This window comes from Sphaeramia orbicularis, chromosome 21 (genome assembly GCF_902148855.1).
Source record: "Sphaeramia orbicularis chromosome 21, fSphaOr1.1, whole genome shotgun sequence".
Lineage (NCBI taxonomy): Eukaryota > Metazoa > Chordata > Actinopteri > Kurtiformes > Apogonidae > Sphaeramia > Sphaeramia orbicularis.
The window spans coordinates 39,942,177-40,086,355 of NC_043977.1; the positions used below are offsets into that span (position 1 = coordinate 39,942,177).

Sequence of the window (144,179 nt, forward strand, 5' to 3'; positions counted from 1 at the left end):
TATAATAATAATATTTCTTAATCATTAGTTCTGACCCTCTCTCAGTATGTGGTGGTGTATTTATATGCCCTCTTTCTGTATTATCCTCTTGTTTTGCTGCATTTGGGACATTTCTGAACAATGATCTAGACTTGGTTCGCTGGACTTGTTTGTGTGTATTTTAGAACGTAAGCGCTGTAGGGGAAAAAAAAAGGAAATGATCTTTTTTTCTTTTTTTCCCCATTCAGTTTATTGTTCATTCAAGGAGCAAAGTTTGAACCTTTTTCTTTGCAAACACAGCTGAGAAATGTTCCATAGTGTTTGAGATGGACGTCATACAGAGTAGAGACGTCTGGATGGATTACTGACAGTTATTGGTCATTATAGTTGTCAGTCATCCTTCCTCTAAAAAAGACAATCTGTCACCATCGGAAGTGCAGAAGTCTGGTTCCTTCTCTGACCAACTGAATTACAATATACTGAAAGGATCTATTGTTTTCCAATTGATGAAAAAAAAAAAACCTACTCATTGAAGTTTTAACTCTGCAGCACTTAGGGTTTGGATTTCAGAAGAAAGGTGAGCAGATTTATTTTTGAGGGTTACAAGTGTAAATGACTAGCTTTTAGGGTTGTTTTTTTTTTTTAGACAAGACTAAATGGATTAGAGTGTCATTGCATAAGCCTTTTACTTTTAATTTTGTCTATTCAATCATTTATGTATTGCTGAAGGCAAAATCAGGGGAAACAAATACACACCTTTTTCAGCGTTCTCGACAGTTTCATGCCGCTATGGAAAAATGAAATTACATTCTCAAACTTCAGTTTCATGCCAGGAGGTAGAGCAATTGGCTCTGATAGAACGAGTATTAAAGTCAATCATGTATTTAATCCTCCTACTTGACTGGAAAGACCTAGGAGTGCCCCAGACCTCCCATCACAGTGATGTTTTACAACCTGACAAAAAGTCTGCAGACAGCAACAGAAATCTTGTTCCTTTTCCAACCACTTGAAATACAGAATGCTGAAATGATTGATTTTTTTGCCCAGTAACGGCAAGAAAAACTATCAAGCACTGCAGTTTTAATACAGTTTGAATGCTGCATTTGTTTGGACTATCTGTACTGTATTATGCATGATAACTAAACAAATACATTTTTTTTAAAAAATCCTTGTTTTTCTGGTTAAAATGGCCTTTGTGATCAAGAACTCATCCTCTAAAAATAACACAAAACATATTTGCATAAAAAATTCTAGTCCTCTCTTACTTTGATATAACATCTATAGACAACATAACGGAATAGAATACCTGTAACACACGTAATTAAGTAAATGTGGACCTGTCTGTGTGTGTGTGTGTGTGTGTGTGTTGGGGGGGGGGGGACTATTTTTCCCTTTTTTTTTTTTTTTTTTTTTTTTTTAATTCATTTATTTTTTTGTTGAAGTTTTTGTTTGTTGTCAGTTGGTTTTTGGAAAAATGGAAAACTGGACAGGAGATATGTAAACTGAAAATGTGTCCTAATAAAAAATTTTGAATAAATAAATAAATACATACATACATACATACATACTTACATACATACATACATACTTACATACATACATACATACTTACATACATACATACATACATACATACATACATACATACATACATACATACATACATAACTTTCTGCTCCTTAAAACACAAAATGACATCATCTGATCTACAGTTTAAAACAAAAAAAAATCATGTTATGCTCATATTAAGGCTGAAGTATGATATTGCAGGAAGCTGGTTTTAGTGTGTATCACATCTGTGTTTGTTTCACTGTTTTAAGAAACTGGCGGCTGAAGAGGTGAACATATCTGTTACCGTGCCAGTAACTTCTTTGGCACGTCTCAGTACAGTCAAATTATAAGAGGATTAAACGTTGCTTGTGTCCAAAAATATGGAGTCGTCAGATAAATCCTTCACGATGACAGTGGGAGGGACCAAGGCTGAAGCTGAGTTTTCTATAGTATTGGGATACATATTAATAGTAACTTAAGAGCAGGATGGTCTCTCACTTTCAGTCGACTGCTGCAGGTCACACACTGAGGTATGGTAGCTTTCAGATAACAACGTCATGTGCATAACTTGGTGTTTTGATTCCGTATTTTGTGTCGTCTTTGTTGTTATCCAGTGTTACATGTTCTCAAACAGTTGTGCAAAGGCTTTGGTGGACTTTTTCAAGATTTATTTAATGTAATAACTGAATTCAGATTATAAAGTTTACATTGCAGGACAATTTAGGACAATAAAATCTGCTATTTGTTGTGATCACCTAAGATTTTGACTGACTTGTAAAAATAAAAATAGATTTAATATGTATTATATTAAGTTAATGGCTCAAGCTTTAAAGTAGCTGGAGTTGTTTATACTAATAATGCTTCTGCTTTTGTACCAGTATGGGTCAAAGTATAGTAGGATTCAGACTGGTAATACATTTATATTTATATGTAAAGTCACTGTTTACCTAAACTGCCTTGTCCAGCTCTTTCTAATCATAATAGTCAGAGTAGTCAGTGCTATCATTTAGTATATATAAAGTTTTTGAATGATTAATTATGATACACATTGATATTTAAAATGCTTTATTTGATGACATCTTTACAGACCACAATGTTATCATTCCATATCCATAAATCATTTTAGTAAGACCAGTCCTGTATTGGTTGTAATGTTCTTAGCTTTTATTCCTTGGCCAATCCTGCGTGTCGAGAGATGTTAAACGTGTGTGTGTGTGTGTGTGTGTGTGTTATTAATGTGATTTGTTTGTTAGATTTGGCTTATGTTTGATGTGGTGTTTTTGACACTTTGACACTTTTGACACTTGTCTCTCGTCTAACTACTCTTTTTCTGACAACTCAGTGCTCCTAAAATGCAAATCAGTGCAAGTGGGAGGAAGTGAGAGAAGCTGCAGCTTTCAACTTGTTTAAAATATGTTAGGAACATGGGCGTCGTTAGGACTTGAAAACATCCGCGGCTAATTTGCGACCTGGTGGAGATGTATAGTTTGTAAGACCAGGGTGCGATTTGTTGGGGAGGATGGAGGGGATTAACCCCCCCTCTGGTATTTACATCCCTACTTCTGCTCAATGAATTTCATCCTTGAGGGGGACAACCAACCAGTAGAAATAACAGGCAGGTTGTGACGGTTTTCTTCCACCTATATCCTACATTACTGGCACTGATGTTCACCTGAAACGAACTGTCAGCAGCGACAGAATTCACAAACGTCCCCATGCACTGGGGCACTGTAAAGAGGGGGTTAACATGACAAATTCATGCCCAGCATTTGTGTGTGTGTGTGTGGGGGGGGGTCATAGAGCAGTGGAGGGGATCCAGTGGATACAGGTTAGAAGTTGTGAAAATTTTGTGTAAGATCCGCTGTATAATACAGGAATAGAACCCGAGAGTTGGACGTTGAAAATATGTAAAGTTTCCCTTTAGTTTCACACCAGCATTAGTTACGTTAGTTATGGAACACACCCCCACGTATATAACTGCTGCCCCCCACTCCGACAAAAAAAACAAAACAAAAACATCTCCCCCTCTGTTTTTCTGACAAATTGCACTCTGCGTAAGACATATTTTAGTTCGTAACATCAGGGGGGAGGAGGTAGGGGGGTGCACTAGATCCAAAAGGACAAACCAGAAACCTGGGAGAAGCAGTGGAGATGTTTCAAGATGCTGCTGTTCAATCATTTTTTCTGCATGATGGAGATCAGTTACAGTGCGTCACAGTCTCCAAAACACTATAAAAGTCACCAGTAGCACCAGAAAAAGTCACAAGATTTGTCACCAAGAGAGTTCGAAAAATCGCACCCCACCCTGTTCTCCATCCCATCATACAGCTCTCTCTCTCTCTCTCTCTCTCTCTCTCTCTCTCTCTCTCTCTCTCTCTCTCTCTCTCTCTCTCTCTGTGTGTCTCATTCTCAAATTTCTCTCAGTACGCACAGGCCGTACAGACGTACAACTGCAGGTACCAGTGATGAAGGGGACATGTATTTATTCATATGCTTATTTAAAAAAAAATATTTAATTAAAAACGGTGTGCTCAGAGATCCGGGACTACTGCCAAAACATCCGGGGCCTAAGTCCTGAATGCCCAGGTCTAACGGCACCTGTAGTTATGAGCCATGAAACAAAACATTTACTTTGGATTTTGGTTTTGCATTTTACTGTACTCTTCCTTGGTGATATCCGCTAACATAACACACTGGAGTTCGCAAAGTGAACTTCCTCAGCGGTTGTTTGATGCAGCGATGTTAAAATGTAAGAATCTTAAAATGCAGTTAGATAAATATCTTTTGTCATATAGAAACAATATAAATATAACATAAAATAACAAGATAGTAAAGCACTGCAATACATATAACAACAACAGAGGAAAAAAAGGTACATTAAAGGGGAAGAAACATATCTCAAAAAGAGTGAGCAATGATAATGACAATAAAAGATTTTAAGCTACTTTTATATACAAATACTCAAGGGTCCAAATTAAACTAATGCTGAAGTGAGGAATTTAGCAAGTAAATACAAAGACATCCTGCAAATGCATTCATAGACCTCACACCACTTTGTACTGTCACTCTCTGACAGTGTTTTTCCTCTATTTGACATCAGTTACATTTACACACAGCATTAGCTTTTTGTATGCGAATGATGTAAGCTGAGCAGTCAGACTTGTTGCGACTGTCCTGGGGTTAGGATAAACGATGATGCTTTTGTACAGACTTGTCTTTCTTATGGCCAAAAATGTGAAAGTTATCTTTAAAATGTAATAAATTACAAGTTACCAGTATTATATTACTCCCCTCCTCCATTGACGACAGTCTTAGAATGTAATTTTGTAACTATTTTATTTTATATTTTAACTATTCTTCTAAAAATATTTTAAACTGGGCTATTATAACTATGGCTGTGGTAGGTTGTTAGTTTACCTAATAATAGTTTGCAGTGTTTGCAGTGTTTTGCAGATTACAAATAACTTAGATTTTTGCTTGAATAATACAAATAAACTCAACAAGACTGCTCCCTGAGACAATATTTTTCAAAATAAAAATAGGAAATTAACAATTATCTTACAACTGTGACACTGAAGTTACTTTTTTCTAGAATAACAAACAAATGTTGGTAACAAAGATGAACATTTTAACAATATCAGTGGGTGCAATGAGCTGCAATGCACATCTCAGAATATCAAAGTGCAAACTGTACAAACTGCAAAAACAGAAACATTGCACATTTTTCTTTTCCAGTCCAATCCATGTCCATTCTCCAAACCTTCATCTAGTCTAGTGACAGATCACCATGGCAGTAGATTTGTTTGTTGTACGTCCCTAAAATGAGTCCAGGGTGCTCCGATGCTAAAACATTAGTTCCACCTGCTACACGTTCTAACCTGTAGAAAAAAAGGGCCCGACAGTTTGAGAAACACTGGCTTAGAGTGATGTGCTTCGATTTGATTGGCACATCAGAGGTGAAATAAGACAGCCACTTAAAACAACACCCGAAATTTGGTAAATAATTGGCGCCTGTCTAGATAGAGACAGTTCCATATTAGTGATTACAGTCTTAATGATACTGTACTTTGCACTGCAGCTTGTCCCAAATGCTTTGTGGCCCTGCGTTGTCAAAACTACACTAAAAGACGGTGTTCCCACACAGAGAAAAGATGCAGGGCAAAATTAATGTATTCTTCATATAGGTTTTTCTTCCTGATAACAATACAAAACATTTGGATGTAACTGCTTCTGTAGCATCACCTGTAACTAGTTACTCCCAAAAATTGTTTATGAAAGGGAAGAAGAGATTGTCTGTAGGTTTTTGCTTGATTTAAAGATGGCTGCAAGAAACACAGTAAACTATGCTATTTATGCTACATGTCTACCTGCTGTGAAAGACAACTACATCAGCTACAATATACAGTACTTTTCAATGTTTTCTGCATTAGCCATCTGAGATGTACCACTAACAGCCCATCAAGTAAAAATGTCTAAAGCTTATTGTTACAGATTTCATTTTGACAGAATTTCTTCTTCCAGTCCTACTTCCACCCACCTGCATCAGGAGGCATGTTCACTGACTGTCTATTAACAGGTTTTTCTTGTGTCTCCCTCAGGCTTCCCTAACAGGACCAGTGAGTGAGTTTTTAACTACTGGCAGGAACAGTGGGGTCAGTCAGGTACCTGGGAGGTCACGGAGGGCGTGGGGCTGGATGTATGAGACGGCTTCATGGGCCTGAAGGACCATCTGGAGGATGGGACAGGCCACATCCTCAGCTTGGGGCTGGATCTGGACTACCTCCATGTGGAAGGTGCTGAGCGACAGGCTGGTGTGAGCGCAGCGGCAGGAGCTGCACACACAGGAGAGGAGGAGGCGGTGGGAGCTGGTGTTCAGAACAACAGGAGTAGCAGTATCAGTAGCAGCAGCACTAGTTATAGTACACAGTCCAACTCCAGCAGCAGTAGTAGCTGTAGTTACTTCTCTGAGGAGAGCGCTGTCTCTGACAGTGAAGATGAGCGGGCCCACATTGTCTCCTGTTCTGCCTCTCAAAACCCAAATCATGGTGAGCCTGCTTTACATCAAGAGTCCACCTCAGTCTGTCCACCAGTCAGGCTGGATCTGGCACCCAACCAATCCCCTGGAGACCCCCCACAACCAAAACCATCATCACCTGACTCTGACCATGTGTCAGACTGCCGCACCAAGGTGGAGTTTGCGCTTAAACTAGGCTACTCTGAGGAGCTGGTGCTGCTGGTGTTGAGGAAACTTGGCCCAGACGCACTCATCAATGACATTCTGGGAGAGCTGGTCAAACTGGGAACCAAGACCGAAATGGAACAACAAGGAGGAGGAGGAGGAGGAGACTTGGCTGTTGCCCAGTCTCCCTCATCTTCTATGTCTCCCTCTTTGGCCTGCTCCTCCTCCTCTTCCACCTCCTCATTGGATACTTACCGGTTACTGTGTCCTTCTCAGCTGCTGGACAATAAAGAAAACCTGCGACCTGTTGTGGTTGATGGGAGTAATGTAGCTATGAGGTGAGTACATGAGCCTTTAGAAGGTGTACCATACACATCTGAAGGACCTGTATTTGCATATATGTTATTGTGTTGCTGGGTGAATGAACAGTGGCTTTTAGCTTGACTTACCCTGACCAATAAACGACCAAACATTTGCATTCACCAAACTTAGGCACATTGATGATCTAGTACACTCTAGTAGTATATGTCTGCTTCCCAATAACTATGGTCTACAATTTTCTTTAGAAATTATCTGTCTCAGAGATTTAATGTGCTAAATATTATGCATTTTAATAAGATTAATTGTAACACAAATGACAAAAGTGCTGGTTTTCTGATGTTTTCAAGGTATATGATACAGTGTTTTTATATATACTTTATTTATTTATTTATTTATACAATAGATTTATAAATCTCACTAGATGGAACCTGCAAAGTGAATGTATTGCAATGTACAGACAGTGTTTTGAAGTAGATCTGGTACTAAAACCCATTCTCTCATTAATTCTCGAATTTCACATTTTGACCCAAGACTGTATCTTGGAAACTTCAGCAAACCAGCATTTTTGACTTGATTTTTCTTTATAAGTGACTCACACGTGGTAAAATGTCACTACTTTTATTCTGGAAGCATATTACTTACAGACCAATGTTATATCAGGCTATAATCAACTCAGCTAATGCACACCAATCTCCATTATCAGCCATTAACATACATGTACATTGCTGTATTTGACCACTTCCAGCAGACACATGGGTCCACTACCGGTCACATACAACTTTGTGACAAATCACTGCATTACAAATTGTTTCATTTGAGCTGGTTAGGACCGGTTTGTGCTCAAAGGGTTAATTTCTTTATCCATAGCTGTCTGTCCATGTTTAGTTTGGCTTTATTTGCCTTTTTATTTTTAATTATAGACCTCACCAATATTAACCTGTATTCATTACAGAAATAAGTGGCTACTCCCAAGGGATCTTGCAGTTATTTTAATAAAAACAGGTTTAAATGCATCTTATTTGATGTATGAATTGGAACCCTGAAGTCAGTATGTGTCAAGAACCTTAATGAAGTCTAGCATTTGCTTGATAGATCTGATACTTTAATGATATATTTTTTTTTTTGCTTTTTCTAAAACAGGTTAATCAGCTAATTTGGGTTCTCACAGTATCTGGTATCACTTATTATCTTTACCAACTTGCACCCACACCTCTGGCTATGTAAGGACAGTTTTAGGTATCTTCAGGAAGAATAGCTGGAGCTGTGAGGCAGCTGAACATGACACAAACGCAAGTCAAATCATGCAACATGGCAGCCAAAACACCACCTAACTTTGTAGGCTCATCTTTGACTTGGTCTGCTGTGGCAACAAACCTCACCAAATAAAATGAACAATAGCTGCAAAGCACATTTAGCCACTTAAAACCCTTTAAACCCTGAGCTTAAAATGGTCCGCCTGTACTTTTTTTTTCTTATTTTGACAAACTAAAAGATTAGAAAATATGCTGTGAGTGAGTCCCATTTTTCCAGAACATTTTTTCCCCCAGATCTTTCAAAATCTAGCAATCATTTACAATTTACTGCATGTTATAATACTGCTAAAATGGCTTATGCGCAGGGTGTGCTAATGATGACACGTCAGGTTTTAAAGAGTTACAGAGTTTCAGTTTATTCAGTTTTTAGAATATTTTCTCTGCTGTAGATTACTGCCAGACTCCTTTCCAAAGATGGAAGGTAATTCATCACAAATACCTTGTTTTAAGTGTCTATACTTCAGTTGAGTGTGTATTTTAACCTATATTCTTTAGATTTAATGCAATCAAGAGCAATATCGGTTCTTTTTATTTTTGCATTACTGTGCTTCATCCCAACAGCAAGACTGATTTCAACCTAAACCAAGTGAACCACATAGAAAAGATGTTCCTTATGTTTCCATGTATTGATGACTAACTAGAAGTGTGAAAACTTTGTTTCACATTGCAGACATCATAATACAAAAGTGTGAAGTCAGTGAATCTTCATATCTCTAACTGTGCTGCTGGATTTAATATGTTGTGTTGTTCAGATTCATCAGACTCACTGCATTAACAGTAGTCATTTGCAGTAATACAGAAAACTGATGATATTGAGTTGCATCAAGAAGCATTGTGCGTTGTCATGAAGTCAGTGAATATAGACACCTGTACTCGTGACAAGACAAAAACGATAAAAGTGACAAAAAGTGCATCATGCAAAACCATTTTTGAAAATCCCAAGTAACCCTTTAAGTCATGACTCCTTTGTTTCGATTTTGGTTAGATTTGACAACTGTCTTTCTGCTTGCAGCCATGGGAACAAGGAGGTGTTCTCCTGTCAAGGCATTCAGCTGGCAGTTGACTGGTTCCTGGAGCGAGGTCACCGAGACATCACTGTTTTTGTCCCCGCCTGGAGAAAGGAGCAATCACGACCTGATGCTCTCATCACAGGTAGATGTGATTCTTGTCACAAGTCACAATGATGGGCCAAAGCTTTTACCTAACCCTCCGGTATCCGGGTGCGCCTTTTAGGCACACTTTGCACTTCATTTTAAAAAACTTTGTATTATTTTTCACAATTTTAATAAAGTTAGAATTCAAAAGTTGCTCATTTTTGCATGATCTTTAAAATTCTGGCCACCAACTAAAATTTGCACATTGTAAACAAAAGAAAATTACAAGACTAGCATCTGTCTCCCAAGTGTGCCTAAAACACACTATTTCTTCCATTTGATCTGTATGATTAGGGCTGACCTTGATTTACAAAAATAAAATCAAATTAGAGCAGAAAAATAAATCAATATATAATATTTAATAGTTTGATTTATAGGTGTGCATTTTTCGCACACTTGGTGACAGATGTATTTTTGAACATTTGACCTAGCGCCAAAAATAATCATGCAAATCAACCAACGTTGCTGTTAATCATTGACATATCCCAGGCTGCAAAAATCAAATAATATGTGATCCACTTTTTATGTAGTATATTGAAAAAAATACATTTTTTGTGTTTTTTGCATCCAAAAAAATGGTTTGTTTACATTACAAACACGGCATTTAAAGGGTTAAAAAATGTGACAATTATTGAGTATTTGGTATTTTTATTTACAGCTCAAGTTGATGAAATAGAAAAAAGTGTAAAAGAATTAAAAACAAACTATGAAAATTTTTTTGACATTATCCACAAGTGTGCAAAAAAGGCACACTTGGTGCTTAGTAAGGGTCTTGCTGGACAGGATACCAGAGGGTTAAACCATGTGCTTTAGGAGGTATACCTCATCTTCTTCTGTTTAACTGTATGACTCCTGTTGCAGACCAAGAGATTCTACGACGACTGGAAAAAGAGAAGATCCTGGTCTTCACTCCTTCGCGTCGTGTGCAGGGACGACGCGTAGTTTGCTATGATGATCGTTTCATTGTCAAACTTGCTTATGAGTCAGATGGTATCATTGTTTCCAATGACAACTACCGCGACCTCGCCAATGAAAAACCAGAGTGGAAGAAATTCATTGACGAGCGTCTGCTGATGTATTCATTTGTAAATGACAAGTAAGAAACTTACATTTGCCAAAAGGAACATTATATAAGTGAAGAATCACCAAGAAGTTTTAAGTATCTATTTTAATCAATCTGAAATGTAAAATAGAAGATGAGGAGAGGCTTAGGAGATGAAAGGCTTGGTCTGACACTGAAACCCAGTGTCCCCTTACACACTTTTTCTGGAAAGCTAACTTCCAACTTGATTAACATAATCTTTCCTAGAGGCGATGATTTGGATCCGTATCAGTTCCTTTCATCTTTGCTCTACTTGTCATTTCCTCTGTAGACACTTCATTTATCATGTGGCAGTGTCATTTATTTGGTTAGATTTTTCACTTAGTCTTTAGGTTTGGTTTGTGATTTCTGTTTAGTTTTATAAGTGCATAAATAGCACATGGTTTATTACTGTAAATGCTTGTCATCTTTATTCCAATTAAATTTTTGTCATTGTCTTTGTCAGCTATTATAAACTTGTTATTAGAATATTTTTTGTTCAACTAAATGTTTTAACTGCTTTTGTGGTTGTATGTCAGCCCAGGGTCTAAAATGTAAACAGCCGTGTGTGTGTGCTAGTATCAGGCTGAAACTATAGCTTCTAAGTAACTTGACAACATAGATAAGCCATTCTGTAGTCAGTAAGGGACAAAACTTTAAAGTGGAATAAACACAAATGCGCCTTTTTATTTACATATGATTTAACTGTACTATTTGCCTCCTATTTAGGTTCATGCCTCCAGATGACCCACTTGGACGTCATGGACCCAGTCTAGAGAATTTCCTGAGGAAGAAGCCAGTGATTCCTGAACACAGGAAGCAGCCATGTCCCTATGGTAAATAATCTGTACTTTTATTTATTACCTCTGTACTTGACAGCAGTGCACTTAAAATTATTGACACTTAATAAATTACTGAAAGTATTATGAGTATTTAGACATGCATTTTTGAATAATGAGTGCATTTAGAGTAGAAACCCATCATTAACCCATCGAGACCTGAACACACACTGGTGACCAAACTCATCTACCAATATAAAATGTTTAATAACTTTTGATCCATTTAACCTATCAATCCATGTAAATAATTGGTGTAAAATGCAGTTTGTCATCTTTTCATGGTCATCAGATATGACCCATTTGGATGTTCAGAGGCTCTGTTGTGAACGTGGAAACACCATCATCTTCTACAACATTGATTCAACAGTAAAACCCATGGAGTTGGCTCAATGACAGTGGATGAACACACTGGGTTTATGTTCAGTTAAGGATCAATTTTGTTGAAAAAGTCAGGTTTTCTTCATTTTTCTCTGTTTCTGATATTAGTTAATTTTAATCTGAGCTTTTATGAACATCTACATGGTCAGTAAATTAAGTATGGGAAAGTACCAAATTTTTATTGAAAAAACGCAAAAGACAGAGGATAATATTATAATAAATGGTGATAAATCACTTTAGAAAGGTTTAATAGAGAGAAAAATTCATCTGGAAACTGCCACAAAAATAGTACTGGGTCTGGTCTATGGGTTAGTACATATATGTTATGCTTGGAACTAGGGATGTAACGATTACCAGTATAACGATAAACCACGGTAAAATTGCCAATGGTTATTATTATCGTTTAAATTCTAATTATCATGATAACCGTGTTTGATTACTGCACTTTTCCGGAGAAAACTCTTATGTAAAGATCTGCCTTTATGTCAAATATTTGAGTATAGTTTTAATTTATTACAATTTTAATTGTATATACCTAATATTTGGAACTAATATTCACTTTTAAAGTCTTTGAAAAGGTTTGTTAAGTATCTTTGTGTTATTTATGCAATAAATTATATACATTTTTCAAATCGGATTTGATATATTTTTTTTGTGTGTTTTCTGTCCTTTTGTGTTCATAAAGTAGGTTAAAGTGAAAAAAATAATAGACAGGTGATATAAATGAAGTTATGCTGAAAAAAAAAGATACCAAACATGGGTATAGTAAACATTACTGTATATAGTATATAAAGGCAAAATCAAAAGGACTGAAAAATGGCCAGAATAGGTTCAGACCACTAAGGGTTAATATTTGAATGTTTCTGCCAAGAGAAAGTACATTGTGCCTATTATTTTATTTGTTTTTTTGTTGTTGTTGTTGTTGTTTTTTTCAAAATACAACTTGATTAAATTATTTCAGTGTGTGTATAAGTACTTTTTGAACGTTTTGAGCAGAATTTCAACAATACCGCGATAATAATGATAATCGTGATAATTTTGGTCACAATAACCGTGATATGACATTTTCATATGGTTACATCCCTACTTGGAACATAATTGTTTTCTGAGCAGAAGTCCTAACCATGTTATGCTTGAGAGAATGACACATCCTAGTGCTGGATACAAACAGCAGATGAACAGCCCACCAATATTACCCATATTTTGTCACAATAATAACAAACGTTTTGCTGTTTCTGCCATTAGGGAAAAAGTGCACATATGGCCACAAGTGCAAGTTTTACCACCCTGAGAGGGGCAGCCATCCACAGCGATCTGTGGCTGATGAGCTCCGTGCCAGTGCCAAAATGTCATCAGTAGCTTCCAGAGGCCTGCTGGAAGATGCCCTGATGGTGATGAGCCAAAGTTCCGGTCAACTGGATGCCATGGCAGAGGCTGAGGTTTGTCGGAGCACTCCAAAGAAACAGCCAAACCTCACTGACCTCCTGGAGGACAGGATCCGAGGCCTGTCCAAGATGGAGGCCCGTAGGGGGAGCAGCAGCAGCAGCAGTAGCTGTAGTAGCAGCTTCTTAGGTCTTTCTGCTCCAGGAGGGCCACCGTCATCAGCAAGTCTGGACCGATGGGAGTACATGGGGAACTCCAGGCCTTCCATAGCCTCAGGACCAAACCAGGCTGAAACACTCAACAGATGTGAGTCCCCAGAGGTGGGCTACAGCTCACTGGTGAAGGCCTACTCTAGTCTAAGTCTTACAGTCCCACAGAGTCCGGAACGCTTCTCCCCAGCTGACCTTCGAGCTGGATCACTGCTCTCAGACTGCAGCAGTGAGGAGAGCACAGACTCTTTCTCCCCAGACCCGGTTCTAGATGATGGTCCAAAGTGTCGCCACCTTCATCACCATTATCACTGTGGTGGCCCCTACCCCACCAGCCGTCCAGAACTGGGCCAACACAGTCCTCATGGGCCTTCCATCTCTCAAACAAAACCACAAGGCTTTGGCTTGGATGACCTACCATTGACCTTCACATCTCCTTACACCTCTCCGCATCCCTTCAAACCCACTTCAGCCAAATACATCCCACCCCTCCTTCAGCACCCCTCCTCACTCAGCAGTTTTTCCAGGGAGTTCTCAGCAAGACCACCCCAAATGCCCCCCTCTCAGAGTTCCCCCTTGGGCCACCTTTGGCAGGAGGGTGGGGTTCAGGACTCCAGAGTGTATCAAGGATCCCCACTTCAATCTAGGAGAAGTTACTCTGGGATAAACCAACAACCTCAACTCCAGATGAACTGGGACCCCCCGTTACCAGCAGAAGCCATGCTATGACACCTTCGCTTTACAGAGCCTTCCAGATGTCCATGAGAAACCGTGGCACTCTCCTTGGGGCAGGCATTCCTCACCATGTGGCTTTTCTGCACCACCAATCCCACAGGTGACCAGTAGTCCATCCATCCCCACCCATAAAAGCCACCCACCCCCACTCCCACCCCCAGCACACCAGCACCAGAAGTCCTCTGGCTTAGGTCGATATCAGGATCTGAGGGAGAGGTTGTTTATTAATTTGTGTGGTATCTTTCCTCCAGATCTGGTTAGATTGGTAATGACTAGGAACCCTCATATGATGGATGCTCAGGAGCTTGCAGCTGCCATTTTGATGGTAAAATTACAGCACAGTTAAAGGTAATGACACATGCGTATGGACAGACTAATAATGCAGATGAAAAGCACATTATTTAAAGCTCTTTACGCTGTCAATGGGCTGCTTTTTCAATGCAGGGATATTGTCCATTATTTTTAAAGGTATTTTTCGTAAAAGGGAAATCCCAAATCTGCAATGTTACTGAATATGCCTGCTTAAGCACTTAAGATCAGGAAAGACTGGAGTTATTGTTGTTATTTGAGCTGTTTAGGTTGATTCAGAACACATACCCGCTTAGGGAGGCTTTCTGTGTTTCAAGAATGACAGTGTTGTTTGTTAAAATTAATTTATTTGTTACATCTTAACTTATTACTTTTATAATTTGGGAAATTATTCTGTTTTCTGCACTTGATATTGTTGTGTTTTCTGTTTTGTTTTTTTTGTTTTTTTTTTGGCAATCATATCAGGGTTTCAATACATCTCAAAGCAATAATCTCCATTTTAGTCATATGCCTGTGTTTCAGTTACTACAATGACGGCACAGGGTAAGTAACAGAATGTAATAAACTGTAAAACATCAATGCCACATTTAAAGTATATTCCTACAGTATTTATTGCTTATATTAGCTCAGTGGATGTCTTCAGGTACTAACAGGTGGCAGATCAGATGCTGTGGTGAGATTTTGTGAATTTCCCCAACAGGGAAGTGAAACTTAAGTGGCAGCCGCAAAAAGAGAAAGCAAAAACTCCTCTCAAAAACCCCAAGCTGTCGTTAGCTTTGAACTCAGTGTATTTCCTTTGCTAGGATAACCCTGTCAGCTGACTTCACGCTTTATCAGCTGTCGGAAAACATTAAACAAAACACATCCTGTGTTTTTTCTTTTCAGGCTTCAAACCATACACACATAACAAGCTATCAAGAGAAAAACATGATATAGGTAGAATAAAAATTGATGGTATCCTTTTATTCTTAATTTAATATTATGTGTTAATTTATTGCATTTTTTATGTGTGTGAATGTCTGTGGTGTGTGAGACACAGGGTCTCCTTTGTCAGTGGTGTCACCACTAGAGAGGATTTAGCAGCTTTGGACAGGGTAGAACTCGTTTATGCCCTTCAATAAAATATGCAGTTTTGCAGTAAATGACTCAAACCAACATGCAAGAGCTGACAAACCAAACACAACTGTCTTCAGTTCTCCAGTCTCCTCTCTGAGACATTAATCATTAGATCAGTTAAATCAGTGGGTGGAGCCAAAGAACCACACGGGTGGTTTATTTATACTACACTGACTTCTTTGTGAAACATTTTACAGTGTGTCAGCGCACTGCAGAAGTGTGATATTGCACCTATCCATCTGTTCTCTGGTCTGAGCCTTCATCTGCTGTTCCTCTATAATAGTGGGATTCCTTCACCTCAGGAACTAAATTATTGATCCACAACCACAGAGCAGAGAATAAACAGTCCTGAAAGAGATGTACAACACACATGCAACAATATAAGAAGGCAAAACCAATTTCTAATGATTTATTTCTGTTTAAAAGTTACATTGTACTTAATTATATATGGGCAGGTGATAAATTAATGGAAAAACCTGACAGGAGTAGTTTACTCTATGACAAAGCAACCATTTATCAGATATTAGGGTGGAATGATAAGTCTGAAAATAGTGTAAAATACGTGTCGTTGCTTCACATTCACAGATGACAGATATTGAACGTCACTCTCCACATCTACCATCAAAACACCAAATGATAGACTATCTTTTCTTAGAATGGTGTTCATCGGTTCAGAGCTCACACATGGTAGAGTCAATACCAAACAGCACTGATGCTGGGATGAACCTTATGCTGCGTTCCACTACGTGGTACCAGCTCGACTCAACTTGACTCGGCCTTTTTGCGTTTCCATTACATAAAAGAACCTGGAATCTGGTACTCAGTACTACTTTTCTAGTACTTGCTCGGCCAAGGTTCCAAAATGGGTAAAGAGATATTAAAATGTGACGTGTAAACACTGCAGATCACTGATTGGTCAGAGAGTTGTCTCTGTGCCATTGCGTCATCAATGCGTGACACGTCATTTAAAAAAAAAAACAGATCTGTAAGTTTACAGTAAATATACCAGTAGGTCAGTGGCGATTTCTCATAGACTGCAAGGGAAGCTCGGCTTCCCCTAAAATTATGAAAATTAAATGGTTAAATATGTACAGTTGTGTTGACAATTCATTGACTACAAATGTGTTAGAACATGTTCATCTCACAGACGAGTTCGTTCAGAATCACTCTCATGTTCACTTCTCATACATTCCCGTTGCGCTTTTCTCATGCGATCTCTACTCAGTGCATTTGCTCGTAGACGTTCAGTGTCCATGCACTTCAATGGGACTGAGTGGAACAGTTTTTTTCATTGCCCCAAAACTGGACGGTAATTGGATAAATGCCACGATGTTGTCCCGCTCCCGGACGCTCGGCGTCTCTGGGGGTGAATGGAGCTGTGGGCGGAGCTCGGCTGGGCTGGACACCGGGCTTCCTCGCGCTGATTGGAGGATCAGTCAAAAGGCTGAATCCCGTTTGATTGACAGCTAGTTTGAGATCTACTCCTTCACTGACACAGTTCAGTTTAATACTGTCGCACATTCTGCTGTGAAATCAAGAGAGAAACCACTACGAAATTACTCATTCATTTCTTGCGCTGTAAATAAAACACACTCATTGTACTTCCTTGTTTCAATTTAACATAATTTCAGTGTTTTCTTGTTTACTTGGTACGATAAGGTCACTGACCATTTTCTTAAAAAGGAACGGAGGGACGAATTTATGTTTAAATAACCTGACAATTTTTTATGTAAGCCGACAATGAGCTTTCCCTCTCTGAAAGACGAGCAGCTGCCACTGCAGTAGGTTAATCCATGATAACAGCCCACAAAACTACACCATGGTTGGTCGAGGAGGTTCAGAAATTTCTGTCCTTGGTGGTTGATGAAAAGATTCAGCGTGAGCTTGATGAGACAACATGCAACAAGCAAGTTTATCAGCAACTCTCTGAGCAGTCTAGTCTGACATCCAGGTACTCTAAAGTCAGTAGTATCCTGTAATGGAAACGGTCTCCAGGAATAGTACCTGGTACCCGAGTCAAGTCAAGTCGAGCTGGTTTCATGTGGTGGAAACGCAGCATTAGTCATGTTTAACATCACCCGAGTAAGACGCTGAAAACTGACTTTTCCTTTAATTTGTCACCTGTCTGTACATTCACTAACAGCAGCGGGAAAAAAAAACAAAACATAAAATCTGGTTTGACTTTCAGTTAATGAACTTTAAGGTTTTCTGATCATATTTCTTGGCCTACAAAGTCTTCATCTCAACAGCTTTTAATACTTTACATTCTGAAGGAAATGTAACTAAAACTAAAAGGATAGTACTTTTTTTTTTTTTTTTTACATTATTTCTTACTACAACTAAAAAGCCTGCGCACTTAAAAACGTTCACTTTCTTGACTTTATATTCAATATGCGTGCATGTGCCAAAACCATGCATTTTTTTTTTCTGCAAGCACAAACCAAAATCCTGAAACTGATGCACCAACATGGAATGCTGCCATTATGAATTACAGTAATTATCCTTGTTTAGTTTCTGTCATTGGAGAAAAAGGTTTTATTGTCTCTAGTTAGCAGTTTCCTGTATGAACTCCTTCACAAATCAAACAAATTCCAAAATAATCGAAGCCCTGGTGGACCTGTCCCAGGCAGAGACCAAGCAAATCAACCAGAGCACGAAAGACTGGTATTATTGAAAAAGACACAGCTGTAAGAGACACTGACCAAACACAGACTCTCAGACAGGCTGGAAATTCACCTTATTTGACGTTAAGTCTGGTTTCCTTTCACTGTTGTGTGTAAATATCTTGTCCTACAGTTCGTTTGGCGGCCATTTTCCTTGTTGGCTAGCTGGTGAAAAACTACTGTAGCTATTAGCGTTCGTGAAAAACAACCTAATTCATGGTGGGGGTGGGGGGTCCGTAACTAGCCGTAACTAACTTTCTATAGCTAACTTTTCCATAACTAATTCCATAACTACCTTTGAGGTGTCTTCTACAATGTATAATGTTTCCTGACAGGTTAATAGTTGACCAGCTGAGCAAGTCTAAATGGGAACTGTTTGTGAAAAAATATGAATTACTGCTCAGAACCTGTGGACAAACAAACAATGATCTGTGATAAACTGGGTCCTTTTGGGCTTAATACCCCCCACTTCTTACCCACACTGATGTGACTACACATGACCTTCAATAATCCCAAAGATATTTACTTTCCAATGATTCAAAAATGTGCAAATGAATGTAGCATAAGAAGAATTATGAAGAATAAAAGAGCAAAAATTGCAATGCAAAAAATGTAAGGTAGCTTTTCCTAATATATGTTCATGTTAAAATAAAGGTTTAGGATAATGTTAAAATTCTCTAAATTAAAAGTATTTAATCCCAAATGATTTATGTTTAAAATTCATGTAGTCTGTTCCATGAAAAAGCAAATGTACTGGATTTTCTCCTATCATCCTAACATACGTTATTAACATACATATCACAGGTGTCAAACATGCGGCCCGGGGGCCAAATCTGGCCCGCCAAAGGTTCCATTCCGGCCCGCAGGATGAAAGTGCAAAGATGAACCTGAACACCCCTGTTGTCCAAAGCATTTTGGTTCAGGTTCCACATGCAGACCAATGTGATCTCAAGTAAAAATAACAACACAATAAACCCATAAATAATGACAACTACAGATTTTCTTTGTGAAAAATTATGTGGAAAAAGTTGAAGTGAAAAAAATAACATTACACTGTGAAAATATTTACATTTACAAAATTATTCTTTCACAATAAAATGCAAATAAATAAATAAAAACAAAGATGAACAACCCGAAGTGTGCAATTTGAACAATATTCTGCCTGTTACTAAATGTTTTGTGCATTTATGGATCCACTGTGATCTGTAGTTGTGTTAATAATAAGAGATGGACTATTGTAGAAATTGTTCAAATTTTAGTTCCAAACTCCAAAATTTTAACGATATTCTGCCTGTTACCAAATGTTTATGTAGCATTATGTGTAATGCACTTGTACAAATAATAAGTTGAGGGATAATATTGTTAAAATTGCACTAATTTTTCAAATGAAATTTCTGTTTTTTCAGGTTATTCACATCTTTTTTTGTAAAATGTAAATATTTTCATAATTTAATTGGGGGCTTTTGTACTAAAACAACAAGAAAAACTTGGATTTGTCATTATTTATAGGTTATTAAGTCATTAAGGCCTGCTTGAGATCAAATTGGGCTAAATATGGCCCCCGAACCAAAATGAATCTGACACCCCTGATATATATATTATGAGAGTTTATAAATGCTATTACATACTTAAGAAAAGAACTAAGTTACTTCTGGTCAGGACTTTTCATTCTTAAAGAGAAACTCAAGTGCAAAACTCCTGGGAAGTCCTCCATTTTTCCACAGTAGCCACGCCCACTTCATATTTCTGACCAATCACACACAGTAGCTGTCAGACCCCCCACGTGAGAAAACAGTTCTGTTCAGATGATGTGTTGGGAATAAGATGTGAGAAAATAATGACATGATCCTTTTATCACAGCCTTGTTGAGCCGCATTATGTAATAAATACCCATTATGTAATAAAAGTTCAAAATGTAATAGCAATGTCACGTCATCTTGTAATAAAGCCGCATTATGTTATAAACTGACACATTTTGTAATAAACAACCTCAATGCATTATGTAGTACATTTTTTCACATTATGTAGTAAGTTTATTACAAATTTATTACAAAATACACTTGACACATTTTTATTTTCAGGAAAATGTGATGTGCTAAATTAATCTTTAAACTGTGTGGTTAAAGTTCTGATTCCATTACCTGTAGCTCCTGTGACTAATTTCTTCTAAATTGCTCTGAAATTATATTAATTTGGGTTGTTATTACATAATGAACCATGTTATTACTTTTTTTTTTTTTTTTTTTTTTAATAAAAATGTGTCAAGTGCATTTTGTAATACATTTCTCAAATTGTAATAACTCACTACATAATATGAAAAAATTTACTATATAATGCGTTGACGTAGTTTATTACAAAATGCGTCAGTTTATTACATAATGCGGCTTTATTACAAGATGACGTGACATTCTTATTACATTTTGGACTTTTGTTACATAATGGGAATTTATTACATAATGCGGCTCAACAACAAGCCTTGGGTGAAAGAAAAAAAGATTCTCTATTTTTAAGTATGTACAAACCTGAAATTTGATTGTTTTACTTTGAAAAAGCTTGTGTTTGCAACAGATCAATACACACTTCAGATGAACACAGTCACACAGGCCAGTATCAGCGTGGTCCATTGACTCCACCCACTGAGTTTCATCAGTATTCTCTCAAACTTCTCATCTGTTTCTTTTCCTTTTTTTTTTTTTTAAATTCAACAGCACAGTCGTGTCCAGATGTTTCTGCAGTGGCAAATGTGTTTTTTTTTTCACGTTTCTGAGTTACGACTTTGTCAATACAACACTTTTATGGTCGGATCACATTGTGTCACTGCTCAAACTTCTGGCCACAACTTAACATTAAAGGGCATCTAAAGCACTTGGAGCAGAATGTTTGTACAGAACACATGCTTTCTTCAAATACTTCATATCAATAATAATATTTTTATTAGTAAGTGTTTACTGTCTGAGAATGGTTTGTAAGGCTAAAACTGTTGCCTGATGATTAGCATCATTTCTTGTTGCCGAATGAGACCTCTGTTGTTGATACAAATTGTATCCTATTAACGTTCTTAACAAGATCATTGTTTAATATGAGAATATTTTAAAAAATAAAATATTTCGAGTTAAATATTTTGAGTATTCGTGACACGCTCAGTCACATCTGGTACTACTTAACAAATATTTAAACAAGGGGTCTTTTTTTATTATTCCCTTTTCCCAAATGCAGGAGTATTTGGCAACAGTGTTTATACAGTATTGTCAGTAAAATTAAGAGTGAATATTTAATTCTCAAATGTAATAAAATGCTGATTTGGCTGAAAATATACAGAAAAACACAAAAAATATGTAAAAATAAAGGTGAGGTAAAAGAGATATGGCCTTTCTACTACTGAGACGTAAAAAGTGCAGTTTTTACAAAAACCTCTGAGTGGTTTAAGAACAGATTTCCTCATATCTAAAAACACTTTCTTCTCTTTCTCAATATGTTATCTTACTTTAAAAGCTTTCTACTCAAGGGCTGCACTGTGTGTCTCAGGAAGATGTCACTAAAAGAACATACTTAGTGTAAAAACTATTTTTCTATTGCCATAACCTTGTGACAATACTATTTTTCTATGTCCGTCTGCACTGACAGAGGAAATTAGAATTTTTCTTTGAATTTTTCGTAAATGTTTCATGATAATGAGCGTTAACACTGAATTTGAAGCAAATACACTCTGTTGCCAGGTATTTAACATCGACGTGTTTACTTAATGGTATATTTTTGAATGTATTTGTACACTTATATACAGTCTATGATGTGTACAGAAGACAAGAATGCCCATGTTTGCACTTATTTGTTTTTTTATATATAGTTAACTACACAAAATAACTGTCTCATATTCTTAGTATTAAACAATGATTGCAGACAGGGCTGGTTGATAGAAGTATTACAACAATAAATGGAAAATCATTATTTCTTGCCAGTTTAAAGGCTGGTTTTTGGTCCTGAGTGAAAGTTGAAGAAACCAGTTACTTGATATTTTAAATGATTTGTAAAACCCATGAAAAAAGGTAAATTAAAAAAAAAAAAAAAAAAAGAATCAAACTGGTATAGACTGGAATGTACGGAAGAGGATTAGGGCCACTAGAAAAACAAAATTTAAGGTCCAATATATATTTATTTTGTTATTATTATGAGGGGGAAAAAAATTCTGAGAAAAATTCTGAATTCTTAGAGAAAAATTCAGATTTTAATCTCAGAATTCTGTCTTTTTTCTCTGACTTCTGACTTTAATCTTGGAATTCTGAGTTTTTTCCTAGAAAAATAAATAAATAAATAAATAAATATATATATATATATATATATATATATATATATATATATATATATATATATATATATATATATATATATATATGTATACAGGGTGGGGAAGCTAAATTTACAATATTTTGAGGCAGGGATTAAAAGACAGTGTATGACCAATTAGTTTATTAAAAGTCATGAGAATTTATTTGCCACAAGAAAATCGACATAATAGAAAATGTTTTTATTCTATGTGTCCTCCTTCTTTCTCAATAACTGCCTTCACACGCTTCCTGAAACTTGCGCAAGTGTTCCTCAAATATTGGGGTGACAACTTCTCCCATTCTTCTTTAATTGTATCTTCCAGACTTTCTCGTAATAGTTTTGCTCATAGTCATTCTCTTCTTTACATTATAAACAGTCTTTATGGACACTCCAACTATTTTTGAAATCTCCTTTGGTGTGACGAGTGCATTCAGCAAATCACACACTCTTTGACGTTTGCTTTCCTGATTACTCATATGGGCAAAAGTTTCTGAAAAGGTATGGATAATAGTGTTAGGTATGATTATGACATCAATATATGTTTGGTTTCAAAACAATTGACGTAGTGCCTGCTGAGAAAAAACAACTAAATGTTTATTGTAAATTTTGCTTCCCCATCCTGTATATATATATACATATATATATATATATATATATATATATAATTTTTTTTTTTTTTCCAGTAGCCCTAATCATCTTCTGTAGAATGGTATAGTGTCTGATATTGCAATTCAGTGCTTATTTAGTTCATTTTTTAAATCCTCAGTGAAAGTTTTATTTAGATTTTTTACAACATTAAATCAAAACAAACAAAATGAGCACAATTTGAGTTCTTATCGAAAATAAAAACAACAAAAACTAAGAAAATACCTCTATTCATGTCTTTAAATGCTTCTTTATGGTTAGAACTTGACAAATACCAAACAGAAGAACATTTCAGACATCCAGAGATAGAATATTCAAAACAATTATAGTGATAATTTTGTGTCAAAATTTAATAATATTAAGCAAAGTATTGATAATTATTATTTTATTGTCCAGCCCTAAATGCAGCCGTGGCCGTTCTTCACTTCCATGTGTTTGCATGTTTGGTATTCAAAGTATTTATGTGACAGTTCAGACTTGGATGGAACTTAAAACTCACCATAAAGTGAACTTCATCCACATTCCTGCCTCTTCCTTTGGTCTGTGTAATTATAATAAATGGGGTTTGATGGCTTTGGCATAAGAACACATTTCAGCTCATGCAGCCTGTGTCTGCCTCAGATCATGTCACTGTGAGCACGGAAGTTTACTGAAAAAAAAAAAGAGATGATCAACAATTATTTTGACATTTTTCCAAAACTGCCAAAGACAAAAAATATTGCCCCTTAATAACTTAAAAGTTGTAATAGCATTACTTTAAATTCAGTGTTAACACAAAAGTTTTCAATATTTATTTGTGGGGATTTAATGGCTGAAATGCTGTGTTTTTACTTGTCTGTCAATGCAATAAAACTGGCCTTAACACGTATAAAGTTATTATAAAGTTGTGGAAAGGAAATGTAAAACTACAATGTCACTACATAATGCCATCCTGAAATTGTTTGTGCTTTAATATGAAAACAAAACGTGAATTCAGAGACCAAAGTCGAGTGATTTAAAGTACTTTAATTTTTTTTCCTAAGGCAAAGGTGGCTCGATTTAACTGATATACAGAGTAATTTGTTAAGTATTTGACCTTCGCTGCTGCTTCACAGTGCATCCTTTGGGCAGAAATAGTCTTTTTTTCCTCAAAACTCAAAAATGTGGATCAGATGTTAACATCTCTTTTTACAGTTGTGCAGATAAGATGCTGATATGTGTTTTAAAATGCATGAAATATTTCTGAAGGTATTAACCCATAAAGACCCAGTGCTACTTTTGTGGCAGTTCCCAAATGATTTTTTTTCCCTCTAAATTTAATCTTTCTTAGTAATTTCTAAGCATTATTGTAATTTTACCCTCTAAGTTTTGCATTGTTTCAGTAAAAAATCTTTAATTTTCTTATATTTAATTTACTGATCGTGTAGATGTTCATAAAAGCTCAGATTAAGGTGAAGGGTTGTTATATCAGAAACAGAGAAAACTGAAGAAAAAGGGACTTTTTCAGCAAAATCTATCATTAACCGAACATAAACCCAGTGTCTCCATCTACTGTCACTGATCCAACTCCATGGGTTTATCTGGTGAATCAATGTTGTAGAAGATGACAGTGTTTCCACGGTAACTACGGAGCCTCTGAACGTCCAAATGGGTCATATCTGATGGCCATGAAAAGATGACAAACTGTATTTTACACCAATTATTTACATGTATTGATAGGATTTGCAGATCAACTAGTATTAAACATTTCAGATCAGTAGATACTTCTTGGTGCCAGTGGATGTTTGGGTCTTTATGGGTTAATTTAACAAGCTTGTATTAAATTTAAGAGTCGCTCATACAGCACATTATATTTATTTTGAAAAAAAAAAAAAAAAAAAGAAAAGTAAAACAGCAGAAAAACAAAAGAAACTTTGACATTTAAAGTGGCTGACATTGCTATAGTATCTTTGTTTATATTTGTGTCTTTTCTAATGCTGACATGTCATTTTGGGTGGATTTCTTGTTATGTGCTCCAAGCTGTAAGGAATAAAACCCAAAACATTTATGAAAACCTGTCATAATCTGTTGCCAAATGAGACGTGTTGACTGTTATATGATTAAAAATGAACAATAAAAGCCCCGGCTCAAGCTTTCCCATGGTGCTGACTGTCGTTCATATTTACATGTTCACCACAGGTACAGTACAGTAGGGGCATTCCATGGCAATTCAACCAATGGTCCCCACATGACCCCCTCAGAAAATTCTGAAAAAATTCACACTTGTTCACCTGGCAGATAAACGAACACATCCAAAATTTTAATGTCATATCTGTAATAGTTTAGGAGATACAGCCCTTTGAAAATTAATGTTTTTTGTTTGGTTTTTTTAAATTTTGCAAATTTGCTTTTCGGCCAACTTTGAGGAGCTATATCTCCTTAGGTATTCAAGCCACACTGCTGGGAAATCGTAGCTACATTTATGTCATTGACCCTGGTGAAACTGGGTCAACTGACCAGCTCCATCCAATTTCTGAGAAGTCTCTACTACAGGCATCAACCTGAGCCAGTTCTGGGAAATCTATAATTATTCTATCTGAACCATCATGTAGTTCCACACCCTAGTTCAAATATCTCAAGTATTATCATAACTTGTGCTATGGTGTAAATGACATTTACACCTACATTTGTATACAATTTGAAGAAAATATAGTCATGCAGTAAAAAAATTATTAAAAATAGAACCAGTTCTATCCCAAAGCTAAAATTTTGCGCACATCTTGTAACATATATGAAGACATGGTAAACATTTTAAAATTTTCATTAACTGGCCACATGGTAATTAGGGTGCTCAAATAAAGAGTATTTTTGTGAAAAATTGAAATCGACCCATTTTATTTATTGCCTCACAGCAACATTTTTCATTGAAATGTAGTCTTTTTGCAGTATACTGTTGCATCTTGACCATAAGAATCCATGCAAAAAAAATGAGGTCTCTCCATTCATCCATTCTGGCACAGTGCAAGCCTGAAGAGAGAGGACATTTGGAAGAATGAGCCTTTTGGCCTGATTTCAAGGCCTCATGGACCAAACATGAAGGCACCTACAATTATTTTGATGCAAAATATGGTCTTTTCAGGGGGATTTCACCCCAGACAGTAAGTTTCAGCTGTGTGGCTTGAATACCTAAGGAGATATAGCTCCTCAAAGTTGGCCGAAAAGCAAATTTGCAAAAGAAAAAAAAGACATACATTTTCAAAGGGCTGTATTTCCTAAACTATTACAGATATGACATTAAAATTTTGGATGTGTTCGTTTATCTGGTAGGTGAACAAGTGTGAATTTTTACAGAATTTTCTGAGGGGGCCATGTGGGGCACTTTCTGAAATCTGGTTGATTTGAGATGGAATGACCCAGTAAAGTCACATTTATCAACTGATTCTTTATATGATGTTTTTATGACAAAAATTTCTATGTAGTGGGGGACATTTTAAATAAAGACACATTTTCTTTTGTAGCTTCTTAATAATATTTGATTTTATAGACTTATGGTTAGCAGAGTTGGTACAAACAGTTGCCTTAAACACCAAATTACATAAATTCATCACTACCACTGTGACAAAACAATAGTAAAATACACTATATGGACAAAAGTATTTGGACATGTTGAATTCAGGTGTTTCTTTTCTAACAGGTCTCCCATTAAACTTTAAAGAAATATTGATGATTATATCCTAAATCAGCATGAACAGGGTATCTTAAGAACTGTAGCCATGATGTGTCCCAATATTTTTGACCATATATTTTATAAACATTAATATTTCTTTAAAGTTTAATGGGAGATTTTTCTTCCTAAGTGAGATGTGAAGAAAGTAGCTGGTTAGTTATGGTAGAAAATTATAATTTACAGTCAGAGAATGAAAAATACTTTAGAAACTTAGGGGTAGAATATTATAAATTAAAAACAAAACAAAATCAATATTGAGAGAAATTAAATAAAAACCACCTCTCAGGCACTTTGGAAGCAAAGATTTAGTTTAAACAAAACTAACCAATGCAATAATAATAATAATAATAACTTTATTTATATGGCACCCTTCAAAACTGAGTTTACAAAGTGCTTTGACAGACAAAGCAGAAGCGCACAACAGCAGAATACAATTTAAAAAACAAGATGCGAACAAAGACACTAAAACATAGAAAACAACACCATAAAAGAGATACATACAGAAAATGTGAAAACATGACACACTGAATAAATTTGAATGTATCATAGTAGAGGGCAGAAATAACATAACATGATGCTGTCGAATCAATGCAAAAATGAAGGAATGGAATAAAACAACGTCATGCATGTCAATATAAATGAATAACCAAAACACGGTAGAATTAAATATTCAACATTAATTCAATTCAATGATATTTATCACAATATAAAACTATATTATGTCATTTGTCATTATTGTTTTGTCACCCAGACCCCTGTTAGAAAAGAAACACCTGAATTCAACATGTCCCAATACTTTTGTCCATATAGTGTAATATGTACAATACTGGGACATTATCTAGATATCATAGACTGTGCAGTAGGATGGACCCAGTAACAGTTCCTCAAAGGTGAAGACATCTCAATCTCCCCCTGGTGGCCGGATGCAGTATAACAGAAAAGTTCAGGCCCTTTGCATGTTTTTTAATGCAACGTCACACACTCCTAATAACACCAACCTGGGGGCAAAAGAAGCGTTCACTCACTCTTAAAGGTGGGGTCTGAGATCTTAGAAAAATGGTTCGAGCAAGCTCCATTTTGAAAATACTCAATTCAAAAGTCCAAACCCCTTTCTTCAGACGTCCCTCTGAAGCCACGCCTCCAGAGTAGTGGCACATGCAGTGCTTGCTCCCGAGGGTTCATGAGCGCTGCACTGCAACAGTTCGCCAGCTGAGGCTCTGCTCCGTCCCCGGCTTGGGCTCTGATGCCGTCTACGGTCCGGCCCAGCCCCGGTCCTGGCCTCGGCCACAGCTCCGTCTCCTACACGGGCTGAGGCTCCGTTGCCGGCTAAGGTCCAGTACGGCCCCGCCTGGAGCTCCAACGCCAACTATGGCCCTGGCTGAGCCTCCGGCTCACGGATCCATGCATACCTCAGTCAGTCTCCTCCTACACCCCCGCTCTTACAGAACAGCCCCAGTTCAGACCTACCTGACTAATGTTGCATTTCCTGGTGGTTTATGTTTGTGACAAAACAGTTTGCTAGTGAACTTTCCATCCTAATAGAACTAATACAGCCAGGTTCTGGCTTCGCTTCCTGTACAAGTGTTTCCAGCCTCTGGGATAGTGATGTGACATTCACGAATGAATCGAATCTTTTGAACGGCTCTTTGAAATGAACGATGGGAACCGAGTCTTTGTAAAGAGCCGTTCCTTTTTTTCTTTTAAGGAGGGAGTGTCTGATTGCCTGTCAATTTAGCATCACTGGGGAGGCATTGGGCAGGAGGAGAATGTTCGAGCAGAAAAAAAATGGCAAGAAGTTAGTAAAAAACAACAGTTTGAAGCGTGAGGTGAGCATACTGGAGGAGGCGGAGCTGAAAGACTGGTCGAAACCAGAGACAAGTTTAAGAGTGAGTGAGTGAGTGACCACCTGTGAGTAAAGAGCCAAAGAAAAAGGAGTTGTATTTGGATGCACTTTTCAGGAAGAAAAGATGGGCATGCAACTTGCAATATTTGCAAAAAAAATATTTTGAGGAGAATAAAATGTTATTTCATAAGAAAATGTTTTATTTTCTTCATTTTTAGGCTACAGACTAGTCCACATAATGTACCGTGATGTTTTGGTCAAATTCCAGCATTTGCCTAATGTCACCTCTCATGTCATGGATTTAGCCCACACATTTTAACTAACTATTCTTTTTTACAATAAGATAATATTTACTGCTGCACCAATTAAACACCTTTAAAATGTAATGTCAATCATCACCTGTTTTCTCTTTAGTCATTAAAACATTGGTGTTTCAAAATAATGCAAAAAACATAAAAGAGCCAGTCTTTTGAACGGCTCTTTTCAGTGAACGGCTCCTGACTGAATGGCTCCCTTCAAAGAACCAAAAGTCCCATCACTACTCTGGGAACACGAAGAGGGGTATGCGCGGGGGGGGGGGGGTGAATGACAGTTGAGTTTGATAGACATATCACTGTTCAATCATTTTGAATGGGCGCTCAAAATGATTGGATGGTGTTTTTTCAGTCCTGTCCATTCCACAGGTGACTCATTTTTTAAATTTTTGTGTTACAGCATTTAATTAATTAGTTGTAATCAGGGTGTGAAGGGGATTTTAACCAACACAGTAAAAAATGCTCCAGGAAAACATCTCAGACCCCACCTTTAAAAGTTATTTACCAAATTTTATTCCACTAAAATGCCATGTAGTTTTTGATCAGCTGGATGCAAAACAGACAAAAAAAACAAGAAAAAGGGAAAAGAAAATGTGAAAACCAGCTGCAGACTAAACTGTAGAACCTATCCTGCAGCTGGAAACATGTTTACATTAGATTCATATCATAACCGTCATATTGGGCTGAAATGAATGAGCTGTAGTTGAGACAAGGCTGTTAGGTAACAACATCTAACCAGCCTCACCTCTGACAATAAAGAGGATGTAGTTGTCCACCTCCCAAACAGCAGCAGCAACAATAATCCATCTGCATGAAAAGTACATATATTCTACCGGTCAAAAGGTTGGACACACCTTCTCATTTAAATGACATGAGATGGACCTCAGATGGTCAACCAGTGCTCAGCATCACTGGGAACTCCTTCAAGACTGTTGGAAAACATTTCAGGTGACTACCTCATGAAGTGCATTGAGAGAATGCCAAGAATGTGCAAAGCAGTAATAAAAGCAAAATGTGGTTATTTTGAAGAATCTACAATATAAAACATGCTTTGAGTTATGTCACACTTTCTTTAACTACATAATTCTATATGTGTTCATTCAGTTTTGATGCCTTCAGTGAGAATCTACAATGTAAAAAGTCATGAAAATAAAGAAAAACCAGGTGAGTTAAAATTTTTGACTGGTAGTGTAACTGTACTGTTCAGTTTCAGCAGCTCCTGGATGTAAACAAAGTGCAGCCTTCACTGTTTTTAGAGACTAACATACTGCAGACAGATTTATATGGGCCACAAGTGTCCAAAGTGTATCACATATCTTTGTTTTCGAGGTAAGTATTCATTTACACAGATGTTAAATGGACAGATCCAGTGTGGACCATCAGGATTCTACTGGTTATGTGACTGAAAATTAGGAATAAGACTTTGGTCAAACTAAAAACTGTACACTTCTAATTATTATTTTTTCCCCCAAAGGTGAGTTCTGTTAGATTTTATGAGGCTGGTGCATTTTTATTGTCATCTGCTGTCTTTTCTTGGCTATTTTAGTCTCAGTTAACCTATAAAGACCCAGTGATTCTTTTATGGCAGTTTCCACATAAAATTTTCTGTATTTAACATTCCTTAAGTGATTTTTCACCATTTATTGTAATATTATCTTCTTTATGTTGAATCCCTAAAGTGAAAATGATGTATTTTCCTATTTTTAATTCACTGATCATGTAGATGTTCATAAAAGCTCAGAGTAAAGTTGAGGGTTATATCAGAAACAGAGAAAAGTAAAGAAAAAAGTGACTTTTCGGCTAAATCTATCATTAACTGAACATAAACCCAGTGTGTCCATCCACTGTCATTGATCCAACTATGGGTTTTACTGGTGAATCAATGTTGTAGAAGATAACGGTGTTTCCATGGCAACTACAGAGCCTCTGAACATCCAAATGGGTCGTATCTGATGACCATGAAAAGATGACAAACTGTATTTTACACCAATTATTTACATGGATTGATAGGATTAGTGGATAAACAGAGGTTAAACATTGTCCATGCGTAGAGGATTTGGATGTTTGGGTCTTTATGGGTTAAAATGGATTGAGGTGAATTGAAATTATTTTTGTAAACCATGAACGCTGCCTCCCCTGTACTAAAGAGGAAGTTCAACAGTCTGTATCTGTGATGGTATGGGTGTGCAGTAGTAGTTAAAGCTGCGTATAACTTTCATCACCAATTTTTCATCAAATCTGTAAAACCTGAGTCATAGCCTAAGTATCACAAATCCGTACGTCTTTCTGTGATTACTCACGTGAATCTCTTCCCTCACGGTGAACAATTTCGAGGTGTACTCCTACATTATCAGTCCATTTGTTTCCAAACAGAGTCAGTAGGTCAGGAGGGCATTTTCGGAAATTTGTCACAGCATGCACTATGGGAATTGTAGCTCCACGCAGCCACAGTAGCAAGAGGCCATGAAGCCGTTTCTGTGTTTGTTACCACTGCAGCCATAATGCAGCTGCATGGAGCTCCGCTTCCCACAGTGCACGTCGCGACAAATTTCCAAAAATGCCCAACTGACCTACCGGCTCTGTTTGTAAACAAATGGATTGTTTATGGAGGAGTACACTTCGAAACTGTTCACCATGAGGGAAGAGATTCAGGTGAGTAATCACAGAAAGACTTACAGATTTGTGATACTTAGGCTATGATTCAGGTTTTACAGATCTGATGAAAAATTGGTGATGAAAGTCATACACAGCTTTAAAGACTAGGCAGGGTTTGTTTTAATGAGGTATCTGTTATTATAAAAGGGTGATTGACAGCTGCAGTGTCAGACTGTGTCTGCTGCACCACAGCAGGATGATGCAGCGTTGCAGTTTTGCAGCATCCATCTTTTAGATTTGGTCTTTGTTTGATACCAGGTCAACATGTTGAGATATTATGTGGTCGTCATGGCAGCGTGCATGTATGCAGTGGTTCGGTCCCTTTTTAATGGTAACGTATTTGTCCTGAAAATGGAGTAAATATCTGCAATATCTGTAATACTTGAGCTAACAATGCACTTTCATTTAATGTTTTGAATGATTCACCTGCTATCTGTATTTTTACCCCATTGCTTTTGGTTCAGTTTGTTTGTTTGCTAACACTTCAGCAGCAAAACTATTGGTTGAATTCATTCTAAAACTAGGTTTATAGACTGCCAGTGACCCAGAATAGATGTAATTACATTTTGGGAAAAGTAGGTCAAAGTTTAATTTTTTTTTATTTTATTATATATCATAATAGTTTATAAATTAACAAATAATTTATTATATATTGTATAATATTTTATTTAAAAATCTATTTTTCCCCTTTACTTATAATGGGCAAAATTTTAAATGTCTATAAACCATCAATTTTGTTTCAATTTACTTCAAACTTGGCACATAGAGTCAGTTGATATGCTGACTTCCGCACACACATAGACATGATGGCATCAGCTGGATCGATGCCAGAATAAACTACAATATGTGTGAGGGGCGGGGTTTGTTGTGCCTGGCACCACTTAACTATGTTGTTACTGTTTTAATCTGTTTATGGGACTCTGCTTGATTTAATATGTATCTGTTGCCATGTGAGAGTCCCAATGGAATTTCATTGTGTAACTATAATGACAATAAATCGGCCTTATTCTTATTATTTTGGAGATACTAAATTGTCATTTTAATTGTTTGATATAATTGTTTAATATTCTTTTTCCTCAGAACAGTAGTTAACATCAATCTCGATACAAAACAGCCTTCAAACATGACACATGAAAACAAAACATTTGGTCTTTTCTTCCGATGATGGTCTGGACCAAAGACAAAGTGAAGACTCTTACAGAAACGTCTCATGGATGATGAAGAACCTGATGTAGAAATGGACACTTTACAAACACATCCCCCAGCAACATAAAAAATATAAATATAGGTGTTATTTTCACAACTTGTTTGTTGCCCCCAAGTGGGCCAAAAAGTCATTTATTGCAGGTTTAAACAAAACAGTTTATTTTCCAGAACAAATATTGTTTTAATATTTTCATGAAACACAAAATTGTTCGACCGTTGCAAAATTAGGGTTTTCAATCAGTGAAGTTTCTTTTTGCTTCAGTACCAGTGTTAGTGTGAAAGACATTGTGATGGCGTTTTATTACCAATATTTGGATCTTGTTAGTTTTTTTTTATTGAAAACTACAAATTTGAGTATGAATGTGTCTAATATTACAATAATTTGCGCTCTTACGTCAGTCAATACTCTGAAGATAATACTGCATAGTTCGAAATATAAACCGATTCTTTATTGTGAGGCAAAATATATATCTGAACAAATGTCTCCATGGATGCCAGCACAGAAAGAACATATACTGAGCAGAAAAAGTTTGCATGTTTCAGCTCTTGACTGTCAGTGAACACATGCAAACACATTGAAGATAAATTAGCTGAAGAACAGAACAATGACCACAGACTAAGTTTCCAACACAAAATAATAACAGCTAATTCTAGACAGGAATGAAGACAAATAAGGCGTTTCTTTTAAAACCAAAATTATTTAAATTCAATGACAAAAGAAGTAAAAGGAAGGTACATATATTAAAGCTTTACACACAAGTGTGCTAGCAACAATAACAAGCTACAAATGGCCATTTCTTTTGTTAAGTAAACCAATTCAGTCCAGTCTCCTCACTCTGTCAAACTGTCCCTTTGTTTAATAACCATACATGCAAAGATTTAAATTGTCTGCACAGTTTGACTGGATATGCTGCTTGCTGTTTTCAAGACTTTAAATATGTGTGCTTTGTTGGGGTGATGGCAGAGCTCTAAAAAGCAGGTAGCAGTGTGATTGGCCAAACGCTGCCAGGCAGAGCTTTGGCGAGAAGCTACGAAGCCCGTTGGCCTGTTTTCCTCCTGGGTCGAAAAAAGCAGGAGTTCCTGGAGCAGCAGCAGGTTTTGGGCTTTACGAGGAAAGGGAGGCGCTGGCATGGCAACGAGACAAACCGTCTCTTCATCATTGTTTTCCACCTTTCCTCCCGGAGCCTCACATGGACTCGAACTCATCGATGCGCTGCTTGGTGTTGCCCTGGCGGATCTGGCGCAGGGTTTTGTACTTGTCTCTGCCTGCTCTGACGTTCTCGGCGTGCAGCATGTCGTTCTGTGTTTTCTTGGTGTCGTCCCGGGCCTGGGCCAACTCTGAACTCAGAGCCTGAACGGAGAAGAGTGACTGAATGACACGATCCACTTCAAACACACACACATTACATCCTGATCCTGCTAAGAGGGCTGGAAATGTTTACTACTAATGCTGATCATCAGTTTGGTGGAAAAGATTCAGTATGAAACATGCAGTGTCACCAATGTTCTGTAGAGGTATTCAAAGCAAACCTAAAGAGCCGCTTGTTTACTGTTGTATATGAGTCCTGAGTTGTGTTGTTTGGACTCTTATGATGTTGCTCTGATTTTAACTTGTACTTAACTGCTTTTACTAGAACTGTATTTAGTTATTTTAATGAATTTGTGCTCTTACTCTTACTCTTTCATTGTTCTTGGGCCGTAAAGCACTTTAATCGAAAGTGCTATATACATTTATTACTGTTACAATTATTATTATTATTATTATTATTAGTGCCTTTTAATTCAATGTAATTTCATATGACATATTTAATTTTACTCTCCATCCAGACTAATATTTGCTTCTTCATGAGAAAGAAGTTAACACATTTATGAGCAAAGACACCTTTCTCAAACAAACCACATCAATCTCACACTGTTTTGGAAAACTGCATTTTCCATCTTCAACAGTGCATTCAGTTTAACTTCAGTTTTCTGATTTAATAGAATGACACCAAACTACACTATTTCATTGCATATGCACAATTAGCATTTTATCCCTTCTGCTACCACATAAAAATTAAACTGAAAAACTATGACAGATTTATGTTTTGTTGTTGTCATCTTCAGGATTTTATAGCATTTTCAAAGTAAGAAGGGAATGATTATGAACTTGTCAAATGCCCCGGGGGGCCAGAACATTAGCATATTTTATTTTTACTAGGAACATTTTTATTGCCCTAAATCTGTTCCAATACAAACATTGCACTAATTGCACTGATGGCGTTCTATCAATGTTTATGTAGTGACTGTAAGTGAGAGTTTAAAACCAGAAATGACCATTTTTCTTATCTTGGTGACTGTAGATTGCTTTTGTTTGTCTTGATTTATACTAAAGTAAAGAAAATGAACAAACTGAGCATTATCACAAACTCAGGGACTACAGGTGTCTCTACGTTTTGCTGCATCTTCTATGAATAATTTCAAACCAATACAAAACATCTAGTTTTTCAACTTTTACTCACAGCCAAAAAGTCAGCTACTAAACTGTAATGTTAATCTTTTTTGTGATAACACTTTTAGCTTTAACCCTAAATTAATAATCACAAATACCAGATAACTGTTATTATTTTTGGTTTCCTCTCCTGCTTGCTCTTACCTGTAGCTGTTGCTTGACTCGGTCGTTCTTCTGTGCCTCTGTGATGCGCTCTTCTTCACTGCGATGGCTGGAGACGCCGTCGCTGAGCAGCTCAGCGCTCGCTTCGTTTGTCTCGTCGTGCTCGTCATGTTCAGGCGCCGGAGGAGATATGGCCGTCTTCAGCTCCTCTCTGGTCTTTTCTAGGTCCTCTTGTGCTGACAGAGCCTGAAGATATCACACATGTCATTTACACAGAAACACAATGTCCAATGTGTGTCAAACAAACTTATTTACACTTATAGTCTTTAATGCTCACTGACAAGAATACACATGATATTATGGGAAAATAAACAAATAGTGAAGTTAACATTTGCTTCATGTTTATTGTTGATGAACTGTTACAGTCTCCTTTTGTTACAGCTAAAATAATATTCAGTCCCTCCAGAAAAACACAAGTATGTGATTGAATAATTCAATGGATAATCAAGCAAATAGTGAACATTATATATTATACATATATATACATATGTGTGTGTGTGTGTGTGTGTGTGTGCGCGTATGTATGTATATATACACATCCTCTGTCTCTGCTCATAATATTCACCATTTCTCTTTTCTTGGTTCGTTGTGAAAATTTTGAATACAGAAATTTCAATACAGAATTTTACTTCTTTTACTTCTATTTTACTTTACTTCTGAATCTGTTTCTTCTGTTCAGACAATGACAGGTTTTTTTAATAGTATAGTCCAGCAGCGTTCCCCCAAAGCTGTCCAATAAAACACTCCACTACAAACATGTACTTTACAGTTGTGTGTTTTCACCTCAGAAACCTGTTCATATAAAACATATATACATGTGTATTATTACTTTGTGTTGCCATTCTGTTGCTTCCTCTTCTTTTTTCCTCTTGGCCTCCTCAAGAAGAGCGATTTTGGCGGTGAATTCTGCTAACTCTGCAGCCTGTCAAACATAAAAGAAAGACACTATAAAGTTATAATGTTTTTAGTTCAGTCTGAACAATCAGGTATTCAGGTCGACACTGTTTTCCTGGGGGCAAATTTGACCCATTTTCAAAGATTTTTAAATTAGAATAGAAGTTTCTTTCATCTTTTCACTATGAAATAATATCATTAGGCTCATAGCATAATTGTCTAAGTCATATTCTTGACCAAATTATGATATCTTTGTTACTTTACTCTCCTAAAACTGCTGATTCATTTCTCATCATGGACTATGACCTGAAAAAAATGGGAGCAATTTTGCTATGAAGCTACCAATATGAAGTAACATAAAAGTTGTGATGATGAATGAGAATAAAGTTTAAAGTAGAGCACACAGGTGGATTTGGCTTATACTTTCTATTTAATAAAGTCATTATCATTGATCCTGTACAACTCAGTCCAGAAATGTTTGTACAACCATGATGCAGATTTGCAGTAACAGCCCTTGGTTTGCCATGTGCAAGATTTTCAGACCACAAATATGTGGACCTAATAGCCAACTTTGCAACAAGGTTCCAGGAAGATTTATGCTTCTAGTCGCTCTTTGTTTTCAGAGATGAGAAGTAATGAAGTATAAGTACTTCGTTACTGTACTTAAGTAGGTTTTTTAGGTATCTGTTCTTTACTTGAATATCTATTTTCCTGCCAACTTTTTACTTTTACTCCCTACATTTTGCATAAATATCTGTACTTTATGCTTCTTACATTCTCTAGAATAGGCTTGTTACTTTTTCAAACTAAACGGATGTGATAGCATGTAAAATACATCCCTTCAGAGGGAATATCAGTGGAGTAGAGAAGGAGCACAGGCTGTGACCAGGGTCAGTACCAGAGTCCTGTACGGGGGTCAGTACCAGAGTCCTGCATGGCGTCAGTACCAGCCCTGCACGGGGGTCAGTACCAGAGTCCTGAACAGGGTCAGTACCAGAGTCGTGTACGGGTTCTTTTTTTCCAAACTTTTCTGCCTGTACTCGCAAACCTGAGTACCACGACCCAACCCGTGATTAAACACATTGTTTACACAGTAACTCACTTTTAAGGGCTTTATCTTTGGCTAAAACACACGCCATCAATAAATCTCTAATATGTGCAGCTCAATGAGGTCTTTAACCAGATATAAACAGAGGTGAAGCTCACTTCAAAATAAAACAAACAGTCTGTGGATCAACCACGGTCAAATTAGATGACCATCATCATTAAATGTCCTGCAAAATATTTTCATCCATGAATCTTTTTTTTTTTTTTTAATTTTTTCACTTCCTTGCCCACTACCCGCCTGCATTTCATTTAATTTTACCTGTACCCGTGAAAATTCTTATATGATTATATGATTCTCTATATGATTCTGCCTGGTTAACTCTTTAAGTGCCAGACAGTTAAGGGGCTAATAAGCCTTAAAAGTGCCACAGAATTTGGCCGTTTTTCGGTATTTCGCGTCATTTTTATAATATTTGAAGAATCCTGCAGGAAACCGCTTGGTAACATCCGACCGATTGCTAATTAGATTCAAAACGCACCAGACGCAGCCGATTCATTATTGATCGTAATTTGCATAATTCATAATAATAATAATAATAATAATAATAATAATAATAATAATCTTTATTTATATAGCACTTTTCATACATTAAAAACTGTAGCACAAAGTGCTTTACATATCAGTTTAAAAATCAGTACCGCCCCCCACCCACACCCACCCACTCACCCGCGCGCACACACACACACACACACACACACACACACACATACATGCAAACCCACAAGCTCACACATACTTAAGAAGACTGACTGAGCACGGGTAGACCAGAACAAAAATGTACAAGTAAAAGTAAAACATCAATTTAGGAGGCGCTGTCTCAGGGAGCCATCCGCACCAGGATGCAGCTGCCGACCCCGGCGACCAGGCACCAGCAACACAGCCCCGCATCCCAACTAGTGGGAGAGGGCCAACTGGGACCCCCACCCACCAGAAAGGAGCGGACCCCAGTGAGAGAAGGCGCTACAGCCCCCGGAGTCCACAGCCGCCCCCCGGCATGGAGGGCTCCCTCTGATGAAACACCGGAGAATAAGAAACATTAAAAAGATATAAAAATATTATTCGGTCACGTGACCTCAAATTCCCGTCTGCTTGGTCTCAAAAGGGGGACACAGAAAGAACGTCATCGAAATGTGAGAAAGAAATGGGGGTGGATGGTTTGTTTGTACACAAATATGGCGTGTTCTCCAAAGCCGATCTGATCGGCCCGTGGCACTTTACAGGTTGTTTTCGTAAAGCCGATTTAATCGGCCCATGGAACTGAAAGTGTTAAATAAGTATGGTTTCATTCATGGCAAAAAATGCAGTTTTACTTCTGACTTTTGTACTTTATTACAATTGAGAAGTTGTACTTTTTTACTTTTACTTAGGTAAAGGAGTTGAATCAGTACTTCTACTTTTACGAGAGTATTTTTTCACCCAAGTAGCTGTACTTCTACTTAAGTACAGTGGCATGGTGGATGGGCGTGGCTGCTTCACATCAGGGCTGTCCAACAGTGCAGAATCCACATGACGACTCCAATCTAGAGTAAGATCATCATAGAAGCTCCTAATTCTAACCCTCATTATTAACATATTAGAGCTGTTAAATAATAAACAACTCTGTATGATCCAGGCAATCATTGCTTCATTTCCAAGTCACTGATGTAGATGAAATGATGATCATGTAGCGTTGATATTTCACAGCCTCAGTCTGTCTGTATAACAAAAACAAACTTTATGATTTTGACTTAGATGTTCAGTTTAATGATTATATCTTTTTTAATAAAGATAATTTAATTAAATTTCCTGTTCCTACATACTGTTATATCAGCATTTAAAAATCCTCTATTAGTCGACATCTAGGTCTTACTATTGCCTCTAAAATAGGCTACACCCATCCTAACACTATTTATTTTTATTACATGCTACATTAAATGATTTGATAGGACAGATTTATGACTGGAAAATTTTCCCCGCGCCTTTACAAGGAACATGCACAGTGTTATGCAAGTAAATTTTATTACTAGATACCTGAAAAAAGGCTGTTCTCAAATAAGAGGGCTGCCATGGTTTTTCCCAGCATGTTCCAAGGTTATAATAGTTTTGGATTTTTAATTATAGTTTAGTTTTAATTAGTTTTGACTTTTTTTTCTCTTATTCAGTTAGTTTTAATTAGTTTTTAGAGCAGGTTTGTTAGTTTTTATTAGTTATCGTTTTTTTCTGAAAGCTTAGTTTTAGTTTAGTTTAGTTTAGTTTTAGTATTAGTTTTAGTTATTTCATATATTTTATCTTCCTCATCATCCTATTCAAAGAAATTAGTGAGGCGTGGATATGTGTTACCCTGGACACTTTATTTGGGGGTCGGGTTAGGGCGGCTCATGGACTGAGCAGAGACACAATGTACCGTACAATGTATAAATTCCCTATAGCAGGTTGAGGTGGGGTGCAATCCATACACGTCACTTACGTGAAACAATGCGAAGATGTGCAAAGCAGGAGAGGAGATGCACAAAGCAGCCAGCAGTTAAACCAGATAGAAACATATATAACCAGCTAACCAGCAGTTAAAGCAGATAGAAACATATATAAACCAGCTAACCAGCAGTTAAAGCAGATAGGAACATATTATAAACCAGCTAACCAGCAGTTAAAGCAGATAGGAACCTATTATAAACCAGCTAATCAGCAGTTAAAGCAGACAGAAACATATATAAACCAGCTAACCAGCAGTTAAAGCAGATAGGAACATATATAAACCAGCTAACCAGCAGTTAAAGCAGATAGGAACATATTATAAACCAGCTACCCAGCAGTTAAAGCAGATAGGAACATATTATAAACCAGCTAACCAGCAGTTAAAGCAGATAGGAACCTATTATAAACCAGCTAACCAGCAGTTAAAGCAGACAGAAACATATATAAACCACTTATAAACATATCTAACCCAGTTCCTCATCAGTAAACCACACCTTAGCAGATATCTCATCTCTTAATCATCTCCAGTTCCATTATTAGCTAACTTTGCTTCAGTTCAGTTCAGCTAGCTGTTGCTAGTAACATCAAACGTTTTTTAACATTCTAACAGGTTCCATACCTCTGTAATTGGATTAGTTTTCATCCTCCTCTTTTCTCCTCTTCTAAACTGTGCAGTTCAGGGCTTGGAAGGCCTTTTCATGGTGATAAACTCTCCAGTTTTAACCTGGATGCTAGTTCAACACTGACTGTCCTTTAGCTCTGCTCTGTCTCTGTCAATCACGCGCACACACACGGTACGCCAAAAAAAAAAAAAAAAACCCGACCCATGTATCACTACAGTAAACCCCAGACAGGACTGTGCTGCTTTGTCCCAGCTTTAGTCTGTATGTTCCAGGTAGAGTGGGGACCAGAAGACGACTGGAAACCACCAGTGACCAGACATGACAGACTGTGTAGTGTCGTATGGTGTCACCAGCTCAAACTGCTGGAGCGAAATAAATCAATTTGATATCAATCCGACATTGACAAAGACGAAAACGAAGGGAATTGTATCCATAATTTTTATACGTTTTAGTTAGTTTTGTAAGCTCACGATACAGTTTCAGTTAGTTATCGTTTTTTTCTTTTAATTAGAGTTTTTATTAATTTCAGTTAACGAAAATGTTTTTTCAATTTTAGTTTTCGTCATTTCGTTCGTTTTCGTTAACGATAATAACCTTGGCATGTTCACACCCTGAGTCAGCCTGTTCTGGAGATGAATCAGTCCATGGCTTTGTTAAGATGGAGTGTTTCGCCATTGATTTGTTTTCTATTTTTTTAACCTCATGTGAACCACCAAACATCACTAAACCACATGAGAATGTTCACGGCAATAAGTAAAATATAACAGAGCTTTTGCAGATGCTGCTGCCCATTGGTGTATTACAGGATTCATGCACAATTTTCAAGATCAGATTCAAACACTTCAAGGACTTCATTTTCAAATTGTTCCTGCATGACACCTTATCACTGGGGTAAAATACATACAGAATCTACAGGAATACATATACTCATTTATATTTTGTCAATTTTATCACAATGATGTACATTGTGCTATGCTATTAACATCTAAAATTATGCTTCATAACAGCAAAAACTTTAGAAATTAAAGGAGAGCACAAAGTTTTATCCAAAAAAAAAAAAAAGGAAAGCCACTTCGAGGCAAAGATTAAGAGGAAAATGTACCTGGGGTCAACCTGAGGACACCTTTTTCACAATTTTCTTTTTTGACAAAGATATGTTTCAAAATATATCAAATATAAGTAGCTTTGGCTTCTCATCTAACCTGGAAGAGTTAATATTAAAAATAAATAATTAAATCACATCAGTTATACATGCAAGCACTTTTAAGCACTTAAACTAAAATTGAACCCTTGACATGAACATGTTCAGTCCATCTGCGTTTAAGTCATTAGTCTTTCATCTGCTTCTATAACTCTTTATTTATCCCTTGCTGCTAATGATTATTGATTTGTCTGTCCTTTGTATGTCTGCGCCCACAGTTTACGCTTAGTTTAAAAGTGCTTTATTACTGTTTCTTATTTGTCAGTTGTGTCGGAGCAGGAGAAAAAATGCAAAAACAGGAAAAAGTTCATAAAGTTCATAATAAAAGACTACTAAATATCTTAGATTTTCTCTGGCCTTATCAGTCCTCTCAATTTCAATATAAAGTGCTCCTAGTCACTGCCAAGGTTATTATCGTTAACAAAAACTAATGAAATAACAAACTAGAATTGTAAAAACATTTTTGTTAACTGAAATAAATAAAAACTATAATTAAAAGAAAAAAAACTGTAACTAACTGAAACTGTATTGTGTGCTTACAAAACTAACTAAAATGTATGAAAATTATGGATAAAATTCCCTTCGTTTTCGTCTTTGTCAACGTCGAATTGATATGAAAGCGATTTATGTCCCTCAAGCAATTTTAGCTGCTGGCACCACATGATATTTAACGGTCCGTCACTTGTCGTTTAGACTCGTCCTCTCGTCCCCACTCTACCTGGAAACATGGAGACTTAAGTTGGGAGAAAGCAGAAGAGTTCTGTATGGGATTTATTTGAATTTGATGGCGAAGAAGATAAAAGATATGAAAAAACTAAAACTAAACTAAAACTAAGCATTTAGAAAATAACGAAAACTAAGAAAAACTAGCAAACCTGCTCTAAAAACAAATTAAAACTAACTGAATAAGAGAAAAAAAAAGTTAAAACTAAATAAAACTAAACTATAATGAAAAAGCCATAACTATTATAACCTTGGTTACTGCACTATTTTTTAATTTTTTTTTTTTTGGCATAAAGAAAATCCAAGGACTGTTCTGTCAATATGCATAATTATAAGCACCAGCTCCTCCTTACGTCCTGTGTCGAAACAAGTCTCCCCTATCACGTTAATGCTTGTATGGTCCCTTCTTAGTAACTGACTGTGCATGTCTCTGGTTACAACAGAGAAATTTAGTAAGTCACAGTGAAAACTTGCACAAAGATGGTTCTGTTGATTAAGATATAAAATAAAAAATACAACTACAGGTTCTGTTTCCTGGTTGCTGTTTGAACACATCTCACAGGGAAAACGAGTCAAGACAAAACCAGACCAGCTCAACCTCAAAAGTGTCTCAGTTGTGGGTGTTTGTCAGTTTTCACACCTGCCCAAATTGATATGGGATGGAAAACAAACCACAGCCAGGCTTAAAAGCAAAGTTTATTCTGTTGCCAAAACCTATGACTCAATCGTTAAAGGGTCATATTTTGCTAAACCCACTTTTATTAGTCTTTGGTACATTTATTTGTGTATTTGGACCCTAATAGATCATAAAGTTTGAATTTGAACCCTCCAACTGCTGCAAAGCTATATTTCTATTCATTTTGGTAAAAATCGAGTGGACTTCTACAACCTGTTTGAATTCCTGCTTAATTTTTAGGTCTCTAACTAGTTACATCACATTTGCACAAAGTCAAGACTCCTGACGAACATTTCTCCAAGTACAACATAATTGTTTATCAGCAGCAGCAGTTGTAGTCCATACTGAAAATATGTCCAAACTTTGAGCTGATTAAAAACGGGGGTGTCAAACTCATTTTAGTTCAGGGGCCACATCCAGCCTAATATGATATAAAGTGGGCCGGACCAGTAAAATAATATAAATAATAGGATAAGAACTTTTGAGTGAAAAAAGTAAATTTCGTAATGAAAATGTTTACATCTACGAATTGTACTTGAACATAGCATCAACAAATATGAACAACCTGAAAATTCTTTAGTAAAATAAGTGTAATGTTAACAATATTACGCCTTAGTTTATCATTTATACATGTGAATCACAACTTAAAGATCACAGTGGATCTACAAATACATAAAACATTAAATAACAGGACAAATATTATTAAAATTCCACATACTTCTCTAAAGACATTTCAGATATTCACATTTTTTGTTAAAGGCTAGACTGTAAATGTGAACATTTTGTGTAATTTTACTTTTTTTACACTAAAACAAAGAGACAAATTTACAGTTCTCATTATTTATAAGTTATTATGTTAGTATTTTACTGGTCTGATCCACTTTAGACTGAAATGACCTAAAATGATTTTAACATCCTTGTTTGTTAATATCTTCAGTATAATTTTTGCATTTCACAAATTCATCTCAGGGGCCAGACTGAACCCTTTGGTGGGCTGAATTTGGCCCCCGGGCAGCATGTTTGACACCTCTGACCTAAAATGTTCAGTTGTTGGTTGTGTTAATAAACACAAGTGGCTGAACGGGACAGAGCAGCACAGCCAACAACCTGGAGGAGGTGGAGTCATTTACATTTAAAGGGCCAGCGCTCAAAACAACCTTTCTGGTGTCATTCCTCAGAAATAGGGTTGAAAATGGACCTGTGGAGTTGAATTAATGAAGAATTCAGACCCAAGCATAGCATTTACAGCACAGGTGTCAAACATGCGGCCCAGGGGCCAAATCCGGCCCGCCAAAGGGTCCAGTCTGGCCCTTGGGATGAATTTGTGAAATGCGAAAATTACACTAAGATATGAACAATCCTTTTAGCTCAGGTTCCACATTCAGACCAATTCAATCTCAAGTGGGCAGGATTCAGTAAAATACTATCATAATAACATAGAAATAATGACAACTCCAAATTTTTCTCTTTGTAAACGTAAATATTTTCATGTATTTCCACTAAAACAAAGAATAATTTTGCAAAAAATGTGAATAACCTGAACAAATATGAACAACCTGAAATGTCTTAAGAGAAGTAAGTACAATTTTAACAAGATTCTGTCTGTTATTTTAAATGTTTTGTGTATTTGGTGATCCACTGTGATCTGTGCATTATAATGTACATATGTAAAATGATAAACTGAGGCAGAATATTGTTATAATTACATTTATTTTTTCAGTTTGTTCATGTTATTCACATTGTTTAAAAGGATAGTTTGTAGATGTAAACTTTTTCATAATGTAAATTTACTTTTTTTGCTCTTAAACACAGAGAAAAGTTCGGAGTTGACATTATTTTTTATATTTTATTACGTTATTGTTTTACTGGTCCGGCCCACTTCAGATCAGATTTAGCTGAATGTGGCCCCTGAACAAAAATGAGTTTGACACCCCTAATTTACAGTTTATGTAGACCACAGGGGAATGTTTTAAAATGAATAATTCCATTTAAAAAAAGCAAAATACCACTCCTTTAAGGGTCTGTAAATTCCATGAATACAGAGACATGACAACCAGAAGGGGAATTGCTTTAAAGTTTGGATAAATAAGTCAGTTGTGGGTGTGGTGAATATGGTGTGTGTGTTGGTACCAGTTGTTCCTGGTTCTTCATCTGGTCGGCTGCCTGCTGTGCCAGCGCTGCCTTGGCCTCCTCCGCCGTCTGCCTCTCCTTGTCCAGTCGCTCTGCCTCCTCCTTGGCCCGCTTCCTCTCCTGCTCCAACTCCAGCGCTCTGCGAGTCTGCTCCTCCAGCTCTGTGCACACGTATGAAAACACACTTTACTGACAGTCTGAGACCTGTGTGTGATCAGGGACATACAAAGACGAATAACACTGAGCAAAATGAAATCGCTGTGTAATCAAGGCCTCTTTGTGAATATGGGTCTTTTTGTCAAGCACAAAAACTAACCTCATTTGAAGAAAATATATTGATGTCTGTGACACATTGTGATATTTTTCTTTCATTCTAGACTTTCATTGTAGTGCCAAAAGTATTTTAATAATTTTTTTACTTACTTTGTCTGATGTTTTATTAATTGTACATTTTGTATTGCAAAACTTGTATTGTACTCATCTGTGTTTGGGTATTTTACATTCATGTTTTAAAATTACATGTTTATAACCATATGCTACCTTAAACATCTGTCCAGGGACTGCAGATGAAAAATAGCAATTAGGTTTTGCATTTACAGCAATGTGAATTAATGTACAATGCCCCTGTTAAATAAATCAACAAATAAAATAAATACACTTTGAAACTATATTAAAATGTGTCACTTAAGGATAACACTGTCCATATAATGTCAATTTGATGATCAATAGGGCTTTTCTCTGTCTTAATATGTCCCACACCTCTTACCTCACATGAGAAAAATAAACATCTGATCTGTTTTTTAATGACACTGCTCTGAGACACTTGACACATGGTTTGTGTGGACACTAATCTGTTTACCTGGGCGCTGAAATGAAAATCATCATGTAAAATGATCTCCACATACGGCAAACAGTCTGTTGTAGGTGTGATACTGAAATAGACTTGATGGTTTGCATTATGTCTCAGAAAAGAAACAAGATTTTTCCCCTTATTTTAAGAGCAAGACCATTTTCACAACTTCTTCCTTTAACAATATCAAATCTTAAACACCTCTATTTTTGTCACTTATAACAAGTACAACTTGCTTACATTTATTAATTTATTTTATTTTTTATCATTATTTTTATATAACCAAGCACCACTTGTTGCTGTATAAGACAGTTTAGTTATATTTCAGAATATCTGTTACCTTTTACCTCCGCCAGGAGGTATTGTGATCACTTTGCTTTGTGTGCGTGCGTGTTTGTTTGTTAGCAAGATAACTCAAAACGTTATGGACAGATTTTCATGAAATTTTCAGGAAATGTTGATACTGGCACAAGGAAGACATGATTAAATTTTGGTGGTGATCGGGGGGGGGCAGACCTGTCTTGGCGTAGGTCTGCGCTCTCTTTTTACAATGCATCCAGTGTTTGTTACGAGAGTTGAGTCACATGGTTTATCTAAGGAATGGACACCTTTGACATCAGTTGTCAAGTTCCTCATATATTATGAGGGTTTTGTTCATTTTTTTCATTTTTGAGACAAATGGTGCTTGTTTCATCTTGTAGAAGTTGACACACTTTTATTCAGACACACAACTAGATGCAAAGTGGTGCACAGAAGTAAGGGAAAAAGAACATTACAACATCTTTTAATGTGATCTAGTAGTAGTAAACATAATATATTTGTTTCATTTAAAAGAATGTCACATACCTGCCAGCACTAGGTTTTACAATGTGTATGTGTTGATCTGACAGTGAATAGTGCTACATTAGTTTGCATAACCATCAAGATGACATGATCAATAAAACCACTGAAAATCATCTGGGAACAGATTGTGATGATTTTCAAGCAGAAGTGACATGAAATCAGACACATGATAGACACAGGTGTCCTGGCTGTTTACTTGTGTATGTATCACTGACTATGTTTAACTCCACACTAATATTTTAACATTATTCATAATATGTTAATGTTCTGAATTTCATGGAAACAGCTTACTGTGTTTGGGTATCCTGGATTTGGAGTGTCAGACATGCTGACATTATTCCTGTTCTTATTTCATTTATTGAAGGTTGCACCACAGAGTCGATGTTTACAGAAAGCTAGGATACTGACAAAGATCCCCTTAGGAGCTTGGTCTTTTCTGGAATAAAACTAAATTATTTTGTATATGTCACAAAGTCACTGAAATACATCTTAAAACAAAGTATAAATATTTATGGCATTTTTTTGACAGCATTTATTTGAGAAAAGGGTCTTTTCTTGCATGCACAATGAGGAATACATGGAATTTATTATAGTTATATGTGTACAGGAGGACATATGGATGCTGATTGTTCAAATGTTTGTATCTGCAAAGATTTAGCAACAACTTACTCCACTTTGTCTTCACTTTTGATGAAAGTACAGAAACTGCCTTTATGAGGATCCCTCAGCAAAAAGTATTTTCTGTATTAATATAATTTCATATTATATTACATAATTCCATGTTATATTATAACTGATACTGCCTGGGCCTGCTCTCATCTCCTGACTGTCCCCTGAGGTGGAAGCTTCACTGTATGCAAATTCCCTCAGACAAGCGAAAAGTTGCAAAAAGGCATATTTATGACTTAACCTTTCTTTTACTTATGACTCAAACACATGCCACCATGGAAGCAGCTGTTCCTACAAGCCATGCTGGCCTTTGGGAAATGTCAAATGAATGCAAATCACAGGTGTGTTTAGATTTATAATGTGTTTCTTATTCACACACAGTTACATTTGCTTACTATTCATTGTGAACGTTTAGCATTTTATGTTTCTGCATAAACTGTAATAAAACAGTTTTTCTTGTAGCAATAAAAATTAATGTCAGATAGGCAGTTTAACAACATATAATACATGCATACACATAAAACATGGGCTTTTTAGATCTGAGATACCTGATCTCCCAGTGGCAGAACAGTCTGGCTACCACAGCTCGATTAGCCCCAAGCCTCCGTTTATTCAAGCGGGAGCATGCTCTCCCCCTCTTACATAACAGTTGGCTTAAATTCGATTTTCACTTACAGGCTCCAGTGTATTCCTTCTTTGTTGTAAACATTCCATTTTTGGTGGTTTAGGCTCATATTTTTCATCGTATTCAGTGTCAGAAAGTGAGTGTTTGGGATTGTGGGTGGCGATGAGTAGATGGAAATGAGGGTGGGTTTGGACTGGCAATTTGTCTATCAAACTGGGGCTCAGACCACCCTGATCTTTGAGATATTTTGATGATTATTGAACACAAAATAAAAATCTAAAAGCAAAAAAAAAATCAGGAAAAAATGCAATAACAGTAAGTGTACCAACCACTGCAATTTGTAATTATTTATTACAACAGGTAGGAAAATTTCTGAAATATTTCATTGAGGGTGCTCAGTATTAAGAAAGTTTGCATCAGATAAGATAAGATAAGATAAGATAAGATAAGATTTATCCCACCGTGAGTAAACAGCAGCAACATACAACAAGCAAGTGCAAAGAAAAGACAGGTATAAAAACCCCAAATGAGTGAAAAATGAAAATATAAAGAGAAAAGAATTGAGTTTTATTTAACCTCCTCAGACCCAGCTATGGGTTTTCTGTCCACCTTTGTGGACAAGAGTTTCACAACTTCATACAAAAAAGAAAAGAAAACTGTCCACTACAAAGGACATTCCATAAAAAATTTAAAAACTGCATCAGAAAAAACTGTTGCATCATGATGTTTCCAATAAAGGCACTTATTTAATAAAAAACAAAAAAAGCTTGTACTTTGCTGACACTTCCTGAGTCTTAGGAGGATAAATAGGTGTTTCTGTGTTTCTGAGCTGAAGTCCCGTCTCTTCTGGTTGTGCTCCGTATTGTAATGCAGTCAGTGACAGTTTTTTGATCATGTATGTATTATACTATCATTCACATATACGATGTCAATCATTTTAAAGGATAGTTTTATAAAAGTCATATCTGACTGAAAATATGTAAATGGATGCTTCGGTGAAACTGGGTACATTTTTGTTACCTGGCACTTTGCCAGCTTTTTTAGACCAAATAATAAGAGAGAAATTTAGACTTATTTTCCCCCAGGATGTACCTAATGATGACCTCAGATAAATGCAAAAAAATTATACTCTTGCTCTGAGCCCTCCCAAAATTAATGAATTTTTAATAAAATATCGGGGCCATAAATAGGACCAAAATTGGGACAGGAAAAGCTTCCTAGGTGTCAGTGCATTTGATCTGAAAAACATGGCTGTAAATGGTCTTATATACTGCTATAAATAAAGACACTGTGTTAAATTTGAGGATCCTTGTGGTTTTTCTAATCCAGACGTGTGGGTTTTTCATGAACCGGCAGTCTCATTCCAGGTTTTGTATGTAACCCATTGTGTCCACAGAACCTGCCCGGTTAAACACATACAAGCTGCGAATAATTTTGCAATAGCGGTCATTTTTGCCTTGCATAATTAGCTCAATTCCTAAAATGTACCTGTGAGAGAATAAAAAGATATTCAAAAAAATAGTAGCATGTAATTTTCGTGTCCTGTGACCATGTTACATATAGATTTTTGTATTAAATATAGTGTAAAATAATATAAAAATGTGTTTTATCTGAGAAATAGTTTCTCTTTTATCTCAGTATTTATTTTTAAAATAGACCAAAAGTGCTTCCAAACCTGCTTCATAACATTAATCTACATCTGGTTAGAATTTTTAGCCCCCATGTCCTGTTTTTAGGGATGAGTTTTGTAGAAGCACTCATATACAAAGACTACACAGAAGTCAGAGGTGGTCTCATTATACCTGTCTCTGTCCACAATCTGTTCAGAGTTGCAGAAGATGTCTGTGCACTTTCAACATGATCAGACTGTCAGAATTTTTGCCTCTTATCACTTTTTCACCTCACTCTTGAAGAATGAGGTGAAATTTACCATGGTGACGGCCGTTTTGGTGTCGATGACATGTATTACCTATCATGCACATGCCGTCTTTTCTGCTGTTTGACACAAAACTAGATTTTTTTCACAATTTTTTGCCACAAACTGCAACTTTCTTGGATCATTAAATTCACTTTTGAAAATTATTCATCTCTCCATTGACTGCCATTCATATTTCTTCCGAAGTGACCTGAAGGGGGGGTTTCAGCTCTCTGTTCATGCCCTGAATGGTGTTGCCGTTCTCAAACCTTTCTGAGCTTTCTGCGTCTGCTCCTCGATCTGCCTCAGCCTCTCGATCAGCTCGTCCTTCTCCCGCTCTATCCGCTCCTTCTCCTTTTCTGCAATCTCACGCTTCTTCTTCTCATTCTCCAGTTGCGCTCTATCAAAACAAACAAACAAAAAAAAAACAGAAACAAAAACAACTGTCACATACAGACACTTACAACGTATCTTACAAGTAAATTCAGAGAATGTTTGTAGCATGTAACGGTGAAAAACATAGCTGGATTTTTGTGAAATAGATAAACCTTCCTAAAATTAAAGTTACTCCTCATAAGCTTTAATTGTATTATCTGTTTTGTTGATTTTCATTTCCTTCTGCTTACAAATAGATATGACAAAAGTGTTTAAATTATGACATTTAACTTTTTTACTTATACTTAAATGCGTCAATATAACCAGATAATGACAGAGGTTTAGATGATGTATAATTAATATTACAGTATATCAATAGATTAGTAGATCATACTTTTCTGGTGGTTAAAAAACAATAGTTAAAAAAAAAAACATTTCTGGGATTCTGAATATAAAAAATGAGATATTTTCAATAACAAGACTCTAATGGAACCAAATCTGGACTTAATTATACTTAACCAGATGCTAATATATTATATAAGTGTCTGTGGTGTTTCTGGGATGTAGATGTGACATTTGTTGCCATTAAATGATAGAAACACAACCAAACCCACCCACATAAACGCAAAAAAATCCACAGAGACAAAAGTGGATGCATCAGTTTCCACATCAGCTGCAGCCCACATGTGACATTTAGAAACAAACACTGGATCTTCATTTCCCCTGAAGCACATTTACTGTTTTCACTGCTTGATTACTTCCTGTCCAACTTTTTCAGTTTTTGATCTCCACACACAAAACTTTGTTTTTGTTGATGTTAAAGCAACACTGAAAGCACACAAATGACAAACATGAGCTGTGTTTCAGTCCAGTGCTGCTCCCTACTGCTCATTGATTTACTTATGCATTATGTAACTAAATGTGCGTATTTGACTTATTTAAGTTTAAATCTCTACCACGAATGGTGTTTCTTTGTTTAGGGTTAATAAGAAGAATTTAACTGAAGAAAAGGAAAGTAGAGATGCTGCTGCTCCTGAGGTGGGAGGTAAAGTTTGTTATTTTGCTTAGTTTGGGTTTTAAAGTATCTGTACTTTATCTCAAATGTGTTTTAAAAAGTGCTATATAATTCAACTTTTACTTGCTTACTTACATCCTTTAAGAGTATTCGTCCTTTTACCCTCCATAGTTTTAATACAATTATCTATACTATCTACCTTGGTTTTAGCTCCATTTCAATCTAAACTAAAAAAGCACTCGGAGAGTGCAGACCTCCGCCAAGACAGATCAGTTGGACCCCCCTGTGCCCCCCCCCCCCCCCCCCCCAAGTCACCACCAACATTTAATCATTTGTTCCTTGTGCCAGAATCAACATTTCCTGAAATTTTCATCCAAATCCGTCCATAACTTTTTGAGTTATCCTGCACACAGACAAACAAACCAACGCCGGCAAAAACATAACCTCCTTGGCGGAGGTAACAATGGAACAATCAAACATAGAAAAGCTAGTCCCTTAGTGTATCCATCAGTGGATATCAGACACAACACAAGATTTAAAAAAACAAGATAAAAGCTGTAAAGAGATAAATGAAGAGAAAAGACACTGGGCCTTATTCACAAACAGTGCGTACACACAAATCTGTGCTTAAACTCTGTGTATGATCATTTGACGCACAAATCCAGGATTCATCAATATTTTTATACCTGAATTTGTTCTTACCCTGCGAACAAATTTAGAACTACCTCAGACCATGTGTCCGCACAAATGAGGAAGGCCGAACTGACTTGAAAATGCAAACACATAACTTTTAAGTACATGCAGAGCATATGAAACCACATTCATTAAAAAGAGATTTAATTAACATCTTTTAACATCATTAATGTACTAATATATTAGCCAATTGTATTAATCAACCTTGAAACTGACACACTTTCACCATCATCATTGTGACAATTAAAATATTCAACGATAACAACAGTCCCAGTTTACAAAGGACATGTGGTGGACATATTCCATGAATGGATGTTTGTCCGATTATTACCTCCACCAAGGAGGTTATGTTTTTGCCGGCGTTGGTTTGTCTGTCTGTCCGTCCGTCCGTGTGCAAGATAACTCAAAAAGTTATGGATGGATTTGGATGAAAATTTCAGGAAATGTTGATACTGGCACAAGGAACAAATTATTAAATTTTGGTGGTGATTTGGGGGGAGGGGGGGCACTGATCTGCCTTGACGGAGGTCTGCGCTCTCCGAGTGCTTTTCTAGTGGATGCTGTTCTCTCATCCTGTGGTGTTTGATCAGGTGGACCTTGCCCTCCACCAGTCTACTTTTTCTTTTGGTCCGTAATGCATTTTTTGGCATCAGCATTTAAGTCGAACCACTTTTTTCTCACCTGGGCCACAGTGTGCTTCTCTGGGGATACTACATTGACAGCCTCTGTTATTGTGGTTCAACCATAATTTTTTTTTACCCATCATCACCCCCAAGGAGGCACTTTTGAGAAGTACTCCTTTTCTGGCTTCCTCCCAAGACACAATTGTTTCGATTTCTGTCGTTGTAAAAGTTCTTTTGTTTTTTGTCTTTTGGCACCATCGCTTCTAACAAACTGTGAAATTTACTACTTCTCTCCTCGCGTAACCACTTCCTTCATTCATGAATCAATTCCAGCCCAGTATCTTCCTTATATGGAGAAATGGGGGGAGTGGTAGTATGCTAATCACATGCTAATCACAAATTGTGAGACACCTGTCAATGTAGAATTATTCTGATTCACTCACATACGCAAGGTGGTGAGAACAAAATTGGCCAGTGCGCAGGTGTCATGAATCCCACTGTGATTTTGTGTTCGCACTAATTTTGTTCGCAAAGTAAGAACATTTTCACGCACATATTAATGAACGAGGCCTATTGCTGATTTGCACATTTTAAGTTAATATTCATTATTTTCATGATACATATGTCATTTGGAGTTAGATTAGTCATTAACTTACATTAATATAATGTGAGGTTCAGTTATAGTTTTGTACACAAACATCAGTACTTTTATACTTTAACTGTATTTTAGAGCCTGTACTTTTTCACTTTCATCTCATTCTACTTTTACAAACCATTTGTTCAAACAGATGTCTGTACTTTGACATGAGTAGTATATTCTATAGTATGTTATATATGGTATAGTATATTTGAGCATCAACAGGAGCCCCTCTGGACCTTATTCAATATTGTAAACAGTCACTACAGCAGTCATGAAAAACATCACGCAGCAAACTGTCAGTCCAACATGAATACATATTTAGTAGACAGGAACCACTATGAAAACACTATATTTTCTTCATTGATGTTCACAACTGACAAATATGAATAGCATTATTGATATGATTATGATGATAATGATGATGAAACAATAATTTCTTCAAATTCAACATAAAGTAATTTCCTTTTATGTCTTTACATTTTGAAATGAAAAAAAGCTATGTGGCTGCACTAGAATCAAGAAAAAATTAAACATTACTCAAAAACAACACTGAAACGAGATGATCTGTGAACTCCACATAAAACATAGTTAATTAAATACATTTTTAGTGTTTTTGTGAGTGATTATTATACTTTATCTCCTCTGTGCTTCCTTCTTTGTAATGTACTTTATAACTGATGTTTTGAGACGTGCTGTATGTGCTAATTAGGGATGTGCATTGGCAAGAATCTGGTGATACGATACAAATCACAATACTAGGATCATGATACAATATATCACGATATATCATGATACTGTTAAAAAGGCAATTTTTTTTGTTTTGTTTCTTTTTTTTTTTAAATAATATTTTGCTTGAAGAATTGAATTACACCAGAAATATGCACAAATACTAAACACATTTTTATTTGATCAGAACAGGATCTAATGCTATATAACAAATGTTCCTGTGTTAAAACTGAAATTATGTTTTACAGACATTACAGTTTAAGATCCTGTTCAGATGTTCATATTCTATCGGTACATAACTAACATCATAACATTATTTTTGTGCAATCCCAACAAAGCAACTAACATTATTTAATAAAAACTGTTAAATAATAATAAATGAAATATAAAAAAGAAAAACAAAAAACAAAAATGAACCTCCACAATATCTGCATTTGAATAAATACCTAAAATATCAATACAGTACTTTTTCATATCGATACAGTATTGTGAGATGAAATATCACGATATATTGCAGAACCGTTACTTTCTTACACCCCTAGTGCTAATGTGTCCTCAGTGTGTCAGGGCTGTGTCGAAGTTAAAGCCACATATACTTTACCTCTCCATCTGTTTGTGGTGTTTCTCTTCCCTGGCTTGCGCCTTCATCTGCTGCACCTCAATAGTGTCGGGCTTCCTCCTCCTCATGTACAGTTCGTGGTTTCCCATACACAACGCCAGGATCCGCTTGTTGATTCGCAACCGAGGGGCATAGAATATGAAGTCCTGAAAGAGACAAACACAACAACATAAGAGCATTAAACTATTTCCCTTAACTTTATTGTAACTTTATTTACATGTCATTTACGGGGACTTACAGGGGCTTTTTTGTCAATGGGCTTGATGACAAACTTCTTGTCATTGAAGGAAATGTTTCTGATTTCACTCCATGGGAAGCCGATCTTTGGTGACAACCTGACGAGACAGTGATGAGGTTTTGTTAAGACATGTCTGAATAATAAAAAGGTCCAAACTGTTTTTCTAAATGATCATTAAGACTTGAGAACTAACAATGACAAACACTATCCAATCTAATTTTATTTGTAAAGCACTTTAAAACAACCACAGTGGACCAAAGCGCTGTACAGAAGAATAAATAAAACCAAAATAATAGAATAAAATACAAGAATAGATTAAAAAGACATAAAAAGCTATACAATTAAAAACAATAAAAATAAGAACAATAAACCAATACCAAATAAAACAATAGAATAAAAATAGCAGAGTTAAAAATCTCATATGGTTTAAAAAGCCAAGGAGAAAAGATGGGTTTTAGGAAGGGATTTAAAAACAGACAGAGAGGAGGCCTGTCTGATAAGGAGAACACTATGGTGAGTCCTATGACCTAAAACATTTTATTCTTCATCTGCTGTTGCCATTCATCATCAGCAGAGGGCGATGTTGTCAGATTAATGCAGTCTAAGGTGAACTGCAGAGCACATACAGTCATTAGACCACCCCTTGTTTTCTTCACTTTCTTGTTCATTTTAATGCCTGGTATAACTAAAGATACATTTTTGGACAAATATAATGATAACAACAAAAATAGCTCATAAGAGTTTAATTTCAGAGCTGATATCTAGCCCTTTTTTTCATTTTTTCTTGATAATAACCAAAATCACTTCAGTTCATACATCAATAGCTATGGCATTGTACTGACAAAAAGTGCTTTTAGGCATTCCATGTTTTTTTTTTTTTTTCTGTCTGTTTTAGTCACATGATACACACAGGAGTTAGTACTTAATTGCATAACCATTGTTTTTGACGGTCTAATAATTTTTTCTGCGACTGTATTTACTCCGATATTTCTGTATTGAAAAACTGATTTAGACGGTAATTTGTCCTACATTCATTCTCAGCTGTGCATGAATAGTGCTGGTAACATTTTCAAAAAGGTTTAGGGTTCATAGGAAAGATAGAAACATTGACCAGAAGAATAAAATAAGTGAACAAAAAAACACAGCATTCTGAAGTGTCAGAGCAAAGACTGGTTAAAAAAAAATTAAAGTGTTAAATACTGTATATAGCACACCTGATATTTCACTACTAATATCCAACTACCTTTTTTTTAAAAATGGATTTATTTTGAGTATGGATATGATACAAGCTTCTTGATTACTACTATTTGACTTCTTTGCACAACATAATATAGAAATGAAAATTCAAGGAAGCATGAAACAATGATACATGCAAAAAGAAAAAGAAAAAAAGTCATATTCGAAAAGGAGTGAGAAGAAGCATAGCTTATTAGCTCTCACCCCTTTGTCTAAACCAACAATATGTACATATATACATACATACATACACACATATACCCATATACGTACACATCTATCTGTCTATACATATATACATACACACATATACATACATGTGCACATGCATACATAAACACATACACATCCATTTTGCTTCATGTTACTGTTCATTCTAAGGTTCAGATACATTTTGTACTGGATTTTATCTCAAAACCAAACTGTTTTGTGGTTTGAAGTTCTTCCTATTTTTCTGATGAACTGATGATAAACTAATCTTCCCTTAAATAACTAGTGACTCATTCTAAAAAATTACTCATAATAGCTTTGAGACAGAAATATTGTAGTTCTTTTCCAGGCACAATGATGCCATAGTGTCACAGCATCAATGAATTATAACCATTTGAAAAGCTACATTTCTATACATATTTTTGGATTCTTACACGATTTTAAAAACACCTTTTTATATCGAAGACCAGCCAGATCATGAAAAAAACTTGTCAATGGGTGAGTGATAACACCTAAAAGGAGCTCCACTGATTGGACAAATGACTTCATATGTGTTCTTTCTTCAGTTTTCCATCCATCTCTAAATGTCGTAAGTGACCTTACTCATATATGTGTCCATGTACAGTGTGTATGTTTCTTACTTGTCCTCATGCTCATATATGTTGAGTCCCAGAGCATCAACCCCAAGCCACAACTCTGTTCCCTTCTTATTTTTGATTTCAAAGTAGTTGACGCCGTACATCTCCAGGTCCTGAGCGATCTTCAGATACTCCATCATTGCATCCTCCCTGTACCACACACATTATTCATTATTGAATCAAACGCACATAAAATGGTTTGAATGCACAAACATATATAAAGACACACTCACCTGAGCATGCTTCTGTGTTCCACGTGCCATTTTTGTATTCTGTCCTCCCACTGTTCTTTTGTCAGCTTGTGTTGCTCCAAAACTCTACAGAAAAGAGGAAAAAATAAACTCTACTGCACGTTTTGTTTTCAGTCCCTATGTATATCCACCAATCTGAAGCTCACACATCACAACCAGACTTAGAATTACATGTGTGACCAGAATGACACATGCTACGTCACAGCACTGTCAGAGGAGATTTAACGTTAATTTTCACTAAAAAAGACAAAACAAAACATTGTTAATCTATGGATAAGAGCCTCATGGGAGAAGTTTGAAACACACTGTCTGTGTTTCGATTACCTGGCCAAAGAGAGATATTCCAACCTAATCTAGTGTGTAAATCTGATAGAAGTAGAATAACAGCCTCATAACAATGTGCCAAGTAGAGGATGATGTTACAGAACCTGCTCTATAAATTCTCATCTGCAACAGAAACACAACAATGACACAGTCATTTAGTCTCAGACGTATCAGGTGGCCTCTTCTTTTGGAGCGCAGAATGTGCCAAATAGTTTTTGTGGCTCAAAAAATCATGGGAAGGAACGCTTCTAGGACTCAAAAAAAAAAAAAAAAAAAAAAAAGAGTCTATTTGAGGGTTGTGTTTGACTTCCTGAAGAAGGATTGAAGCTGAAATGCGCTGAAGTGTTTTTTGAGAATAAAGGCATTTTAATGCTTAAACCAGTGGTTCCTAACCTTTTTTTTGGCTCGTGACCCCATTTTAACATCACACATTTTTGGCAACCCAGGACATTCAAAACACAGAGTTTTTTTTGCTAAAATTAATTTGTCTTTGATCATGTAATAGTTTGCTATACTATGTTGTAAATAAACGTTAATTTTAGACGACATTTAAGCTGTATAATGTATATTATTATGGACGGAGGTAGAAAAGCCAGGTGTAGATTACTGCACAAAGTGAGAATTTTATTTTCCTTGGTCAGGATATGTACAGTCAGTCCAGCTTGGATTTACAAGGCTGCAAATTAATGCTAAACAAACAAGAACTCAAACTATGAATTATGAAAGAGCTGCAGCATCTGAAACCGACCACAATGAACATTTGAAAGATAAACAGAACCACAGTGCTTCAGTTTCAGCTTCACAGTTTGTCATGTCTTTTATGGATTGGGATTGTCTCTGTCAACTCACCATATATTTTTATCATTAAGTTTTGGGTTTTTTTTTTCATCAAGTACTAGAAATTTCAGGCAACCCCATTTGAATTCCAGGCGACCCCACATGGGGTCCCGACCCCAAGGTTGAAAAACACTGGCCTAAAAAGTGCCTTGGAGTTTTCTTCCTTGTTTGTTATCTAGTTTTTGTGGCTCTTGACATGTGATTCAACATTAAAATGTGTTGGTTTCGATTACTAATAGTTCTCTAGATGGCTAATCCAATACGAGCAGCAGAGGGCACTAAACTCAGTTTCATTATTTTCACTCAGGTTTTAATGATCGAATTACAGAATTACTTTTCTTTCAGATGGATAAGATAGTGTCTTCTAATGCTGGAGTACAGCGGAAGAAGGAGAGGCACAAATAGTTCTGACCATATATGACGATAATGAAAAAAAAACAGAATATGTGTGAATAATTTCATATGGTACCACAAATATTGGTCTGGGATCAGAGAAACATTTTACAGCCAAGCTTCAAAATTAAGTGTGAAAATGCTGGCAGAATTTAGCCTTCCTATGTTTTGTTTACATAATGTGAAACATAAAATTGACACCTCTTAAAATGTCAGACAACACTAGCAGGCGTCCTCAATCTGCCACAGGAATTGGGCCAAAAACTGATTGCATTGAAGGTTTATGTGCATCCACATGCTTTTACCTGGATCTAAGAGTCAGAATGTGCAAATTGACCCATCTTCTAAGCCTGTCCTTCCATAAGTGGACAGCTGTTGTACTGAGGTAGGTTTTAAACCCCACTGTTAGTAACTGACATTAAATTGTGTTAAAAATAAACACCTCTGTGCAATTTAATGACTTTTTTTTCCTGTCTGTCACAATCACTGATTGTCTTTCACTGTTGATGGTATTTTATTTTACTTTTTTGTTTGTTTTGTTTGTTGTCGTTTTCGTCATGTGATGTATCAAGTACAGTGCTTAACAAATGTCTTTGACCATCAGCGTCATGTAGTGTTTTAAAGTGGACTCTTTCATTTTCAGTGAGCTCTCCACATTTTACCATTTTCAGTTTGAATAAGGAATTTCACACCACATTCCAATTTTCATACCACATTGATCAGAAATTAATTAAAGGTGCGGGAGACTTTCATGACCAATTTTTCATCAAACCTGTAAAACCTCACTCATAGCAAGTATCATAAATCTATAAGTCTTTCTGTGATTACTCACCTGAATCTCTTGCATTCCGGTGAACAATTTCGAAGTGCCATCCGCCATAAACAAAACCCATGTGTTTAGATTCAGACCGGGAGGTCACTCGGGCATCTTCGGAATTTTTTGTCGCAACGTGCATTGTGGGAAACAGAGGCTTGTGCTGCCGCTGCAGGTGGCTGGGAGGTTCGTGCAGCGCGAGCCTCTATTTCCCACGTCGCGACAAAAAATTCCAAACATGCCCGAGTGACCTCCCGGTCTGAATCTAAACACATGGGTTTTGTTTATGGTGGATGGCACTTCGAAATTGTTCACCGTAATGCAAGAGATTCAGGTGAGTAATCACAGAAAGACTTACAGATTCGTGATACTTCGGCTGAGGTTTTACAGGTTTGATGAAAAATTGGTTACGAAAGTCTCCCGCACCTTTAAGCATAACATTCAACCACTAACACTACTTTTTCTGTTCAGAAATGAAAGTTTGACAGTTAATTTTAAGAACAGTTTTTTTTTAATAACAGTTCATTTGAAAATCCCTAGATAACAATAATGATATTTCAACATTAGAGTAACATAAATTATTTTTGTAATTACTAATGGTGTTAATTTAGGGCAGCTGTGGCATAAACCGTACATGAGGTGGTGGTCTAAAAAATTGTTAAATGCAGTATTAGAGCTGCAGCTATCGATTATTTTTATAATTGATTAATCTATTGATTATTTTCTGTGATTCAGTTCAATTCAATTTGATTAAGCGATTACTTGAATAGGCGAAAAAATTGTAGGAATATGAAAAAGACATCTGAAAATGACAAATAACTTGTCCTTTATTCCAGAACCAGCTGAAACAAGAACAAAAGTATAAAAGTAAAAGGATATATTGAAAAAATATCTATATAGAAATAACACTATAAATGTATATATAAAAATATCTACATACATGAAAAAGTCAAACGACATCTAGAAACAACATGTGCACTGCAGTTTTCAACAAATTTGTATCCAACTTAATAACATCATTAGATGGAACTAAAATACAGCTTCAAAAAAAAGAAGCCAAATATTTTTAATATTTGTGTGAAAACTTCAAAGATTAAAGCTTAAAAGGAGTAAGTGATAGTTACAGTGAAGAATATTGAGTATAGAGACATTTTCTGCCGTTTTGTCCTCATTGTTTGTGTTGGTTTTGGCATCATGTGCGTCACAATAAGCATCCGTGTGAAACACAACAGAGGAACCAATGTTTAACTGCAGCAAAATTAAGGAAACGAAGCTTCAATTCAGGCAATTTTTTTTAATCGATTCGAATCAATTAATGGTTTCACTGTCTATAAAATAAAATTATGATTGCAAACACATGTCTTTATGGCTGTAGTAAAACTGTGGCGCAAGTACTGTATGTTTTCATGGAACTTGAGTGTTGATTGTGAGTGAATAATCACAGTTGTGTTGTACTATTTATGTGGTTATAGGCAGTTCTACAGTACAGTTTCCAATGTTTAGTACATCTGATGTCTATGTTTATGTTTATGTTTAACAGTTACATTGTACCTCCTCCCACTCCTTTTTTTGAATATGCGAATGAAGCCATATTCTGTTTTCATGCATATATATATAAGTTATGTTTTCTTGCAAACTGTTTGATTTCTAAGGACTAAAGTAGGATTATTTTGTTGCATGTTCAAAATAAACTGAAGGGATTTACAAATGAGTGTAGTATATAAATCATACATTACATTATCTGTGCCCTAATAGATTATAACTACTCAAGCCCTTTTTGCAAATATAAATGTACTTTTGTATGACTAATATTGCTTAAATGGCAGTGGTTAATGAAGATGTTTTCAGTGTAGGTTTGTTTTCTCTGTGCAGTACGTTTATGAAGACACAAATCCTTGTGACTTAGGGATGTGACAAAGCGGTGTGAGTGTAGTACGCTTTGTGTGTTTGTGCGTACCTCTGAGGCAGTAGTCGGTCAGAGGCCAGGTATCCAGGCTTGTGAATGTCTTTGTTGTAGTCACCGTACTTGGCCTGTACAGCGTAGGAGGCCAGCAATACGGCTGTCTCTGGGGGACAGTAGTTCTCATCATTCAGTATGGCCTCTTTCACCTGTTGGCAGGACACACAACACACAACCACATAATATATCGCATATATATTGGTCGCAGGGAGATATCTCACAAACTAGATGCTGCAGAATTTCATGGCTTTTTCCAGGTACACAGTGTTGATTGTGTGTATTGCTTGTTCAACAAGTTTTAGGTACTGTGACACAGTAGTAACTGTCTAATACAGGGGTGTCAAACTCATTTTAGTTCAGGGGCCACATTCGGCTAAATCTGATCTGCAGTGGGCCAAACCAGTAAAATAGTAACATAATAATATATAAATAATGTCAACGCCAAACTTTTCTCTATGTTTTAGAGCGAAAAAAGTAAATCTACATTATGAAAAGGTTTACATCTACGAACTATCCTTTCAAAAGCTGTGAATAACATGAACAAACTGAAAAAATAAGTATCATTTTAACAATATTCTGCCTCAGTTTATCATTTACACATGTACATTAGAACTTACAGATCACAGTGGATCTACAAATACACAAAAACATTTGATAACAGGCAGACTATTGATAAAATTGTACTTGCTTCTCTTAACACATTTCAGGTTATTCACATTTTTTGCGCAATTATACTTTTGTTTTAGTGTAAATACATGAAAATATTTATATTTACAAAGAGAAACGTTTGGAGTTGTCATTATTTATATGTTATTATGATCATATTTTACTGAATCCTGCCCACATGAGATTGAATTGGTCTGAATGTGGAACCTGAACTAAAAGGATTGTTAATATCTTAGTGTAATTTTTGCATTTCACAAATTCATCCCAAGGGCCGGACTGCACCCTTTGGCGGGCCGGATTAGGCCCCCAGGCCACATGTTTGACACCTGTGGTCTAATATGACTTTAATGAATCCATTTAAACGGACAATTTTCCACTGGACATTTCACCTGTAAAACTATATGCGATACCATCTAAAATCCAACATCTATTAATTAAAAGCCAGATGCTACATAGAACAAGTCACAATACATCTGGTAAATGTTAAAATCTTAATGAAGCAGCTGAAACAAGCCCAGAAATGAGGAGCTACATGATTAAAGAATAACTTACACACATTACTGGCAGCTGTAGTCTCTGTAATTAAACAGCTTCATATGTACAGTATATAGATGACATTTTGTCCAGTTATGTTAGCACATGTGAGTTCTTTTCAACATGTATTACCTGCAGAAAGAAGAGCTTCTGTGTGATCTCCTGGATGAGCTCCTCTGAAACATCCTCTGGGAAGAACTTTGCCCTGAACTTGAACTGCAGAGGGTTTTCCTTCTTCACATCCTGCTGGGTCACCTGCAGAGAAAACATACACATGACCTTTCACCCTTTCAACCACTGCCCTCACATATTGGGAGGCATTGTGTGTAAATACTATATGTGGAGGAAGTACTCCAGAGGACATCCACTTTTACTATTTACTTCAAAGTAGCAGAATAATAGATGCTAAACATAAAAATAAAGTAAATTGCTAGGAAGAATTATTTTTGCTTGATATGATGGGTGTATTTTGTTTGATTTATTCATGTTTAATATTTAAGTATAATAGGACATGACATAGGACTAAGTATGCAGAACCAATGTTTTCTGGAAAAACAGAACAGTGCAAAACAAAACAAAGTGTTGTTTATTACCTCTACTTCTGGGAATCTAGTGTTTATAAATGACAAAACATCACAATCCAAATACTATAGTTCCTGTCAGACTTAAAACAAGAATGAGTTGATAACAACAATAATTTCTAGGAGGAAAAAGCCAATAATTGGTCAATATTAACACTAGGACTGCAACTAACCATTTTTTCCTATTGCTGATTCATTTGTTAATTATTTACATTATTGATTAATTATTTGACCTATAAAATGATAGGAAACTGAAAAAAATATGTCAGTGTTTGCCAACATAGAATGATTGAATGCCTTGTTTGTTTCACATGCCAAAGTTATTTAGACTGCTGTCAGAGAAGATGAAAAAAAAACAATGACATAAGAGGCACATAGACATAAGAGATTATTTTTTCTTAAAAAATTACTTAAATCTATTGTCAATTATCACAATAGCTGTCAGTTTAAGGGATTAGTCAACAACTAAGGCATTAAACAAGTAATAGCTGCAGCTCTGTTCAACACTGATAGAACACTCGAACTGCTGAAATCAACATGTACAGTAAATCAAAGCAATCAATCAACCAATCAATCTGTAAATTAATTAACAAATTTTAGTCTGTTTCTATTAAACCAGTCATTTGAAGAGAAATATGTTTGAGGCATAACCTCATTTTATGCACACATTACTGAAAATACATACAATGCATGATATATATTTTTACACATCCAGCAGTAACAGCCTATAACAGATGGATGTATGGAGTGTAATATGTCTAATACAGTGGATAAGTTAAATTATGTCTAAATTATGTAAATTACTGTACATGCAGCTCTTTTGAGAGAAGATGAGAGGGATTTAATTTTCCTAGATGAAATAAATAAGAGATCTGACCAAAGTTAAAGGGTTAAAAGTAAAAGGCTCTTTTTTTGGATGCAATATTGAAACATGTCATTGCATACTCCTTTCTTACAAAATGAATCCTTCAGGGTTTATTTTGTTTTGCATTCCCCAATATTTGTTGGAAGCAGCTTCTATCAAACAGAATACTAATATAATATTTTACATAAGTTTATATCCAAGTCTTTCTGCGATGATAATTTTAACCCCAAGAGAGTAAGTGTTTACTTTCCAAGTTTTTCTAACATTATCAGTTGCAGAAATGAACTCGTCAGTCTGCACAAACAACTGAATGTGATAGATGTGAGTTTCTTCTGTGATTCTGTCCAAGTCTTACCTTCTTGTTGAGTTTTAGCCATGTGATGTAGCCTTTGCTGTCCGTGTACTGAAGCCCGAAGAACCAGACCTCCCTCAGACCCACCGTCTTCACCACCTGAAACCAGACACACCAAGACGTCAGGGTTGTAGCAGCAGACAAGATTTATAAACTAAACTATCTGGCAGGATTTACAGCCTGCTTAACAGCCATTTCCACTCACAGATTTAATGGCTGCAGTTCTTAAAATTTTTTTTTTTTTTTTTTTTTTGATATTGTTTATTTAGTATCAGCTGAGGTTTTTCCCATTTTCAAACATACATATGTCCAAAATGAAGAAAGATTCTATATTTCTACAGTAAAATGCAAAGATCTGATTGAGACAGGATCCTAAAGCTCCAACTTGTGGGTGTCAAACTCATTTTCCGTCAGGGTCCATATTCAGCCTGATTTGATCTCCAGTGAGCCAAACCAGTAAAATAATGGCATAAATAGCCTTAAATCATGACAAATCCATGTTTTTGTTAGTGTTTTAGTGCAAAAAACCACATTAAATTATCAAAAAAAGCTGTGAGTAACTGAAAAAAACTGAAATTTCTTAAGAAAAATAAGTGCAATTTTAACAGTCATATGCCTTAACTTATCATTTATACATGTGCATTACAGATCGGATCTACAAAGGCACAAAACATTTAGTAACAGGCAGAATATTGTTAAAATTGCACTTTATTTTCTTTAGACATTTCAGGTTTTTCATATTTGTTGAGCTTATTCACAATTTATTGTTAAAGGATAGTTTTTTAATGTAAATATTTTCTTAATTTAATGTTGGTTTTTTTGCACTAAAACAAATAGAAAAAAATGGAGTTGTCATTATTTATAGGCATAATGCAATTTGTTTTTTTCACATTAAACAAAGAAGAAAAATTTGAGTTATTCATAGGCTATTATGCAATTATTTTATTTCAGATCAGAACTGGATTATATGTGGCCTCTAAATTAAAATGAGTTCAGCACCCTTGACTGTAAATTCATCCCACGGGCCAGTTTGGAACCTTTGGAGGGCCAGTTTTGGCCCACAGGCCGCATGTTTGAGACCGCTGCCCCAACCTGTGCATCTATAGTACCTTTACTTTTGTTGAGCTTTGGGTGTCACTAAGACCAAACATTTTTATTCCTCAGTCTCTTCATTGACATAGAGCAAGAATAAAAAGAGAATATGTGAACAATATTAATTAAAACTACAAACAAATCAGGACCAAATGGTCTCCAGAGGCAAAAGTCCCAATTTAGTTTGGCCTCCATTACAATGAAAAAGAGGAACGCAAACAATATGAGACATTTGTGAGTGCAGTAGTGCTTTATATCTCACAGTGTTTGTCAGAAAGAATTCAGTACATGTTATGTGCAAAAGGACTTAGTCTGTAGAAACTATTTAGAAAATTTGTTTTTAATCCTGCTTAAAAACTGTAAAATGCATGTGCTTGGTCATTACAACCTCAATACAATAATTAATCTAATGATAATGTGACACTTTTGCACAGTACTGCAAGACGTCAAAAAATTTTAACACTGCTAAATAAAACAGAGTTAACATCGGTTCATAACTAGAGCTCAATTTTTTGTTTTTTTTTACAAAGCTAAATAAAACACTCCAGGAAAGTGTTCTGCCGAGGAGCTGTTTTTCTGAGCTCATGAGAAGGGTGACATGGTTGAGTTACTAGTTTTTCACAGGAAAAAAAAAGTTAACAATAGCATTAAAGTAGTTCCAACTAAATCAACCTTGAGCACATGCAGCTTTAAAATACAACATAAATATTGAGTGGGACCAATTTACTACACAGTGATTACTTTGCCTTTTCATGTAAATATATTTTGTAGTGGGGCCTTTTCAAAGTGTAGTATTTCATTTACTGATTTAACATGTGAATGCTTCTGCCAGTGCTGCCTCTGTCTTCAACATGCTCACATTTAACAACTGCCATCCTATTTACAGAGTGAGTCCCTGAGGCGACGCAGACACAGGCTCTAATGTGATTTACACAGTCAATACAACCAAACTCACTACCATGTAATGTAATTTAACATGCACACATTCAGAAAGACATAAACACATCAAATAACATCATAGAGCCACAGACAGGTCATGTAGTTTGGCTGGGAATGTAGTTTACAGAGACAGTCATGTGGATGTTCAGGAAAAAAAAGGTATGACCGGTTGAAGGAAAAAGTATTTAAATATCAGTATTTAGGGACATCATGCTCCCAGATTTTAAAGGCAAATCTTTATAAACATAAATAATAAACATCTTCACAAGAGTTTGCTTGCTTGGCATCAGCCCACTGTTACCTTGACAACAGCTCTGACATATAGCACTTACACTCTACTACAGGGGTTCCCAAAGTGGGGTACGCGTACCCCCAGGGGTACTTGGAAGAAGCCCAGGGGTTACTTGAAATTTTTCTGGAAAAATACATTAAATAACTCATCATGTACCAAATACAAAGTAAATAATGAGAATCAATGCTGAAATATAAAACAGTAAATACATTCATACAATAGTTCTACTGTCAATCATCTTGTTTAAGCTTTGGCAACATTTTAAGAACATTTTTATTTTATATTATTCAAAATGAGTTTATTTGAGTAGCAAAGTAATCATTTTTTGTTGATGAAAGGTTCATTTATTAATTAATGACCAATTTATTTATTTTTCTTATCAATGACAGAGGGCACTTTTCAGTTTATATTTTGCACATAAAATTTACTTTAAAAATGTGTTTTTTTTATATGTTACAGCTAAATATATGTTATTTGTTTACAAAGTTTTGAAAATATAAACAGACACCTTTGGCACAGGAACATATTTTGCCTAATTTTTTCAATCAAAAATGCTGAAGCGAGAGTTGGGGGGGTACTTGGCTAAAAAGTATATATTTTCAGGGGGTACTCCACTGTTAAAAGTTTGAGAACCACTGCTCTACTACAAGCATTTGCAGGTAACAAGTCACAGTGTTAAACATCAAATTTGCATAGTACAGGGTGTCCCATAAGTCTCCATACATAGGAAAAATAAACGTTTCTGGACATAAACCATTTTTATTTATATAATATGCTCTATATGACTGCCATTTTGTCAAGAACACATTTCAATGCGTGTCCTCCACTGCTGAAGAACTATAAAGAAGAAATATAAAGAAATACATGTTAGAACCATATGTATTATGTCTCCTATGTATGGAGACTTATGGGACACCCTGTATAACAAAAGGGAATATAATATAGTCATACATTCATTTTCTGTATCCATTTAATCCTCTGGAGGGTCGTGATTGTCCTGAAGCCTATTCCAGCTCAAGACAAGGTACACACTCTGGATGTGTCACCAGTTCATTGAAATATATTCCTTTTGTTTCACTTCTATCTATAATGTGTTTCAACATTATTTTTTGTCTGGCCACTTATTACCCTCACTAATGTTGCACAGATACACCCACTGTTAATACAAATATTCATCACATGATCATTACATTGTGTTATATCATTTTAACCAAACTATTACACCCATGTTATTATAATTGTCATTTTAAAAATTATTTTGTACATCATTCACATTGTCGGCTACATAAATTTTTACAAATTGGTTTGATTGGTTCATGTCTGTATGATGAATGGCTGTAGAAAATAAGCATAATGCACAGATTGACAGCTGGTTGCAGTTTGTTTTATAAAACTGCCACATGTGCTGACATAACTGCTGACCCTGCTACTGTATATTAATTAATCATGTAGCAATACTTTGATGCCACTCTCTAATTAATGTTAATTTGTGTTACCTTTGTGTTTTATGACAACCCTGTAGTCCATCAAAGTGTCCGTGTTCAGAGGGTGGGTTAGAATGAGGTGTTCAGGTCTACTAGACTAAAAAGCTTTCCTACTTTATTTCAATAACACCTTTCATCACTGTGTGAAATGTTTTATATTCATTACAGCAGCCTCTTTATCAAAGGACTTTTCTATTTGTTAACCTGAATCTAAAACGATGTGAAAGTAAAACAGCTCAAGTGCAGTCTGCTTCATGCAAACACCACTGCAGAGCTCACCATTCACTACCGCACATGTCACATCCTGTCTGTAACGTAACATACACTACCAGTCAAAAGTTTGGACTCACCTGTTTTTTCTTTATTTTCATGACTATTTATATTGTAGATTCTCACTGAAGGCACCAAAACTATGAATGAACACATATGGAATTATGTATTTAAAAAGTGTGACATAACTCAAAGCATGTTTTATATTATAGAGTCTTAAAAATAGCCACATTTTGCTTTTATTACTGCTTTGCACATTCTTGGCATTCTCTCAATGCGCTTCATGAGGTAGTCACCTGAAATGTTTTCCAATAGTCTTGAAGGAGTTCCTAGTGACGCTGAGCACTGGTTGACCATCTGTGGTCCTTCTCATGCCATTTAAACAAGAAAGTGAGTCCAAACTTTTGACTGGTCGTCTAGTTATCGTCATTATTCTCACCTGTAAAACAGCTTTTGCTCAGGCAGAGTTTTCTGTGACATAAAGTTGTAACTGGCAGTTATTTTCATTGTAGATTAATTTCCTGTTTTTTTTTTTTTTAATGAATTAACTAATTTATTGTTTGGTCTATAAAATGTCAGAAATTGTTGACAAATTAGCTATTTAGTCCTTGAGAGGGCGAGCTACCAAAAGACAAAGGTGCGGTATACCTAGGAACATTAGTTCACCATTGGGCTGATACATACAGTAAACAACCATTCACTTACACATTGACACCTACAAGCCATTTAGGTTGACCAGTTAACCTATTACCTATTAAGTGCATGTCTTTGGAGTGGGAGACGAAATATGACGGCATTATTTTCATAATAGTATGACTTCATTCTAGTAAAATTATGACTCTTTTTGTATTCGACTTTATTCTCATTAAATTAAGGGTTTTATCTCAATATTTTATGACTTTATTCTCATAGTGACAAGTGTTTTTATTTTCTGATGTGGCCCTAATACGCTGTTGTACTGACACTTGCATTCATTGAATTGCCCTCCATCATTGCATCTGTGCCTATTAAAAATAAAGAAAAACAACATAAATAATCATACAAGGCCCCTTTATTACAAAGCTTACTCTGATTTCTAAAACACTTTCCTTCATGACTGACATATCTGATAATTTATGCTTCATTCAGTCTATTTTAATCAGTTTTTGACCTAAAAACTCCAAAAAGTTGTTGTAGTCCATCCAGGGTGCATTTCACATGTGGTACTTTTCATGCCAGCGGGCATGAAGACAACATATCTACTGCATTAGATACCGTCTATTCTTAGGCGTTGGCTGACATATAAAACTCCACAGTGCTGACGTTTACAGAGTCGATGTGGTCTTCTGTTACTTCTACATCTACCAACTCACTCACTGTCCACGTCTGTATCACCTGTGCTTACAAAGCCGAACCTTTATACTTTTTCACACTGTAAGAACTCATAAGAAGTGTATTTAATAGCAGTGCATTCTCAGTACACTCTGCACATACACCCCCTAGTAGGGAACAATATATAATTTTCTGCCTATGAGGTGTTATAGGTGCTGTTTCAGGCCTAGTATATAATGGCATTATGCCTGTAACCACTCATTACATAATTGTATTGCAATTGTTTGAGGTAATGGAAGTATTTTGTAAAATCATAATCATTGCCCTCATTCATGTTTATTAAACCAAACAGATTAAAGTAAATACTTATAGGTACACAAGCTGACTGTCTTCTGCACTTTGCACTATTGTCATATCTGCTGCTGTTTGGTTCCATTATGCACCTCCTCACCTCATATCCATTACTGTCCCACTACACACTACTGCTGCTGCTGTAGACTGGCATGTACACTTTATATTCTGCTATAGTTTATTCTTTATGACGTTATTCTATTTTTACCTCTTTTTTAATGCATGACATTGAACAAGGAGAGAGAGAAATAGTATCTCAATTCTCTGTATGTTCTGTGCATCTAGTGATTTTTTTAATCTTTCAGTATTTCCACTTCATGCAGATGGGAAAATTTTATTTGTCCATCAGCTCAGAAAAAGTAAAAGTTTAAAACATTTAACAAGTAATCATTGAATTATCCACCTTCTGTGTATCATTTCAGTATCAGTCATTTCTTACATATATGTAATTTTTGTTTACAAAGCCTAAAAACAAACAAAAATGCAATTTTTAGGTGTTCCAGTCTTCTGCTCCAATAAATTCTTCTGCACTAGATGTGTAGAAATACAATGCATGTTTATATTATAGTAGTGATCTAAAACAAACTGAAAAATACAATTCATTTAATATAATCATAATTATTTCTATGTAATTGTATTTTCTATACAATTTGGAGCAGAATGGATTATGAAATGTTCATTTTCATTCCTAAATCTCACCCATTATTTCCCCTTTTCAGACACAAACCTCTCACACAACAACACACACAAGTCCATGTTTGATAAAATCTGATTTGTTTCAGTACAACCATGTACAGGTTTATTCACTCCTACTCGCACCTACACACACATACTGTAGGGCAGCAGGACACTGCAGGACATCGCTGGGCAGTTGACAGCTGGTTGCTATGACAATGCATGACCACTGCGAGCCAAAACATTGAGATCTGGTGAGTCAGCGTATACATGTTTCATAAAACAAGGAGGGAGGAAAGATAGTCCCAGTGTGTACGAGAGGTAGATAGTCTGAAAAGGTGAAAGAGTGTGTTGGTTAAGGTCACAGTAAAGCTCGAGGAAATAAATATAAGGCCACAGTGTGTGTGTGTGTGTGTGTGTGTGTGTGCGTGCGCGCATGCCCGCCAGGACTATTAATACACATGAGGCACTGTTCTGATTTTATTCAGTCCACAGTAGAATAATACTATTTTATCAGTGACAAAACCTCCCAGTACTACACACTAACCAAGGTTAAAGGGCTAGTTCGTTCAAAATACAACATAAAATACTATGGTTGTCTTAAAACTTAAATGATAATTAGTAGTATGACTGTGTGCTTACTTAGCTGTAATTTTACTGTAATGCAAATCTTAAGTGCTGTGACGCTGTAATAAGAGACACAGTGTGCGTCATACAAATGTACTGTAAATGTACCGTACAGGTAACTGGAACAAGAGAGTCAAAGCAGTATAATGCACTTATACCTGAGGCTGTGCTACGCTGGACAGAGCAAATAGAAATGTGGCTGTTGAAAGGCCTCTAGTCTCATACTACAGTGTACTGCTAAAACATGGTCAACCAATCTTAAATCCAAACCTATACACAGAGCCATGGGTTTGTCAAGGGGTCCCACTTTCCTTATCAGAAATTTACAATGATTACCTTAATCAAGGCGCTTGCTCTTTATACAAATAAAAATTCCAGACTTTTTTAAAATTGCAATTATTTCCCAAAGGCCTCGACTTTATGTACTTTTATACTTCCGTTCTTACTTTTTCGGTTGAGATTGTACTTGTGTGTAGTAGAAAAGTTCATTTTAATGTGAATGAATGCATGCATAATTTGCAGTAAATTATGTTTTACTGACAGAAACATTTTCAAAACATATGGAAATCACAAAAGTGCATGAATATCACACAAACAAGTTTCACTAGAATCATTCCAGTATCCTTGTGTATTTTTTATCTGACAAGATTATGTGCCTTTGAGCATACTCTAAAATTCAACTATTCTAACAAGAAAAGCACTGAGAGCGCAGACCTCCACCAAGACAGATCTGCCCCACCCCCCCGATCACCACCAAAATTTAATCATTTGTTCCTTGAGCAAGTATCAGCATTTCCTGAAAATTTCCTGAAAATCCATCCATAACTTTTTGAGTTATCTTGCTAACAAACAAACAAACAAACAAACAAAAAAACAAATATGCAAACACACAAAGCAAAGTGATCACAATACCTCCTGGCAGAGGTAAGAAAATCTGTTTCCATACTTTATTAAGACTTTCACACAAAATTCCAGACTTTTCAAGGTCTGGAACACAGTGTTTCAAAATTCCATTCTTTTAAAACTTTCAAGACTTGTGTAAGCACCCTGCCTAACTCTAGAGAGCTGCTCCATTCACTGAAACTGTCCAAAACTTGAAGTGGTTTGGGCAGTCTGAAGCCTCCACTATTTGTTTATCATCCTTTCTCATTTCTTTTTTATTTTTTTTTTTTAACTGGCATGAGTTTCACTGATGATTTCAATCACATTGAAATGAATAGCAATTCAGTCTACTATAGAGTTACGGGAGCCTGTCTTTGAGCATTTACAAAAGAATACAGTGGCATATAATGAAAGCAGTACTGCTACGAATGTCTCTCCAAATGAATTCACATTCCATGGCAGATTAACTGTGAAACAAGTGTCAGTGGAACTACAGAGCCTAATAGTTTTTTATTTGGAGTCACTAGGCAAAAGTTCCATAATGACCTTTTAACATATCATAAGCCTGTAATGCAGACTTTGTCTTATCACAGGTGTTTTCAGGCATGGAGCAGGATGATTGACAGCTGTAATTACCAATCACGGGTCAGATTCTGTCTGATATGTTATTGAGACTCTACTTCTCTACTCTGTGATGTGCAGCTTTGCATTTCCTTCCAAGTATGAAACAGTGTCACATCATCTGTCCTTACATTTCTTCTTTTGAATTGGACCATGAAAAGTGATGTGCAGAATGAAGGTGTAAAGGTCACTTTAGGACACCAGGGTTATAGTTTACTGATAGACAAACCACTAACCACCTCACTAAAACTCCTGTCATTGTCCTGAATCAAGGATTGATGCCAAGTGAATGAAGCCTGGGCCTCATCTCTGTTCACAACATGTGAAAGGAAAAAGGACAGAAAAATATACTCTCTGGTGAAATTTAACTGTATCAGCCTGCAATGTACACTCTGCATGGTGAAGGTAAAAATGTTGACATTATTCCCTATATGCACTTCGACGAGGCTACAAAATGAGTGTAAGAAAAAAGTGCATGTGAGAACCACTGAGATGGAGTTATATTTACATTACGTATATTGCGCATTCATATTATGTGATTATATATTATATTATGTATTATCCTTTACATTTATTGTTATTATAAAACTGTATACATACATATTACATTTTTATAACATAACTACATATCCATTATTATTATTTATCATAGCACTTCTAATGTGCAATTCCCTATTTTTTCACAGCTGTTTTCATAGTTATTGTTATTACTAATTTCTCATCCTTTTTGTCTTGTAATTCTTCTTTTATGAGTACATTTGGTGTTGCTGCAACTGGAACCTTAATTTCCTGACAGTTCTGCTCAAGGGATTAATAAAGTTCTATCTAATCTAATCTAATTATAAAACATGGGTACAGTTGTTTATTTCAGTGTAGACATGTGTTGTGGGTTTAAAGTAAAATTACCTTAACCTATATTTGTTAAATTCAGCAGGTGTAGTAAATACATATTTTCTTAAACACCATATTTATAGTTATAGATTGCTTTAAAAAAAAGTCTTTCACAAACAGCAATCTGTTTGCTATGAACAGTCAAAAGAAATGATAGTCACAAATACAGTAGTACTCAGTGCTAAGACTGCTGTATTATTCAGTGTTGCATAAAGTACTGGAAAATCACACTTGAGGTACAGGCACGCTACCAAAACATTACTGGAAGTCACCAGCTGAAATGCTACTCAAGTTAAAGTCTTGAAGTATCTAACATTTACTTTACTTAAGTATATCAAATAATCTACAATAAAATGCACTCAAGTAATGAAAGTAAAAATACAAGTAAATGTTAAAAACAACCAAAGGTGTCAGAATTTTCAATATTACACTGCTGCTCACATCAACTGATTGCTGACAGCTTGAGTGTGGACCGTCATTTGCACTTGTTCATTACACATTCAGGCCCAATGACAAATAAGCTTCCTGACTTTGTTGCAGTAACCAGTAATCTCAGCGATGAAAATATCAAAATTCCTTTAATTCATTTTTTGTAGCAAGTATCGATACTGTGCATTAAAAATGTATCAGAGTAAATGATAAATGCAATGCCTTAGTTGAGTTCTATAATGTTGAGGTGGACAAATGTGTCTTCCTAATTAGATAACCCATGCAAAGTAAAATAAAAAATTAAAATTATTTGAAATATACATTGTATCGAAGAAGAAGTATACAATTGAGTTAGGAAATGTACAGAAGTAAGAGTGAAACTAAACAGATACTCAGTAAAGTACAAATTTTTCCAAAACATACTTGAGTACAGTACAAGGTTCTAATAGTTTTAGATTTGTCATTATAGTTTAGTTTTATTCAGTTTTGACTTTTTTTTCTCTAATTCAGTTAGTTTTAATTAGTTTTCAGAGCAGGTTTGCTCGTTTTTATTAGCTTTTGTTATTTTCTAAATGCTTAGTTTTAGTTTAGTTTTAGTTTTTTAATATATTTTATCTTTTTCGCCGTCAATTTCAAATAAATCCCAGACAGGACTCTGCTGCTTTCTCCCAACTTTAGTCTCCATGTTTCCAAGTAGAGTGGGGATGAGAAGACAACTCTAAACGACAAGTGATGAGAAGTGACAGACCGTTAAATATATGGTGCCAGCAGCTAAAATTGTTTGAGGGAAATAAATCACTTCCATATCAATCTGACATTGTCAAAGACAAAAACTGAGGGAATTTTATCTATAATTTTTATACGTTTTAGTTACTTTTGTAAGCACGCAATACAGTTTCAGTTAGTTATAATTTTTTTCTTTTAATTATAGTTTTTGTTTATTTCAGTTAACGAAAATGTTTTTACGATTGTAGTTTTTGTCATTTCGTTAGTTTTCGTTAACGATAATAACTTTGGTACAGTAGTGAAGTATTATTACTGCGTTACTATACAACACTGGTATTATTACTTAAAAGTATTCTAGTCTTCTCTGGGTTGTGAAGCTGGATACAGACAAAACAGCATTAAAGAAACGATCCTCTTTCTTTACAGTGTGACATAAAATGGCACTGAAAGCTGCTCTTTGGCTGTCCACACACAAACACCATCCACCTAACACTATCACCCACTGTCTGCTCAAAGTGCAGACTTCAGACAAAGAGCGCTCTGTCGGCCCCGTCAGAACAGAACCAGTACCAGCCCAAACCCGGCCACCCTGCAGGCACACACTGGCACACACCCACTGCTTCCCATTCGTAATGAACAACAAACAGCATCATTGTTACTGCAGGTCACAGAGTCCACTTCCAGCCACCACATTCTCTGCACAGTTCATGTCAGTGTGTGCATGTGTCTCACCTGGTCAAAGAGCTGTTTGCCAGTTGTATTCGGCTGGATGGCAAACTCCAGCTCAGCGTCCATGGTGGTGACGCGTACATTGATCTGAAAAACAAAAAGAAAGGTATAGAAACGGATCAATACATGACCTCATATCTGGAATTAAAATACACATTACTGAAGGATTGGCTGGTTGGTTAAGACTAAAAATTCCTCTTTAGTTTTGTTTTTCAGTCTGTTTTGTCATATTTCTCCTGTATTCGTCTTTATTTTCCCAGCTCCGAAGATCTGTCATCGTTACAGGTTCCAAAAGTCAGAACAGAACTGGGAAAGAAACTTTAGAAATTTTCGGCTCCAGCTGCCTGGAACAGCCTACAGAAGGACATTAAACTGAAGGAACTGGTCTCTTAATACATTCAAAGTGATTTTAAATCAATGGGAAAAGGCCAAATGTGGGTGTAGATGTTTTTCCAACTGATCGAATTGGGTTTGGCTTTGGGATGCTTTTAAGGAACATTGTTGTTATATTTTTAGTACCTTTAAAATAATGGTGATGTTTTATATGTATGTTCTTATCAGTTTTAAGTTTGTTTTTAGTACTGACTTTCATTGTGTTTATGTATATTAGTGTGGATGCATGGCTGTGATTTCCATTTTGTATAACTGTAATTTCATTGAGGTTTTTTCCTGGTTAAATAAAGGTTATAATAATAATGATAATGATAATAATAATAATAATAATAATAATAATAATAATAATAATAATAATAATAATAATAAAACTTTCATCTAAACTGGAATAGTAATCAGGTCCAGTTAGCTACTCAGTGCAAAAACTCTCACAGTCTATCAAAATAATTCAAACATGTATGATTTTATAAGGAATAAATGCAGAAATACCAGAGTAAAGTCATGGTTTCAGTGCCAAACTACTACATGATGCAGAGCTCAGGAGGTGCTTCAACAGCAGATGGCGTTACACTGAGAGTCATGTAACACATGCAAAGAATACAAACAGACTTTCACCAACCTGACAAATATTTACATCTTAAATGACACACAAAATAATCCCAGACTCAGATTTATTTATGGGCATGTATCATATGTGAGATTTTTGTTGATGCTGTCAGTATGAAAAGTGCTATTTTAATGAAAGCAGATCTGTAATGTTCACTATTCAGTATGCAGACATGATGATCCACACATTATAAACCTACAGAACCGCTGTAAAATACAAGGAGATGACTGTAGAGGATACACAAATACAGACACAGAAGATAACATTGTAAGTCTGATGGACGGTCAGTGAGTAGAAACAGAAAGAAGCAACTATCATCATATTATATTCATCCTTGCAGCTCTAGAACTGTGACTGTTTTGCACAAAATCTGGTGCTTGTTTTCATTTCACTTATATTCCTTTTGGAACTCAAGGAAAACTGAATTTCCCTTCCAGATAAATTAAGTTCATTGACTCCAGGACCTCTGTTCAGTGTATGGGTAGTGATGGATTTAACATGAAAACAGTGTAAAAGCTCATTACAGCTCTGGAGTGGAGAGACTTTCTATACTTGACAAAGTGAAGGATGAAAACATGTGAAGTCAAATAAAATACACACAGAGATGTCAAACAAAGTGGACGTGAAAGTGCTGAAGAAAACTGAAATAAAGAGTGAAAACAAATATTTTAAGGTGTGATGGAAACATCTGAAACAAAGAAACACAACCTTGAACCTAGACTCTGCTGATAGGACATCCTGTACCGTGTGTGTGTGTCCTCCTATCTGTCTGTCTTCTATAAATACTCTACACACACAGTGAAAACACTCTGTTACATCCCTGCCCAGCTAAACAGCAGGACGCCGTTTTCACTAATGAGGAAAAATCATTCAGGAACTCCACTTTGTAGTTCTTATCAAAGTCAGTGTTGGAGGCATTTCAGTGATATTATGCTTCATACTTTATTATCATTACAGAGTTTTAATTGTATTTGTCTTGCCAACATTTATATTTGTCAGGGTTGTAACGGTGCACTCGTTTGTACCAAACTTTTGACACAATATGGAGGTGTACTGAACGAATACATGTTGCCTAAGTGAAGAACACAAACACTCAGCAAGCAGGGTGGATGCAAGCAGAACCCATGTGCAGGGTTTCCCCTATATATATATTCAGCAGCAGTGCAGCATTAAGTTTCACTTTTGGTTTTTGGTCCTTACAGAGCACATACCCCCCCCTCCATACCCTCTCCATTTCACTGTCTCCTTCACTGTACCGAAAACGTATAGGACAATGTATCAAACCGAAGACCCTTGTACTGAAAACGTAACAAACCAAAATGCTTCTGTAGTGTTAAACCCCTAATATTTGTCATTTATTTAATACTTTTGTTCTTGAGTTTCTCCTTGATTTAATTTTTTTTTTTTACCAATATCTTTACTGAAGTGAGACTGGATCTTGTGCCTACATCATATTTGATCAGTTATGTGTCTGAGGTGTTAGAATGTGCTCTCAGTGATGTTTCAAAACTATCTACACTTTACAAGAATTGGGGTGGGTTGTTCTCAGGACTCAGATTTCTGGTTATTTTTATTTTTCATTTGTGTTTTCCATATTTCAGCCTAGAAAGTCCTCTGCGCTTGAGGTTGAAAAGCACAATACAAATAAAATTATTGTCGTCATTGTGTTTGTAATCACAAAATTTACAACATACAGTATATTATCTAAACATTCACTATATCTAAAGATTAAGAAAAAGAAAGAAAAGTGAGACAGAAACTAAAACAATGTCATATGCTATCACAAAGTTCAGTGACATTATACACTGTTGTGTATAAAGTTGGAATAAAACATTGATACATCTTCTCATGAAAGGATTGTGACAATGTGGTTTAATCTTTATAGATACAGTGTAACTGGGACTCTATGTAATCATTGCATTGCATGAGTAATCAGGAAAGCAAACGTCAAAGAGTGTGTGATTTGCTGAATGCACTTGTCACACCAAAGGAGATTTCAAAAATAGTTGGAGTGTCCATAAAGACTGTTTATAATGTAAAGAAGAGAATGACTATGAGCAAAACTATTACGAGAAAGTCTGGAAGATACTATTAAAGAAGAATGGGAGACGTTGTCACCCGAATATTTGAGGAACACTTGCGCAAGTTTCAGGGAGCGTGTGAAGGCAGTTATTGAGAAAGAAGGAGGACACATAGAATAAAAACATTTTCTATTAAGTACATTTTCTTGTGGCAAATAAATTCTCATGACTTTCAATAAAATAATTGGTCATACACTGTCTTTCAATCCCTGCCTTAAAATATTGCAAATTTTGCTTCCCCACCCTGTAGATATATATATATATATATATATATATATATATATATATATATATAGATAGATAGATAGATAGATAGATAGATAGATAGATATAGATATAGATATAAACTGACAATTAAAACAAATGAAGTATATTTAGTAAAAATCTAATTCTTCTTCCAACATTTTTCCCAAGGATAAACATTTAACTTATTTTAATCTGTGTTTATATGACTGTTTTAAATTATTTAGCCAGAGATAACGAATAAGTTCTTCTCCCTCTCTGTGCACATCAGTAGTATTTTATGTCCTCCCATGATCATTCTAACTTGGGAAAATAAGATAAACTTGAGTGTGGGCACATCATTTTGAATTATTCATGATTATGGAATAAATAAATGCTTTATTTCCGCTGGGGAGAGAGCAGTGATGTGCAGCAGAGCACCAAGAGTAAGAAAAACTCTGAAAGAGATTATGTGAGCTATGTAATCAGAGCTGAAAATGCAGAAACTAGAAAGTCTTCAGCCTGCTGTCAGAATCTGTGTCACTGAAGTTAAATCAGTCTGTTTCCACGTCTGTACTGTCACTGCATAAAATAATCACCATACAGAGCAGTAGAAGAAGATAAGCTAGCATCTATGTCCCTGTTCAGACTTGGTAATAATGTTACAATCACATGCAGACAGCTCTAATGCAAAAACTGAACAGACTCTGGAGGCCTTTCAGGATTAATTTCTATTTGATCACTCAGGATGACTTCGGAGGTGGTCTGTCCACATTCTCTGTAAGTCTGAACAGGTATGTGTTCTGGGACATAATACGGTAGAGTACAGCAGAATACAGACTTGGTTGGATAACAAATTATTAAACAAAACTCACGTACAACTTACTCAAAAATTAAAAGGAAAACAAGTCATTTTCCTATACCATCACAGTGCGTGTTTATCCTTTGACAGACAATGGGGACATCCTGTATGTGCACGCTGATGTCAACACCATGAAACCCCAGGACACCATATCCCATAGTGCTTTGTGTTCATTACAGCAGACAGTTATTCTACTCACCAGTGTAAGCTATATAAAAAGGTCAAGTGGACATCACTGTCAACTATAAGGCACCTGCATACTGCAAGTAGTATGTCATTTTCTAATACTATGCACCTCGCACCAATGCACCAGTGACTTACAGCACAACCTCTACATTTATTCTGAATAATAGTCAGAATGGTTTTAACTAGTATTGTCAACTCTATGTGCATGTTTGTGATCAAACGTCTCTTGCAAATGAGTTATGAATCTTAATGACATGTACTAATTGAAAAAAAATAAAACAAAAAATGAGACTTAGCTAATGTGTTCTGACTAGTGCACTGTTACGGCAATGGTAACCTATGATGTGTATTTTGAGTAATTTAGAGTAATAATAGTTTCGTGTGCTAAAACTGTTATGTTTACTCTTAAGGGGGGAAGTGTTAAGGCTGAGGCCGTTGGTTGTTCTGTTTTTTTTGTTTTTCCTTGTCTCCGTCTTCAATTTAGGCCGACTGGCAACACCTGAATTCAATTCGCCTGCCTATAAAAGCCTGGAGCTCCGACCATTAAGCCCGGACTGGGTCCATCGCTGCTGTTCGCTTTTTGTTTGACGCAGCTTATGTTATTTTTTTTTCTTAAGTAATTGTGGCTATGTACAATTTATTTTTCTATAATAAATTTTCAGTCATTTTGCTACAAGCAACCTGCTCTCCATGTTTTCCTTTGCTGTCTCCCGGACCATCTTTTTCTTTCTTTTAGTTTTTGTTATGTGTCGGCACCCTAGACCTCCTGGCACGTAACAGCACCATCAGGATTGTTAGTGTGACATTGTCAAAAAGTTCAGAAGATGTGCTTAAAGCTGCATGTGACTTTCATCACCAATTTTTCATCAAATCTGTAAAACCTGAATAAGTATCACAAATCCGTAAGTCTTTCTGTGATTACTCACCTGAATCTCTTCCCTCACTGTGAACAATTTCGAAGTGTACTCCTCCATAAACAATCCACTTGTTTACAAACAGAGGCGGTAAGTCACTCGGCCATTTTCAGAAATTTGTCAGGATGTGCATTGTGGGAAGCGGAGCTCCACGCAGCTGCAGTAGCAAAAGGTAATGAAGCCGTTTCCATGTTTGTTGCCACTGCAGCAACAATGTGGCTGTGTGAAGCTCCGCTTCCCCCAATACACATCACAACAAATGCCTGAGTGACTTACCGGCTCTGTTTGTAAACAAATGGATTGTTTATGGTGGAGTACACTTTGAAACTGTTCACAGTGAGGGAAGAGATTCAGGTGAGTAATCACAAAAAGACTTATGGATTTGTGATACTTAGGCTATGACTGGGGTTTTACAGATCTGATGAAAAACTGATGATGAAAGTTATACGCAGCTTTAATACAGTGGTTAATGTCAGCTGTATGAACTCACCTGAATGATGTGACCACTTTGCATAAATCCTTCAAGATTCAATCATTGTTTAAGTATACGCATTGCAAATGGGTCACTAAAAACACAAAGTTATCACATGAACATTTAAGGTGTACTGATTCATTCAAGGCGTCCCCTCCTGCAGTGAGTAATAAGACAGAAACTAAAGCATTTGAGTGACAGAAACAGTAGAATGAAATGAAGCCAAAGGCTGTTCAACTTGAAATGACTATATTTATTTTCATTCACTCTTGTAGCAGTTGATCTAATTGTGATCCGTTATCATTTGCGACAAAGCCAAACTGTGAAACTTGGACAGCTTGTGCTTTATCCACAATGCCTGCAGGAAATAAAGCTTGCTTATGCCATGTGAACACATGAGATGCATGTGGAGACTCCTTCAAATGCCAGGTGTGAACAGACTTTGACTGATCAGATCAACTCAAACACATGTTAATGCTACGTCTGAACAGGACATAAAATGCATTGTTGGCACTGAACACTGTAATGCACATGAGCAGTATCTTGGTGTGTGTGTGTGTGTGTGTGTACTCCTTATTCCCCTTTTGGAGCAGACATTACAGTGTGCAGTGCAGCTCTCTGCTGCAGTAAGCAAACCCAGCTGCAGTGACACCGTCCTGAAGTGACCCTCACAAAGAGTAACAGACTTAGAGAGAAGACAAAGAGGCAACAAATGTTCAGTACCAACTAAGAATCTGCTGCAGGGTAAAACTGCAGCATCAGGATGGTTTGTGTGTAACTTTGTGTGAGAAAAAAAAACATAAAAAATGAGAGAGAGAGAGAGAGAGAGAGAGAGAGAGAGAGAGAGAGAGAGACAACAAGATGGACAGGCAGTCAGATAACGCCTGAGGAGAAGAAGACTGTGCATCAGACAACACAAGGATCTCAGACAGCTCAACTGACCTGAAAAACACACACAAAGACACACACACATGTGAGCATGTTCTGCAGACAAAGGAAAAGCAGCCGAACCCCCAGCAGTGCCCTCAGTACACAGACTGAACAGTCACCGACAAACAATAGAACACACACACACACACACACAGAGGCCATGTTCCACAAAAAGACATTCTAACTGGGAAAGACAACATACATAACTGGATTTTTAGACAAATAACTGTGTGTGATTATCTGTTAATTATTCACAGAAAATTTAATGTGGGTCCTATAGTTTTAAATGTGCACAAAAAATGATGATCACACATTTCAGAGGCAGAAATCCCAGCAGGCTAACTTGAAGTGAAACTGATGTAAAATGCAGAACACAAAATTGACAGAAAATAAAACTGTTAGATAAAATCACTGTAAAAAAAAAAAAAAAAAAAACTCAACAAAGCTGTGAATTTGCTTTCAAGTCTACAACAACTCAGGGATATTCCTTGATGGGTTAATCAAAAACAAAGTGATCCTCAATTGCATCAGTAATAAACAGTCATAACCAAAGTTTTACCACTACTTCTCATTGACACAGTTAGTCATTTATGAGTCACTCAGGCTAATATGTCAATGAAATAAGACACTACTGGATCCTACATTATTCTCCCAGAAATCTGGACAATCTGCTAAAAAATGGATTGTTCTGCCTCAAAAACACACATTGTCCATGCGATGCCTCCAGTTAAAGCATACATTCACACATGACTGAAGTACACAACCAGATGTATTCTGTCTTGCAGCTGCTCTGTGAACACAACGGTGCCTCAGAAACACGGAGAAAACAACACTGAGGAAACAATACAAGAATCCTTGCACTTTCTGTGTTTGTGTATTGTGTATTTATAAGTGTGTTTCATGCATTTCCCAAAGGACTAGCATAACAGTGAACACATAGACGGTGCATTTACAGGAGGTATGGGAAAGTCACCATATGTCTGTGAGCTGTAAATGTGTGTTTGGGAACGCAGCCATATGCTGACTGTATGTGCATCAACAACATGCTCAAACACTATGGCAATTTGTGTGCATCACTGCTTGTCGTGCATCTCTGTTTTGTGGCTGATAAGGTTTCCATGGTGATGCCCTTGGGGCTGATATTAATGTAATTTTGTAAAAAGCCTCGTGGGCGTCATAAAGAGGGATTTACACAGTTGGCAAAGTGAACAGAAGAGGATCGACCCCTCTTAAGGGGAGATACGAGGCAAGCAGTTTGACTAAGTAGATGCAAGGTTAAGGGTGAAATCAGAACGGCAGTCAAGAAATTCATTTTACTTTCTAATAATTCGTTAAGCATTCACAGAAAATAAACTGCTCATAAATGCCAATGCAATACCCTTTAAATCCCAAATTATTTAATTACTAGTGACATTAAAGAAGTAAAGCACAAAATCTGAGCATTTGATTGGATGTATACCAAGAATAAGACATATAGGACTGAAACAGGCTTGTGAAAAAGAGTGTGTATTATTAGTATGTTCATTCATTAAACATACTTTCCCTACATAACACATTACCATATGCCTCAAGGTAAAGTTGTAATTCATTATTCAATATCATTGTTTACTTTAAGGTGTTACTAATATGATGAAAGCAGCTCCTGTTGGACTGGCAGTAGTGTTCATACCCTACGTAGATGCTTCACTATTTATTTTTTACAAATTTTTATGTTTTATAGGCACTATGCTTTCTATGCTTGTTTTCGTAATTATATCTGCGAAATAGAGTTTCGGGGATATAATGGTTTTACCCCGAACGCTGCCAAATATCCTTCATGTGAACGCGATAACTGGGACAGATTTGGTTGGATTTCTTATCCCTTGATAACCAACATAGGGGACCCCTAGTGGAAGAACCCTATCGATTTCAGCTTCTCTATGGTTCCGTTCAAATAGCAGGTCTTAATGCACAATTCCTATTTTTTGGTGAAATCCCATTTTTTTGTGTGCTTGTTCATATTACACATTAAATGCAACTTCTATCAGTTTTAAGTATGAACTGAATGCCACCCTGAAGTGACCCGCATGCACAAAAGAGGTCTTGACGTAATACGTGACCACGCAGGCACGTACTGTGTTTATGGAACTAAATATGTTTTTCCCACCGCTCCTCCTTCTCCTCCTGGGACACAGAATTGTGATGTTTGTCACGTTTCAATGACATAAAGGCCGGATAAATGCGACCTGGTTGTTCAGACTGAAGTCACATTGCAAAATATCAGATACGTAACGGATTTTGGACCACATATGAAAGTGGCCTGGGTCGGATTTGTGCTGTTCAAACTGTCTGTAACAGATCGGATACAGATCACATATGGGCAAAAAAAAATCGGACTTGGGCCACATTTGCCTGCAGTCTGAACGTAGCCTATGAATATTATAAGTCATCCAAATGGGGGTGCTTTAGAAAATCAGTTTTTCTGACATAAATCAAGCAATAGTAGGCCGATTGAGATAAAATTTGGTTCATATTGATCGTCTTACAAATGTCCATTTTCTTGCTGCCATCCAGAGTTCATATGGGGTCGTTTTCATTCATTTGGTGGAGTTCTGTGGGGAAAAAATGGTTCTCTGGCCATTATTCTGCCACTATCAGGTCGATGTAGCTCAAACTGAGTTCATATTGATTGTCTAACAATTATCGTGGATAGATTTATATATTATGATTTGGGGATATACCCTTGCTGCCAGGCCCCAATAGTATAAGCCTCATTGTAGTTATGTTATAATCACATTTGTTACTTAAACTTATTGAGTGAACCGTGTGGTGCACTGCTGTCAGATTCATTTTGGAAGACAAAGTTCAGTGTTGAATTTCACAATGTTGTTTCAGATTGTTAGAGTTAGGATATATTAGGGTGGTAGTTTTCTGCTAAATCCTAACAAAATATAGGTACTAAAATGAACAAAAGGCCAAATGAGTTCTGCACCATCTAGTTCCTGTGTGCAATGCAGTAGAAAAACTCAGTCTAAGCAAAATCAGCCACTATTGTCTTCTCTAAAGGTTGTTTCATAGGAATGTGGAAGTGTTGTTGTGTGTCTGTGTGTGAGTAATCTGAACTCTGTGTGTGTATTACTGCTGATAGCTGCGGGACGTTAACAGATAAAGTAGGCATTCTGAGCCCATCCTCTGAACACTGTATTCTCTGTCACTGTGGGCCGACAAATATTAAAACACATGACAGACTGTATTCAATTTATTCTGATGCTACCATGGTCGATTGCTTTTCTCAGCTGAAACTGCCATGGATTTAATACTGCTACTAATATCACAGGAAGGGAAATACAACTTTGGCTGCTAGTGGAAGTATGTCAGCCTCATTCCCTTGGTGGCATGGAGGACTGGTGGATCTGACTGCTGACTTACTGAGCAGACACTGCAGAGCAGAGTCACTGCAGGCGGCAATCCTTCATATTTATCATAAAATCTGCTTAGTGAGGTTTGAGTTGGATGGATTCCAACACAAACTGTTTTTATGGCCTTATTGCTAAAAGGCTAAACTTGTCTTGCGTTACAGAGGTTTGCAAAGAGAGTGAACAGAGTTAGTTTTACACTTCAAGTTGTTTACAGACAGGGATAGTTAAGGGGATGGTGGATTGTTTTAAACTAAACAAAAACACTAAGAGTTTTAAACACAGGAAACTCTAGCCAATGTGTTAATATAATACTATCAACAATACAGCAAAGTCACATGTCAAAATTAGGGCTGTGTATCGGCAAGAATCTGGCAATATTATACAAATCACAATACTAGGATCACGATACAATATAGCGCGATACATCATGATACTGTTAAAAAGGCAATTTTTTTGTTTGTTTCTTTTTTTTTTAAATGATTATTTCCTTGAAGAATTGAATTACACCAGAAATCTGCACAAATACTACAAAAACAGGATCTAATGCTATATCACAAAATGTTCCTGTGTTCAAACTTAAATTCTGTTTAACAGACATTACAGTTTAAGATCCTGTTCAAATGTTCATATTCTATTAGTTCAGAACTAACATCAGAACATTATTTTAGTTCAATCCCAACAAAGGAACTAACATTATTTAATAAAACAGCGTTAAGTAATAAATAAGATTTAAACAAAAAACCAAAAACCTCCACAATATCTGCATTTGAATAAATATCTAAAAATATTGATACAGTACTTTTTCATATCGATAAGGTATTGTGAAATGAAATATCGCGATATATTGCAGAAACGATATTTTCTTACACCCCTCGTCAAAATATAAATCAAAAAATACAAAAAAAAACTAACAAAAACTAACAAAAATGTAGCACTATTAATTTAGAGTGATTAGAGTTAGAAGCCACAGATGCACAGATGCTAACAAAAGTAAATATTAGTTGAAAATGACCAGATTCCAAACTGACCTAAATAACTGACAGCATTATAATCAATAACAATTTTTTGCAGCCCTAAATGTGTGATACACAAAGCTGCAAAAAAGATTTTATTAACCCAAGAAGTCTAACCGGCTTTTACATAAAGTACAGAATATTTTGTAATTCAGCCTGATTAGTATGATTCATCCATTCTTGCATGTTTTATAAACATTTCTGTTGAAGTCTGCGTTGTACTGGAAAGTGGCTGATATTAGGTCACACCATCACCAAGGTAACGACTGACTCCATTGCCTTCATTCATAATAACAACCTGTACAGTAGAGCTGCACAATACTGGCAAAAACTGCGATATATGAAATGGATGTACAGCATTGCGATAACAATAATATTGCGATATTTTTAGTTCACCTAAAGGAATACCAATTTCATCTAATAAGAAAAATGTTCCTTAACAATGTTAAAATGAGCCCATTGTTTGTATATTGAATCAATTATTTATAATTTAAGACAAAATACTGTACCACTACAATCAATTACACAATTCTGTCCAAGAACCTGGTGATGCTGCTACCATAGACCTTCAGACACAAACATAGTCAAATCTTTCGTCATGTTATTCACATATAACAGTGTATAAATGACATACATGTATTTCATACTAACAAAAGTGCCAGAGTACCGCCATGTAAGAGCTTTAACAAAACAATATTCCATTGCTTGCCTGGTTTGGTAAATACTGCATGTAAAAATAAAATCTTTAAATATAAGTGTTCAGGCCTTGCCCAAAGTTGTGCTCTGAAAATATTCACATCTTTTCAACATTAATAACATGTAAACTTGCATTCAACCATCAGCAGTAGCATTACTTCAGTTTTTTGTCAGAAAAACTAGTATGTTAGAGTGATAGAGAAAAACACTCTGGTACCCCATGGTGTGTAAAACAGAAAGTTAATGGGAAGAAAAAAATTAAATTAATTATTGAATGTCTTTGCGATATGAATATTGAACACTCCATTATCACGATAATGATATTTTTTCGATATGTTGTGCAGCCCTACTGTACACTGTACCAGGTCAGGTCTTTTATGTTTGCTTTTCAGTGTCTCTCTTCTACTCTTCTGCACAGTCCAACATGATCTACAAAAAAACAACTCCCCGCAGAACACAGACTCCAACACAAACGTCATGTACACATCCTTTAAGAGATTAACTACAGTGTTATGTACAAATCCAAGCTGTGCAACATTTTATTCTGTGATGAAATCCTGATCAAATCTTCCCTTGTGTGTCTCTGTGGAAAACAGAGCCCCATGTCTGTGTCAGTTTAGCCTCCTGTGTTTACCAGCAGCTTCTGTGAGTGATTCAAAACAAGTAGTGACAGCTAAATAGTCGGCTAGTGTGTGCAGGCCCACGCACCACAGCCCACCTGCTGCCTGTGTTTGTGTGTGAGTGAGAAACACTCAGACAGCCATAATTAAAAGGCGTTTGTGGCTCAGCTAAGTTAACAGAGGCTTTAAAGTCAACTGGGGCCACCCTGCCTTCCTCACCTTCCCCTCTTTCCTCCATTCTCCACTCATTCTCTACTCATACTCAACATTCCCTCTCTTGACTCTTCTTGTCTTCACTTCCCTTTATCGAAATGTCCTCTGCTCCTCTTCACTGTATTTCCCTCTTCAAACCACACACACACAAAAAATCACTTTTCTGCTGCTCTTATAGTAGGCACTGGCATTAAAACTAGTCACAAGTCTCCATGAAACTGAATCATGTAGTTTAATCTGTATTTTAAAACTCTCAGTGATGCATCAAGGTGCACAAGGGAAAAAAATCCACCCTTCACTGTTGTGTCATTCCACCTATTTGGTCCTAAATAGAAAGGAATTCAGTGTGGGCTGATCTGGTTGGCAGCTCAACCTTCAGTGAAACACCAACAGTGATAATCATTCCTAAAGTATGAAACAGAGCAAAATTGAGGTAATTTCATGTGATGTTTTACCTAATTATTGACTAATATCTGACTAAAGATAATGTTTAGCACTTGAAAAAACAGAGATGCACAAAACAAAGTTGATAAACTTTTGTATATCTCAGTGGACAGTCAATCTAAAATTAATAATTGTTTAATGATATCTGTATTTCTGTTAAAAGCCATCTTCCCAGAATGGAGTATTTCCTGGTTATGCTGCCTGTGGCTTAAAAAACAGACTGAAATGTTTTAATAATATCAATTTTTTTTCGGTCTGATTGCAATATTTGAACACTGTGTTTGAGGTATTCTTACCAGAAGAATAGAATTTATCTTTTAAATTGGAAAGAAACAATCATTTCGGGATGATTAGAGGAGTTTTGGAGTGGTTTATCTGCATTTAAAAACAATAGTTAGGTTACTGCAACATTGACCTAAGTGATTTCCTCAAAGCGTTTCTGAGATATCGTATCTAGAAAGAAGGACAGACAATGATATAGTGGCCTTGACCTTCCATCACAGAATATCTTCAGTTTATTCTCGAGTCTAGGTGAAAGTTTGCATCAAATTTTAAGATATTTTGTCAATTGTTTTCTTGATATAGCACAGTAAACACAACCAACTTCCTAGTACAGATAAACCACGGATGCCTCTCTAGGTTTTTTTTTGTCACTGTTTGCAATTTAGGCTTAATAAACAAAAGCTGCATGTGAGATATGATATGACAAGACAAGCAGAAGAGGTCATGACATTTAAAGAAAACCTCCAGTTAAATGTCAAAATGAGACAGAAATAGTGATGGAATAGGTCATTTCTGTTAGTTTCATCCAGCTGTTTTTATACAGGTAAATGAAAAAGTTTGTAAAACAAACATAGTCAGCTCAAATAATCATGATCAGGCACTTCTGTGATAAATATGACATGCATACACTGTGTTATCATACTACTATATACTTCAAAATTAACATTTATTCATGTGCTTGTGTATGCTGGTTTGTGTCTGTATATTTGGCTGTTCATAATGACATGTTGTATATGTGAAGGAACAGAAACTGTATTTTATTTTTGTTACACATGGCATAACCTTCCATTCATGTCTCTACAGCCTCTTGCTTTATATTTGTATTTATTCTTTTTTTTGTGTTTTTTTTGTGTGTGTTTGTTTTTGTTATATGAAAAACTCCATAAAGACACTGACCAAGAAAAAAATTAAGATTTATTTTAGCTTGAGCCATGAAACTGTCTTCAGACACTTGTAAGCAGGTTGTATTTCTGAGGATCACTACATTATTAATCGTAACAAGTGCAGTCCCAGTATACAGAAGTTCATCTTTATCCTGATGCTTTGGCTTTTATACATTCCAATGAAGTAATGAGTTGATTTTAGTTGAGAGAGGGGAGTGTCTGACTTCACACCCTCCCTCTAATTAGATTTAGTGACTTGGATAATTCCCATTATATAAATGAAAATGGCCCTCTGAAATATTTAAAACCTCCATCGCAGGCTCTCTAACCCCTCCTCACCAGCCCATGGCCCCTAGGGAAACCATCACCAGGAGGGGCAACATGTGCAAAACGCTATGATAGATCAATAATGCATGACGTCCCACCGCATCTCACACCCTGATTAACATACACACACAAACAAACAAACCTTAAGTACATGAACGCTGTGCTTTTCTACCTAAAAAAAAGGCAGGTATATTGACAAAACATGCACTTCCTTTAATGATACAGATGGACACACACACACTCTGCAACACACACAGTCATGTTTCCTGCATTTGAAGGGAGATTACATTCACTAACCTTCAATTCACAGACTCTTACTATAACCTTCACGTGACTCTGACCTAAAAACAAACCCTTGGTCTTAAAATATAATCTCTTACATTAAGGGGACCTGCATTTTGTCCTGTAATGGGAGTTTGCAGATTTCCCCCTCTGTGTGTCCCTGTAACATAGTCAACAACATCGTCCAAACACACATCTATAAACACACACCCACACACTGCCGCTGGGGAATCATTGATGAGCAGGACACATGGGGAATCAATACACATTTAAGAGATAATCCTGCGACATTTAACCCCACTTGGTCTAGGGTTGGAAGAGCACAATGATTTGTTTTCTGTGCCGTCACCACATTTCATTTCCCCATGTCCCCTTTGTTTGTCCTCCTCTCCAAAATCACTATTTTCATTATTGTATGATATGTCATATGTATTCTTTTGAATGCACATAGGTGTCTAATCTACATAGTATTACTCAGATTTAAAAACTGATTCTAATAGTGCTTCAACACTTTCAAGAGACAAACTCATTCTTTTCTTTTTGACAGTGCAATATATTTTACCTAGACAGAGAGGAATGAAAGAAGAGTGGCCCATCGTCTATCTCTATTTGTACCTTTGTACAAATGACTCCTTATTTAAACAGAGTGAATCTGATCTGTTCCTGGGATATCACTTTCATAAGAATGGACTGATATGAGGTTGCAGAAAACTTTGCCTTTGGCGACCAAAATCTTTTCAGTTCATCCTTGCATTCAAGTGACAGTTTTTGTAAAATGTTGCACCATTCTGTCAAACCAACCCTGAAATATCAAATATGACGCACAATGGGGACCGACTTATGGTCTTATAACGGTCTTTTTAAAGTCTAGCCTTTGTAGTTTTTGTGGATCTGCTTCATCATTTTGTCAGTTTGTTTTTGGCTCATATTCTTGGCCCTTCCACTAATTTTCATAAAAATATGTGCAGTAGTTTCTAAGTAACTATGCTGACAAAAATGACTGGTCACATATCCTCTTTAGTGGATGGAGTTCGTCATCAGGCTGCACGATTTTGGCCCAAAAATAAAATCCCTATTTTTTCCTCTAAAAACGTAATTTTCGATTTCTGGGTAAAACAAAAAAAGACAACAGCATGACAGCATGTTGTTTTCGTGTACAGACCACAATGCAACGCACTGCTCCTACTCTGGTGTGTGATGATGTTTGAGGTGCTGAAATCAGTTGGTTGTGCTGCTGTCTTTGACAGATACCACCTTCAGGCAGAGTTTAGGACCTGCTGCTGTGATCCTTATTCTCTCCTGCCTTCATCGTCATTATTCACTTATCCATAAAGTTGTGATAGCGTTTTTTGTAGTACATCCACTGTTAATACTTGTACTTGTAGTAGTAGTATTAACAGTTATGGACATTTGTTCTACTTATCTCCCCCTACTCCCCCCTCTCCCCCACTCACTCTCTCTCTCTTTCTTTCTCTTCTTTTACCCTCTCTCTTTAATCCCCACTGGTCAAAGCAGATGTACATCCTCCACAGTCAGGGTCTGCTCCAGGTTTCTGCCTGTTAATGAAAGTTTTTCCTCCCTACTTTCACCAGTCACAAGTGTTTGCTCCTGAAGGATTCTGGTCTGGTTTCCACCAGTTCTATAAGTGTCATGAGATAACTTTTGTTATGATTTGGTGCTATATAAATAAAAATTTGATTGACTAATTGATGATTTGCAGCGAGGAATGGTTTGGTCTTCATCTGCAACTTCGAAGCCATACCAATTCCACACAACCTACTTGCTCTTGCTATTTTTAGCCATGAACTTCTCACTCTCCTTAGTAAATGCCATTTGTGTACTGGTGTGTGGAGACCAAAGACTGTGGAGACTGCTCTCACAGATAGGAGGAGGAGCCAATGGTAGCCCAGAGACATGAGAGAGATGAAATTAGATTTGACAATTACCCTTTTTTAAACATCGTCCTAATTAAACAATTCGATTTCGATTTCAAATCAATTAATTGTGCAGCCCTACATCAATCCTGGGATTCTCTGAAAATGACCCAAGTCTCAATACACACAATAAACAACATACAAAACAACATGACAGACAGCTAAGGGCTTTGATATCAAACCAGAGACATGGAAATAGAGAATCACTTCTAAACCTACATCAAGGAGCTATGGCAGAGACAGAGAAACAATGTAAAGCATGTCACTATTTGACAAAGACAGATGACTGTAATTCTCATTGTAACTTCTATAAAATGATCATTTCAAGATGCTACCTATCCAAGCAGCACGTCTGTTAGAGGATTTCTTTTTCTTTGATAGTTCTTATGTGAAAAACTTTAAAAATGGAGTATAAATTAAAAACAAATGCTGCAGACTTATTTCCTACATTTCATCCAAGACAGATCTTTATTTATTGATTTATATGATGAATACAGGACCGAAAGCAGACTCAATAATAGCATTGTTGTCAATAAAACCAATTCCATTTTTCATAAAGACTTGAACACATGCAGTCGTGTGAACTGTATTCAACTGAAACTTTGACCTTTGACTTGTTTTCACAAAAGGCTCTGAGATTTTGTTTCAATGAGAAATTCATCCCTAAAACATATGAAAAGCCAAAGTAATCTGTTTTTAAGATACAAGTCCAATATTTTGGTTTCATTGAAGATATTTGAGAATGTAGCAATTGACTGAATATTAAATTTGGTTTTGGCCACCCTGTGTTGGCCCTGTGTACTATTTACACATGCATGTGAGATGAAGATAAGAGTGTTTGATGGCATTTCCTCTTCTCAGTTTGATTAAATCACCTCCTGTTTGTTTTCCCTCTTCGTCGGCCCCTTGACATAGAGCCCCTTTTGGAACAAACCCTCCTTTGAACAACATGAAAGATGTGAATGCCAGGGGACACCCATGTTGCGCGCACATACACACACACACACACACACACACATACACACCATTAAAACACAGCCTTGGGAGGAAGGGGGTTACGGTCCAGACTAAATTCACTTTTTAATGGTCTGCCTGAGGGTACGGAGCTTGTCTTACCTTTTAAGACACGACAGAGCGCTTCTAAATGGCTCAACAAACAAAGCTCTTGTGTCAGGTTTTTCTGCCTCCTCTGCAAACCTTTAGCGTTTAATCTAATGTGGCATTTAGTGTCAAAAACAAACATGTGAATGCACAGAAGAAGCTCTGAAAGGGCTGATGTATTTGTTGGCTTATCGTCAAAGCATAGACTAATGTAATCGGAGTGGGAGTTCCCCTGGAGGGCGGCTTGGGTGTCGTTTTTCTGGACTGTATATGAACAAAGTGCCTGTCACTCATTCTTCTCCCAAATCCTCTTTTATCCCTTGTGTGCCTTTTTCTTCCCTACGGTGGGTTTCAGTAATCTGTGCTTCACTTCACTTTTCCAACTTTGTCTCTTGTGCTTTCTCGTCTACGTTTCTCCTCCATCTGTCCAACCACACGGCCTCGTCTCTCATCTGATTTGAATCATCTAATACTGTCACTTTGGCTTTTCATGTCTGGTATAGAACATTTAATGCAGGTTTGACTGATTTTTGGGTTTTAACTAATGATACAAGCTCAAATCTGACTGATATTAGATTTTAATAATGCCCTTTTGGAGGTGTACATGTTTTTCCTGGCTAAAAATTAGACATTGGAGGTTCCATTCTGATCCTGTGTACCAATCATGTGTACTTAATGGTAATGACCAACCCCTGATTTCAACCAACAGCATTTCAGAGGTGTTGTGCCATGTTTGTCTGATCCCCTGATTTAATCATTTCTCCATGATTTTTGTGCCTCAACCATAAATAAAACATACCACAAAAAGGTTCTGTTAATACAGGAAAATGGAGCTCTGAATGGCATGGATCAAATATTTGTGGCTAAACTGACATTCATCCTAATCACTATTTCGTATCATTCAAACATGTTCGATATTCCAGATACTGTGATTTTATGTGATTGGAAGTTTTATTTTGAAAGTTGGCATATTTTTTATGTCCTACATGTGTCTTGACTTCCTGCTGATCTCATCTCATCAAGTGGATCTGTCAAAACCTTGGTGTGTATTTCTAGTAAAGGGGAGAAAGGCCATGACGCTACAGTGACACAAACAGATCCAGTGGAAAACGCATTTTAGGAGATGTAGTAATTATATGACTGAGGAAAACGACAAATATAATGCTACAAAACTTCATAAATTAAGCAAAATCAGATACTGTAACCTATGATAAATTTAATATAACCACAGATTTACTGATTAACTCCATAGAATGCGTTTCTTCTTCTTCGGTTGTTTGGGAGAAGCATTCCTGGTACATGATGTTGATTATAACTAGAACTGCACAATATATCGTTTGAGTATCATCATTGCAACGTACATATGCACAATAGTCACATCGCAGGTCCTGCAGTGTAGGAGGTAAATGAACTCATTGTGTTCTAATCCAATTTCAGCCTGGGTACCTGACACACACTGCGTACAGCAATCCACCAATCACAATCGTTCTTAATCAGTTTGCCGAAGCAGACCACGCCCCTGCACATGGAGTGAGTCGCTGGTAACAACATTGAAAAACGAGCAACGAACAAGAGAAAAATCACCGAAAAAGAAGACTTGGTGCCAAAGAGAAAAGCAATGTCAGTTATCTGGAATTATTTCGGCTACAAGAAGGATGATACTGAAACACGTGTTCTGTGTCGACAGTTTCTTGCACCTGTTACCACAACAAGACGAAACACAACTAATTTGTTTGACCATTTACGTCGGCACCGCATAGCTATTATATCCTCCCGAGTAGTTTTTCATATCACAATTTATATTGCAGGAATAAAAAAATTGAAATGTCAGTTTTTTCCAATATCGTGCAGCCCTAATTATACCATGCATCTCCACTAGACCTGTCTAAATTCTTACATTTTTTCTATATCACAATTATCTAAAACAGTCTAAAAACCCTAACAGCAGTTACAAATGCAAGAACTACAATGCAGTTATTTTTGTTAAAATGTGGAAGACACAAGTCAGGCTTCAGTTGATAGATCAAGGTAGTTTGTCTCCTACTCCGCACTTGTGAACAAAACAAGACATTTGATGCCTTCTGAAAAACTGATCACCATCTTTGACCATTTTCTAACCTTCCATAGACCAAATCACTTACCAATTAATGAAGTAAAAGACTGACAGATTAACCAACAGTGAATACTATTGTTCGTTCCAAGCAAAAAATACATCATTAATGTGTTTCAGTGATGATTTTACAATAGCTACATAAGACACATGCAGGTTTATTATGAACATTTCTACCCACCATCCATAATGAGTGGGCCATACTGAGTGAATTAACTAAGGATTAACTTCACTGACATCCGTGGTGCTCCGGTATCCTCATGTCTGCAGGATTTTAGAGGCTGGAGCTTCCCTGCATTACAATCCAACAGGTAACTTCAGCTTCTCTCATGTGTGAACCAAACAGCATGTGTTTTGTTTTTTGTTTTTTTTTGTTTTTTTAAATGTGCACCACTTCTGTGCACCCTGCTTAAAATATATTATGAGCCCCCTTGTAAACAATTATTCTTATTCAGATTTCCTTTTCTTATCGTCAGACAGATGGAAAGAGAGTTAATTCTTTTACCTTGACATGTTTAGGCTACAACCTGTAGCCTTCCTCAGAAGGGTCACATGTCAAGGTAAAAGAATTAACTCTTTTTCCATCTGTCCGACAAATAAGAAAAGGAAATCTGTATAAGTTCTAGTAGACAGTATGAACCTGATTGGACAATTATTCTTATTATTGCAATGTTACCACTGCTTGGAAACAATAACCTGTTTTACTATGTTACTGTGACACTGACTGAATAAAAATGAAAATGATCACCTGGAAACATCACAAACGATGGAGGCATCAGGTAGCAGCCCTGATGATATACATTATGTTTAGGAATATTTTAGGAGACTTACATTATAATACTGCTTCTGTGGGGTTATTTTAGCTTTCCAATTTTCCATCCTCATCTTTCCTTTTCCATCACATTCTGCTTTCTTCTCTTTCCTCCTCCCTCTATTTATTTCTATCACATGTCCCTTGTCTCTTTCCAGGAATTAGGCCTGGCCTAATTCCCCATTACTGAGATTGATGGGCCAAAGGCTCAGCACAGTCACTGGCCTGCTGTAGGTTTCCTGTCAGCAGCTGCAGGCTTCACAGGAACCATTATAATGTTCGATGACATTCATTGACATTGTTCAAGGGGGGTTTCTGCTGAATTGTTCTCCTTTCAGCCCATTGTATTTATTAACTGAAACATTCAATAAATAGTATGTGCATCATTGGATGCCATAATTCAGCATGCCCCAGAGTAAAATATACTTTATGACAGGAAATATATTGCTGGCATGTAGAGTTGCCACATTTTATCAAATAACAGGCAGATTATTTAATAACAAAACTAATCCTTGGCTACAGCCCTTCTAGCATATATAATTTAAGGCTGTTTTGAGAGAACACATGAGAAATAGTGCAATAGAACTTAGCATTTATGCACATTTTTATCTTTAATTTTGTTTCAATCAAATTTAATTAATAATAATATCAAATTTAATAATCAAATTTAATTAATAAATATTTAAAAAATAAAGTAAGAATAAAAATATCCTATGTTATACAAAATTTAATACTTGAACTTTTGCCATTCAGTAAGTTTCTGTGCTGAGGTTTTCAACAGGTTTAAAATCCAAATAAGAAGTCATTTCAAAGTAACATATGACAAAGGTGAAATACTAAAGGTGAATGCTCTACAAGCGTTGGAAAATCCTGTTTTTTTTTTAAGCTGAAGTACAAACTCAGGATGACATGAAAGCTCCCAGTGTCCTTCAATCCAAAAATAGAGCAGAGAAAGCGCTCTTTGTGTTTGCTCTTTTCAATAGACAGGACAGTTCCACAAAGTGACCGCCTGTTGTGCTTCTGTGTGTGTTTGTGTGTGTGCATGATTTCCCAAAACTCCTATAAAAGATTATTTCTGACAGGGAGAGCTAATGTCACATTCTGGATTCACTAAAAAATGGATGTGGCAGGTATAATAGGAACCAGACCATAGCTTTATTCTCTGTGAACAACAATGGCTCATTCCTATTTTTTTTCCCCCACATATTTCTTATCAGTGCCTGAAACACCACCTGAACTTGCAGTCGACCTCTCTTCCCCTGAGAACTATTCATTGAGGCCAAACAGAGGCCATTGTTTTAGCAGAGTCGCTGTTTAACCCGTCTGTCAGCTGATGGAGTCAGGAACAATCAGCAAAAAGTCAATGAAAAAAAATACAGCATTTATCTTTTATCTGTCTATGACAGGGATTAAAGTAAAAAATTTTCATCTGACTGAAAATTTTCTTCTGGTCAAAATCATTGGCCACTATTAAAAATGATGCAATACAATACTACTATAGTGTACAAGTTTATACAGTCAAATTTGGCAATACTGTAAAACACACTGAATTGGAGAGTGTACAGGTGTAGAAGATTAGTAACATGGATAGAAAAAATGTCATAAGTGGTATTGGTGGGGGGGTCTGGGGGTCCTCCCCCAGAAAATTTTTAAAGCTTCAGGTCAATTTTGGTGCTCTCTGGTTAATTTTAAAGGGTATGAAAACCTCTGAAGCAAGTGAAAATAACTAGAAGAAAACCTTACTGCAAAAAATGAGTGAAAAACTTTTTATTTAACAATTTAGGAACTCCTAAAACATAACTCCAACTCCAACAGCACATGAATTTTGGGGAAAATGTCTGTGTAAATGTAACTGGAGTTCCATCGTCTCCCTTCTCATCAAGCCACGCCCACCTCCATCTATTTTTCACGCATCTCTCAATAGTTCCCACTTCAGCACCTTCCTCTACAAGCGTGTCCATGATGTCGTATATGCTAGCCAAAATAATCTGTACGTGGTCAAACCTGCGTCCACAACCCCCTCCCGCCAATATCATGTTCTCTTTTGATTGGAAGAAATTACGTCAACTGAAACAGAAATTATATTCCGTGGGTATTTAAAATGCAGTGGCTTTGCAAATACCAAGGGTGTTACTCATTCATTCAATTTTATCTTCATACTGTACCACACAGATAGAAATAAGATGCTAAACGGGTCAAAATAAAGCACTTATGCAGTCGGGCGCGTAACCGCGTAAGGCCGCGGCGCGCACAGCCGCACGCACGGGAAGGGCACATACACACAAACACACACACACACACACACACACACACACACACACTAGTCATATACCGGCAAGAGGAGATAAGCTATGAACCCAAACATGAAGGTCCATGTACATCAGTTCTGTCTTCTTCCCTTTTCGCTGTGGTTCTTTCATAATGAAAGCTACTTGTTAGCACTAAACTACAGTTAGCGTCTGGAGGCTGAACTTCGATAAAGCTGAACTTGTCCATGTGTTTCTGAGGCATAGAATGAGCAGCGTTTCCTTCCAAAGAGAAATAGTCATCAATCTCTCCTCCCGACATAAAAATAAAGAAGTCATCTTATTATCATCACTGTTAAACCTGTCAGCCCCCTGTGCCTGTGTTAAACACCTGCAGACCCAGGACAGGATCGCAGTGCTGACTGGACTCCGTGAAACACGTGGGGAAGTTACTTCAATATGACTTTTTTCCCCCCTCAATTTTTCCATTTGATGGAAATCCATCGTGGTGACGGAGAACTTTAATCCCTGGTCTATGATAAAATGAACAAACTGTAACAGACATCTGGGAAGAAACAGTAGCTTTTTTGGAAAGACAAAAACAATACCTCAGTCTTATGTCATGATGAATTGCTGTTTGTGTTTGAGAAGAGACAAGGAAGCAGGAGAGATGTGACATTTAATAACAGTTAAATCTTCCTTTAAAGAAAAATATTTGAATTATTATGGTTATTGGGTTATTGTTCACATGCAATTACAACTTTTTTAACAACTCTTTATTTTAATCACCCAATAAACCTAGATATTAGTCATTGTTCCAATACTAAAATGATGACCTATAGCTGTATAATTCAATAAATAGTTAAATAAAGCTGCGTGATCTCAAAGTTTATATTGTAATCAATCCTTATTTGTCCTCCCATCTACTTTTCAAATACTACATAAATAACAGTACTGTGAAAATGTTCCATTTCAGCTAACATTTGTTTTAAGTGGTCTGTTTATCGGTGTAATTACAGTATTTTACATAAAGTGTTGCACATAGACATTGCACTAATCAATGCATTTGCAGATTTAATGTCGTTAGCGTAGGTTGCTAGGCTAGTGACTTTATTTCTGTCCATTTATAGCAATATTTTAGTGTCTGTCTTCACTCAAGTGTTCAGTTTTATGAATTTTATGAATTATAAAGCCCATTAGCATCCCATCCCTTTAGAGAATCCAAACCTGATTGGTTCAGGCTACTCTGCAGTGATAATACTTAAAGTTGTAATTATTGTAAAATTATGAGAATTTTACAACAACATATGAGTTGTGACTTACAGCTATTTCAACAATCATGCATTTACATCAGTAACTCTTACTGGTGAATAAGTAACAGCAGAGACAATCATCCAACTGAAATCACAAACTGAAGTCGGTGGTTTTAAGATGGCTGCAGCCTGTTGGTGACAAAAGTGGGATATAATCTAGTTTTCTGATACAAGTGGATAACGAGTTTTATAGCATATATGCCATATGTTATCTAAGCAAAAAATAAACTACACTAACACAATTGTGATATGCATGTGATAAAAATGTGTCTGATAAATAAAACAGAGACAACGTAAGGTGATTGTGAAGACTTTCTCCATCGCTCTGCAGGAAAGCTAAACAAATGTAAGTGTGTGTCTACTGCCTGTTTGTCTACCAACACTGCTTATCTACTTGACACACATCACTTCAACGTTTTACAGCAAACCACAAACTGAAACTGTAAATCAGACGTCGCCAAAAAAGAGCTACAGCCAACATTTCAGGGGTTTTTTCAGTCCATGGCACCAAAAAAAAGTGATAAGAAAATGTGGCAACATAGACGCTAAAAGGTGTCTAGTTTGCTTTTTTAAATGGAATTACGCATTTTAAAACATTTCCCTGTGGTCTACATAAACTGTAAATGCTATGCTTGGATCTGAATTCTTCATTAATTAAACTCCACAGGTCCACCTTCAACCCTATTAACATATATAAAGAGCTCTAGCCCGTTAAATGCACATGGCCCCACCTCCTCCAGGTTGTTGGCTGTGCTTCTCTGTCCCATTCAGCCACTTGAGTCCATTAATACAACCAACAACTGAACATTTTAGGTAATCGGGTCGAAGTTTGGACAAATTTTCTGTATGGACTACAACCACTGCTGCTGACAAACAATTATGGCGTACTCGGAGAAGTGTTCATCGGAAGTCTTGACCTTATATAGGGTGGGGAAGCCAAATTTACAATATTTTGAGGCAGGGATTGAAAGACAGTGTATGACCAATTAGTTTATTGAAAGTCATGAGAATTTATTTGCCACAAGAAAATTAACATAATAGAAAATGTTTTTATTCTATGTGTCCTCCTTCTTTCTCAATAACTGCCTTCACACGCTTCCTGAAACTTGCGCAAGTGTTCCTCAAATATTCGGTTGACAACTTCTCCCATTCTTCTTTAATAGTATCTTTAAGAAAGTCGACATTGCTGTGTGATGTTCCGTTGGTAGCATGTTCTAAAATGCCCCAAATAGCAGAATCTAGAGGGTTTAGATCTGGGCTAGAAGGAGGCCATAAACAAGATTCCCAAAAATTGCTAAAGTTGGATTTGTTGCTGTTGTCAACAAGTGTTTTGGTGTTCTTGTGTAAGATTTTAACTTCAAATCATATTTTACTGCATTTCTGACGGTCTTGTTGTCTACCTCAAGTTCAATTGCCATTTTTCTCATGGATTTGGTTGGATCCTTTAGGATTTTGGATTTGAGAGCTTTAATAAAAGCTTTGGTACATTTTATGTTGCTTCCTCCACTTCCAGACTTTCTCGTAATAGTTTTGCTCATAGTCATTCTCTTCTTTCCATTATAAACAGTCTTTATGGACACTCCAACTATTTTTGAAATCTCCTTTGGTGTGACGAGTGCATTCAGCAAATCACACACTCTTTGACGTTTGCTTTCCTGATTACTCATATGGGCAAAAATTTCTGAAAAGGTATGGATAATAGTGTTAGGTATGATTATGACATCAATATATGTTTGGTTTCCAAACAATTGACGTAGTGCCTGCTGAGAAAAAACAAGTAAATGTGCATTGTAAATTTTGCTTCCCCACCCTGTATGTGCAAATATTGTGACGGAATTAGTTATAGGCATAACAAATTACGACAAAATTAAAACAGGTTTTAGAAATCCACTCAATTTTTACCAGAATAAATATAAATACAGCTTTGCAGCACCCGGCAGGTTCCAATTCAAACTTTTTGAACTATTAGGGTCCAAATACACAAATAAATGTACCAAAGACTAATAAAAGTGGGTTTAGCAAAATATCACCCCTTTAAAGCTTAAACATGAAGCAACAACAAAATAGTCTTAGGACACCCAGACACTGCAGACTCTGGACTAATTTGACAGAGGACAACAGCAAACAGCTGAGGAATGCTACAGATAAGTGGGAATGCCACGGGACATGAAAGGATATCAGTACACGCAGTAATTCTTTACACAAGGATAGTAGTGCTGTAATTCAATTATTCATGTCCTGCGTGTTACTTACCGGTTTGGGCATCTTTCTTCTCTCTCCACCCGTCCCCTGGTGATGAGAAAACTGAAAAAAGTCGTCTTCCGTCTTCCTGCCTCCTTAACGGGGCACCAGCACCTGAGTGAATGCAACAACAAAAATAAGACATCAACAAACAAATGATGAACATCAGATGCAGTTTACCCTTCAAAGCAGTGTTTATCCTTCATGACATGTCTTTAACAGTGACAAAATATAAAAACATGGAGCCAAATCTGAGCCCACAATCTATATAACACTTTTTTTTTTTTTTTTTCATTGATATTTTATCATTATTTATGGTATTTTTCATTGTAAATTTAGTTGTTTCCCATTCAGGTCTTTTCTTTTTAATAGTTTGAAATCCTATTTTTTTTTCGATGAAATAAGCTTAAAAAATAACATTTGCGTCTGAAAAAATTATTTGAAACTACAAAAAACTAGATTTAAAACTGAAATGAGATTGAAAAAATGTAATTTGAAAAAAAAAAAAAGAAAAAATATATATTAAAGTATCAAAACGAATACAAAGAAAGAGACATTTATGGTGAATGCATTGTTATTCTTTTAGAGTTCAACTTGAAGCGTCAGTTATCACATTTTGGCTATTTTTTTCAGACTATTTTTTACCGAATGAAAAAAAAAAAACAGACAGTAGCACACCCATCTTAATGCTCTTTATGGTCTTGTTTCCATTTCTTATTCCTGACTGAGACGCTGGAAATGTAAATTTAAATCTTCTTCATCAAACAGGGAATGTTATAATCACATCAGACAGCATTATAAATATATTCTGAAAAAGACGTGTCCTATTTCAACCCTCATTTTCTCATACAAATTCATCTTAGGGAAATTCACTTTGAAGTCCCACATCGCTGAGGGGTATGTCCTGTAAATCAATGCAGAGCCCCATCTGACCCCCATCCTCCCATCAGGACTAAAACCTGAAGGTATGAGACACCTGGGACCGGCCTTTGTTAGAAGTCAGCAGGGGTCTTCTGAGCAGCTTCAATTCAGGACATAAGCAGCTCAACCAAACCCAGGAAGATTATCAAACTGTCACCATCATCACATATACTGTATGTGTGTTTGTAAAACATGATAAGAGAGAAAATGTTCTGCAAAATTTTGATAAAATGTGCAGTACGATGTAACTTGGTAACATTAAAAATAAATGAACCACTGTGGTGCATTGTCATAGTCTCCAGATATTATACTGACCCCCACAAAAGTCATATCACTGCTTTAAAAAACTGTATTCCCACAAAAATTGCATTACAATATCTGTCAACACGAACAACTGCAATGACCCTCATTGTATATCATTCCCCACCTCTTTTCCTGTTCCAAATAAAAGCTTAAAAATCCCCAAATATATGTTTATACAACACATAATTCCAGTCTTGATGTGATTTTCCGAGCTGCTTTTGACACTGTTGTAAACTACACACACCTGCTACCACATTACATCAGTGTTAATGTGCAAAACAAATGGTTAGATGTGAATCTCTACCACAAATTTACTGAAACTTCAACTACAATGAGCAGCATTCTTGCCTCTGGAATGCACTTATCCAGAGTCAAATGTCTCAAGAAAGCCAAAGACTATTGAAACCAATTTCATATTTAGTAATCCAGTTAAACATCCTCAGTTCCTTGAGTTGAGACGAATGTTTGTGCTAATTTTGAAGAATGTCCCTGAAGGTGTCGGTGAGATACTGTACTCATAAGAATGGAATGACATGAGGTTACAATGATGCTGACCTTCAGACCCAAAACATTCTTCAGCTCATCTTTGTCTCCATGTGAATATTTCAGCTAAAATTTGCCACATTTTTGTCAAGCTGTTCTAACATTTAGAATGTAATCAAGACCGACCAATGGACAGACTATCTTATAAAAAGTGCACCATGAACACAACTGTAAATGTAGAAAAGCCCTGCATGTATGCTCAGAATCAGAATCAGCCTTATTGGCCAAGTATGTGAACACACACAAGGACTCTGGTTTCGGTTTTCTTAGCTCATGACGTCCAATTTCAACATAAACCCAAACACACTTAAACACAGACCTAATATAAACAAACATTCGACTAGAGACAAGGACAGCAATGAGTCGAGAATAGTTTATGAATATGATGAATAAGTGGGTATATGTGTACAGAGCACTGGTCTATTAAAATATATTTTTAAGTATATTATTTACAATGAGGATTTATTTTGTAATATGTACAGCATGCAGTTTAGAGTTTTAAACAGTGAGGATGTGTACTTACACTGAGATTTTCAGCTAATGCGATGAAAACTGGTATCAAACAATGCTACAAATGCCATACCAAACATTTATCTACACTCAGTAGTATTTGAGCGATTTGGTCAGGGCCATACAAAGTACTGACATGCAGCACTGAGTCATACACACCCATGTATTAGCAGAGAGGAGCGCAGACATAATCGAACACTACATCCATTACACACCAGTAGTGATATCCACATCAATGTTAATCATCGGCCCCGTCCTTGAAGATGCTTTCCACTGCAACTGTGTGTTGCTTGGCAACAATACTGCTAAATGTCCCTGAAGAACCACATTACTGTAGAAAGATTATTTGTTATCAATAAATTATTGGATTTTTTGTTGCTTTATGTTTATTTTATGAACCTAACCCCCAACCCTTGGCAAGTATAATATAGTTGCCACTTAATAAATCAATACGACATATATCGATCAACCTGCAGAGATTTTAGAAAAGCTAAGAGGCATTGTTATGCACTTATTTGGAGAATTTCATTGTAAGAAAAAAAAGACATTTCTTTAGGATTCACCCAATCACAAATTGCATGCATGGTGGAAACAAACTCCAGATTCTAGTTCTTGCAGTTCAGTCTGAGGTATGGACAGATAAAAACACAGCTCTTTAAAGTCTGCTTAATACACATAAGACTCTGACCCTTTATCAGTGTAGGCCTGCTGGTTAAATCCTGTGAATATTAAGCAGATAGTAAAATTGACCCATACGCAGCCTTTGTGTGTTGAGTTCATTAAGTGGGTCTGAATGTAATTTTCTTCCACTGCTGTATTTCCCTCTGTTCATTGTATTTAACCTTACACTGAAAGAGTAAGGAGAAGAATAGAGTGCTGATGAAAGGAGGAGGAGCACATAAGAATTCAAAGCTTGCCTTGACCCATATACCTGCAGCTGGGAGATAGACAGTAAAGACAGCGATCACTAACTTTTCCTCTTCTTTTTCCATCTTTGACTGTTTTTTGTTGCTTCTTCAGACAGCAGTCAGAGCGATAATACAGTGTTTGGTTGTTCTCTATTCAGCAAGGTGAAAGTGATTACCATTCACAACATTTTATGGATTTAAATGCCCCAGGGTTTAAGGAAACACAACCCAACACACAAACACACACATACACCTCAGGGTGACCTATAATGTGAGCTGTATTTGAAGGCCTCAACAGTTTCAAAGGAACACAGGTCTGCCGTGTTCAGCACAGAGAATTATGAGGCCACCTTCACCGCCAGCTCTCAACACAGGAAACAAAATAATATATGTAAGGGTAAATTTATCATACAGTGATGTAATAAGCATCTGGGTTGAGTGTGACGAGGTTTTTTTTAGATTTAGTCTGTATTGTTAGATTTTTACAAAACAGAAGCCTACTGATGAAGAAAATAGGTTCAAAACTTTATCATAGATTTTTTTGTTTTTTACAAAGTAAGAGTAAATTGGACACCTGTTACTGTTTTAATGTAATATCTGCTTCAATCATATAATTATTACAACTCCTTAAATATGTGACTTACAAAATTATTTAATTAATCCACCTGAAGGTACCACCTCTACCTCATTTGAACTCAGGAAAGACCTTGTGCCTCGTAAAACCTTGTATTACCCTGCAGGGTAGTGTGTGTGTGTGTGTGTGTGTGTGTGTGTGTGTGTGTGTGTGTGTGTGTGTGTGTGTGTGTGTGCGTGTGTGTGTCCTTTCATTCAGTGAAAGCAGAGGTTCCCTCCAGGCGGATACAGCTTCCAGGTCACTATTCATGCAGAAAGAAACTCTGCACATCACACTCCTTCTCTTATGTTGTGCCCAAATCAGTCACACACAGTTGCATTGTAGGAGTTATGGACAAAATGTCACACACATACAGAACTTTCAACAGCTGTTACAACAACAGGAAACTGTACCAACTGCTTCTTTTGACAACAGGACTCAACAACAGAGGACTCAACTGATTCCTTAGCAGAAGTGCCAAAAAGTGAGACTGATCTCATGAAATCGCAGTGTATGTCACACCAGTTCTCATGCAATTTGTCATGCTACATATATGCATTTTCAAGCTTTCACATGTTATTCAACACCATTTGATCGCATGTCAATTTACGCCAAGATCTCTGGTTCACATAACGCTAACCCCTAACCCTCAGTGCATGGCATTTGACACGGCATTAACATACAGGCAGAAAGCTTATAATGCCTACAGATAACACGCCAGTTAAAAATGGAGTGTATATTTACGCGAGTCATGATATCACATTGCGAAATGCACAAATGGACTGCACCGTATAATGAAATAAAATGTAGTTACTATGAATGTGTCTTTCAATGCTTCAGAAAGCACATGTAGTAGTGACAATTTTACTAAATTAATGGTAGAAGCAAGGTCTCCTTTTTAGTCTTGTCCAACCAAACAAATGAATAAATACAAAAAAAAAAATAGTTTTAAGGCTTTCTGAACATCTCAATGGTTAAAATGTGTTTGAAAAGTTTAACATAGCTTAAATCTTACAGTGTTCCAGCACAATGGACACTTCACAGCAGGATAAAACTTTTATTCTGAGTAAATACTTTGGAGAGTGTGAATGCACATTATTTTGCATCCTTGTTAACAGTTAAGTTGGGATCTCTGAATACAATGATTTCATTCAGGTACAGAAGTGTTCAAACTGACACAAACTGGGTTAAATACTGACACATGTATGAGTGAATTATGCGACTGTTTGTTGTGTTACTTTTGACACATTCACTGTGTTGGCAGCTTTAATGTAGTGAGTGTCAGGAAGGTTAAGGCAAATATAGGTAAACATACTGTAAACATGCTGTCCTTGGCTAAACAAAGTGTGTTAAAATATTCTTAAAACTACATAAAATTAGACAAATTAGTTTACACTAAGCTAAAATTACACAGACACTCGTGCCTTGAGGCAAAGTAGACTGATTAACCATCAGAATGTGGCCTCTGCAATGCTTATCGCCCCAGTTCTGTGGCAGTAGGGTGACAGGTTACCAGTCTACACATGATCAAATGAGGGCACTGATTGGCTTTGCAGTAATAGACAAATGAAAAAGGTAGTCCCACAGTACTGTGGCAATAGCCACTTCGAAAAAATATTTTGAAGCTGCCACAAAAGTAGCACTGGGTCTTTATGGGTTAATGTTAGATTTTAATCAGGTGGTGTTGTAAATTGCTAGTCTATGGATACGATGCTAAAGATCATCACAGAGGTCGTCTGATTGTTGTGAAACCAACAGTTTTCACAAAAAAACCTGTTCACTCGAGGAAGTGAGTCACTTCTCCCACAGGAATAATCAAACAGATGCGCCTCTGGTCTCCATTCATAGACCCCAAGGCTGTGATGTGGTTTCTACATCCAGACAACCGAATCATGCATCTTTAGTCAGAAAATCACTGGCCCACACATGTTGTGTTAAATGCACTGAACAAGTCCACATATTGGTTTTGATTTTGAAAGCACCACATAATTAGAATAGAATAGAATAGAATAGAATAGAATAGAATAGAATAGAATAGAATAGAATAGAATAGAATTGCAAAATCCCATTGTACAGTGCAACGAAATTTGGTTTTAGGTTCTGTAAGGTGCTCAAGTAAAATACACACATCAATTACAAGAGAGTGAAGAATAAAAATATAAGTAAAAAACAGTCAAGTAAAAAAAAAAAAACAGATATACATAGATACACACACAAAAGTGAGTCCAGTGTCATAATGTGCAGAATATACAGGTGACAGTAACAACTATAATGTTAAGTCTTTTTAGAAGTTGACTTCAATTTAATTCAATATTGCCTTAAAATCCTGTAAACTAGTTTGTAACATATACTCAATCTTCATTCATCCATTCATTAACTGAATCTGCTTTATCCTCACTAAGGTCACGGGGGTCGCTTGGAGCCTATCCCAGCTACTTAAGGGCGAAGGTGGGGTTCACCCTGGACATGTCACCAGTTCATCACAGGGCTGACATATAGACACAAACAATCACTCTCACATTCACACCTATGGGCAATTTTAAATTAACCAATTAACCTATCAGTGCATGTCTTTGGATGGTGGGAGGAGGCCAGAGTACCCGGAGAGAACCCACGCAGACACGGGGAGAACATGCAAACTCCACACAGAAAGGTCCCACCCCCCGTCGACTGGTGTTGGAATTGAACCTAGGACCTTTTTGCTGTGAGGCATGAGTGCTAACCACTGCACCATCATGTCGCCCATATACTCAACGTAATTTTTCATATTCTTCCTCAGTGAAGAAGAATTTTTGTCTGTAATTAAAGACAAAATGTTTGGGCAGTGTTGAAATGAATGACTCAAGTGATTCAGGTTACCGTAACTTAACTGTCAGACTCAAAGACACGTAACTGAGGTGACGTGACCACGGAGCGTCGGGCTGGTTGACCTTATGACCTCCCTGCTCCTTTTACCGAACATGAACAAGGGATGATGCACATGATAGTTTAACATGGTGGTCTGGCTTTTTGAAATAACATACTTAAAGATGGTATGTTTTAGAGGAAAAGGGCAAGACAGAGATACCCACAGAGAGCCAACAGAAAAGGAAAGTGAAAGAAGTCCAGCGGGAGACGACGTAACACCGAGAGGCTTAAAGTGAGACACGGAAAGAGAAACTAGAGAGCATCTGTCAGTGAGCCTGGCTGTGATGTGGGTTGTGAAACTTAAAGAGTTTGCTACCCGTCACCAACTGACACCAACAAAGTAAAACACCTGCACTTGTGTCTGCTGCACCATAGACTAATCACCAGCAGAAATGTTTATGAAGCCAAGATGAACAGGCCGGTTAGTTTACGCAGCTTTACCTCTACACAGCAGTCTCAATTGTGTGAATGTCCATAGATTTGACATCATTTCCATGACTTCTGCTCATATTTTGCTCATCAGGCGCATAAAGCAGCACTCACTTTTACTTTTTTTTCTTTTCCTAAACCCACAACCACCACCCCTCTTCGGAGGGCAACTTTATTTTTAATTACAGCTCGTATTTAAGTAACAATCTCCAGCCTCATATTCACATGTTCATCCATTCTTTGCTTGTATACATATACATAGAGGGAGGGCTCATATAGACAAAAGTATACGGAGACAGGATGAGACAAGACAGTGGGACAAAACAGACATAAGACAGGACAGTGGGACAAGCCAGACAAGACAAAAACAGATACTGATTACATATTCATCATTATACATTAGTGTGTGTGTGTGTGTGTCTATTACCTAAACTGATGATTTAGAAATATTAATTAAGATAAATGTTACAATTATCACTTCAGCTTCTCATTTTAATATTCACCACACTGCTGAACCACTCAACGGGTCAACTTTGACCTACTGTACTAATTAGTTATGCCTGCACGCACTTCTACAATACAGTGCATGTGTTTAACTGGCACTACTGCTGCAGTCACTTCATCAGCTCTATTATCTGTTTGGTTCACACAACCGATAAGACAAAACTGCACAAATAAAAAAAACATTTGGAAATCTGTCCTTGACAATCTGGGGATAGTAATGAGAAAAACTCAGTAACAGTAACCACAGTGGAAGTGCAAGACAGGCTGATACGAGCTGTACTCAAACTACTTCAGCAAGCCAGACCTCCATGACACTGTAGAAAATTTCAGACAATCTCACAGTGGCAGCTGGCATGTGAAAAATGTGTCTCGATTTTGTCAGTTCCATGTGCCAAATGTGACGGTGTCTGTTGGATTGTGGAAAGTAGTTTTTGTTCTTGCATTAATTTAACTGCACTGATTCCAAAATGTCCCCAAGTACTTGTGGTTTTATTTGATTTTACTCATGTATATTTTGATCTTGGATAGTTGTGAATGTATCTGTAAAGAAATAAATAAAATCCATCTCAGAGTTGATGATGATCACCACCAGAACCAAAACCCGGTTAAGGACAAAACACAACTGTTCTCATCTGTAAATATTGTGAAATATTGTGTGGGAGAGTGAGTGAGTGAATGAAAGGCCTCATATCATATAAATGTAACACTGGATTATTGAATTATATGGTATGATTGTTTTAAATTATGTATATTTTATATTGTACTGCAATGCTGTGGAAGAGCCCAATTGGGGACTGGAGTTGGAGTGGCACCAGCTATAAACTCAATATGCATCACATCAGCTGCAACTATGTTTGACTGCATTGTCCTTGTCACATACATACATACATACATACATAAATGAACACACGACATAAAACTGAAATACTGAAGAAATTAAAACCTAAATCACAAACAACAGGTATGCATTGTTGCCTTATTTTGCTTCAATTTTCACTTAGAACAAAAAAATCTGACTTGAAATTGAAAAGAAATCATAATCTGACATTTCATTCATTCATTCATTTTCTGGACCCACTTTATCCTCACTAGGGTCACGGGGGATGTTTGCAGCCCATCCCAGTGACTTATGGGCGAAGGCGGGGTACACCCTGGACAAGTCGCCAGTAATCTGACATTTATCACAATAATTACCAACATCTACGAACATGATGTGTTTGTTCTTGTCTGTATAGTCAAAACCTATGGTGAACTCTACTGGAATACTTAACCCCACTCTTACTAAACATATCCCATCATTTGATGTTTTGATGTGGGAGGTGGAGAACACAGTCTAACTTCTGGAGCGGCCATAGTATGACTTACATCACTGTCATACTCAGGACACCATCATCATGGAAGACTTCGCCATCATCAGATTTTTCCTATAATTTGTCACGCGTCTATCCTGTTGACCATCCTGTCCTGGGGTCACAGGGTCAAACATAGGATTAGGATAACCCTCATCTCCAGTAATTAGACCAAGTTCACAGATGATACAGAGGAGACGAGAAAGCATTATCCTCCTCTGATCTCAAGCCGTGAGATTATGCAAGTGCTTACAAAAATACTGCTGCTGAGAGAAATCTAAAACCAGCCGTCAAAGGTATCTCATGTCATGATGCGGAGAGCCTCTTTCTCAAATGAGTTGTAATTTGGTCCCCGGTGTGGGCGGGACGGGAGGATTTGCGCGACAGGGACATCAGCCAATGGGGTGGCTCCTTGTGCGGTAATGAGGCCAATCAACAGCTCGTCACTTCTCCTGACGCCGACGGAGCATCTGTTTGTGCCAGATGGATCGCTGGCATCAAGCGTGGGCGCGCAAATGGCACCGTATTCAGGACCGCTGTTTACGCGTGAACGCTGACCTAACCCGTGCTATAAGCCGCGTGGGCAGCGTTGTTTCCAGGACAGACATGTAGCGGGGCGTAAACTCAGCTGAACTCACTCTAACTTAGTTTACGGTTTCTCAGATAAATATCACAGGCTACGTTCTATAAAGAGCACACAGACAATCAAAGTTAGAGCAGTATGGCGCAAAAAAAAAAATAGCGGACTTTCAGCAGCTGTAGTATAAAATAAGAACATGACAGTGTTACGTATTAGCGCGTGCTGTTTGTTTGCAGAAAGAAGGGCGCGTGGTCAGCGAAAACAGGCGCTAAAAAGTTGCAAACTGCGCAAGAAACATTGTTTCCGCTTTAAGCTGTACAAATGAGTCCTCCACAACGTTAAAAAAGAAAGCACCAAACAGGGCGTCACTACACTACACCGCTGAATTTCAACATCAAACCCGGGCACGTTTAGACTTGTCATGGCAATAATGGTGAAATAATTAGCGCCAAAATAACCTGGTAATTTTTTATTCTGAAACTGGAACAGGAATCTAAGTATCATCAACATTAAGCTCTGTCCGGTTGCATAACGTTGAGGTGACACGGAGCACCACGGCGCAAAGTGACACCAATTTCAGGCAACTCACCCGTCCTCCAGAGCCTCCAGAAAACACACACCAAAAAAAAAACAAAAAAAAAAAAACAGGGTGAACCCGGGCTCGAGCCACGCCGCCTGTCAAACACGGCCCCGCGAGAATATAAGTTATAAACCGGTGTGGGCTGCGTAAAAAGCCCGGTTCCAGTTCCACGGAGAAGCGCATAAACCCCCTGATCTGAAAGGATTACATGAAGGCGATCAAACTCACCTCTGCCGCCGGGCTGAGCTGAGGATGTCTCCAACTGTCACCCCCTCCAGCCGGCAAGGCTACTTTATATATGTATATATATCCACAGAGGGTAAAAATAGAGCGGTTCACCTTCCGGTCCTTGTCCTGTCCTGTCCTGTCCTCTGCGCTGTTTACGGGACACGGTGCGTGTACGCGACGGTGAGACAGAACGCCGTGACAGAGCCTCCTCCTCCGCCAGACTCCTCCACTCCACTCACTCCGCGGCCGGAGAAGAGGTACACACAGTCAATATGGCTGACGAACTTACCGTACCGAGGCGTGGTGAGCGGAGTCCTGCGGATTCACCCCCTCCCTCCCTCACCCCCTCACCCCCTCCCTCACCCCGTCACTGAAACTCTGCAGAGGAGTCCGCTGCGGGGCGAGAGACCCCCAGGGACCCCCCCAACTTTTCAGAAGCAGACAGCAGACACCTCATCCTAAAGGTGGGAGGTCACAGTTTAGTTTAGAATGAAGACTCACATAGACTACATTTAATTTACTCAAGTATTTACATGTCATACTCCTATTCCTTTAAATACGGAAGAGGATTAGGGCCACTGGAAAAAAAAATAAGGTCCAATCTATTATTATTATTATTTATTTTATTTATTTTTTATTTATTTATTTATTTTTAGAAAAAAGTCAGAATTCGGAAATTAAAGTCAGAATTCTGTGTAAAAAGTCACCTAAAAAGAAGAGCACTATTTTAAAAAATCTGTAAAAACATAAAGAACCATTGAACAACCAACAAATACTAATCATAGAAGAGGATCACAGGTTATTTTTGTTGATTGGTCTAATTCATAGTGTCATTTTAAAGGTTAACTCTACTAGTGTAAAATATACTTGGTTGAATAGTGTGCAGTTCCTAATATGAACTTGACTAAATTCAACACAAATTGTGTGAAAAGGTCAAGACAGATGGCTGTCAGTGTGCAGTGTGTAAATTAAAACCTGAAATAGTGGATAAAAGTCTACCATAAGTGAGATTTTATCAGCCTATTGTCCGAAAAAATGAATCAATCAAAATTCTGAGAAAAAAGTCAGAATTCTGACTTTTCTCTCAGAATAAAATATATGAATATATATATATATATATATATATATATATATAGACATATATATATATATATATATATATATATATATATATATATATATATATATATAGAGAGAGAGAGAGAGAGAGAGAGAGAGAGAGAGAGATAGGATCTTTTTTTTTTTTTTCACCGGTGGCCCTAATCCTCTTCAGTATTTATATTTCACATACACTATACATTTTTCTGACAGCTTCAGTCACTCCAAGTTAGTAACAATTATTTTAACCCCTAAATTGCCACCAAAAAGTATTTTGGTGGCAATTTTCAAATGAAACATCTAAGCCCTCCTAACCCATAAAGACCCAGTATTAATTTTGTGGCTGTTCCCAAATGATTTTTTCTCTATTTCTACCGTTCTTAAGTGATTTATCACCAGTTTTTTGGGGTTTTTTAATAATATTATCCTGTTTTTGCATTTTTTGGTGTAAATCATGTAATTTCCTGTATTTAATTCACAGATCATGTAGATATTCATGAAAACGCAAAGTAAATTCAAAGTTAATTATATCAAAGCACAGAAAAATGAAGTGAAAGTTGCTTTTTCAGCAAAGATATTGCTAGCTGAATGTAAGAACAAGCCTATCCATCCACTGTCATTGATCCAGCTCCATGGGTTTTACTGGTGAATCAATGTTGGTATTGAGCAGTTCATATGTAGATGGTTTGTGTTGCTGTGGATGTACAGGGGTTGGACAAAATAATGGAAACACCTTCTATGATGCCACAATGTTAGGTGTTTCCATTATTTTGTCCAACCCCTGTAGATTAACATTTGAAGTCATTACACCCATATAATTTTAGCAAATATTAATGGCCCGTACGGGAATTGAATCCGCAACCTTGGCGTTATTAGCGCCACGCTCTAACCAACTGAGCTAACCAGCCGTGAGATATTACATAACTAAACATCAAACACTTTCAAAGTGATTTATCTCCACTTATTATCGTATCATCCTCTGTATTTTGCATTCTTCAGTGAAAATCATGTGTTTTCTCATATTTGATTTACTGAACATGTAGATGTTCATCAAGCCGAAGGTTACTATCAAAACAGGAAAAACTTTTTCAGCAAAATATGTCATGAACTGAACATGAAAACAAGCTTCTACAACCCACAAATTGTATGGATTTTCTTAGTGAATCAGGGTTGCAGAAGATGTTTCCACATTCACAACAGAGCCTCTGAATGTCCAGATGGGTCCTATCTGATGATGATGAAACTGCATTTTACCTGAATTATTTACACGTATTGATAGAGTTAGTGGTTCAAAAGCTATTAAACATTTAAGATCAGTTTGGCTTTTGGTCGCCAGTACCTGTTTAGGTCTTCGAGGGTTAAACATTTATTTATCAAGGGACATTATCACTTTGCTTTTCTTTAATTTTGCTTCATAGTCCACCTTTTCCCCATCAAGTGACTTTTCAGTAAATGTAGAACTATCTGAACATACAAACAAGCATCTACAACCACTGTCATATGTCAAACTTCATGGGTTTTATTGGTGAATTAATGTTGAAGAAGATGTCAGTGTTTCCACATTCCACAGACCAGTAAAATAATAGCATAATAACCTACAAATAATGACAACTCCTAATCTTTCTCTTTGTTTTAGTGCAACAAAGTAAAATTACATTATGACAGTATTTACATTTACAAACTATACTTTCACAAAACATGTAAATAAACTGCACAACCATGAACAACCTGATATAAAGAAAAATAACTGCAATTTTATCAACATTATGCCTCAACTTATTATTTACATAATGGACGTTTCAATTTCCAGATTACAGGGGGATCAACAAAGACCAAAAGCATTTAATCAGACATCTGGAACTGAAAAAAGCAGTATTTAACTTTAAGATTAAAACAACTTGTTAAGACTCAATGACAGCCTTGATTGGTGAGGGCTTTTGTGTAATTTTTGCACTTTGCAAATTCATCCAAATGACTCATATCCAATGACCATGAAAAGCAGAGAAACTGTATTTTACCTTAACTGTTCACATGTATTGACAAGATTAGTGATTCAGAAATTATTAAACAGTTTTGATCAGTGATGCTTTTCTGTGCTTGAGGCTATTTAGGTCATTGAGAGTTAAACAACTTATTTCCTTTCTTAGTTTAACACACAGTTAAAGATTCAAAAAGCCATGGTTTTGTTTTAACCCATGAAGACCCAGTGCTAGTTTTGTGGCAGTTCCGAAATGATTTTTTTTCTCTATTTAACCCTTTTTAAGTGATTTATCACCAACTATTATATTTTTTATCCTCTGTATTTTGCGTTTTTTAAGTGTACATCAGGTACTTTCCTATGTTTAACGTACTAATCACTTAGATGTTCATGAAAATTCAGATTAAAGTTGGGGGTTGTTTTATCAGAATCAGAGAAAACTGAAGAAAAAGTGACTTTTTCAGCAAAAATATTAAGAACTGCGAATAAAACCAAGTTTACCAAGTTTCTCCATCTACTGTCATTGATCCAACTCCAGTGTTGTAGAAGATGACAGTGTTTCCACGGTAACTACGGAGCCTCTGAACATCCAAATGGGTCATCTGATGACCATGAAAAGATGATAAACTGCATTTTACACCAATTATTTACATGTATTAACAGGATTAGTGGATCAACAGGTATTAAACAGTTTAGTTCAGTAGATGGTTTTGGTCGCTGGTGGCTGTTTGGGTCTTTATGTGTTAAGCTACTTTTTCTCCACTGATGTCTTACAAAAAGTTTAAAAGTCAGATTACATTCATCAGCTCTATGCAGCAGTGTGGTTGATGGACAGATGGTGTTTATTGTGCAGATTATAAAGCACACTGAATCAAATTTATGAGGTGATTTGGACTATATGAATTAAACTGACATAGCTTGATGATCTTCTAAAACTTTCACATGGTGTCATTTCCATAAATAGTCAAATCATCCAATATGGCAGCAGTGATCAAATCAGTTTACAGATAGTTAAGACACAGAAAACAGACTGTATTTTTTCTCCTCCATTAATCACGTGCAGATCCCTCTGTATTATCTGGTGTCCCTGTATCTAAAACTGAATATAAAGTAGCTGCAACAGTAACGGATCAGATTGTTGTTGTTGCAGGTGGTGGACCAGAGTCATTTTTAAAACTGCTGCATTAGAAAGTAAATATTTCTACATCACAACCCATACTATGCAGTTGTACCTTCTTAAGTTTGATTGTAAAAAGTAGAAAATAAATATGGTAAATATGGTAATATTTTCTGTCATAACTGTGTCAGGTTTCTTCCCACCTGAGCAGGCTGATCTGCTCCCCGTCTCCTGAAAAAGCTCTCCATTCATCACCGCCTGCAAATGAAGGCTTTATGAAAATAGCCTTGTTGTGAAACGGAGCCGTGTGGTTCTGAGATGTGTCATCTCTGAGCCGTGAGTCACCGGTAAGCAGAATGCCTCAACCTGAAGTCATGATGAGAAAAACACACCAGCACCTCAGTGATCTATAATCTAAACCCACTCAATATGCTGAAAAACTGACCCATTCTGAAACAACTACTGATAAACACATAACGTAAGAACGTCATCGAGTTCACATGCATTAAACAATAACAAATATATGAACACCAATGCTAATTTTGACAACAGTTACGTTAAAAACACTGAATTTCTAAATTTATGCTTTGTAACTTGAGAAAATATTTTAGATATTCATAAATTATGTATTTACATTTGACATAAATGGCGAAATTGCTAATGGACTTACTTTTATATAGTGCTTTTTTTACCTTGAAGATATCCAGAGTTTCATACATTACGCATAAATCCAGAAAAAAAAATTTAACCCTTTCATGCATGAATTATGAGAACCTTAATCAAGATTTTTTTTCCTAAGTGTTTTTATTCCTCTTTAGGCATGAAAAAAACAATATGATGGAATTTTTTTATGAACCTGTTTTTCATGGAGTTACAAAAATGTCCACTCAGTTGGACACCATGTGTTTATTTTTTGAAGAAAAGAAACATGTATTTAAAATGTAATATCAGAAAGTGATATACTGTGTGAAAACGATGAAATATTATTTTAATGCAGCTAATCTGATGTTTTCTCACATTTTAGCATACTTTAATACTAGTTATTACTCACTTCATGGAGATAATGTGAAAAAAACTTTTTGTTCTAGAAAACTGTTAATTACAGTCTAATAACAACTAGCAATTGATTTACTCTCAAACATGTTACTGCAGATCAGGTTTATCAAGAACAGCAAAGTTGTCTGATATGCAAATAAAACAACAAAACCCATGAATATACAATAGAACAGCTGTAGAATAACTGTCCACTGTTGTGACCACTATCCATGAAAGGGTTAAATAGTGCAATTCATTGGCATTGATTTAATTGATTAACTTTTTATAAACTCTTTATCAGCAAAATGTTGTTCCAGTAGCAGTCGATAGCCTGGTCAGGGTTCCCATGCATCCTGGAAAACCTGGAAAATGATTCCAGTCATGGAAAACATATGGACAATGAGAAAAAAGGTCAAACATCAAATTATCCTGGAAAATTATTTATCCTCCCCCTACCTTGTGACCTTGTGTGTCTAAACTGAGATGAAACAAAAGAGAAAAAAATGTCAGTGATTTACTGAAAATATACAAATCATTTTAGTGCAGGAAAGAAAGTAAGAGAGAAGAGAAAGTTGAATTAGGAATTGTCCAGTTGAACATTGTAACTCCAGTTTGTCAGGCTAATGAAGTGCTGCTCTGTAATCTGTGGGTGTGTTTGCATTATTCCATGATAAGTTTGTCATAATTACTTTTCATGGATAAATTATAGCCATAGACTGCACATCAAATGTCTGAGTAATAAACATAGAAACAGTCTGGATAAATGCAAGGTACAACTGTAGAAAAGAACACTTCCAAAGAATGAGGGGGACAGGGGTATGCATTAGTGCAGTGTTTTTCAATCTTGGGGTCAGGACCCAACGTGGGGTCACCTGGAATTCAAATGGGGTCACCTGAAATTTCTAGTAATTGATTTTAAAAAAACAACTTACTAATAAAAAAAATATATGTTGAGTTGGGAGAGACAATCCCAATACATAAAAGACATGACAAACTCTGAAACTGAACCTGAAACTGAAACTGAAGCACTGTGGTTCTGTTTATCTGTCAAATGTTCATTGTGGTCGGTTTCAGATGCTGCAGCTCTTTCATAATTCATAGTTTGAGTTGTTGTTTGTTCAGTATTAATTGTCAGCCTTGTAAATCCAAGCTGGACTGACTGTACAGATCCTGACCAAGGAAAATAGAATTCTCACTTTGTGCAGTAATCTACACCTGGCTTTTCTGCCTCTGCCCATAATAATATACATTATATAGACTAAATATCATCTAAAATTAATGTTTATTTGCAACATAGTATAGCAAACTATTACATGATCAAAAACAAATTAAGTTTAGCAAAAAAAAAAAAAAAAGTCTAATTTTGAATGTCTGAGGTCGCCAGATATTTGTAATGTTAAAATGGGGTCACGAGCCAAAAAAGGTTGGGAACCACTGGATTAGTGTATGATGTGATAACTTGTCTCTGTAGTGGTTGAAAATGTCCTGGAAAAGTCCTGGAAAATCTGGTGCTATATAAATAAAATTTGATTGATTGATTGATTGATTGATTTGATTGGTTTTCCCCTGTAAGTCGCTTCGGAAAAAAGTGTCTGCCAAATGCATGAATGTAAATGTAAAATAATTTCAGGAAAGAGTGGGAACCCTGCTGGTGAATGACGCTGTAGGTCAAAAATAGAACAGGCATGTACAATTGTCTGAAAGGTATTTTACATCAGTTCCAGATTTGTTGATTCATTGGAGTTTGATGATGTCTGATTCAGTTTTATTTATCTGAGGTGTTTAGTTCAACTGTTCCTACTTTTAATTAGGGCTGTGTATTGGCAAGAATCTGGCAATATGATACAAATCATAATATTCGGACCACAATACGATATATCGTGATATATCACGATACTGTTAACAAGGCAATATTTTTTGTTTGTTTTGTTTCTTCTTCTAAGACATTATTTCCTGGAAAAATGTAATAATCCCAGAAATACGCACAAATACAAAATAAACTTTTATTTGATCAGAACAGGATTTAATACTGTATCACAAAACTTTCCTCTGTAAAAACGAAATTTTGTAATAAATAATAATAATAAATAAATACATAAGATGATGTTCACAGACATTACAGTTTAAGATTCTGCTCAAATGTTCATATTCTATTAGTTGTGAAATGAATGTAAAGTGTTCAGTCAGTGAATTATCCAACATCATAACATTATTTTGGTGCGATCCCAACAAAGGAACTAACATGTGTCTCTTTCAGACAGTAAAGAGTGCTTTTAGGATGATTAAAATAACCATTATTTAACAAAACAGTGTTATTAGTAAAAAAAAAAAAAAAAAAAACTACATGCATGACCTGCAATATCACAATACTACCTTTTTAGTACAAAAAACAGAGTAAAATACCCATTTAAATAAATACCTAAGAATATCGATATAGTACTTTTTAATATCGATTCAGTATCATGAAATGAAATATCACGATATATTGCAAAACCAATATTTTCTTACACCCCTACTGCTAATACAAAGATCATCAATGTCCAGAGATGTTGACGATCCTCTCAGGAGTTAAAGTTATCTGATTAATTGGTATTTGTCTTATGTTTAGACCTCAACATGGACTCCTTCAATAGCACTAAAATGTAGATGTGCCCCTCTTCTGTTTAGCATCATTTTTCATTCTTTGTTTCTGTTCCTTTTTTCCTCCCTATATGTTTTTGTCCTATTGATTTACATCCAAATTATCCTTAATGTCTAAAAGGTTACAAACCATAATGTTAACGCTGAGGCCCATTAAAGCAGTTGTGGTTCAGACCCTCTTGAACTGCTTCCTAAGACACTTTCTGTTGGTTTTTCCTTTCATTTGTCACCTGTCTTCATGTGTCAGATGTCAACACTGAGGACAAGCTGCACCGATAGTGTGTCATAATGCACTACTGCTTCGTTACGAGAAGTCAGTTAAAAATGGAGGCCAGATTAATGTCAGATCTCGTGGGGAGCTGATTCATCAGTTTGCATCTGTGGCCTATTTTTAATATCACTGGCATAAATGTAGAACATTGTGAGTTAAAATAAAAATACAGCACAGAGAAAATATGAATAAATGATTGTGTTGAGCAGAGAGAGCGCTTTCTTTTCTGTCATTTCTGCAATGATTTTCTGAAACTTGAATTAGATAGAGGACAGAACAAACACAGTGTTTTTTTTTGTTTGTTTGTTTGTTTCGCTTTTTATAATTACCCCCACCCCCCGATGGGGAGGGAAGGGGTATTGTTTTTGATTCAGTTTGTTTTGTTGTTTGTTTGTTTCTTAACACTCTAGCAGCAAAACTATTGGTTGAATTCATACCAAATTGGGTTTATAGATTGCCAGTGACCTAGAATAGATGTCATTACATTTTGGGAAAAGTAGGTCAAAGTTCAAATTTTCAATGAATTTTTTCAATAATCTTTTCCCCATTCACTTATAATGGGTGAAATTTCAAATGTCTGTAGCAGCAAAACTATTGGTTGAATTCATACCAAATTGGATTTATTGATTGCCAGTGACACAGAATAGATGTCTTTACATTTTGGGAAAAGTAGGTCAAAGTTTCAATTTTTTATGAATTTTTAAATCTTTTTTTTTTCTTCTCCCATTTACTTATAATGGGTGAAATTTCAGATGTCTATAAAAAAAATCTATTTTGTTTCAAACTTGGCACATATCTAGAGGCAGTTGATATGCTGATATCACCACATGCATAGACATGATGACATCCGCTGGATCGATGCCAAAATAAGCTACAATATGTGTGAGGGGTGGGGATGTTGTGCCTGACACCACTTGTTTATCATGTTTTGGTCTGTTTAATGCACTCAGTCCTCCCTGTTGCTTTAAGGTCCTGTTATGGTAATGTGCAAGTTACAGATATTTAAATATGTGCAATAAGCTACTATGGATAAATGAAGAGTAAGATCAGTGTAATCAGTAACAGACCTCCTCTCTGCTCCTCTTTATCCCTGACCTTTTCTCTCCTAATTTTCTTTTCTATTTACGCCTCAGTGAATTCATGTTACTAACTTGACTTCTTCCCTGGAGTCTCTGTGCTTTATCGCCTCACAGGTTTTCTCTGAATCATCACAGGTTTTCCCTGAATCATCACAGGTTTTCCTAGAATCCTCACAGGTTTTCCCAGGATCATCACAGGTTTTCCCTGGATCATTACAGGTTTTTCCCAGGATCATTTCTGGACCTGCTGCTGTGGTCCTGCCTCTCTCCTGCCTTTATCGTCATCACTCACTTATCCATATAGTTATGATAGTGTTTATTATATAGTTCCATAGATTTTCTAGTTCAGTTATCTGTGCATCAACTGCATCCATGTGTGTCCCCCTACTTCATCCCTTCTCCCCCTCTCCCCCAATCTCTCTCTATCTCTATCGCTCTCTCTTTTTATCTTCCTTTGCCTTCCAGACAGCCATCTTCCAGGAGTCTGGGTCTGCTCCAGGTTTCTGCTGTTAAAGGGAAGTTTTTCCTCCCCACTGTCACCAGTCACAAGTGTTTGCTCCTGGAGGATTCTGTTAGGTTTCTGTAAATTGGCTTAGAGTCTGGTTTTGACCAACTCTATATGTAAAGTGTCATAAGATAACTTTTGTTATGATTTGGCACTATATAAATAAAACTTGATTTGATTTGATTTAGCACATAGACCACTGCATCATGGGAAGAAAACAACTGTTGGGAATATCAGGAGTAATGTTGTTGTTGTTGCTTCATTACGTGGTTAAGTTCAGGTTCACTTTATTTAGTTAAATGAATTCATCTTGACACACTTTACAATTATTGTTACTGAATTATTGTAATGTGAATGATAAAGGTCTTACAAAGTGTTTTAATGACAAGTTCTTAACAGAAAGGTATATTGATCATGAAGAAACTTTTAATTTTGAATGTGGAGTTGTCCTAGGTATATCACTCAGTGAGAAATTTGCTTCATTTGAAGATTTTAGAACACGAAATAAAGAATCCATTTTGGGGAGGAATTCGGATGTATGTTTTTTTATACATAAAATGATTTTTATTCTGTAAAAAGTGTTTCTATTTGGTTTTTTTTTAATCCATTTGTGAATGAATGTCATGCAAGAATCTATTGTTTACTATATGAGCGAAAACTAGTCTGTAGTTTCAAACATAAGAATACCCTGAAAACTTTTATTGTAACCATTGCTTAATCAGATTGAATTTGACAGTTAAAACACAATTACCACAATATGTGCAGGACTTCATCTTATCCTGCTGGATTAAAAAATGTTTTAGTACCGTTCTGTTCAGTGCTTCAACCACAAACATCTGGAAGGAAGAAGCTGAACTTCACTCTGCACAGAGTTAGAGTACAGATGGTTATCAGCTGTAATGCATGGGGACATTAGGTTCAGCAACATGTCCCAGGGTTCCACGAGGCCTTAAAAAGTCTTAAAAGTCTTGAATTTACAAATATGCATTTAATACCTTAAAAAGTCTTTAAAAGGTATTGCATTTGATATGGTAGGTCTTAAGTTATGTCGCCATAAACTTGTTGGCTGTATTGGGTTTAAATGTGTCAAAGCGTACTATTCCTTTCAAATGGAAGGACTTATCACCTCCAACACACGATCAATGGATCAGAGACATCATGCTTAATATAAAGTCAGAAAAAAAAATTAGGTGCACCCTAAATAACTCTGTCAACAAATTTAACAAAATATGGGAGCCTATTTTACACTTTATGAATATGTTACCTGGCCTGAAACTGAAAACACATTTTAGTTGTTTATATTGTTATTGACCGATTTATTTATTTATTTATTTATTTATTTTCTTTCCTTAAATGTACCAGAATACACTGTCTTGACTGTCTTGTTATTCAATTCAATTTTATTTGTAGAGCCCTATATCACAACAAGGTTGCCTCACAGGGGTTTCCAGAATTATGTGTGTTTTGTTTGGATTGCTTTTTTTGTTTTTTTTTTTCTCCATGAGTTCTGTTTGTTTATCATGTCTGGTGTCAGTCTCTGTGTTATAAACACATTACTTGAAATTATAAATGTTTTATATGTTGAATGAAGAGTTCTATAAATGTTGTAAAGTTCTATAAATAAAGTTTAAAAAAAAAGTGTGTTAAATGTCCAAACTGCAAATAAAGTGACGTTAGTCGACTCAGTTCCACCTGTTCCAATCTGACAACTTATACTGAAATTAGGAACCAATTATCACTAAGGCTAAAGACGTTCATTTTGTCTTCTGTTCATGTAAATATAGTTTTTTCTTTTGTTCAGACAAGTAATAGACGCTTCTGAGGAAGACTGGAGTCACAGTCGAAACTGTCAAGCAGGTAACATCTAAAAATTAAAAACTATTACTTGTCTGAACAAAAGAAAAATCTATATTTACAATTATCACTAACTTTGCAGCCCCTGTTCAGAAATGACTCGGAATGGTGGGAATCAAAGCACTGGAGTAAACGAATACATTTTCCTAAATTCTATGAGTCACAAATTTTTCCCAGTAAGGCCTTGAAATAGACATTAAATTCTGTTCTAAGTAGTCCTAAAAAGGTCTTAAAAAGTCTTAAATTTAACTTGTAGAAACCTATAGGAACCCTGATGTCCACTAGACCATTCAACACTGCTTCAGTGAGTTTCTGCTCTTTAAAGAAAGGATTAAAAGAAAACCAACATAAGTGCGATTGACTAAGATCATCATCAACATGGAAATAAACTGTTGTGTGGATTTGTTGCTGGTATTATTTGTGCTGTTGTTTGTGATATTTTGTTCATGTTTTCCTTTCTTATATTTGTCAGTTAATAGGTGGTATTTATTTTATTTTATTGTAATTCCTTCCTTTTTTTCCTGCCTAGTTTACTCAGTTCTGGTTCTAGTTATTGTTACCATTATAATTATCACCATGGTTGTTATTGTTAGTATTGCTGATATGTTCTTGTGAGGGTCTTCACCATCTTCTTCTTCCTTTTTCTGCCCCCTTCACTCTCTCCTTCTCTCTTCCCTCTTTCTTCTCTTCCGCCCTGTTCCTTCATGTCAGGTCTGGCATCAAAATATGGTTCAACAAAACTCATAATAAAGACAGTAGAACACAAGTGTCAAACATGCGGCCCAGGAGCCAAATCTGGCCCGCCGAAGGTTCCATTCTGGCCCGTGGGATGAAAGTGCAAAAATTAAGCTGTACAGTCAAGGTTGTTCAAATCATTTCGGTTCAGGTTCCACATACAGACCAATGTGATCTACATTAAAAATAACAACACAATAAACCCATAAATAATGACGACTACAAATTTTCTTTGCGAAAAATTATGTGGAAAACATTTACGTGAAAAAAATAACATTACGCTGTGAAAATATCGAAATTTACAAAATGATTCTGTCATGATAAAATGCAAATAAATACATAAATAAAAACAAAGATGAACAACCTGAAATGTGCAACTTTAACAATATTCTGCCTTTTACCAAATGTTTATGTAACACTGTGTGTAATTTACATATATAAATAAGAAATCGAGGCATAACATTATTAAATTTGCACTAATTTTTCAAATGAAATTTCTGTTTTTTCAGGTTATTCACATCTTTTTTTGTAAAATGTAAATATTTTCATAATTTAACTGTTTGTTTTGTTTTTTTTTTGTTCTAAAACAAAAATAAAAACTTGGATTTGTCATTATTTATAGGTTATTAAGTCATTATTTTACTGGTCTGGCCCACTTGAGATCAAATTGGGCTAAATATGGCCCCTGAACCAAAATGAGTTTGACACCCTGCAGCAGAATACCAAGGGGAGCCTCATATAGAACTTAATGAAATTTCCCTTCGCAAAGCAAATCTGTTCAGCGCAGAAAGGCAGTTAGACTACCATTCTGCTGTTATGATGCTGGACAAGACAACTTAAAAAAATAAAAATAAAAAAAAAGATATAAAACAATGTTTATTAGAACTGTTTGGTATTTGCATTGGATTACATGCTGCAGGTATGGCAGGTTCCGAAAAGTGTTCTGTTATGCAACACTGCCACCATGTGTTCACTTATGGACACAGCCTCACTGTTGTTTCCAGGGCAACATTAGATATAAACTCACTGCAGCAGAATAATGGACTATGCACAGCCTCACTACTTCCTGAACTTCAGGTGGGTCCTTTATTTCCTGTCTTTCATTAGTGGACACACTGATTAATCCAGGTGTGTCTGCTACTTCTTGTTGTGACTACTGATTAATTAGACACACCTGGATTAATCAGTGTGTCCACTAATGAAAGACAGGAAATAAAGGACCCACCTGAAGTTCAGGAAGTAGTGGGGCTGTGCATAGAGTCCATTGGTGTAAGTATTCAGATCCTGAACACTGATATCACAATGTGAATACACTGTAATCATATCATAACCACAATCACTTTTCTTGCTAAAGTGTAATTCTAATATGAACTAGAAAAGCACTCGGAGAGCGCAGACCTCCGCCAAGGCAGATCTGCCCCCCACCTCCCCACCCGCAGTCACCACCAAAATTTAATCATTTGTTCCTTGTGCCAGTATCAACATTTCCTGAAAATTTCATGAAAATCCGTCCATAACTTTTTGAGTTATCTTGCTAACTAACAAACCAACCAACCAACCAACCAACCAACAAACAGACAAACCCTTGCAAAAACACAAGGTAACAAGACATTGTTATAAGCTACAGGTGTATCAAATTGGAGGCTAATCGAAGGTGTTTTGAATTTTTTATGAATTTTCGAAAATTGCTCAATGATGACAGATAGGAAAATTTGAGATTTTGTGACCTTGCTGTGACCTTGAACTTTGGCCTACTTGGCCCAAAATTTAATGGGTTGGTCCCAGGGCCTAGGCCTATCTGTGGGTAAAATTTGGTAAAGATGGTTGTTATAGTTTTCCCGTAAAGTTGCTAACACACAAACAAACAAACACACAAAGCAAAGTGATCACAATACACCCCCCCCCCCCCCGCCCCATCACCACCAAAATTTAATCATTTCTTCCTTGTGCAACATTTCCTGAAAATTTCATGAAAATCCGTCCATAACTTCTTGAGTTATCCTGCTAACAAACAAACACGCAAACACACAAACACACAAAGCACAGCGATCACAATACCTCCTGGCGGAGGTAAAAATGTGGAATGAAATGCAGTTCAATGTCATCTCTTCTGCAAAATGTAAGAGGTCAGAGATACAAGAAAAACGTTGCATTCCATTAAGAATAATCCTGATCTTAAAGTGAAGCACAACAGGGGAATGGGATGTGAACAGACAGGAGTGACAGTTCCCCTGCATACCACCGTCTAAGTGGGTTCAGACTGGTTTTAAGTGTGTCATGAAGTGTGTGGTTTACAAAAGCTCATTAAGTTGATTATATGCTGTTGTAATTGTGATTTGGTAGTTTTTATTTTGATCGTTTGATGGACATGCATCAGACATCTGCAGTAGCTGACTGCTTCCATTTGGTTAAACAGACATTTGATTGAAAGATGACAGGCTAAGTTTACATTGTATGTGGGTAAGATGAAGTATAAATATGATCTGAAAGGTGGTAAATTTGGCAAAATGATACTCTGGCTTCCTCCCACCATCCAAAGACATGCACTGATAGGTTAGGTGGTTAATCTAAATTACCCATAGGTGTGAATGTGAGAGTCACTGGTTGTTTGTCTCTATAGGTCAGCCCTGCAATGAACTGGTGACTCGTCCAGGGTGTACCCCGCCTTCACCCATAAGTAGCTGGGATAGGCTCCAGCGACCCCCGTTAGGATAAAGCAGGTTCAGATGATGAATGAATAAATGGCAAAATTACAACATTTCTGTCACTGTCCAAGTATATGGACCTGACAATATTTTATTTAAAAATATTTCACAGTGACTTTGAATATGTACGATTTATTTGTTGTTTGTTTGTTTATTTGTTTATTAATACATTTGTTGGGCTCTAGGTCTGAACCCAAGGTGAGACCATTTGAGAACCAGTAATCTATTTTATTATGAATGTCAATTTGTGATTACTGGGGTTAAAATGGTCTTATTTTGTGACTATCCTCTGGTGACATTTTTTTTTTTATAAATTCAGTCTTACAGCTAAATGTTTATGACAACATGAAACACATTTTGGAGGTTTCAAAAAGAGGCTTTTTTTTTTTTTTTTTTAAATAGACTTCACCACACATTATGTTTTTCCAAGGCCCTTTTGGATATATTCTTTGACTTTCTCTAAAATGTGACCTCTATTTATGACAAAACACTTATGCACAGGTAAATCCATTCCCTCTCACCCCGTAATTTCCCAGTTTGGGATAAATAAAATACATCTATCTATGTGCAGGTTCCTTTTCCAGCCACAAGAGTGCACCAAATCCCCATCTGATCTGATGCAAATCACCTCTGACTGCCTGTAAAATTTTAAACATTAAACAAACAGTACTGAACAAAGTAATATTGTTGTTTGTACGTGTCATTCTTTATGCATTGATTCCTTGAAGTTTTAAGCAAACAGATGTTTTTCTTGTTTGACAGGAGTCAACAGTGAGTGCAGTTCCATTGTGTTCAGTACAGTACAGAGTACAATAGACACTGTGTTTGCACATGGAGGTGGTTTGACATATCGCTGTGACTTATGAAAGTAAAATTCCAGCAGAATAGAGGGAACAGTGAATGATTTATATAATTTTGTAGCCTCAGAGCACCTTTAGAAACATTTTACCTTTTGAACTTCATAGAGCTAAATGTTTATGATGCCTTGTCTGTTAATCATTTTTGTCTTCATCCTCTGATTTCTCTCTGTTTGGTCATTTTTAACACCTACACATGGGCTATTATTTCACGCAGGTTAAAACTTAAGTTAGTGTCAAATACTTCGTATTTCAGACATGCTGTTGCTTAATTTTGCCACATCAGCTGTGTTTCCTAAAAATGTGATGCAAATTTGAAGCCAAGTGAGAAAAATGCATATTATGTGCATCTGTATAAAGTGGTTTGGAGTGAATAATCTCTGCTGTCAGGTGACTCTACAGGCTACATTACTCTAATAATAAACTGCTGATGCATTCCATCTAAAATAGATGTGATGGTCAGTTAGTTGAGCAGAGTGTTTGCTACATCACAATTTAATTGAGAAAGATGCTTCCATTCACTCTACATGTATTTATTATTTAGAGGAAAAATGTTTCAAATTTATGTGTTTCCATAAACATTTTCTAATGCAAAATTTCAAACTACACATTAAATACATTAATGGAAACATATGTAATAGGACCATGCAAACTGAGAAGCTGCAGGAGCCTGAATCAGGAGGAAATGTCAAAATGTGAAAATACACACCTTCCTGCAGTAGTTCAAAATAAAAGACTAAATTTATATCTAGATTATCTGGCATGTTTCCAGCAGCTATGAAAAAAGGAAGTTGCTTCAGATCTGTCAGATCAGTGAATGGTAGTTACAGCTGTCAATCACCAGTGTCTGTCTGATATCCAAAGTCTGCACTGAAGCTGCTAGTCTTCATATTACCTGTCATACTATTAAAATATACTCAAGGTAATTAAGGAATGTAATGAATTGTATTTTTAAAATCTAAATCTCAAATCTTCATCATTTTTCGTTGGCATAAGAACTGCAAACTAAAAGATAATTCACAAGATCTTCAACTGTTCTTTATTACCCGCCCCCCGAAGGGGAAGCAAGGGGTATTGTTTTTGGTCCAGTTTGTTTCTTTGTTTGTTTGTAAACACTGTAGCAGCAAAACTATTGATTGAATTCATAGCAAATTTGGTTTAGAGATTTCCAGTGACCCAGAATAAATGTGATTACATTTTGGGAAAAGTAGGTTCAAATTTTTAATGAATTTAAATTTTTTAAATTTATTTATTTATTTTATTTTTTTACCCATTTACTTATAATGGCCAAAATTTGTCTATGCTGTCTATATCTATGCTGACATCAGCACATGCATAGACATGATGACATCAGCTGGACTGATGCCAAAATGAGGTACAACACGTGTGAGGGGCGGGGTTTGTTGTGCCTGGCACCACTTGTTTTATCTTTGTTTTTGTTGCATTTCCTTCAGGTCCCCTTAAAGTAATGCACTGTATTGTGTTGTTTCTGCAGTGATACTTCCTGTACTTTAACCCTTTATCGGGCAAGTGACTATTTTTGGTCATTTCCACATACATTACAAGACAGTGACAGTAACATGTACAGCAAGGACAGTGAGGCGACAACCTCAGGTCCAGTGTGGTGACAGCGGCAGCTGCTAAAGACACGAGGCGGAAACGCTGCCGCTGCAGGCGGCTGCATGAGCCTCCCTTTCCCACAATGCATGTTGCGACAAAATTCCAAAGATGCCCGAGTTATCTACTGGCTCTGTTTGTAAACACACGTTTTGTTTATGATGGATGGCACTAAGAAATTGTTCACCGGAATGCAAGAGATTCAGGTGAGTAATCTAGAGCTGCAACCGATTAATCGACTCAAAGTGATCCAAAAAAATCATTCAACCACAATTCTCCTGAATCAAACCTTTGTTTGCTTCATTTCTCTGCTGTTAAACATTGGTTCCACTGTTGTGTTTCACATGGACGCTTATTGTGACGCACAAAGAAGCTTCAATTCAGGAAAACTGCAATAGAAAATCTCCCTTCAACCAATTTGAGTCGATTAATTGAATCGGGACTTTTTGCACTGACTTCAAGCACCTAGTCAATTAATCAGTTGCAGCTCTAGAGTAATCACAGAAAGACTAACAGATTCATGATACTTAGGCTATGACTGAGATTTTACAGATTTGAGGAAAAATTTGTCACGAAACTCTCCTGCACCTTTAAACAAATAAAGACAAAATATAATAGATAAATGAATTGAAGAGAATAAATCTGAAGATCCAACAATAAGTAAAGGTACAAACTGACTTTGACTCATGACAAAAAGAAGTTGTCTGTATGATGCATTGCGAAATACCCGCCCCCCCAGTCTTGTGATTGGTCGGTATAGAATAGATAGTGTATATTGCACAGCAATTGGCCCAATTCCAGACTGTTTCCTCTGTATTAAATACAAAGAAAACCAGATGGCTGACCAGGCTACTGCAAGAACACACTAAGGTTGAACTTTTGAATTTCAGAGTATTTCTCTGAGTGACCAATAAAGGGTTAATAATTCCCTTCTGTTTGTCTACTGCGCTCAAAAAAGAAGATTCCTTTTACTTCTGGTTAAAATATCTATCTTTTACCTGATGTTAGTGTTCTTTGAATTCCTATGAAAATGAACTGAAATGTCTTACCAATGTTGAGTGCCCAGATTTAGAAACAGACACAGAAGCTGCGTTCAGCTTCTATGTTCTACATCAGGGGTGTCAGACTCATTTTAGTTCAGGGGCCACATTCAGCCCAACTTGATCTCCAGTGGGCCAGACCAGTAAAATAACAGCAAAAAATGTACAATTCTATTATGATCAGGTTTACATCACAAAGTTTTCTTAAAAATCTGAATAACATGAACAACTTGAATTGTCTTAAGAAAAACAAGTGCAATTTTAACAATATTATGCCTCGGTTTATCAGTTTATCATTTACACATGTGCGTTACAATCACACAAAACAATTAGTAACAGGCAGAATATTGTTAAAAATTGCATTTACTTTTCTTAAGACCTTGTGAAGGTCTGAGTATGAAAACTGAACCCACATGCAAGACCCAGAGACAGAAGTAAAAGTTTAGTGTTTATTAAACACGCAGTTAACTGACAATTCTCTGATTGTGATATTGAACAGAATCTTGAGAACACAGAGTCCCAGATTCCTCTCAGGATTAGTGAACCGGACCGGAGACAAAAACCCACAGTCCGGACTGGTAGAACACGTTGGGAGTCCAACTAGGCGAAAGCAGAGGGAAGTCAGTTGCAGAACCAGGTCATACACGGGCAGGCAGACAGAAAGGCAAAAGGACATGGGGAACAGGCTAGCTCACGTACCATTAAACAGGCGAATTGGTCGAACACATGTTGAATTGTTGGAGGCTGAGGCACAGACAAGGACTGGGCAAAAAGCGGTAGTCAGGGAAGGCAAACCGGGTCAAAAACAGGCAGACAGACAGGATCCAAAAACCACTGGTAAGTATAGGCACAGGGGCAAATACGAACTGGCAACAGACAGGAGGAAACACAGGGCTTAAATACACAAGGGGGAGGGAAGACAATGAGACACAGGTGGAACAAATCAGGGCGGGGACAGGTAATCACACAGGTGACACAGATTAGGGAAAGGAAGCAAAGACACCAGACATGACACATGAGGAGAACTTAACAAAATAAAACAGGAAATGACAGACAAAGACAAACAAGACAGACAAGACCAGACTAACGTCTGGTGGCAGACGTGACAGACATTTCCGTTTGTTCATATTTGTTCAGGTTATTCACATTTTTTGTAAATGTATAGTTTGGTAATGTAAGCATTTTCATGTAATTTTACTTTTTTACACCAAAAAACAAAGAGAAAATTTGGGGTTGTCATTATTTATAGGTTATTATGATACTATTTTACTGCTCTGACCCACCTGAAATCTAATTGGACTGTATGTGTCTGTATGTGGAACCTGAATTAAAATGATTTTGACAAAACTGATTGTTAATATATTTAGTGTAATTTTTGCAGTTTTTCACAAATTCATGCCATGGGCCAGGTTTGGCCCCCGGGCCACATGTTTGGCACCTGTGTTCTACATGTCTGGAACAAACTTCCAGAAAGCCTCAGATCAGCTGAAACTCTCAGTTTATTCAAATCCAGGTTAAGACCCACCTGTTCTCAGCTGCATTTGAATAGAGTTTTTATTCATCAGTTCACATCTGCACTGTTTCTTTTAAGCTTAATGTTTTTATCTGTTTTATCTATTTATCTGTTGTTTTTTCTTCTTTTCTTTTTTTTTCTCATGCCTATACTTTTTATTGCTTCCCTGCTGCAATGCTTTTAATGTTTTATGTAAAGCACTTTGAATTGTCTTGTACATGAAACGTGCGATAGAAATAAACCTGCCTTGCCTGCCAATGACATGACAACCTTTTCTAAGTTATTCGTTGTTAGTATATATGTTAATATTCCAGCTGCTGCTTCATGTCAACTCCTTCCTCACAGACCATAAAGATAAGGCTGCTTTTCTTAATATTTCTAACCTAGACACTACATGTTTGACACACCAGTGGATCCCTCCTCAGACAGATATCTGCTGTCCACGTATCATCTGCACACTGCTTGTCTTGTAAACGTCAGTTACATGATCTTTGTTTGGGCATCGAGCTCTGGCAACAGGAGTAGTAAACACACCGAGTTTGGCTTCGGCTGCAAGGTGACGTGATGTTTTGAGCAGCGTAGAGAAGAAACAGGGAAGGCAGCCATTAGAACCTCTGAATGCCAAATGAAATAGAAGTCTGCCTCAGTAATGTGCTGCTGGATGGAGAGGTGGTGAACGGATCAAATTCATCCCGAACTGTGATGATAATAACATTTTTATGATCCTCGTAATGGTTGTTTGTGCATTTGTGGTATATATTTACAAAACTGCACTTAATGGCTTAAGTTAACAGACAACTTTCTTTATTTTTGCAGATTATTATGTGTAACAAGAACATTGTTTTAAGAGGCTCAGATAGTTAAGACAAAACAATGCACCATGAGGAGGAGTCTAGTGTTTTCTGTGTGTGCATGTGTTTTGTTTCTCTCTCGCTCTCTCTCTCTCTAATCCACAGGTGTCAAGCATGTGGCCCGGGGGCCAAATCTAGCCCGCCAAAGGGTCCAATTCGGCCCTTGGGATGAATTTGTGAAATACAAAAATTACACTAAGATATTAACAATCCTTTTAGTTCAGGTTCCACATTCAGACCAATTCAATCTCAAGTGGGCAGGATCCAGTAAAATACTATCATAATAACATAGAAATAATGACAACTCCACATTTTTCTCTCAAAATGTAAATATTTTCATGTATTTACACTAAAACAAAGAATAATTTCACAAAAAATGTGAACAACCTGAAGAAATATGAACAACCTGAAATGTCTTAAGAGAAGTAAGTACAATTTTAACAAGATTCTGCCTGTTACTAAATGTTTTGTGTGTTTGTAGATCTACTGTGATCTGTAAGTTATAATGTGCATGTGTAAATGATAAAGTGAGGCAGAATATTGTTAAAATTACACTTATTTTTTCAGTTTGTTCATGTTATTCACATTGTTTGAAAGGATAGTTTGTAAACCTTTTCATAATGTAAATTTACTTTTTTTGCTCTGAAACATAGAGTAAAGTTTGGAGTTGACATTATGTATATATTATTATGTTATTATTTTACTGGCTCGGCCCACTTCAGATCAAATTTAGCGGAATGTGGCCCCTGAACTAAAATGAGTTTGACACCCCTGCTCTAATCCATCTCTACAGGTTGATGTATATCTTTTGATCTGTCTATCTCTGCCTATAATTGAAAACAGCACATTTTGATATTTTTACACAAAGCAGGTTTTTACCATATCTTGCTCCATTGAACTATTCAGTGTTTCATCATTTTTCCATCCACATTTCCTTGGACTGGACCACTGCCTTTACATATATTTGTTTCTATACCGGGCTTTGCAAAAGTTCTGTTACACTTGTTGAGACATTCACGAAAATGAACACAAAGATTTTTTGGTGCAATAAGATAATTTTTTATTTCCCAAATATTTCAATATATGTGTTAATGATAATATTAATCAGAAATGTGGCCACCCTCGGCTGCAATCACACGCTCCAGACGAGACCTGAAGGCTGTGTGCACCTTGCGGACATAGTCCTTCTTCATTCCTGCCCACACACGGTTGACGGAAGTCTTGAGCTCCTCGACACTACTGTGCCGGACCTTGCAGGCCTTACCCTCAACGTGCACCCACACGCTGCAGTCGAGGTGGCCACATGTCCTTCGACCAGAAACTCAAGTTGGACCCTAACTACTCTTGCACAACCTTGGCAGTGTGGGCTGGTGCACCATCCTGCTGGAAGACATAGTCTCCCTTCTTTGTGATCTTTTTCACCGACGGCAGGACTTTTGTGGCCAAGATGTCCCTGTAGTTGGCTGCGTTGAGCCTGTAGCCAGTCTTGAACCAGATGGGTGGCATTTTCTCACCATTTGAAGCCACAACACCGAGCATCATCACAGAGGCTGGGCGCTTGGTCACAGACACGTATCGGACTGTGGAGACATCCTGGCTGAAGCTGACCACACGATTGTTCTGCTTATTGATGACTGGATCGACTGTGAAAGTCTTTTCATCAGAAAAAAATCAGAACTCGATTGCCATGGCTCTTCAAGTCGTTAAGAAGGCGACGACTACGCTCCTGGCGTTGTTCTCGGATACGGTTGGTTAGCAGAGGCCTTGGTACACACCTTAAGCTCTTGCCACCTTCCTCCTTGACAGCCCTAGACACTGTGGCCACCGAGATCTTCTTTTTCTTTGCAAACTCAGTCATTTTGAGCATCGGATTGCTTTCAAAGGCCTTTCTCACCACCGAACGCTTGACAACTCGAGGTCTGCCTGATCGTAGTCGATCTTTCAGGTCTTCACCATTCTTGAGCCTCTCCGTGACTCTGTGGACGGTCATCCGGCTGATGTTCAGCTGTTTGGCTATGTCAGACTTGTTGTGGCCAGCACGAAGGAGAGCAGATATCTCAACTCTTTTGACTTCCATCTTGATACAACTTCACCGGCGAACAAATTTGTATTAATGACACCTGCCTATAAGGTAGAACTTTCAGTTTGTTTAATGGAATTTTTCACTCCGACATGTAAACGTCTCTAAAGATCATGAAACCGAGTGTAACAGAACTTTTGCAAAGCCCGGTATTTCTTGGATGGCTTCAATAGACAAACAGACTCTATAGCATTATTTTACCTTTTTGAAAATCTTTGAGGACCCAAAAATTGTACCAAACTCTTTGAAAAAGTTCTGTTCAACCCTAAGCCCATTTCTCAGCTGAAAATGACATTGAAAAAACAAAAGGAGTATATTTCATAAACAACATTTTTCTCAAAAAATGTGGGCTCATTTGAAAGTTAATACCTATGAGACTGATGTAAAAGTGTCAGAACGATTGGCAAATGTACTGTTCCAGATAAAATATAGCTAGAATACAGCAAAAAAAAAAAAAAAAAAAAGCTCTATATGTACAGCTCTGCCTAAAAACACAGTGATGAAAACTACGACTACTAATTTTACGCCTCTTAAAATCACAGATTTCAGTCATTTTGACATTTTGACAACAAAGTGATATATTTATTACTGAATTGACTGAATTTCTATGGAAAACATATGAAATAATAAATAAATCTAGCTTAATGTTACCTAAAGCTTTAGAAAATCTAAGAAAAAAATACAAAAACAAATTATATTGCACTTGTTTTGATCATTTTCATTAATTACATTAGAAGTCAGAGTACATTAGATCAAAATGTACATAAAGTAAACTAAACTGAATCAACAAAATGGGCAAAATATTCCATTAAAAAAGGAACAAAAAGTAACAAATTAATAAATAAAATGGACAAACACAGTACTTAAGAGGAAAACCACCTGGAAATCATGCATTAATATGGTCTTAACAGGTTAATTTCCACATATCACATGGACTGCATTATCACAGGTTGGAACTTGTCTCTGATTATGGACACATTGCTTTTCCGTACTAGATGATCTTAACTCAGATGAGTACTGCACATGCTGCCAAATCACTCACTGTGACATGTGGCATGTGTGGCCTTCAACACGGGACCCTCTGTGTTTTCATGGCTTTATATGGAGGAATCACAACATCAAAGAGCACGAGGCAAGAGTACGAAGGTGAAGGGAGGAAGGAGGCGTTCAAGGCAATAAAAATGAAAATCTAACATGGATAGAGAAAGTGACAAGGAGCAAAGAGGACGGAACGCAAAGACAGAGCATGGCTGTGTCACCTTTTCACAGGTCACTCTAAATCAGGGGTGTCAAACTCATTTTAGTTCAGGGGCCACATTCAGCCAAGTAGGATCTCAAGTGGGCCAAACCAGTAAAATAATAACAGTGGAAAACAGTAAAATTAAACTATGATAATGTTAACATCTACAAAAATCTGAATAACACGAACAACATAATTCAAGATTTTTTTGGCTTAATTCAAGATTTGTTTTTTGCTTAATTCAAGATTTTTTATTTTGCTTAATTCAAGATTTTTTTTTTTTTGTGCTTAATTCAAGATTTTTTTTTTTTGTGCTTAATTCAAGATTTTTGTTTCCTTAATCCAAGATTTTTTTTTCCTTAATTCAAGATGTTTTTGGTTTAATTCAAGATTCTTTTTTGCTTAATTCAAGATTTTTTTTTTTTTTAACATCTACAAAAATCTGAATAACACGAACAACTGGAAACATCTTAAGAAAAACAAGTCCAATTTTAACAATATTCTGTTTCAGTTTATCAGTTTATCATTTACACATGTGCATTACAACTTACATTACAATTACAAATGCACAAAACATTTAATAACAGGCAGAATATTGGTAAAACTGCATTTATTTATCTTAAGACATTTCAGGTTTTTCACATTTTTTGTAAAATAACAGTTTTTAATATAAACATTTTCATATAATTGTATTTTTTTTTTTTTTTTACACTAAAACAAAAACAAAATTGGCTGTTTTCATTATTTATAGTTTTAATATGATAGTAATTTACTGGTTCTGACCCACTTGAGATCAAATTGGTCTGTATGTGGAATCTGAATTAAAATGATGTTGATATCCTCGATTGTTAATACCTTCAGTGTAATTTTTGTATTTCACAAATTCATTCCACGGGCCAGACTGGATCCTTTGGTGGGCCAGATTTGGCCCCCAGGCCGCATGTTTGACCCCTGTGCTCTAAATAATCATCTCAGTTTATTACAATATCACTTCTGCAGATAGTTTGAATCTTTCTCAGTGTTGGAAATATGGACCGTGAAGTTGGTAAAATTTGCAAATAAACTTTTAGAAACACAATTTCAAAAAACAAAAAAGTTGCAATAATCAGAAATTCTTTTTAAAATATCAGAATTTATTGTAATTTATTTCAGTTCTCTGCCATTAGGATCTGAAGACTGTCTGAGTACATTTGATATAAAACATGATGTGATATTCACTATGAAAGCAGATACACTGTTCCCCTTGAAGGTGTAATCATTTTATTTTCCTCTTTTTATTTCTATATATACACATCAGTAATCACCTTTGACCATGTGAGTGATTACATACTGAGTCCCAATTATACTTCATCTATTACATATATATTAGGAATAAATCACGTTGTCACAATCATTTCATGAGAAGAATAATTTATCCAACTTTATGGCCAACAGTATTATCATGAATATTACCCCCAAATTGCACATTTTATAATAACACATTGAAATGTATAAAACCACTTCCTTGTACATTTTGCTTACTGAAGTGTACTCAAATTTAGGAATGTCAAAATTAACACGGATTAATCCATCATCATTATTAATCTTACCAAAATTTTAAAACAATTAACCCATCTGCAGCGCATCATGACTCTGAACGTCTCTGCCAACACATTTGGGTCAGTTTGTCCAAGCAGAGTGTAGCGTTGTGCATGAGTAAATGGGCAGTTGATCCAGTAGTGACAGGCAGCAGAACCAACCTGTAAAGATGGAAGACACTAAACAGCACATTGGCCCTCTGGATGGAAATGTGAGGACAAAAAAAACAAAGACGGAACAGTTGTTTACAGGATGTTTTGTTGAAACTGTTGAAGGTGTTGAATAAACACGTTAAGTGCACATATATTCCCTTCTTTCTTGAGTCTTTTTGCCCATGCAAAATGAAACGGCATTGAAATAGATTAAAAATGAATGACATTTAATCATGATTAATTGAAATAAATTCACAGCAACACCAAAAATTAAAAAAATTGTTTGACAGCACTACTCAAATTATATTTTCAATTCAGGACTCTTACTTAAATTCCTACACTGTGGATTTTCTCCTCTCACTGAAAGTAGTTTTTTTTCCTCCATCACATTTAGCAGTCAGCCTGTTTGTCCATCCATTTGTCTGTCCTGTCTGCCATGTGTTTGTTACCAGGGTAAAACTATTGAATATTTTTCCATTAACCTTGTTGCTTTTTTCAGCTGTGTGTTACAGTGGTGCATTTGGAACTGTGTGTGTTTGTTGTCATTGGGTTAGAGCTGTCAGGATATTTCACTTTTCTATATACAGTACTATGCAAAGGTCTGAGTCCAACATTAGGTTTGTTGTTACAGTATGGTTGCGATTTTCATCCAGTCTCTGTATCAATATACAGTATGCACACGCAGAATATACAGGAAATATGTTAACGACTTTAAAAAATAAGGACATTGTAGGAGCTCTATGGGATTAGCTGGATGGAGGAAAGAATGAAAAAAGTCTTAAGAAGAACTCCATGGATGTTCAGTGTATTGTACCACCAAATTACTTCAGAAAACTTTATCAGAACAGTGTATTATTCCCAGATGATAATGTGTTGTGTATTACAGTTGCTCTGTGTAAGTATAATATAAGTAGCAGGAAAGAAATGACCAATACAAAGACAGTCAACCCAAGACACTTCAAGATGTAAATGCAAATAAGGTCATGAAGGTCATGTACGAGTCATTTAGTTCTGATTTTTGTTTGTGTGTGTCATATCACTGTGCATATGGAGTATTTTCTGTATTTTCTTCTTGTTGTTGACTAAGAAATAAAATGATGTCCATGTAAATGTATGTAATAAATGTAGGCTATGACATCTCTTCAAAAACTCATCTGTACTGTCTCACTTTTTGCAGTTCCACTCTGTTGTACATATGTACATAGTCTGTATAGTTTTTACCACTATTATTATTATTTATTTTAAATGGTTTATTTTCTTGCACTATCTTGTTTTTCGCATGCACACTTTTCTTGCACTTTATTCTGTTACTGCCTTGACCATTGAATTTCCCCATTGTGGGATGGATGGATGGATGGATGGATTGTGCCTTTATTTTTGATTTTGCTCTTGTTTGCTCTTGTGTGCTTTGTTTGTGCTCCACTATTGCTGCTGTAAATCTGGAATTTCCCCTTGTGGGATGAATAAAGAATATCTTATCTTATCTTATCTTATCTTATCTTGTTTCAAATATCAACATTTAAAACCAATACAACAAGGAATAACAACATAAAAAAGAAAAGAAAACATTCAAAAAGGAGCAGGATCAAGTTAAACTTATATACTCCTGCCCCCTCACCCTATCTTTTTACTGACCATAAATTACCATGTTAGCTATCCATAAATATGCTTAACAAATACATATCTTATACAGTTTCATACATATTAAATAAATTCAGACTAAGCCTGCACAAAACACAAAATGCCATACATATCAAAAGTGAACTCTGTCCATTTCATGACAGCAATACACATCAATATACAGTAAATTCTCATTGCATGATTTGATTTAGTTATTTGTACAGTGTTACTGAATCATGATTGGTTTCAACAATGGTAGTAATATTTATTTTTTCTGGAAAAAAAATGTTTGTTTAATTTGACGTGATTTGGTCACCTGGAGTAGATTTGGCACTTTCAGATACTTGTGTTCGTAGTTGTGTGTGTTTTGGCTGTTATAACAATAATAATAATAATGGATTAAATTTTATATAGCACTTTTCTAGACACCCAAAGCACTCTACATTATTGATCCATTATTCATTCGCTCTCACATTCTCCCTCTGGTGGTGGTAAACTACATAAGTAGCCACACCTGCCCTGGGGCAGACTGACAATTCGCACCTACAGCCCCTCTGACCACCACCAAACATTCATACACATTCATACACCAGTGTGAGTGGCACTGGAGGCAAGGAGAGTGAAGTGTCTTGCCCAAGGACACAATGGACTGACTAGGATAGAGCAGGATTCGAACCATCAACCCTTTGGTTACTGGACGACCCGCTCTACCACCTGTGCCATGGCCGCCCCCAAATACATACAGTGAAGTGATGTTATGTGGTCCTTTTGATGACTGAACATCCTTTCCTGAAGTTTTGTGAATGGGGGGGGCCTTAACCGCCAAATGTATAATATTTGATACATGAGTTTTGAAGCCTTCTACATCATCAATGTGTTACTTTTTTACTTGAAAAACCTGATGTATACAATTAGATACGTGCAAGACACGGGCAATCCACCAGGGGGGAGGAATTCATTCACCAGAGACCTTTCCAGTGACACTACAAGAATGTCATTAATGAGGAAGGAGGAAGAACTTTGACAATTTTGAAAATGAATTACCAATTTGTTAGATATGTTTGTGTTATATTATGTTTTGTTCAAAAATAATAATATTTGAGCATTGAGACCCGATGTATCAAATATGATACAAAATTGAAACTCATACATGGAAATAGATATTTGAAAAAAAAATGTTTGGGTTGTTCAGAAGGACCAATAAAGGCTCCAGTTTCAAAGAACTGGAATTTTCTGTCAATGATTTAATGGTTCAACCTTTACAGGGCTAAAGCAACTGTGCTTAGGGCACCCAGACGGTTAGTAGAGGCCCTGATCAAACCAAATCAATCAGTCAAATTTCAATCAAATTTTATTTATATAGTGCCAAATCATAACAAAAGTTATCTCATGACGTTTTACATATCGAGTTGGTTGAAACCACACTCTAAGCCAATTTACAGAAACCCAACAGAATCCTCCAGGAGTAAACACCTGTGACTGGTGACAGTGGTGAGGAAAAACTACCTTTAACAGCAGAAACCTGGAGCAGACCCAGACTCCTGGAGGACGGACGTCTGCCTTGACCAGTTGGGGTTAAAGAGAGAGAGAGAGAGTAAAGGAGGAGAAAAACGAGACAGCGATAGAGATAGAGAGAGACTGGGGGAGAGGGGGAGAAGGGGGAAGTAGAGGGAGACACATTCACATCAAACTGAACTGAATTGAAAATACAAAGCCAAAGGTGGTCCACAGTGGGCTAAGTAGGTCAACGTTAACTATAGCATCAATAACATGTTCTGTTTTATAATTTAGCAGAAGTCATCCTCTGATGGCTCCAGTTAAACCTGAATATCAGTCAATACATGCTTTCAAATATGGACCCATAAAAAAGTAATTGATTGTTGGTTTTAACAGGGTCGTGTGTTTGTCTTCTCCTCACATAGTTTCCTCCTGCTCTGGTCATTGCTCTGACCTTTTTAGGTATAAGGTTGTTAACATTGTCCTTTCAGGGAGTCTCAAGGCAGGGGGAGTGGGAGCATCTTGTTCTGATCCACAAAGACTTCATGTGCCGTGGGAATATGAGGTTCTATGCACATTAGAAATAGAACAGACTGTGCTGATAAAGACAATTAAAAAATGAATAATTATAGTTTTAATGCAAATACTAACATGACTCAGTTGTATTAGATTGAAAATCTGCTCATATACCTGTTTTATTCTTGGAGAGCTGCTTGGAAAACATTACTTTAGGGTAATTTAGTTGTTTATGTCACACATCACATCTGTGCCTGTTGCTGATACACTTGAGTAAAAGTATGCATATTCATAAACCATGAACCCGACTTCGAAGAATAAACAGAAAAGTCACTATAAACATGAGCTCCGACTGCTTAGAAATGTGACTGCACACATAAACACTGCATGTTTGTTGTTTAAAAAACTGCATCATGGTGTAAATATTTAGAAAAATGGAAACTTACAGGAAACACTAATGAAACTGAAATCAGGTCAGATCATATCAAGGGTCTTGATTTCTCCTAAATTGTCAGGATAGTGATAGGAGTTTGTGTTATTAGCCAAATATGTAAGTATATAAAGAATAACAATAACAATCTGCACTGTAAAAAGCAGGACAAGGCTGAATGAGCACTGAGTAAATAAATGAAACATTCACTGAAAAAAATTGGCAAAAGTAATATGTACATTTGGTTCATTTATTCGTTTAATGAACATTTTACATCTTAAAATTGAAGATTTCAGTCATTTTGGATAGACTGAATTTCTGGGGGGTGGGATATAAAACGATAAAGAAATGTAGCTTAATGTTACCTAAACTTTTGAAAATCCAAGAGTACATAATTTAAGTACAAAATGTACATAAACTAAACTTACATGAATCAACAAAATGAACTTAATCAAATGAAAATGGAAAAAAGCAACATAATAATACATGGAATGGGCAAAAACGTAACAAAATAAGGAATAAAATGACCTAAAGAGAACGAAATAAAGAACAAAATAATCAATAAAATGAACAAAAAATAAATAAAAGAATAAAAAAAAGAGTCTAAGTCCTGTCTCTTATGGTTGAACCCATAGGACTTTTATTTCACAAAGACTAATTGTATTAGAATCAGGGAGAGATAAATAATTTTTTGGTTCCCTCTTGAATTTTGCCACCATTTACACGATTAACAGTATGTGGTAAAACTGTTGAAGTATCTGACTTCAATACAAAGGCTACACATCTGAAAGTAACAGAGGTGACATGGTCGTAACTGCACAGTCTCAGAACTGAAGATGTCTCTGGAGCTTCAACATGACCAGACTGTGAAAAGCTAAGTACAAAGGCTGAACCCAAAAGCAAGACCACAAGTAAATAAGGTTTAGTGTTTTTATTAAACACTTTCACAGAGAACAAGGCACAACACAGAGATAATATAATTTCTGTGGAGCCTCTGGTTCCGGGGATAAATGCCTGGGCTGCGGGTGGATACGGCAGACGACCAGCTTGGCCGAGCCGG

At 36.4% G+C, this 144,179-nt stretch overlaps 2 protein-coding genes and 1 non-coding gene across 5 annotated transcripts; 1 reads left to right on the forward strand and 2 right to left on the reverse strand.

The window, feature by feature from the left end:
* Positions 1-6,241: 6,241 nt before the first annotated feature.
* LOC115412350 (probable ribonuclease ZC3H12C) lies at positions 6,242-15,718 on the forward strand. The gene is given in 6 exon segments (XM_030124797.1): positions 6,242-7,047; positions 9,356-9,495; positions 10,359-10,593; positions 11,308-11,414; positions 13,041-14,088; positions 14,090-15,718. Coding segments are annotated over 6 exon segments (2,715 nt in total). The 3' UTR covers positions 14,469-15,718.
* Positions 15,719-33,016: 17,298 nt separating this feature from the next.
* Positions 33,017-113,394, reverse strand: LOC115412352 (radixin). 3 transcript variants are annotated; one of them, XM_030124800.1, is made up of 15 exons: positions 113,223-113,394; positions 102,749-102,850; positions 76,158-76,241; positions 64,839-64,934; positions 63,170-63,292; positions 61,835-61,986; positions 57,492-57,575; positions 57,262-57,408; positions 55,175-55,271; positions 54,919-55,082; positions 50,515-50,645; positions 45,344-45,504; positions 36,364-36,456; positions 35,517-35,720; positions 33,017-34,232 (listed from the first exon to the last, which is right to left on the reverse strand). In XM_030124800.1, exons 2-15 carry the CDS (start codon positions 102,758-102,760, stop codon positions 34,068-34,070), a joined length of 1,713 nt encoding a protein of 570 aa, XP_029980660.1. In that variant the 5' UTR covers positions 102,761-102,850; positions 113,223-113,394; the 3' UTR covers positions 33,017-34,067. The 3 variants fall into 3 exon arrangements, with proteins under 3 accessions (XP_029980660.1, XP_029980658.1, XP_029980659.1); XM_030124798.1 differs by having other exon boundaries at positions 113,112-113,394; XM_030124799.1 differs by lacking the exon at positions 113,223-113,394 and adding an exon at positions 112,893-113,043.
* A 1,649-nt stretch (positions 113,395-115,043) lies between these two features.
* Positions 115,044-115,117, reverse strand: trnai-aau (transfer RNA isoleucine (anticodon AAU)). Its single transcript has one exon. It is a non-coding gene; the product is annotated as a tRNA-Ile (tRNA).
* Between the last annotated feature and the right edge of the window lie 29,062 nt (positions 115,118-144,179).

Bases quoted from the DNA above. Each gene is read 5' to 3' on its own strand.
- LOC115412352 (XM_030124800.1), bottom strand. The intron at 61,987-63,169 runs GTAATACATGTT...TCCTGCCAACAG, and splicing joins AGAAGCTCTTCTTTCTGCAG to GTGAAAGAGGCCATACTGAA. The intron at 34,233-35,516 runs GTAAGAGCAAGC...TTCTCCGTTCAG, and splicing joins GAGTCAAGCAACAGCTACAG to GCTCTGAGTTCAGAGTTGGC.